This window comes from Leiobunum rupestre, chromosome 1 (genome assembly GCF_980474605.1).
Source record: "Leiobunum rupestre chromosome 1, qqLeiRupe1.1.hap1, whole genome shotgun sequence".
NCBI classification, from domain to species: domain Eukaryota; kingdom Metazoa; phylum Arthropoda; class Arachnida; order Opiliones; family Sclerosomatidae; genus Leiobunum; species Leiobunum rupestre.
The window spans coordinates 42,433,437-42,577,615 of NC_143384.1; the positions used below are offsets into that span (position 1 = coordinate 42,433,437).

The 144,179-nt window shown below is 36.4% G+C and overlaps 8 protein-coding genes and 1 long non-coding RNA gene across 18 annotated transcripts in view; 5 read left to right on the forward strand and 4 right to left on the reverse strand.

Annotated features, from left to right (window-relative positions):
- The window catches only part of LOC149962977 (transmembrane protein 220-like), a 13,012-nt gene extending 12,425 nt beyond the window's left edge, over positions 1–587 (forward strand). The window contains exon 7 of the mRNA XM_090170415.1: positions 381–587. Within this exon, the coding sequence (XP_090026541.1) occupies positions 381–552 (172 nt within the window). The 3' untranslated portion in view covers positions 553–587. The remainder of the gene's footprint in view (positions 1–380) is intronic.
- Positions 588–12,109: 11,522 nt separating this feature from the next.
- nonC (serine/threonine-protein kinase Smg1) lies at positions 12,110–51,511 on the reverse strand. Its single transcript, XM_090180286.1, has 47 exons — positions 50,947–51,511; positions 44,078–44,208; positions 43,764–43,822; positions 40,771–40,848; positions 40,626–40,707; positions 39,178–39,225; positions 38,976–39,101; positions 37,759–37,929; positions 37,516–37,701; positions 37,383–37,455; positions 37,059–37,315; positions 36,726–36,995; positions 36,531–36,661; positions 36,151–36,464; positions 35,467–36,087; positions 35,350–35,409; positions 34,910–35,031; positions 33,958–34,841; positions 33,733–33,889; positions 32,821–33,671; positions 32,606–32,756; positions 31,635–32,537; positions 31,162–31,562; positions 30,659–31,090; positions 29,931–30,204; positions 22,204–22,746; positions 21,891–22,136; positions 21,643–21,728; positions 21,445–21,580; positions 21,288–21,384; positions 20,272–20,370; positions 20,088–20,206; positions 19,954–20,022; positions 19,705–19,890; positions 19,560–19,644; positions 18,974–19,128; positions 18,723–18,908; positions 18,210–18,659; positions 17,449–17,625; positions 17,267–17,391; positions 17,129–17,207; positions 16,943–17,068; positions 16,777–16,875; positions 15,610–15,832; positions 15,345–15,548; positions 14,680–14,786; positions 12,110–13,150 (listed from the first exon to the last, which is right to left on the reverse strand). Exons 1-47 carry the CDS (start codon positions 51,455–51,457, stop codon positions 13,073–13,075), a joined length of 10,968 nt encoding a protein of 3,655 aa, XP_090036412.1. The 5' UTR covers positions 51,458–51,511; the 3' UTR covers positions 12,110–13,072.
- LOC149962979 (uncharacterized) lies at positions 45,466–47,030 on the forward strand. Its single transcript, XR_016472836.1, has 3 exons — positions 45,466–45,943; positions 46,014–46,092; positions 46,834–47,030. It is a non-coding gene; the product is annotated as an uncharacterized LOC149962979 (long non-coding RNA).
- A 12,034-nt stretch (positions 51,512–63,545) lies between the features above and the next one.
- Positions 63,546–78,961, reverse strand: LOC149962980 (CCR4-NOT transcription complex subunit 3-like). 6 transcript variants are annotated; one of them, XM_090180291.1, is made up of 18 exons: positions 78,492–78,959; positions 78,211–78,276; positions 68,634–68,701; positions 68,494–68,544; positions 67,615–67,689; positions 67,398–67,487; positions 67,194–67,322; positions 67,024–67,119; positions 66,643–66,919; positions 65,860–66,002; positions 65,539–65,785; positions 65,163–65,467; positions 64,775–65,101; positions 64,596–64,698; positions 64,242–64,509; positions 64,047–64,176; positions 63,846–63,971; positions 63,546–63,706 (listed from the first exon to the last, which is right to left on the reverse strand). In XM_090180291.1, exons 2-18 carry the CDS (start codon positions 78,221–78,223, stop codon positions 63,608–63,610), a joined length of 2,547 nt encoding a protein of 848 aa, XP_090036417.1. In that variant the 5' UTR covers positions 78,224–78,276; positions 78,492–78,959; the 3' UTR covers positions 63,546–63,607. The 6 variants fall into 6 exon arrangements, with proteins under 6 accessions (XP_090036417.1, XP_090036416.1, XP_090036415.1 ...); XM_090180290.1 differs by having other exon boundaries at positions 68,488–68,544; positions 78,427–78,957; XM_090180289.1 differs by having other exon boundaries at positions 68,488–68,544; positions 78,492–78,956.
- A 3,766-nt stretch (positions 78,962–82,727) lies between these two features.
- On the reverse strand, positions 82,728–84,747 carry SCCRO3 (defective in cullin neddylation 1 domain containing SCCRO3). The gene has a single exon (XM_090180293.1). It carries the CDS (start codon positions 84,291–84,293, stop codon positions 83,334–83,336), a length of 960 nt encoding a protein of 319 aa, XP_090036419.1. The 5' UTR covers positions 84,294–84,747; the 3' UTR covers positions 82,728–83,333.
- Positions 84,748–105,213: 20,466 nt separating this feature from the next.
- LOC149962982 (uncharacterized) lies at positions 105,214–109,397 on the forward strand. 2 transcript variants are annotated; one of them, XM_090180294.1, is made up of 9 exons: positions 105,214–105,508; positions 105,584–106,237; positions 106,311–106,575; positions 106,643–106,815; positions 106,880–107,110; positions 107,183–107,336; positions 107,425–107,937; positions 108,754–108,877; positions 109,089–109,397. In XM_090180294.1, the coding sequence occupies exons 1-9, from the start codon at positions 105,464–105,466 to the stop codon at positions 109,339–109,341; spliced, it is 2,412 nt and encodes an 803-aa protein (XP_090036420.1). In that variant the 5' UTR covers positions 105,214–105,463; the 3' UTR covers positions 109,342–109,397. The 2 variants fall into 2 exon arrangements, with proteins under 2 accessions (XP_090036420.1, XP_090036421.1); XM_090180295.1 differs by having other exon boundaries at positions 105,216–105,508; positions 109,092–109,396.
- Positions 109,398–110,883: 1,486 nt separating this feature from the next.
- LOC149962983 (nucleolar protein 11-like) lies at positions 110,884–118,529 on the reverse strand. Of its 2 annotated transcripts, XM_090170416.1 has the most exons (18): positions 118,469–118,529; positions 118,322–118,373; positions 117,968–118,092; positions 115,916–116,228; positions 115,377–115,490; positions 115,246–115,302; positions 114,152–114,364; positions 113,646–113,796; positions 113,446–113,589; positions 113,299–113,384; positions 113,073–113,231; positions 112,956–113,014; positions 112,323–112,448; positions 112,183–112,266; positions 112,031–112,109; positions 111,882–111,965; positions 111,693–111,806; positions 110,884–111,053 (listed from the first exon to the last, which is right to left on the reverse strand). In XM_090170416.1, exons 4-18 carry the CDS (start codon positions 116,057–116,059, stop codon positions 110,934–110,936), a joined length of 1,734 nt encoding a protein of 577 aa, XP_090026542.1. In that variant the 5' UTR covers positions 116,060–116,228; positions 117,968–118,092; positions 118,322–118,373; positions 118,469–118,529; the 3' UTR covers positions 110,884–110,933. The 2 variants fall into 2 exon arrangements, with proteins under 2 accessions (XP_090026542.1, XP_090026543.1); XM_090170417.1 differs by lacking the exons at positions 118,322–118,373; positions 118,469–118,529 and having other exon boundaries at positions 117,968–118,205.
- Positions 118,530–124,113: 5,584 nt separating this feature from the next.
- The window catches only part of LOC149962984 (uncharacterized), a 30,159-nt gene continuing 10,093 nt past the window's right edge, over positions 124,114–144,179 (forward strand). Inside the window, exon 1 of one of the 3 annotated variants that reach the window (XM_090180296.1) lies at positions 124,114–124,218. The gene's annotated coding sequence lies outside the window, so the exon portion shown is untranslated. Of the gene's footprint in view, positions 124,219–140,605; positions 140,658–144,179 lie in introns of those variants that run through there. The other 2 variants (XM_090180299.1, XM_090180298.1) reach the window with 2 other exon arrangements.
- On the forward strand, positions 131,188–139,387 carry LOC149962985 (uncharacterized). Its single transcript, XM_090164482.1, has 4 exons — positions 131,188–131,192; positions 131,320–131,432; positions 134,228–134,978; positions 137,305–139,387. The coding sequence occupies exons 1-4, from the start codon at positions 131,188–131,190 to the stop codon at positions 137,315–137,317; spliced, it is 882 nt and encodes a 293-aa protein (XP_090020608.1). The 3' UTR covers positions 137,318–139,387.

Consider the following 144,179-nt stretch of genomic DNA (forward strand, 5'->3'; position numbering starts at 1 on the left):
ACTACATAATCTACTAGTTGGAATAGTACTAGCAACATTTAGTCTATAGTCTGGCGTGATTATCTCTCTTCGATTTACTCGCCCGTAGACATACGTTCTAAAACGCCTCACTCGGCGGCGCTGGAGTACCTCGATTTTGATGACGTATTTTTCGACCCCCTTCGTTTCCCTTTTTTACTTTGCGACAAACTCTCATTAACTAATATACCATTCTGACACTACTTTTGCTATTAGGAATAATTTTAAATTTTACTTAAAAACCTTGTTTCATAAAAATTTGGGGATTAAACCTAACAACCACTTTATAAATAGGACGACTAGTCACGTTAGTCATATTAACCAAGTTTTTGGTGGTTTTATAATCAATCATTCTATTTTAGATATGTTTCTGATGATGTGGAAAATAAAATGGAGAAACCAATTTCTAATTTCAATCTGATGCTATGGACCTGTCTGTTTAGTCTATTGCCTTTAGTTTTATGGGCAATGTGTTATGTTGACGAAGTTAGGACCAACTTTGGAATTTGTCAAGGAATGTTTTCAAACAAATAATAATTTTAACATGACATTGAAGATAAGAGTTTTACATCATGGCCAAACATACAATTATCATTTATTACTTCAACCCATTTATTAAATTATTGATTTTGAACAGTTTGTAATTTGCATTTAGATATTAATAAATGTCCACTAACAAAAACTATTGCTTACTTTATAAAAAGTTAAATATGGAATCTTTGTCCAACGACTGTAAAAGTTGTGTTTCTGAAAGTGTTGAGGAAACAAATTAGTATAGTTATGAAAAACTGAGTTTAATATTTACATGAAAAAATCAAAGTTACAAATGTATTACGAGTTAGGTTAAAATGATTATAAAAAATGTCCACTGTGGGACCTGTCCGCTCTTTCCGTACGAGCTCACTATCCTTTCGACTACACAGTACACACCAAGAACTAAATTTTGTCCGTGTTTCTCTTAGGTCAATCAGGTTGGGAGGGTGGAAATCCCAGAGTCTTTACACACATTTTCCATCTCCATCCCGGGTTTTTCCCCAAACCTTGGTTTCTCTTCTTACCCGTGCCCTGATTGACAGTCTTTAATTCCCCAAAATACGTTGGTTTCCCAACTCTTCGCAACAGAAAGTATTTATTTTTCATAATTGAGATTTAGACGCGTTTTGTGTGGCATTTATCAACCCGAGCGTGGCTGCTCTACCAAGTCAGATAATATTTTATTTTGAAAACGCAGATGCCCTCTCCAGGACAACGCCAATACGCCATTAACATGGGCCCCTATGGTAGGCCTATGATTATGGGGACCTTATGATAGGCTTATGGTAAAACGTATTTTAATACAATAACATTTTTAGTCTGTATGTAATAGTTTCAATTTAATATCTACTCTGACTTACCATTTCAAATCAAATTATCAAAATTGTATACGCCCTGCAATTTTTAAAATACTAACCATTGTAAGTTTGCTTTAACCATGGGCTAAGAAATGATCAATTTATCATTTCTTAGCCCATGCTTTAACCATTCTCCCATCTTGAGGTTTACGCTTCTAGAAACTTCCAAAACACACCAAGGTAAGGCTAAATATAAATAATGTTCTTAAATGTTCCACCTCGGGCTACGTTCAGTAGCTTGCAACAATTTAAACGTTGCAGGATTTCTTAACCGGTTTTCTACTGTACGCTTTTTTTTCATTTCCGGTGTGACGTAGTGTTGCTGAACCGTTGCTGAAACATTTGAACCTGCTCTTCCAGCCGGTTTCTTCGTTGTTAAACGCAGAGTTGCCAGGTGGGCGGTTTTCACGCCCAATTGGGCTCCTTTTAACAGTCCGATGCGGTGAACAAGATGTACGACGGTCAGAATACACACAATCCTTCTAATGTGTTAAATTTGTTTTAGCTATTCACAGCAACATTCAACGCCGGTATCACAACCAAAATATATCCACGGTCACACATATATACAAATTTACACTTATTTGTTACGTCTAGTCATACTTCGAAAGCACCGAAGATTCCTTCGATCAGTGTCACTCTTATTTTTTACTTCTGATCACACTTATTTGTTACTACTAGTCAGCCGTTGAGTGTCACACTTATTTCTTCTAGTTATACGACAAAGACTAGTTCGATCAGTTTCATACTTATATTTGTTACTTCTGATCACACTTATTTGTTTTTCTGATCACACTTATTTGTTACTTAGCGCTGTCACAATTGTCAGCAATTGCAATGCCCTTGAGAACCGCGAAGTCCGAATTACGCTCTCAATATACGTACGCAACTTATTCGAAGCATGCGAAAAGGTAAAATAAGCCTGCGCGTTTAGAAACGAGCGAGAAGGTATTTTCGGACGCTCTCCGCCGGGCCTTTTCCTCTAAGTGTTCCCTGACAGAATCAACGCAAACATAAAACGGTATAAGACCGTTAAGCTTCACCAAAGATAATTTAAACTCGTACCCAAGATTCGAATACTGAGAGCTTTCCCATTGACGGTTTTGTTACGAAGTGTTTACCTTTAACACTAGGTGGTTTTTTTTCGCCTGTCCCAGGACAAAAAGTGTAAACTTTTTACCCTAAAACGTTTTATTCGCCTGTTCTCGGGGTAAGATTTACCCTGTCCCGAATTTTGTTCGCTTGTTCCAGAGCATACATGGGCAAAGCTCCGGAGGGACCCTCCGGAGTCCCGGAGGGAATTGAAAACCCTCCGCTATCTGTCGGAGGCTAGAGGGTAGAAGCCATCCCTCATGTTAAAAGAATAGAGGGCGGAGGGCAGAAAATGGAGGGGCTGCATTTTATTGAGGAGGGTTGAGGGTATAAAACGGTAGGGTTAAATCATATTCGGGAGGGTGGAGGTTAGAAAATGGAGGGCGGAGGGTACAATGGAGGGCGGAGCATATAAAACGGAGGGGTTAAATCGTATTCGGGAGGGTGGAGGGTAGAATATGGAGGGCTCAAGGTTACAATGGAGGGTGGAGGGTAGAAAACGCCGGGTTTAAATCTTATTCGGGAGGCTGGAGGGTAGAATATGGAGGGCTATAGTTTAATATGGAGGACGGAGGGATTAATGCGTAATGGGGAGGATGGACGGGAGAACACGGATGGGCTGGGGTGTGCTTTGTGCTTGTTATGTTCTGATTATGATCTCTAGATGGCGCCATCGCCGCTATTTCTAAACGCCCGTGTATTTACACCTGTGACCCCTAATGCGCGCGATTATCTCATTATTACCTCGCTGTATGAATAAGCTGTAACAATGCTCGAAGTAAATGTTAATCTCTTTCGTTAATAGCCTTATTAAATCATTAGTTTATGTAATACTGTTTGACTCTCATTTAATTCATTTAGTCACTGTTAAACTCAGGCTCAAGAGTAATTAGATTAACGCAAATATAACAGTGCTCACCTAGATAGTCCATTTTCACAGAGGTTAACAGGGCTTTTTAATAAGGGTGTAGGCTGAAGGATAGACGTTGGGAAGTTGCATTTTTGATCATTCATGTGATATTGACCATCAAATATTGATCTGAATGGCTCAAAGAATGCCTATAACATGTCGCTTTTACATGCTTTTATAACATACTTTTACTATAGCGTTATGCTTGTTTATACTTGTACATTGGCCCTAACCGAGCCAAATTCACCGGTTAAGTCGTTCAATTAAGTTTTATACGTTTAAATCTGTTTTCCCTATAGTCAATTGCAGGCTAAGAAAGACAAAATATATAGTACAATCGGCGCAAGGATGCCTCATATCGTTTCCGGTCATTCCACCGCGTGAAATTTGAATTTGGCCATTTTTCGGTCAAATTCGAATTTTGCTCTTTTCGTCGTCTTTAAGCGTCATCTAGAAACCCAAATTGGAATCTTTATTTTTAAATTTCATAATTGTGGGGGCGAGCAAATTTAAAAGATAAGGCATTCCTATCATTCTTAAATTTAAAATAGTATGTATAATTATTTAATTTTGTAAATTTATTTCTACGTCTTACCAGTTAGATTGACAAGTTTCTTTTAAAATAGTTACTACGCTTTCTTGGGGCTAACGTTGTCTTAATGAGCTATAGACGTTTAAAATTATGTTTTTCTCTTTACTTGTTAACAATAAACCTTAATCATGCTTTTTATAGTAACCTCTTGGGCTATTTAAAATATTTGGAGCTTCCATTATCGAACTTTCTTTAACAAAATAATTCGGCTGTATTCAGTAATTAAACTCATGGCAACATGAAATTAAAAAATAGATTCCAATTTCGGTTCCTAGATGGCGCGAAAAGACGATGAAAATCACGAAATTTGAAATCAGACAAAATATTTTTGTTCCAAATGGTTCCAAAGCGAGGCATTAAACTAAATTTTAGTAATTTTGCCAAAATTTCATTAAATTTCAACCATTTTAGTAAATTTATTATTTACTTGATTTTAGTTAATTACAAAGTTTTGAAAAATTTTGGAGCAAAAACAATTTTGTCTGAATTTTTTTAAAATTTCAAAGGAGATTGGGGAACCTTACATTCTGTTGATTTCCCATGTAAAATCCCCTACGAAATTTTTGTTGTTGAAAATATTTTGGTTGCCATGGTGAAAAACCCGCACTCCGGCCCGTAAGACAAACATTTCTTGGTTACCCTTCGTAATGGTAATTCAAAGACTACCCTGTACCGTATCAGTCACTTATTTTGTCATGGGCTCTTGGACTATTCGTGTTACGCCTTGTAATGTGTAAAGTTTACGAACGGAGATGTTCTCTCAACGTGTTCGTTTAAAAAAGTGCCTTAAATACAGTTTGAAGGCCTAGAATAGTGACAACGTTTTCTCGTGCGCGAATTTCAACCCCTCCCATCCTACACATGCCAACCTTTTAACGACAGACAGCTTGACCAGCATGACTAGCTTGAGTGGCAGTATGATCTCTTGCCAAAAAAAAATGGCATGTGTAGGACGCGCACGAGAAAATGTAGTCTGTTCTCGGCCCTTAAGCCATTATTTATAAAACGCTTACTCCTTAATGTAGTAAGCGTCAAACCAACCAATTGAACTGTGTGTTTGAAAGAACTACAATATACACTTTAGGTTTTAGTAGGAATCAATCTAAGATTAACTCGAAATAACGTAGTGCAGATCTACTCTCTCGAGGGCGGAGGGTGGAGGGCAAATCTTCTCTTTGGAGGGCATAGGATGGATCTTCGCTCCGGAGGGCGGAGGGGAATTTGACGGAGTGTATTTTTAGACTCTGGAGGAAAGAGGGATGATTGACGGTGTGCGTGTCTTCGCTCCGGGGGGTGGAGGGGTAAAGGATGGAGGGCAGATCATAGCTATAGAGGGTGGAGAGATGAATGACGAAGTGCGTATCTTCGCTCCGGAGGGCGGAAGGTTGGACGATGGAGGGCAGATTTAGCTATGGAGGGCGGAGGGGTATATGACGGAGTGTAGCTCTACTCACTGGAGTGCTGAGGGTATTAGACGGAGTGTAGATCTACCCCTCTGGAGGGCAGAGGGGTAGAGGATGGAGGGCAGATATTAGTTATGGAGGGCGGATGGATGAATGAAGGAATACGTACGTTCGCTCCGGAGGGCAGAGGGATGGAGGGTGGAGGGCAGATATTAGTTATGGAGGGCGGATGGATGAATGAAGGAGTACGTACGTTCGCTCCGGAGGGCAGAGGGATGGAGGGTGGAGGGCAGATATTAGTTATGGAGGGCGGATGGATGAATGAAGGAGTACGTACGTTCGCTCCGGAGGGCAGAGGGATGGAGGGTGGAGGGCAGATATTAGTTATGGAGGGCGGATGGATGAATGAAGGAATACGTACGTTCGCTCCGGAGGGCAGAGGGATGGAGGGTGGAGGGCAGCTATTTTGCCCATGTATGTTCCAGAGCTCAAACGGTACACTTTTTACTCCTCCTCGAAAGGAGGTGTAGAGGGAGTAATCTAGCTTATGTAGAAAATTCGTCTGCTTAAATTTCGTTTCACGAAAACATAACGGGTTTTGAACATCTTCACATGTGGCAAGCTTTTAATAACGAATATCCAATTGTTAAATGCTATTTAATGACTTTGAAAGTTGCTTGATGACTTAGACCTCAGGTGGTGTCTTGGGTATTAGCCTAGCTGATTATTATTATTATTAAATAAATAAGAAAAATGAGTCTTATATTGATGATCTCACCACCGGTCGCCATCTTAAAAACAAAACCAATACATAGTTTGCATCCCTACGTCATCAATGACGCAGTTCCAAGTATAGATATAAGAACCAAGAATAAATATTTAATTTGAGCAAGAATGAACGGTTCTTTGCCGCCATTTTGAAGGTGTAGATTTCTTAGTAAAACGGGAGGGTTAACAGTTTCAATCGTCTGTTTGCGGATTTTAATTATTTTCAAATGATTAAGGATTTATTTTCACGTTAAAAATGGTTATCTGCCTGGTTAAAAATTGTTCGAGTAGTTCAATTACCAAGGGAGAGCGAAAATTGTTTATTTTATTCGATAGTGAAGGTAAGTGTAAAAAGGATGACCGCAAAGGCCTAACTTTGATAAGCTTTGTTAACTTCTTGTCGTAGATATTTCTGTCGTAATTTGATATTTTATTTAAATAACCCGGCCTTAGAATCTTATCTGGCTTTGTTTAGGGCCCATTTAAAATTTTAAAGCATAAATCTAATACGTTTTGTAGCTTTGACGAGATTACCAACAAAATGGCTACCTATTTAGTAGCTACGCGCGAAATGGTTTGAATTTTTGATCGCCCTCCCAGTTTCCTTGGAGACCATAGGCCCCTCCCTTCGGTGCAAACTATGAATATATAACCTTTAACCTCTAAATACTAACTTCTTACTCCCAACTCGTTTTTTTCGTCAAGATAGAATTGGAGTAAAATGACGTCATAGGGCTACACTTTTGAACCTGCTCAAAAAACCCAGAACAGGCGAAAAAAAACCACCTAATATCGGCAACGCGCGAGAGGGTGATTTCGAATCTAGGGTACGAGTTTAAATTATCTTTGGCTTCACTGAACGTAACCTCGGTTACATAAATCAGATCCCCTTATATCAGAAATACATGAACCGAAATTATCAGCTTCCTATTCTTCTAGCACGGGAGGCAAGTTCCCCGTTTTCCCGGCCGCGTGCTACCTTCCCCTCCTCGAAAAGAGAACCTCCCCACCTCCGCGGCGAAGGTTTGAATACGCTACCTGGCGACGGCCGAGCGAAACTTTCTCGACAAACAAATAAATGAAATATGCTGCTGGGGAAAAATTGTAAGTGCATCATGTGTCAGTGGAAGAAAGGCTGTCACCATTAGAAGCAACGTCCAAGGAAAGAATAGCTCAAACAAATATCATCGTAATCAGTTGTTATTAATTAATGAAGCCTAGTTAACGACTAATAAAAACTAGACTAACTTGACTTTAAGAATTATAAACAATAAATATTTGTATTATTTTGTTAAAATAATTGTACTTGTTTTATTTGAAATATAAAACTGAATAGCAACGTAAATGTAGCCTTACTCGTAAACGAAATCATCATTTTTATTTCTTATTTCTACTAGCTCTTTTCTCGTGGTTTATTTCAGTTTCTTCTTCTTCCGTAGCCTTCTGTTTCTTTGGTCTTCCCATATTCTTTACTACTGCAGGCCTAAATATTTTTATCTGGGTTTCATATATCTTAAGTAGCTCCATTAAGTAATTTGTATATTTTCTAATTCTAATAAAAATTAAGTATTTCTCTGTTCTTTCATACATAAATGGTCTGGTAAGAATAGTTAAAAAGGTTTAAATTTATTTACTTTTAGCTGCAGCTACCGCGTTCTACAGTTCCACTGACCTCTATCAAAAACAAAACACGGCTAAGCCTAGGTTTGCAGACCACGTTGCTCACGATTTTCTTCGATGAAATAATTTCTCTTAGCCTCACTAGATGGCGGTCTAGTTACCCGTGGTGCATTCGAAATTGTCTCTGGAGTCACGGGAGGCGGAAAATTAACAAGGCCTCCCTATTTAACCCTCCCCTGTCGCACGGGGAAATTGCCGCCCGAGAAAAATTTGTTCGCTGATAATTTCGGTTCATGTATTTCTGTAACTATCAAATGAGGCGTAGCTGATGGTCCATGGTGCGGGGGGGGGGGTGGGCCTCGAGCTGGGGGGGGGGGCGCTAACCATAAAAAAAATTAAAAAGGGGGGCCTCATAGTGATTTTTGCGGGGGGGGGGGGGCTCTGAGTTCTCGACTGTACCTCACAGTCGTCTTTTTGCTAAACTAAAAATGTACGGGATCAATAAAAACTTAATTTCTTGGATATCACACTTCTTAACTTCCCGTCTACAAAGGGTGAGAGTAGAGCACACTTTGAGTGACCCCCTTCCCGTTCTTAGCGGGGTCCCTCAGGGAAGTGTTCTGGGTCCGCTTTTGTACCTGGTGTATATCAACGACCTCCCGGATTCTATTGTATCCCAACTACTTCTATACGCTGATGATCTGAAAAAAATTCGTACTATTGAGGCATACTCTGACATAAGTTCTCTACAATCTGACCTAACAACCATGGAATCCTGGGCGAAGAGAAATGGGTTAATCCGTCGTTCTCAGCATAGATCAGGCGAAACCAAACCCTTCCATCCCCTCTCCCTATTATTTATTTGGCAACAATATAAAGCGTGTTACAGAGCAAAGAGACCTTGGCATCATTATCCCCTCGGATCTTAAATTCGATCGCCATATCTCCAATATCTGTAATCGTGCCAACAGTCTTTTGGCTGTAATAAAATATAAACTGCCTGGCCTCTCACTGAAAAATCTAACCACGCTTTTAACACCTTTGTTCGTCCGCTTTTGGAGTCTGCATTCTGTCTTTGGAGCCCTTATCAAAAACACCACATCAATCTACTCGAAAATGTTCAAGCTCGTGCCTTTAAAATTCCCTTCCTTCTCCAGACTTTATCTCGTTCTGACAGACTTGCTACCCTAAATTGGATGCCTTTAAAGTCTCGCCGCCTATACTTGGATTTGGTACTGTTGTACAAACTGTTACGCAGTTCTGGTCAGACTTACTTCTCCTACACTTGTCACTCGTGGGAATAGCAGGAAACTCCATCTACCTCACTCTAAAAGGGACTACTTAAAATACTCATTCTTCCGTAGCGCTTGAGCAAAAAAAAGTTCCTTTTTTGATGCGGAAGGCGGTATTTGTACACAATCAGCTGTTTGGTTGCAATGGATGGACTAATTTAAATTTTCCCGCCATCCGCTGCAATCGTAAAACATTTTCTCACCAGATGGCGTTTCAAGACCGGGCACAGCCGCGCAGTTGGTGGGAAAAATAGTAAATTGTAGATCACGACTCACGAGGGCGAAGCTGGTTTTTTTTAGTTTATATATATATAATTTAAAATAAAATGATTTGATTTGAATTATGGCGAGACAAATACATTTCTCGAGGACTTTGCAGATGGTAGAAGTAAGACTGATTGGCCTGTAATTCACAGCACTTGACTTTTTACCGGAATTTTAGTTAATAGCTGGGTAATATGACCCATCCGCCAATCAGCTGGAAGAATGCCTTTATGTAGGGAGGAAGTGAACAAAGCGTGAAGAGGACGAAAGATGGTAGAAGAGCAGGATTTAAGTAGACAATTCGGTATTGCATCCGGGCCAGAGGAGGACTTTACATCCAGCTTCTTTAAAGTCTGGCGGACATCAGATAGGGTAGGATAAAAATCAGCCATATGAGGGATTTTTAGATCAGGAAGATCAGTGTGCGAAATATTGTCCTTGTTAAAGTTAGTGGTGAAAGTCTCATTAAAGTAGTTGGCCATTCTAAAGTCAGAGTCTGTTAAGTGATTATCATCCACCATAATGTTTAACCGAGATTTAGGGACACGAATTTCCTTCTTCACAAAACGATAAAAGGCTCTTGGGTTGGTTTTCAGGAGTTGAAATTTCGGAAAAATTGAACTACAGCGGCCTCATGTAATTTTGCTTTTTTTTTGGTGGAGAATGTAGCACTTGACGCGTAGATTACGAAACAATTTTTTTTGGGCCGCAAATGATAATTTTTTTAATTAACTTAATTTTAAAAAAGTTGTAATTTTAGGGAATTATCGTTTTTTGTATTTTTTTGGCGGAGAATGTAGCACTTGACTCGTAGATTACGAAACTTTTTTGGGCCGAAAATGATTATTTTTTTAAATAACTTAATTTTAAAAAAGTAGTAATTTTAGGGGATTAGTAACGTTTTTCTAAAAAATAGTTCCGTCGTGTATCCGTCGACACCACTTTTTTGACGCGCCCCAGCCCCATAATCCCCCATTCCGAGGCTCCGAGCATTGACGGTGGCCCTTCTGTAATCGTACCTAGTGGCATCGTATCAACTTAAATAGTAACAAAAATGAGAACAGGTTTGCTTCCAAAACACGTAAAAGACGTTACTAAATTCCCCGTATAGAGTAATGGCACTGTGACATCCTAGTACGTCACCCATGCTCTTTCCTATAGATAAAAAATTTGCGACCAAAATGGCGGCCATGGCCAAAGCTACGGAGTGCTACTACTCTATTGGCGCCTGACGGCGCCGCGCACTCACTTCGCTCAAGTGCTAGGGGCGCGCGGCGCCTCCCCAACCCCATACTAAAAAAAAGCGATCTAGAGGACAGTACCAAGCCTTACGCATCAAGTATATACTTTTAATATCAACCAGAAAAAAAGCGTCTGTGGCCCAAAAATGCAAAACACCTAGAAAATGAACAAAACCTGTAATTGATTTTATAAAGTACGGGAATATCACGTGGAAATAATTAGGACACCGAAACTGTGGTGTCGGCGAACACACGACGGAAATAAGTACAATGAAACATGTGAAAATGCCCAAAAATGAGAAATTTTTAAAATTACATTAAAAAATTAAATAATCATTTGCGGCCAAAATAAAAAATACCCTCGGCATCTACGTGACAAGGTCTATCAGGCGCAACCAAAATTAATATAAAATTCAATGAAAATGAGAAATTTTTAAAATTAAAAAATTAAATAATCATTTGCGGCCAAAATAAAAAAATACCCTCGGCATCTACGTGATAAGGTCCATCAGGTGCAACCAAAATTAATATAAAATTCAATGAGGCCCCTGTAGTTAAACTTCACCCGAAGTTTCTTCTGAGTTTGCAGAGAACGCGCTCTAGAGACCAGAACTTTGACCAGCTTGACCTGCTCTTTATACTCAGGAAGGACAGAGTTGCAGGCGTCTAGAAGATTAGCCTTAGATAGGTGGCGCAGTTTACCCCAGAGCTTGCTTTCTTACGAATTTCGCGCTGAATGTTCCTCGGAAGTTTGATACGTTTAGATAGGACCTATTTATAGTAATTGAAGCGCCACACCACGCATCATATTTTGGAAAATTACGCGAGGTTCTCCTTTGATGGCCTTGAACCTTAAGCATAACGAAAAACCCGGCAGTTATTCGACCAGTTTTAAAACTATTCGAAATACCAAATATTTTCAACCGCCCTTTTAGAATATTCGATCTGAAAAATTGAATATTTTGAGGCTCTATTCAATTTAAGGGCTATAAGACACTCATGACTTGGCCCTTGCATCTTGTCTTGTATACTTAATAACAAAGAATAATAAACTCAAACTTAAACTTTTAATATTCGATCGAATTATTTGGTGTAACCAAATATTTTGCACATCTATAATCCTCACCTATTAAATACATTGAATTTTCTCACTGCTCCTCAGGGACAAGGATCAAGATCGAGCAAGGTTTTTGAATCTCCAAAACCGTAGCCAACTAGATTAATCTAGTAGGCTCTATGCCAAAACAATGTACTATTTCAGTATTTCTCTTTAAATCTGCAGTTTCGGAGTGTATCTTGAGTCAAATGAAAAACGATAATAAATTTCCTATTTTTGAATAACTGTTGCAAAATTCACCAAGCCCTCCAAATTTAAAATATTATTTCAAACATGAATACAACCATATATTTTTTAAACTATTTATTTTATTAAAGAGAAATACAAGCTAAATGGAGAAAATGGTTTCATTAACAAAAATGTATAATTGGTCGAATCCTAAACCATGTTTTAATCTGGCTAGTTAAGACATAATTGCTTTATTTTATTTGAACTAAGATATAAGATTGGAGAGAAGTAAGCTATTGGAAATTATAGCTCATAAGCTAGTTTAAAACTAAAATAATGGCCAATTTTGAAAATATAATTTAGTGTAATGATTAAATCAACAATAAATGCCCCAATGACGGTTTAAAGGTATTGTACCTAAACAAAATATAGGCTGATATTTAAGTGTGAGAAATTAAACACAATTTTTATTAAGATCCTTTGATAGTATATAGCCTTAAGTCGCGTAGTTTTGCAACTGTGCAAGGATCATTCGGACTAACTAGAAGCAAACAATACTACAAAAATTGGGGATTTTATTCAAAATGGCTTATTTCCGTTATAAATACACTCCTACTTCATTCCCTCCCTCTCAGTTTTTCAAAAACATAACGAACATAGTTCAAAATTAAGAATAGGAAAAAAAAAATACTCATATCTGATAAAATTTAAAAATTTACAAGAGGGAGAAAAATCATCGAAGTAGTTCCATTTATGAATCTTCGCGTCAGTTTACGTTACTATTATGGTCATTCAAAATAAAAAACGTTTTATTTTCTCAAATACGGGCAAAAAACCAAGCGTGCCTTTTATATTTGAATTCCGGTGTTATCATTTACAAATTGTATTATAGGAATTTTATGTTTTTTGCCCTTAGCTTTGTGATGTCTTTGTTAAAACTGTTTTTTACTTTTTCAGAACGTTAACAATACTCTAAGCCATTTTTTTCCTTTCGCGTTATATATTCTTATTTTTTTATTTGACCAAAAATTAGCCCACAACGCAGGCGAAATGTCGGACATTACTTTTTTAATAAACCTCGACATAACTGTTGTGGCTGTATATTTTTTGGGTGGTAATGTCGTGAAAACATTATTTGTTACTTTTTTACGCATAGAACAATTTTAACCCAGTAAAATCTTTTACGTTAGCCAACTTCACACCCATGGAGTCCAGCCTTCATATAGGACAGCTAAGTTTTCCAAATTGGTCGCTTCCTTGATCACGTAATCCACCTGAGGAGATAAATTATAAAACTTCAATAAACTGATGATCACAAAACAAAAAAAAAACGACAACATTCAAACAGTGCATAATGCTGATTTAATACTCAAGCACATCACTTTTACCAGCAAAGTGCTGGTTCAAATAAAAAAAAATTATTTCAAATTCAAAAATGGCTCTTTTCCTGCCCAATTGGTGGAAATTTTGCAAGTATTTTTTTCCTAGCAGTCTTATAGCGTTTTCCATTGAAACCACTCGGAGAGCGACCCAATTTTGTCTTCTACATCATCGCTCTAGATCGGAGGTGCTCGGAGGAGCCATCTAAATTGACCCCAATGAAATACAAATATTTAAGCAAACGCGTATGAATTTCATATTCCATTGGCGATATGAGCAATCTGAAAATTTTGCTTTGTCTTGAGAGACGGGGCAGCTCAGATCAATCTGTGAGGGAGTCAATGGAAAACGTAACTTCGTCTCGTAACTGCTCTTTTTTCCCAATGGTATAAGTTTCGTTTTTTGGGGCGATCAGAGACCACTCGGAGCAGCCCAATAGAAAATGCTTAAAGTCTTAAGCCATTTAAAAAGTCATAACGTGCAGAATGCAAATTCTGCATCATTTAATAATAAATAAGGGGATTGTTACACCATGTGTTTATAAATGTACAGTGTGATTAAAGAATGTGTGTTATAGTGCACTTATTACGTTTATGTACAGGGTGATAGAAATAATTTACAAAATTTAATTTCAATACGCAATAAATACTTAGCACATAGGAGGCGTTATATCAGGAGTAAATAGGGGCAGTAGGCATCATTGACATTATTGAGAGTTGGTACCTTTCTGGAGTTTTTACGTAGATGAATGCAACCAGAGAAGGAACTAAAATGTACAACGCTTTAAGCAAGTAAGTTGCGTAAATTGGGCATAGCTCTAGCTGGAATTTCAGTGAAGGGTTAAGACCAATTCTCAGTAATATTTTCCCTTTATGTAACGCAAAAACGTTTTATTTGGAATGCTGGGAAGGTTTCATTTTCCCCAGGCTAACATATTTCTCCGTTAACATTCAAATTTAATAAATTTAAGGTTTTTAACACCTAAGAATTGGTGCCACTGTCCAGCACCCGCCGGCTGAGTTTCTCCAAGGCTTAAAAAACCGATAATGGACAGTTACCAGCCAGAAAATGCATTTCAGAACTACCAATAACTTAACTTACTAAAGTGATTTGGGAATAAAAAAAAATTATTTACTAAATTTAACGACTTTATTTAATTCAATTAAAAGAACGCTGATTTCCCCTATCTCTGTAGACTATTCTAATTTTTATTGTCTCCCCTCTGTGGAAAGTAGATCACATAACATCTTGCACAAATATCTACTCCCCCTATTTACTCCTGGTGATATGTAGTCCAGTCTGTTGTGTTATCACTTAATTCCTCCATTGTAATACACTATGCAATTTAAATCAATGGTTTGTTTTAAACTGATTTTAAATCAGGCGACCCAGGATTGGCTAATAGAGAAAGGTTTCTTATTACCTGTTCAGCCACAGAAGATCTTTTATTTGGATCAGGATCTCTACCATCCAACTTCATCTTCACACGCTTCCAGACGTTAGTCGCATAAGTATTCCTTTCTTGAATTACTGCACAGTATATAAAAACGGAATTTGTAATCAATTTAAATGATTTTATAAGGGATATTGTTTTTTGGAAAAATATAGATTTTGAATAAATAGGAAGTGAAAATCCATAGTGCTTAAGAGGAATTTGGTTTAATAATTTTATGAGTGAGATTTTTTGATAACTTGAAAATAATTTTGGCTTAAATATGTGTGACATGATAAATGAAGGCATTTCAATTAAAATTACACCAAGTTTTTTATGGTAACCTATATCAAAACACATAATTGCAAGGGGTGAAGTACAAAAGATTCTCCAAAAATAGGAAAATAAAATTAATTATAGGAAAAAGAAATATTATATAAATATAATGTTCTTGGGATAACAACAAAAGAAGCTTTTTCAAAAGAGAGAGAGAGATATATATATATTTATATATATATATGTATATGTATATATAAATATATGTGTATATGTATATATATATATATATTACTGTGATCAAAGAAAGTTATTTTTCATAAAATAAATGAATTAATTGTTGCAAATTGATAAAGATAACAAAATGCCACGAAACAAACCTTTTCCGGTTCTAGGATCTCGAGTCACATTTTCTTTTTTGGAATTTTCCGTTGAGCTTTGACGTGGAGGATGATTTTGACTAGTTGGGGAAACACCCGACAACAGTTCCTGAGCACGCAAGCGGCTTGTAGTGGATTTACTTGTGGAGATGGATAAATTATCATCTTTATACTCTCCACCGGACAGAATGGCAGGTTTGGAGCCTATAAGTAAAACAAAGAGAAAATAAACCAAAACAGATCCATCCAGAGCAGGTTTCATTACCTGTTAAAGGCCCCGCCAATTCGAGCAACTCTTCGTAAACGTCGTAGGTAGTGTGTTTAAGCTGTTCCAATTGAGACGCTATTTGTTCTATCTGATTGGGTTCCATCTCATCATTGTCTTGAATGACATTGCAAACTATTTTCGAAACACTTTCCGAGAAGGTTTTGTAGCGATTAATGTATGCTTGAATTGGACCATGAGACCCTGAGCCTTGTTCTTCAAGCTGAAGTAAATAAGATAAGTAATTTATCACACAAGCTTGATAAACAAATATTAATGACAGGCGCAAACTGAATGTAGGCTGGTTCAAGGTCAAAATTACTAATTTTTCGATTAATATCAGGAAAATTATTAATTACCAGTATCAATTTTACATTTTTTTAATATCAAATATTTGAAAGCCAATTTTCCAAAAATGGGAATAGATGGCACTTTTGCAAAATTTGACGTAGCCAAACTTTGCAAGCATACAACTAACTATTGTTTATGAATTGCCTATAGTTCGTTTTCCCTTTCCACAGCCTAGCCTGCATGTCAAGTATTTTTTCTATTAAAAATTTTGATCTCTTTCTAAAAATGGGGTAAATCAGTTGGTTGACCATATTGTAAAAAAATCAGTATTCATATTCAGTGATGTACCTAAATTCTAGTGACGGGTCAAAAACCATATGATAACAGATACCGATATCAGTATTTTTCCGAATAATTGGTGTCTAAATTACTTCTTTAACCGATACAGATTTAAAAAATACCGATACTGATATTTTAAACATTACTTTCTCAAAAACCAGGCTAACATTAACCTTTGACTATTCTTTTTTTACTACCACACGTCCACGATTATTTCACATGTTTACCCCACACGTCCCATAAGCTAAGGTAATAATCTCCAATGTCAGGTCAATAATAGGTATTGGTAAATTCTCAAAATTGATATTGGTGTTGGAATGGGTTATAATATGATATTGACCAACACTACTAAATTCATAAACGGGTGGATTGTGTTACATTAAGTTTAGAGGAGGTTGAGTAGGGCCTGAAAATTTGTTCAGACCAAGTTAGGCCCAAGAGAGGAAGAAATTCCCTCTGCCTGGTATAGTTAAACCTCAAATTATTAAAATTGGTTAAATTATGATATCAGTCAAGGGTAAAATATATACATAAAACCTTTGCTAAGGATTTCAAGATATTCCGTAATTCAGACATAATTTTGTGATGAGTAGTAAGCATCGTACGTATGGTGAAGACATGATTTTTCACAACATCCTGCAATAGAGAAAAACCAATATTTAATAGTTAGAAGTTGGAAATGTTAGAAGTAAAATTGTCTTACCAATTGGACATAACAATCCATTTTTTGACTTTCTAGTTTTTCCTTACTGGCCGCCAAAAGTTGAGAGACTTTCTCTAATAAAATGCCAATCCATTCTTGGGTTATAATGGATTCCTCTGGTAATGGCTAGAGTATGAAATTTTTTAAAATAAAAATTTGAACATACTTATTCCAATTTAATACTACCAATAGCTCCAAGAGATGTTCCTCCATTGGAGTAGCTTGGTTACTACAACGTTCCGCAACCATGCAACACTCTTGGCATCTAAAATATTATATAATATAAAATTATATGCATGTAGCTTTCCTTATAAACTATCTTACTTATTGATTAAAGTAAGGAAACTATTGTCAGAATTAATTGCTTCATTTGTTCTAGTTCGCAGTGCTTCAAAGTGCAAAATGGCGTTACAAACACTGACAAGTTCGTGAGTGGTCTGGGTTGAGTTCTATAAAAATTAAATTAAATTAAATTATATCTGACGAATTAAAACTAAACAACTTACTATAACTAGTCCAGTCTTTTCAGCTATAGCGATTTCAAATTCCGACTGAGTAGAGGATAAATCTGGGTTAGCTCCAGCTGCCCATTTCATTCTTTGCTCAATACTAGCTGTTAGGCTTAAATAACGATCTTGACTACCAGCAACAGATGATTCCAATGACAGCAGATTTTGAACACTCTTTAAGTGAAAATGTTTCATTAAATAAAGAATATATATATACAAATACAGGAATCCATAACGCTACTTGGAATGAATAACAGCTTCGATTCCCCGCCGTTGTGGCGGAACATAGTAGGCGGAGCTTATAAGCCTTTGTTTGTCACTGAATTTGACGTCATTTAAGGTGGTATAAGCGTTTTTAGCCCCTCCCACAATGTTCCGCCACAAAATACCACAGGGGATATGGGGAGATACTCATTCCACGTAGCGTTATGGATTCCTGGCCACTATGATTAGGTGAACTAAGAGATAAAACAGCTAGGTGAGCTGAACCAATATATATGGCTCTCAAGGGGGTAGGACCGTACTCTGATAATGAGACCCTTCAAAACGCAGTAACACTATCGGGTTCCATAGGAGGCGATTGTAACTGTGTCATTCTTAGTCATTGAGACTAAAGACCAAAATTAGAACTGTGATTAACTTGAGATTGAAAACATTTCATGATTATAATTTTATTATCCAAGAATCCCACCCAGTCCACTGACGATTTTATCATTAGTTGTATTTCATTTACTCTGAATTAATAATTTAACACTAACTTTTCTCATTTCTGACATGACAGTCACCCTGGATGGAGGAACAACATTTTGCAGCGGCCCTATATTTCCTTGTACAAGCAAGTCTTCATAAAGCCATTGGTGACGAGCAAGTTGAAGCTGGAGACGATGAGCAGTTGCTTTTAACTGAACAATCGACTGATCAACTCGTCTTGCAATGTCCTCTTTTCTCCATGCATTATCAAAGTTACTCATATGATTGCGAGCTTGTGCGAGTTGCGAAGCATTAAATTTATCAAGCCTTTGACAAACTTCAAATGGTTTTTTTGCTAATTGGTCCATTGCTACTCGCCCTTCAGCCCCAATATCCCTTAACTCAATTTCAGCGGTCACATCCATATCCAGATAGGTCATTAAACCGCAAATGGCAAGACCAACTGATTGTGAAGCAAGACCAAGGACATGTTTTCGAACATACTCGGCAATGAAGATCTACAAAGAAGTTACATCAACTGTAATTGCTATTAAATTTAACAATGATATTTCTTCGTATACCTTTATTGGCTTAAATAATTGATCTTCAGTTGGAAGGTGATAGTCAGGAGTCAAATGGATGTTGCTAATTTGTAGACCATCGGCCATTTTTTGAGCCAACAGAAAAAATTGTTGCATAGCATGCAATTTTTTCAAGAAAAAAATAGCTTGCAAGTTAATTCTTGTGGATTCCGACTGAACTGGCGGCTTTAAATACAAAACGAATAACTTACACTTTCAAATCAACTGCAAATATGTTTAGTCAAACATACCAAGAGTGCTGAAGCTTCTCGTACAAGATCAACTTTTTTCCATGGCGGAGGAATATCCAACACATCCAAGGACGTCAGTAATGATACCATGTCCGACTCCAATTTTGAGAAAAGGCCATTCAGTCCCATATAAAGCATTTGGCCTGGTGCAAGTTCTGTACATTATGGGTTGAGGAAAAATGTTATATAACAAAAGAGTTAAAGAACTTAGTGCCTAATAATTATGTTCCTTTAAATGTCTCTTTATCAAATAATTTATTGTGTTCTATAAAGAGTAAAGAAAGAAAATTGCACTGCAACCAAAGTGGATGTCAAATGGCATGCAAAGAGTAACAATATTAATATTAATAACAATAATAATGTTAATAATTAAATATTGATATTATTATTGTGTCGGATATAAGCCTTTTTTAAGTAATAAGGTCTGAGGTTGCACAATGGACCTTGAATTGGGCGAATGGGCATATCTCTAGTCCTTCTCCCCACTCATCAATAATAATAATAATAATAATGAATAAACATTTTCCAAAAATTAAATATTAAATACATTAAATTTATTTGGAATAAATAAGTTAATGAGACTAACCAACTGCATTTGGATCTAAAGGCATTAGTTTGTTGAATTCTGTACGGATGAATATGACAATTTGCAAAAGACTTGTATCATTCATCTAGCAAATGTAAAAAATACTGTAATGACGATGGCATAATAATACAGGAGAAAAAATTACCTCAATGCCCATAATGATATCTCTGGTATTTCTTTCAAGTTGTTCCATTATGTTTTCCAGTGGCAACCCGACTCTACTAATTAAGTTATGCAGTTGATCAATCATCTCTAAAACACTCAGATCTTGAGTCTGAATTGCCTTAACAGCTTCAGGCAAAATGATAGTTTGAAAATTTAAGCTTAAATCCTGTTTTATTAAAATATATACATTTAATAATATTAAAATCTATTTATAATTTGTTTACCTTACCTCCAACGCATTAAAAACGTTATAAACAGCAAAGACGGTTTGTATTGCAGGTTCAATATCTGGTGAGGTCTGAGAACAAGATAAGATATTTATCATTACATCAGAGTGGGCAATGTATAAAATTACGTCCTAACCAAGGTGCGACTTTGAATCATTCGAAATAGCTGACTAATGTTGTGCATTGTACTGCATAGTTCGTCCAAAAACCAATCCCCGTCCCATGACATCAAGTCAACCAGACTATCGCCAGCCGCTAGAATATTAACAAAATTAAAATAAAGCAACAGAAAAAAATAACTTTAATATTGCAACTTGTACCAGATGCTGCATTTTCCATCATCAATAATCTCTTTCCGAGTGAAGAAAGCATACTAACTATGAAACATTGTAGGCTAGAATACCCCTGATCGCCATTTTCTATAATACCAGAAGGTAATATTAATTATTATCAATATTAATATTATAATTCAATAAAAAAACCGCAGAAATTAAATGCCTGATTGAGTAACTGGTTTTGGATCACTTGGGTCACTAACTTCTAGACCAATATATAAACTAGCTTTAAGCTAATGTTGATATCCTCAATAAAGATGATTTTATTATTATTAGTTTGAAATGAGTTTTAATTTGTTCTTGTTCTATATGTCATATGATCATATCTTATGGAGGATTGTTTTAAACTACAACACTTTATAATGCCTATTCAGGAAAATTATGTTGGCGATAAAAGTTTGACTAAAAATAATCACACTCAAGAAGTTTCATTTAAACCAAGGAATACCTCTGCGTGTGGTGCCATAACAGAGTGATTGAGAAAAATCATATCACCGCGGGCAGGAATCGAACCTACAACCTTTGGGATACTGTCCCAACGCCACTATCATTGGCCTACCGAGGCCACGAATAATCAGCCCTCAGACACCCAATTTATGAATGACTCGATCTGGTTCACATTATTAACGGGATACATTTAACCCGTTGTTGACGGTGCTACTAATTTATAACAGATCCTTGATAGCCTGTAGTCATAACAAAAATAAAATCAGACTCAAACACGCGTGCTCGATTAAAAGGGAGTCATCCCAAAGGAAACCAAATGACAATAGCGGTAATTACTATTTGTATACTATTTTCTAAAAAACTGTGAAAGATAAATCATATTGTCAACAATGAAACACCATGTGGCCAATCTTCGTTTCTTCAGTATGTTTGTTATTTAGAGTTTAAAAAATCACTGCATTGTTTTATTCACATGCTCCTCACAGGATTGTGATGTGATGTCCTAAGCAAACCAGTTGAGCAAGAAATTTCTGAAAAGGTCTATTATAAATTACCTTTCAAAAAATGGGCAATAGAAGAGCGAGACTGTTCAAGAACATTTGCTAACATATCTGGATCATCTAATCCTTCCTTAATTCTTCTATCCAAAGACTAAAAAAAAAAGCACAATTCAATCAGAAATCTTTGACGAACCAATGTTTTAGCTATTACATGTGAAATTTTGGCATTCACATCAGCAATTTGGGACTCAAGTTGAAACTGAACTGATATTGATATTTGAACTAAGTTGATATCAACAATATCAACACGGTATTTGTTGTGGAATTCAGTAATAATTTCTTGGCATCTTTATACATAAAATATTAATTTAACTATATTCATCTATGGTACAGCATACAAAAATATTACCTATTAACAGTAAAATCACGTAGAAGGCTTTCTAACCAGTATTTCCACTGGTAACAACGATTTTGCTGTTGATATTCAAGAGGGTACTAGAAATATTAATTAAAATTGTTCATTGTTTAAATTAAGGCAAAGTCCTGTTTTCATGTAAGTCTTCGCTATATATAAAACTTAAAAAATAAAACACTAAAGGATGAGATGCGATCTACAGTATTTAAAAAAATTGTAAAAATTATAACAAAAAGTCTTACATTCATGATGACTGTGGCATAAGTTCTAACTAATTCAACACAGTTTCTTAAAGCAATTTTCTGTTGCTGTAGAAATTCTCCTAACTCTGACTCTGCTTGCTCGCTTTGTTGAACTAAATGGCCTTGTCCTGCAGATTGCAAAAAATCCACAACAGGAGCTACTGACAGGCCTTCAATTGGTAAATCAGTAGTGGTTTCAGCACACCATTTACCCAATTCAGGTCCTGTCATTGAGCTAAAAGCAACCTGTAGGCCAAACAAAAGCACTTGAAGAAAACATTTTTATTATTATTATTATTATTATTACGATTACCACATGCAAATTTTGCCATTTGTTGCACTCTGAAATTTTTTCTTTGACTGCTTCCTGAACTGACATAAGCATGTTTCTAACTCTAGCATAGTCCTTGTAACGTTGCGGTAAGGTATATAGAGAATGCTGGCTATTTCCCAATGCTTCTTCAAGCACTGCACGCTGTTGGCATGTATCTTGAAGGTGAATTTCAGCAGCATTCTGATTTGCTTGAGCTGAGACCCAAGCTTTTAAGTATTTTTCTAACTTGGGAAAGCTGGCAATAAGTTCATCTCTATTCCTGATCCAATCGGATTTCATTTCTGCAACTCTGACAGCAAGCATGGCTTGAGCAATATCTTGTTCCATTTGTTGTTTAGCGTGTTTGGTGTCAGAGGCATCAATCTGACCACCACCATAAACAGCACCAGTGTAACCACCCTCGTTTCCAGGGGTCCAATCAACCAAAGGATCATAGACAAAAGCTTCCAATAACGTTAAAAGAGTCTCACGGCCTTTGCGAAGAACTCGTAGAACATGCTCACATGACACTCTAAATATTCCCTAAAATAAAGAAAAATTATGTAAATAAAACAGTGGAGTAATAAAATTTAAAATTTTTTAAGCAATAATATCCAGCAACTTTTAAAAATCTAAATATATAAACCTTTACTATATAAGCAATAGCTAATTAAATACAGTCGGCATGAATGGTAAGCTATGAATGATAAAACCACAAATTCTTTTCTTAAAATTTTTTGGTAAGAAATAACTAGCCAACAATATCGGTTTATAAGAAGCAATGTCATGGTGGTGAAAACCATTTATAGTGATGGTGGGCACCACCTGTAGTGTTTGGTTTTTGGGAAAATTTAATGTGAGAAGGGAATATGATATGAGTACTACTTCCGGAATAATAATAATGACAGTTAAGTTGTTCAACACATTTTAGCCTTGAAATAGGTATCACCGAACACTATTTTTATTCTGGTTGAATCAATTTATTAGATTCTAATGAATGGTAAATCTGAAAAACAATGTAATAAAATGTCAGCAGATATATGGAAAACCAGAATTTAGTGGGTTCCATTTTTCTTTTTTGTTCTCATGTAAGGTAATATACAGGGTGTATCCTAAATGGTGGTAGGACCGAGCACCTACGATTTCTACAGTTTATTTTGAAACGAAAATGTTCTATGGCATTTTTCCGATTTAGGCCACCATTTCGAAGTTACGAAACAATTGATGTATGGACGACCCCTTCATTTAACATTACATTTTAATACCTTAACATAAATTAGCGGTTTCATTCATAAACATAGGCACACGGCCAAAATAAAAAATCTTTCTCAAGTCAATTAAATTTAGATTTAATTAGTAAATCATTATATTCAAATTAAGTTAATAATTTTTCAGCTCTGAAAGCTAAAACATTTATTCACTCATTTCCCGCGGATCTAGAGAAAAACTACTCATCGAAGACAAATTCTGAAACCACCATCGCATTCCTGACACTTCAATCCTCCACCTAATCTATATTTCAAGTAAATTAAATTTAGTTTTAATCAGTAAAAAATTATATTGAGTGAATAATTTTTTCAGCTCTTAAAGCTAACGGCCAGATAGTTACGGGACGCGGAAAGGTCGCCGGCGGTGGGGGAAGGAATCGTGAGGGAAGGACGCTTGAGGGAATTACTCGACAGAGACAGACATGCGAGGTGGACAGAGTCATTACGGGCCAAGCGGCTTGCCAAAGTTTGATTTTTGGGAAACGGAAAATTTAAGTCTATTAAACTAATTTTGACTATACCAAAATGTGTTTTCTCAAGACACCGAAATATCACGTCAAGTTGAAAAAAACTTATTTAGATAGATTTCATTCAACAGTTATTTATTATTACACGAGAGATACAGATAGCCACGAAGAGCACAGAGTTCGTTATGGGCCAGGCATCTTACCAAAGTTCAGTTTTTGGGGAAACGGAAAATGAAAGCCTATTAAACTGTGTTTATTCTTTTAAATAGTAATGCTTTAAACGGAGCGATTTTAAAATTATTAGGCAAGACTTGCTTTACAAAGCAATAATCTCAATTAAATTAAATTTTCTGTGGAATTTTCTTATTTATTAGCCACAAATCAAAATTTCACAAAAATACTCAGAAAAATAATCAAAAAATGTTATTATTTAATTAATATTGTTCCTTTGTAAAGTAAGTCTTGCATATATAATTTGAATATCTGTCCCTTGATAGCAGTACTATAATAATAAATTAGGCAATATCTGTCCCTTGATAGCAGTACTATAATAATGTTAATATCTGTCCCTTGATAGCAGTACTATAATAATTTTAATATCTGTCCCCTGTTAGCAGTACTATAATAATTTTAATATCTGTCCCCTATTAGCAGTACTATAACAATTTTAATAACTGGCCCCTGTTAGCAGTACTATAATAATAAAAACATTATACGGTACTAACACACTTTTGGGTCTTAGGTCACTTTAGTTAATACTAGCCCCAGCTGCAAAAAAGTTCATAAAAATAATCATTGATAAGAGATTATCAAGTTACTACATAATGTGTTAAGGTTTCATGTAGACTTGGAAAACAAAGATGCTAACAACTTTATTTGAGCATTGTAACAATGTTATATCAGCGTGAGAAATGCAACACAAGTCTCATTTCTCATAAAAACGATAAGTATTACCTAGCTGTACTTGAAGGTGTGAAAAAGAAAGACAAACAAGATACAACAGATAAGAATAGGCTGCAGTTAATTGGTCAATATACCACACAGAAGACGACCATGCAATAAAGTCTCAAGTTAGTTAATTTCGTAATAAAATACACTGATTTAGTAAAAACAGGTTAAATAACATTTGGTGTCATTTCATTTATCATTACACCAATTTACTATTACAGTGTATAATGTACAGGTCTTTGGGGAAGAGTATCAAGACAATTGCCCTTGGCTATGTGACTAATCATGAAGGAATTAGAATGTAAAAAGAAATTTTCACTAAGCCAACCTTTTTATCTCATTGGATGTCTTGACAACGTGTATTTATTCCAACAGAAGATTTGATGGATGTTTTTTTAAAACTAATAACAAATCTATAGTCAGAGAACTTCTAGCTCAGTCGTGTCACTAGTAGCACAAGTTTCTTCTTACATGGGAAGGTCCTATAAATCAATTTATTATAAAACATAACTTTCATTTTCTCCGTTGATAGCATTTATAATTAGTTTTCAGGTAGTCTAATAGTGGCACCAAAAATTATGTATTAGCTCAGCTGGAGGCAAACTCTCATACATACGAAGAACTCCCCCCCTCACCTGTAGCTAAACATCTGCCAGCGCCCATAGGTGAAACTCTTAAGAGGGGAGCTAAGTGCAAATTGTTCCTCTGGAAAATGAGCCAGCCTCTCAGTGCTTCATATGCATAATTTTTTTAAACAATAGATGGTTTCTTTTGGCCGTTTTACTCCGATTATGGGATGCCAAATAGTTAAGAGTCACGGTACAAGAGTTTTCTCAAAATAACTGCCTATGGCCTTCTGGATATTGGTTATATGAGTTTACTCTCTTAACTCCAGCTTTTGCGAAAAAGAAGAAAGAGTAAAGAATTTGATCCAAGCCTACAACATTGATCTAAAATTATAATTGGTTTCATTTAAGGAAGATCTTTACTTGAAATTTATTTTGAATAAATGTGTGTTCCAAAAGTAGTTTAATATTAAGATTCTTTACATTTAACATTTGTATCTTCCCATTAGATATTAATTTCCATACATTTATTCATTCCAAGCATTTTAAAACTATAAGAGTCATACGGATAAGCTTAATATTCTTATTAAAAAAATCAATAAAACATGAAAATACTGATCCCAAAACAGAAATGGGTGGGAATATCCTTGTACGATAGGAATCACAAATAAACTTAACAAAATCCATCAACAATAAAAAACTGCTGTTGATTCTCAAGTTAAATAATCAATACTACCATAGAAAATTACTATACTACACTAGTGAAAGAAATAAAAGAATGCTCAGCCTCCATATATTCACTATTAAAGAAGGAAGAAAAAAAGCTTTAGCCTAATAATAAACCACCATCATAAGTAGCACAATAACAATAAGTCGGACAACCAGAAGTATATAACATATAACTTTTACAAGAGATTCATCTCCCTATGTTATACAGTTGAAACAGTTTGAAGACTACCGTTGATTTTATTTAATACATTTTAAAAAGAGAGTGCAGGAAAATAAACCATTACATATTAAGGTAGCTAGAGTAATTAACACCATAGCTTTTGAGCCATAATGCGATGTATTAATTCTTGCACAATTTGGATGGTAAAATTACACCCATTGAAAACTGCCTCAAGCATGAGAAGGCACATGTTTCATTTTTTTTCACTGTAGATGACTAGATATATTATATACTTCTAATACAACTTATTTCCACCATTAATAAATTAGTATGATTAGCAAATCCCAATGGGCATTACGCTAACATGAAATAGCACTAAAATATTAAAAATTTTATTGAGGAATATAAATTTTCCAACATATTTAACTTACAGGTACTAGACATGAGAAGTAGTTACAATTTATTAACTAATAAAAAAAGTTGATTAAATTTACCTTGCCAAGTTCTATGAATTTAATAACTCAAACACTAAAGTGTTGTATTCTAACCAATATGGTAAATAAATTTATATATATAAAAAAAATTTATGAATTTAGTTTCAAGGAAATGAAATTAAGGCTCACTATTTTTCTTTGAAAAAGCAATCAGCTAATATTTGATTATGAAAAAAAAAAATGCTCAAAGTATTACAGATTAGTATTTTTCAGGTATTTTATAAATCAGAAAGACAGGCTGCCAGGATCAATTTGATTTCTAGTTGGGAGGCTGAGTCCTGTTTTAGGACCATTTATAACTCCATCCACATTTTCACTCTTATTACTGCATTTGCAGCGGTTGCAACAAATTTTAAACAGATCCACAATGTGTTTCTTAAACTGATCGTTTCTCCATACGTAAACCATTGGAGTAATGCACGGATTGACAAATGTCAAGAGCAAGCAAACGTCATAGGCTTTGTAAAATGGTTCAGAATTAAGCCCGCACAAAATCAAAATCATGATAACGTTGTATGGTGTTAAAAACACCAAGTAACTGCCAATAATCAGGCCAACACCAGTTGCAATCTTAATCTCAGTTTTTTCAGTGACATTGCTTGTAACTGTGGAAATAGTTATTGAAACGCGATAAAGTTGCCTTCGAGCTTCTTTCAACAAAATTAGGTAAACATATAAAATAGCTAATCCAATGCACGTAAGCGGAATAATTAAGAATATGAATAAATACTCAATAGGGGAAACTTTTAAAAACTGACAAGTACATCCATTTATAATATTCCAATTATTCCAAACTAGCAACAAGGAAGCATTGAGTATAGAGTAAAAAAAAATTGATATCAAAATATATTTGGCTACTTTAGTGGTCAGTATTTGAGTATAGCGCAAAGGGTACAAAATTGCTATGTAGCGATCAATCGTCACTGCTAGTAAACTTCCAGCAGTTCCATGTGTTGGAATTAGCACTGTGACGAATCTCGCTAAACAACAGTACTTGCAGTTTATTACCACATTACGAGACATAAAAAACACTGAATGGTAAATTAGGGATAAACCGAATAGAATATTGAACAAGCACATGCTAACCATGAAATGGTTTATAACTGTTCTTAATGAGCGATTCCTCAGCACCACAATCACCGTTATGCCATTTCCAAAAACTATTAACGTTATCCATAATATCTCAAATCCAAATTTTATGAATGACACCGGAAACATTAAATCTTCTTTAGAATGAATAACATTATCCGATAGCTCATTAGCACTACAGTTAAAAGTGCTATTCATAATATAAAAGTATATATAAATTGTTATTCAAGAGATCTAAGCTAAACTACAACTCACTCATAACAGCCTTCATACAGAAAGCCCCACTACACGATCTTCCATAAAAATTAGTTAGGGATTTGAAGTACCCGGTTGAATAAAGCCACTCCCATTTTGAGCCTTTATATTTTATCAGCTAAGAGAAAAACTGAAGGGTTAAAAAAAAATCAATACCTGGGAAGATTTATATCATAGAAAAAAGTGTGTAAAACCCACTGGACAATGTTTACAAGGTAATATTAACCTTGATGTATATAATTCCCCCTTATCTCCTGCCTGGCACCTGCATGTCATTACAAGTCACTCAAAAGCCACCTGAGCCTGGGAATTTATTTTTAAAGCAGGTTGGAGGGACATTTTCCTTGTTGAATACAAGTAAGCCATTGATGAAAATATTCCAAGGCCAATACTTTTTTTTCTTTAACTACCAAAAGGAGAAAAAACTTGTTATATTATTTGAAAACTTGTTTGAATCAATTAAGTTTACATGCTGGTGTAGTTTAGTTTTACATAGAATGAAAAAACGTTGACTTGTAAAGACAGGTGCATTTGAAAAATAATATTAATTAGTTGAAACCTCCAGTTTAAACACACTTCCTTTACCTTAACTCCAGTGTGGATATAAATACAGGATATCTAAAACTCTTATTCTTATTAATTGATCAGCTAAACCTACTGTTTTATTGTATAATATTGCAGGCATTGTTAATTATAAATAGATAGCGTAGAAAGTATTGAAAAAAGTAAATGAAGAAAAAGCACATGTTTAATTCAAGGACTGAAAATAGATATACCCTTTAAAAGCTTTTGAAGCAAGTGTAAACACAAAAAATTAGTTGATTTTAAAATTCAGAGACTGTAGAGTTTGACACTGGCCAAAACTTGGAGGATATAAATGCAATTTTACAGACAGTAGCATTAATCTGAGTGCATGACACTATACTGGTAATATTACCCGTGATAAATTTAAGGTTTGCTTTTCCAAAGCAAACTATGCTCACTTCTGTAAAATCATTAATGCATTAGCATTCTAAGATTTCAAATGAAAGCGTGAAAATGATTTTCCAAATAATTCATTGGTGGCTGGGAAAATAAGGTCTTTAATGTAAATAGGCAATGAAGGGGAATATTTAAGATTTATCACATTACGTTAGCTTCCAAGCAACAGGATAAAAACCTTTGCTATCTATAAATAAAGTAAACAAGTCCCATGTGTAAATGCTTAAAAGGTTACCGAACTATTTTCATTAGCTTCCAGCAAATTCTCCAAAAATAAAGCTGGAAAAATGCCAAAATATGATGAATTGGTTCTACTTTTGAAAAAAAAAAGAAAAAAGAGCTGAGCCATTCAGTCCAAACTTTTAGTTACTGCATTTAGTAAAAGTTTGGAATGAATAGCCGATTCTGTGGCCCTTGAAGTTTTTACAACCTCACATGTGAATAAAAGAAATCCAATGTTTTGATAAGACTGTCAATTTTCGAAAGGTAACACAAATTTACCGCCAAAACAGGCAACTGGTCACAAGTACCCAGCCACTGGTAATTGGCTAATTAATTAATATCATTTATTTGTTTGTACTGTCCTGGTAACCACCACATACAGGCTTTGCCTCTGTGGTTATTATTATTATATAATGTTTCTCATTTCTATCAATATTCGCACTGCAAATTGCGACTGATAAGGACCATAGCAATAACCTACTCCATAAACCTTCACAGTTAATGAGCTTTCTATTAATTCTCGCTCTTGCTATAAAAAAACAGCTTACCTCAATGCCAGTGACCCCTAATGCTGATTCTAAATTGGGTGTCATCCTAAACGGAACTTTTTCAGGTACTCTCAAGTTCTTTCCTTTTTCAAAGCACACATTATAGTCAATATGAACCACTTCACCAGTTGAAAGGTCAACTAGAACATTATCCAAATGACGATCACCAAGTCCAATGATATAACCGATTACCGACATCACAGCAGTAGAGTGATTGTAAGTTTGTGTCACTTCCCACCACTCAGATGCACTACTACACGAGCACCACAGTTCCCTAAAAATACAAAGTACCCATTTAACCACTAGTTTAAAAGTAAGCGCCTATCTTGTGTGAGCATCCCTTATTAGTGTTCCACGAATTAGATTGTGCTAAACAACTAACTTTACAAACACGTGACTAAACATGGCAATGGCTCAAATTCTCTCAAGATTAAACTTTTTCAAGAGAAGACAATAGACATTATATATCTGCTAACATGAGCCATGGCTACAAAAATTTAATTCTATACAAATTTGAAAAAGGACCTGTTTAAAAGCTACTGTAGTTTAAGTCCCTAGTAAAAACGTAATTGCTGCTTAACCTATCTGCAGTAAATAATATACCAACATACAAATTTATTGAATATGAAAGTGGTGTTGAAATCTTAGGTTTATTCTTGTATATATTATATTTGTATGTTGTTAGAACTATTTCAAAATATATGCAATATCCCAATGGGAACACTTACTTTGCCAAAAGATCTTTTGGTGTTTCAAGCATTAGTTCTTGTAGAACTTGAAGCATGATCTGTTGAGGCCACTCTTTGCGATTATCAAGGCTGGTTATATCCTTTTCTTTCAAAAGGGGCGTTAGTTTATTATAATATATTTCGGAAGGTCTAAGCAACGTTGGAGTAGGATTATTCTGATTTTTAAGAGCAGCTGCAGTCACTTCTCTTTGTTGCCATCGCTTGTATAAGCCAAAAAGGGGGGAAGCGCCATCAACCCACTCAATTAACCCAGAACGAGGCCCCAGCGGTGTAACTGAGTAATGACGAGCATTATACAATGCTTTTCCACGCTTACGATTCTTGACAAACATATTGTTGACAATCGAAAGAAATTGCATAATCCGCTCATCCAGATGTAAATCTTCCAATCCTTTGAAAAGGTAAGTATACCTAAAGGAATTTTAAACACAACAGCCATAAATTTTAATTTTAAAAATTTACGAATTCCGTGTGAAACCTACTTTCTACCATCTGCTCCAAAAAAAGCTAGTTTCTTGGGTCTGGTTTTAGTTGGTAGAATTGAAATTGTGTTCTGCACAGACTTGATAGTGACCATAGTAGACTGTTTAGTATTGATACCAGGCATAGGAATGACCGTTGACTGCAATGTGAAAAGAACAGGACTTATTTGTTCCATGAAGAGGCTAGATCTGGTCTGCTGCTGAATCCGCTGTTGGAGTGACTGGTGCAATTTGCGGATCAATGTCCAACTTTGCTGAGGTTTACTTGGCTCTACTGGTTCCTTAAGCCCCAGTATAGTATCATTAATAAGCTTTCCAAAGGTATCTTGGAAACGTTGCTCATGTGGTGTTTCAGCAGTTTGGCTTGTAATATTTTGTAGTTGTTCCAGAGCAAACAAAGTCTGTTATATATAAATAGTTGATTCAAGTTATGCAGTACCCATTTTTATAGTTGGATTATTAATTTAACTTACTGGTTTCATAAAGATGGAATGTTTTTCTTTAATAATAGCAGTCTTCTCTTCTTTAGAAAGGGTAGTACTTGACTGTACTTTGTTAACTTCATCTTCTAGGTTTAGAACTCTACGATGCATTTCTTGGTGATGAAGGTTTAATGATCCTAGCCATAATTCATCCCATAAAAGTGTGATTCTTCTAAGTTCATGCACCAAATTCTTAACTTCTTCTATAGTGCACGCATCTTGTCTTGCTAGAGTGTCAACTAAGACGGTGAAACAGTTCTGCATGATGGCTGCTTTTTCACTTTCATCTTCATCAACTTCAAGATCATCATCTTCATTATCAATTTTCCCAACATGAACTGGAGATTGTTCCAAATTTTCATTGAGCTCCAATTCTTCAGACAAACAAGTCTTCAGAAAAGCTGGGTTTTCTTTCAAACCACCAGACTTCAAGGTGAGTGACCCAACAACAGCAGGGAACACTATCAAATGTGGAGATGCTTGGGCAACACGGCACAATAGGTCTGATATGCTCTGACGAACATATAGTTCTGGATGGCTAAGTCGAGAGAATAATTGGGGAATAATTCCTCTCCATGGGGCCGTAGGTGTTCTGGCCAATTCAACTTCAAGAACATCCCTTAGCTCTGTTGCATGCTTCACGACTAGTCTTAAAAGACGCAATGTTGCAGTGACATTATCATCTTCATATTTTTCACTAAGTTGCTCCTGCTGAGCATTCAATTGTAAGTACTGGAAATATGCTTTGGCAGCTAGCTCGTAATAGCAATATGCGCGTCTAACAATTCGGCACCACATTTCTATCAAGTCATTAAGAGATTCTGTATTCTCAAGAGCAGGGCAAGCAGTTAAAAGTTGATAACGTGTGATTTCAACACTATCAGAATAAGCATCCTGCAATTTTTTACCAAATTAAAATTTATCACAAAACATATATATTTATAGAAAATCGTACTGCTTACCAGTCCAAGCTCTTCCCAATCTCCCTCTGGTGTGACATGAAGTTGACTCATGACTTGAATAACTGCTTCTCTCTCTTCATGAGTGGCACCTCTTGGTGCAAGGCTCAAAATTCGATTTTTCTCATCAGCCAATAGCTCAATGCACCCATCACTACAAAAAAAGAGAAGATCATTCGGAGTCCAATGACCAACGATTGAAAAAGCCACACTTTTACCTTGAAGCATCAACAACTTTTCTTCCCCATCGATAGCACCAGGCTGCTAAAGCACACCAAGCCTTGGCAAGTTGAGGGCATTGAAATATAGATCGTTGGAGTAAACGTCCAATTGCAACTTCAGAGTCACCAATAACACCATCCTTCGAAAAGGACGCACCGTGCAAATCACTCAATCTTTCTTGGAAACTTGAGTCTAAAGTATTCAAAGGCAATCCCAAATCCAGAGGGAGATTCAATAAATTTTCAAGTACCAAGTTTAGAGGAGATTGGTGACTACCAAAATTGGGCAAACACTTTGAATCGTGTTGAACATATTTAATTACACTCAAGAGAGAGCGGGATATTTCTTCTCCAATAGACGAGCAGTCATTCATTTTAAGACTAAGTTCCTTTCCTCCACTTCTGCCCAAAATATAATTCGTGGCAGTAATAGCACAGTTCATTAATGCTTCAACTGCGCCATTTACATTTCCAGAAGTGAATAATAGCTTAGCACCTTCCCTTTGAATTTTCATCAGTTTTTCATTAAACGGTAATGAATTTACTAGGTCAATCATATCAAGAACGCTATGAGACTGATCACCAATACTCAAGAAGTTTCCTCCACTTATGGAAAATGCATTTTTAACCAGCAGTTTTTGAGCCAATTTGTTATTTTGCTGTTTCCGGGCTAATCGAGCAACTGCTAATGTTAAGTCCAACACAGATCCAAGATGTGGTCGAACTCCTTGCTCTTTAGCCACAACGTGTTGCCACATACTGGTCCAAGTTATAGACGAGCTAAGGACTGTAGTGGAAGAATCGGGTGGATCTAGTTTATTGTTTTCTGAGAGTACAGCTGGAGAAATCTATAAAGAAATTAAGCACAAGATATTAAGTAATATATCACAAAGAAATGTTAAAACCTACTTTTCGTCCTTTTTGGAACACATTTGAGCAAGCATATGCTGGTAAGTACATAGCTGCTATGCGAGGAACAACAACTGGAGGCCATGACTTAGAGGAGAGCTGTATTAGTGAATTTAAATGCTGATTGGCTTTGTGCATATGTTCACTTGCAATATCCCTGTAGCATCATCAATTATTAACACAGAAAAACAATCACAATATACGATTTATAAGTAAATTACTTACATATCTAAAGTGGACTGTTTTATTTTATTGTAGTATGTTGCAGCAGTTGTAACTAGAGTCTGTTCAGCCCAAATCTGTTGTGCTTCAAGTTCCCAAGAAATGGGTGCTGAGTGGCAAAAACCCTTATCCAAAAAGTCACAATCCAAGAGTGTTTTATTAGCACCAATGCATGAACCTCTTAAGTTATCTTCAAATGAGGTAAGAGCCCTGATATAATCTAAATCAGCAACATCATCAAACAGATTTTGATACAATCTTCCATTTTGCGTCCAATGAATCTTGCTTTTCATTTCAGACCACCTTATCATCTCTTTCCAGCTTCCAAGACTTCGGTAACAGTCAATGACTTGTTGCAATAGAAATGATTGCAAGTACTGATCATTTGTAGATTTCAATGGAGCTGCATCTTGCAGTTCTAGATGTTGAAAGGCTTTTGAAAGAGGTGTTACCTCATCCTCATGCCATTGGTAATTGAATAGGTCTTCGCTTTTAGTAATTGAAGGGCTGGACATACTTCTCAAGCTATTCATCACCCCAGCATATTCGTGTGAGGCTGTTTCAAACTTTCCAGCAGCATGATCCACAGCGGCTTTGATCCAAATATATTTATGACCTGTTTTTTCTCTAAGCCAAACATAAAGTCCTAAAACAGCTTCAGGATTTTGTAGAAAAATCAACGCTTGCACTAAGTATATAAGCAAATGCTCAAATTCAAGTGTTTGAATATTTTCACCATCAATTTTTTCTTGCAACAATTGATAGCCGTGACGCACAGCAGTTGCATATTCACCAGCTTGCAAAGCAACTTTAAGTGCAGATAATCTAACACGACTTAACCATTCAAGACATGTTCCTTTATTCGTACGAAAAAAGGTACGAACATTCTGTAATTTTGCGAATTAAGTATCACAAGACGTACTAAAAATGTCAGTGGCAATATTAATATTATTACCTTAGGGGAACTTGGTAAGGCCATAGCACATCCTTCATAAGCATTATACATGGATTTTTCCAAATTTTCCATAAACCATAGAAGGAGTTTCACTCTAAGTAAGGTTTCAAGGCACTCACTAGCTGCAAATAAAAATTACCAAAAAGAAGTATAGAAAATGAAAAAAAAGTTAGAAATTAATAACTCCCAAGTTATCAGACAGGTTTAAAAATTTTAGCACCTTCCATTTTCCCTATATAAAATGGGAGGATCCAGTCCTCCATTATCATCCCCCACTCTTCTAACAATAAAACAGCTCATACAAGTATGCTTCTCTTTGCATGATGGGTAATGTTTTGCTAGTTGGGTAGAACAAGAGTGATGTATAGTTAAGCTTTAGCTTAAATTATACCTATTTCTATCTGATAACTATGGTTCATTAGTTCAAACATTGACTTTACTTTTAATGGAAGTTTTCTTTTCTCCCTTACTGACATCCCAAGCATATAATTTCAAAGCACCTAAGAACCAAAACCATATTACAAATGTAAAATTTAAAACAGCAAAACATCCTTTACCTTCAATAGTGGTAAAAGTCTCCTGCGGTTTTCCCAGAGCAGTTCTTAGTTTGTAAAGCACACAATGCTGAGCAGCTTCCCAAGTTGCCCAAAACCAAACACTGCTAGAATTATAGCGAGACACGTGCCAAAGAAGTTTTTCTATTCGGGTCTGGCGGTCTAATTGTTGATAGGCACTGTACATGTTTAAGAGCCATGCTTTATCTTTGGGTTTCTGTCCAAGTAATATAAATCCTAAAATCTTTTTAAACATCTGAGCACTGAATTCTCCAGTTGCATTGCGATTCATGTAACCATGCTGAGCAGCCCAGATATCTTGCATACTTATTTTTAAACACTCTAATTCGTCTTCAACATTAGCTAAATTTTGTATCTTCTGATTTTGGGATCCAAGTTTTGATACACTATACGGAAAACCGCACGTTGCAATTCCCAGTGGTAAAAGAGCTAGTAAAACTGAGAATGCTTCACGCACTTGCCGATTGTTACTACCAATTCGAAGGACACAAGCTTCATAGCACTTTCGTAAAATATATTCCGGTAAAACTGAAGCAGAATTTTTAAGTAATATTTGCATAGACATACAGCTGGAAATACTAAGTGCAGAGTTCATCAAGAAACCTAAAATATTTCGTACACATTGTAGTCTAACAAAAATACATGGTAAAAAACACAAATACTTACAAGAATCCAGAACAACCTCAACAAATGAGAGGAATTCAGTTTTATGACAAATCTTGGCAGAATTATGTTGCAATGCTTCAAGTATTTCTTGAACCCACCGCATACACAAAGAGCGACAGTCAAATGAAGCACCTGGCATTTTAATTGCAGTTATGAGTAAAGCCAAAATTGATGATAGATGGCCACTGCTGGGTGGAGATATGACTGAAACATTTCCCAAAATAGGCGATGAAAGTGTCGTTTGAGCACAACCACCAGATGATGGGGTGAGACTCTGACTAAGTAACGTACTACTTGATACAAAGTGACCATGCCTAAAAGATTTTCATAACAAAAAGCGCCATTCAATACATTTCAATGGGGATAAAGTTCAAATTTACCTTGAACAATGAGAATACAGTGTATAGAGAATAGAAAAGTGAATAGCAGGATATCGAGAAGCCAACAATCGAGAAGTTGGTTTTAACCTATTGGCCACTAGATCAAAGAAGCTTGGTTTTAAGGCCCACATCTAAAACCACATGAACGAAAATAAGTTCAAACCAATTACCGAAAACCCAATTTTCTAAACCTACCCCTATAATAGAATGCTTTGCATTTCCAATTTCAGCAAGAGCACAAAGACAGGATAGAACAACTATTTCTGCTTTCTTATAATTCCACTTTTCTTTGAGAGCAGTGGTGTCAATTGGTCTACCATTTGAAATGATTTGGATGTCTTCCCCCATCAAGATGGAAAAACTTTCTTGCAAATTCTGAAGTAAAGATCGATAAGCCTCTTCCAATAGTGGAACATTTTTAAGTCCCAAAACTGATCGTTGAAGTAATAAAAGTTGTTGTTGAATCTAGAAGCAGAAGAAAATTAAAGTAACTGAGATTTTTTAAAATTTTTATAAAATTTCCAAAACCTTGTGGTGAGGTGATAATTTTAATTTGTTGCAAATTGAAATACATCCAAAGATGTATTGTATATATTCAACAGGTAGTTGAGTTCCAAGTTCTTTAACTGCTTGGCACATTAGGCGAAGTAGCGATAGTAGATGGGTCTCAGTTGAATTCTCTACTGGATAAGACTGTAGTATACTGACGTACCTTAAGAGATCATCTGAAGCAGATACTGAATGTGCTTGACAGTGTACTAATAACAGCGTTGCACAGTCATTAGCTACAATACAAAAAATACAATTTCAATCCATTTTAAGGTATAGATCACAAATTTTCAACTTATATACCAGCTGTAATAAGTTCTTCATCATATGTGTATTCAATAATTAAAATTATGCATTTAAGGAGACACTTTAGACTCTGTTGAGAAATAAAAATGAGACATTTCTTCACACGAATAGTTTCAATTTACATTCAAACCTCTATCAAAAAACTCCATGTCATGGCTGCATTTTGGTTGGGGGATGCGTGGTTACCCAAACTCTTCAAGACAGTCATAAAAACTCTAACAAGAGATGAAATCTTGTCTAAACATTCATCTGCGGATGGTGGAGTTTCATCCACTTTTCCTGGATCTTTGAGGCTATTTTTTGTTTGTGCCAGATCCTGGTGGTATGAAGATTATCAAACACATATCTTGAACAAACATTTAACCAAATTTACTTCGGAATACGCCTCCATGTCTTCCAAAAACTGACCCAAGAGCGTTAATGAAAAGGGCATATCAGCAACCCAAAATTGCTGAAAACTAATTAGAGCTTTTGACGTAAACTGAATAAGGCATGACATTTGACTAGGATCAATATGCCAACCAACGAGTATATCAACAATATCCTGAAAAAAAAATTTAGTTATGAAAAAATGGCTTTTAGAAGCATTTGCAACATAATAACTCTCGAGTGTGCCATAAATTTACTACTCACATTGAAACCATAAACTAGTCCCCTTATTGGGTAGAATTTGATCTGACAAAACTTTGCTTTGTTATTAATTTTAATAAATTGTTAAAAAGGGCCGCAATTCTATATGCTTGGATAAAATTGTTAAAGAAAATGATTAAACTTCGTTAAATTTACATATATATTTACAATTAAAAAGGCCTAGATGATCGGCAAAGCTGATCGAAACTTGTAAGACATTAGGCCTAGGCCTTTTTAATTGTAAATATATATGCAAATTTATCATTTTCTTTAACAATTAATTTTAATGATATTTTTTCTACACAGGTAGTAATGTATGAAACAGATTCCCAAAATTATAAACTAGAATTTTTTTTATAAATTTATTAAAAAAAAATTAAATAATTTTGGGTGGATGAAGATTTATATCTTATATCTAACATAATTACAAAACAATACAATTGAATAATTGTGTTGTCATCAAGGGTTTAAATTTTCAAACATCATATTCTGAAAATTTGATCTTTTACATAACAGGCTATTTATTTCTTAAATAAATTTCATAAATTTGACACCCTTTTAAATGTTTTTAAAATTATAACATGTATTATAATTAAATGCGAAAGTGGTAGTTTTTTAAATTACAATTTTATTATTATTTATTTAAATTTTCATTTAAATTAAATAGCCTGTTATGCACAAAAGATATTAAATTTGTTAGAGCAATTTCAATATAGATTCAACAACATATTTAAAATTAATGTTTAAAACTACCCAAAATATATAAAATCAATATAGCTTTGCAAATTTTATTAAGAATCTGAAACTATGGGAATCTCAATTTCTCAAGCTACTTTATTTGTAGTAAAAATACCATAAAAATTTACGTGTTATGACCCTTTAATAAACTTACATTCCATATTCACAATTATGAGTTATTATGTTACACGTGATAGAAGTTATAGCTTTTAAAAAACTAACTCTAAAATGACTCCGAAACACATTGGGATGAGCGCTGGCTATGAATGTTATGACATCGACTATTGCTGTCAGTAAATCAGGATTATCAGCATTTTCAAGGGCCAACTGAGTGCTACCCATTATATGCTGCCAATAAAACAAATCAAGAAGTTACAATAAGTTTAAATTTTCTAAATTAGTTCAAAATAGATGGGATACTTACACCCATATGTAGATTCATTTTCAAAGTGTCTTTGTCATTTTTCAAATTCTAGAGGGCAATGTAAATTTTATCAATCATCAAGAATATAATTACAGAAGCTATCCCCTTAATATATTTCGGTTAGTACACATTTTATTATCAATATTCTAATATAGTTAGCTATCTGGTTCTATGGTATTAATTTTTCCACTGCACTCCCACCTTGTAGGATCTAACGCAAAAATCCAACAAAACAGGGGCGCGATTCTACTCTGTTCTGTAAAAAGCTGAATGATAAAAATGATCGTTAAACTTGAAAATTGTCGTTAAGCAAAATAATTGGTATTCTACTTAGAACATCAGGAAAGTTTGCCGTTGTAAACTACAAAATTTTGTAGCTCACTGAATGACAGGCTAAGAGGTGTTGTTGGCGTAAGTAACGACTGAAATGGTTAATTTTTCAATATAAAAACGGCGGCTCACTTAGTACAGTGCAAAATTCTTCAGATTATTTAGCTTGCCGTGATTTAAAAAGAGCTAGGGTCCTTAGGGATAAATCGCAAGCTTTTGAGCTGAATGAAAAATAATTTAAAGGACTTTTTAGACTTGACAAAGACTGTGTTATTGATTGGCTCGAACAAAGGCTTACTGGAAACCACATATTAACCTATTAGCTATTCCAGCAGATACGGAGGTTTGTTAATTACCTCTACAAAATAATATTATTTAATATAATTTACCATCGGCTTATTTGTAAAACTAGTTCTTGCCAATTTAAATCCTATCTTTTTTTTAGTAAAAGTATTTGTTAAGGTTCCAGCTAGAAAATATGGGTGTTCTTCTAAAAAGTTATCATAATTTCGCTTTGCCTGTCAGAAGTTTTAGCTAGTCTCATTCCGTTATTATTATTCATGTCTAGAATATAACAAATGTCAAATACATATAATACACCCGAACAATAAGCCTTGGACCGGAAATCGTCTGCTGTTATTTGTGTTTTCGTTTTGTAAAGTCTTTTTCTATTGGCTGATAGTAAGCAATGACACCATTGCACATTTCTAGGGAAAATTCTTGTCGTCTATACTACTTATCGACGAACTTCATAACGAATGTAGCAAACTACAAATAATTATTAATTATTATTAATTAATAATTAGCAAACTATAAGAGTCAAATACCAATTTTTTTCATTCACCACGTTTTTGTTTTGTTGAAAGCCGGTCGTTTAGCATTTTCTCGTTGGAATAACAAAAAGAGTAGAATCGCGCCCTGGACTTAAAGAGTAACATGTTCTATTTTAATACACTAATTTTTATTCTACTAATAAAGAATTTATTTATTTCTACTTAGGGAGAATGACTATGTTGAGATAATTTTTGTCGTTGATTCCAAGCTCAAATTTTCACACATTGAGAATTAATTATAATATTTTTTAAAATATCTCAAACATTGAAAAAGTTACGACGTACCTCAAGTAAAATTCTGAGTAGCAAAATTTTCAATTCATCAGAGAGATCAGAGAAGTAATTGTTGAAAATCCACTCAACAAATCTTTTTAATTGAAACAATGAGCATGAAATAATTTATTTGATACTAAAAAGTGATGAAACATACTGTTTGCATTCTTGATCTAGAACTGGACCCAGTGCACCCAAACACTGGGCAATTTCTTGTCTCATATCAGTGTGAAGTCTGTTAGAAATATGTGTTGTAAATTACCAATTAAATTGTACTGTACGCCCTTTCTTAAAGTGAGTATTAAGTGTTTTGAATATTGTTGATAGAATTAACGAAAGCAATAATTTATTTTAAAATCACCATTTCAAACTCAGGAAAATACGATAATAGTGGGAAGGGCACCAATATAAAATTTAGGTATAAAAGGGCTGATAGACCATCAAATAGCCCACATTATACAGTAGTTTGTAGTTGTATTTAATACAAATTATTCAATTGGGCTGCACTTTCTTACCAAAAAATAAGTTGGATTTCAGTTTGTATTTAGTTTGTATACACATTATTAGTTGATATTAACTTGGTATTAAGTAAGCTCAAGTTGTCAGCATATTTCAAGTTACTAGTTGAAGGGGTAATAAGTTGTTATTCAGTTGGTAGGAAAATACTTCTTTTGCTAAGTTTGTAATTAGTTGGTTTTTAGTAGTCAGGAAGTTACATATTATTTTTAAGTTGGTTTTAAGTAGTTAAATGTAAAAGTTGATTCTGGTTTAGTTGGAAATAAGTTGATTAATAAAGATGATTTAAGTTATTTTTTAGTAGGCATTTGTCCCAAATACAAACTGAAAACCAAGTTGAAATACAAGTTGTCGTAAGTGGTTTTTAGCCAACTTATTTTTTGGTAAGGGCTATGATTCGCTGTTGTTTAAATACTTCTTACAAGGGAAGGTCTTGAACTGTAAGTCAGGGATCTGAGAAAACGTTATGGCAACCTTTAGACCATGCATGCCCCAGGAAGGTATCAGCTGGGCGGATTTTTGAGCAGAGTCAAAAGGTCAAGTTTATGACCTTTCGAAATTTTCACCATGGTCAAGCTAGAAATTCCTTATGGGATTTTATATGCTAATTTTATGGCAACCAAAGGGACACCCCTTTTGCAAAATTTTGACTTTTGTGATGCCCATGTCAAACATGCGTAAAAGTGGTCATTCAAAGTTAAAATTGGGTAAAATATCTGAAACTGGCCAGTTTGAATCAGAAGTGGTCAATATGGTAAAAAATGGTCAGTTTGTGATAATTTTTGTTAATTATAAAAAATTAATATCTCCGCACATTTTCATTTCCGAAAAATAGTTTTGACACATAAATTTTCAGTATCGTCTAAAGTATAAAAAAAAATCGGACATGCATTGGTGTTAATATTGACCCAAATGTAGCAAAAGAAAAGTTGCTTAATATTGTCAAAAGTGACAATTTCCAAAAGTGTGTCAATGTAATCGTTTTTGAAATGAATTTAAAAATTGGGAGGGGAGGAGGGAATGAAGTTCAATAGTAGAAATAGAGTTGCCTGGTGAGAGCTTCGATAACTAAGGAAGACCTGGAGAAGGCTCCCTTACCAAAAAATAAGTTGGATTTCGGTTTGCATTTAGTTTGTATACACATTATTAGTTGATATTGAGTTGGTATTAAGTAGGCTCAAGTTGTCAGCATATTTCAAGTTACTATTAAAGGGGTAATAAGTTGTTATTCAGTTGGTAGGAAAATACTGCTTTTGCTAAGTTTATAATAGTTGGTTTTTAGTAGTCAGGAAATTACATAATATTTTTAAGTTGAATTTTAGATGTTTCCCTAGTAGGATTTAAGTTGCTTTTAAGTAGTTAAATGTAAATGTTGATTCTGGTTTAGTTGGAAATAAGTTGATTAATAAAGATGATTTAAGTTATTTTTAAGTAGGCATTTGTCCCAAATACAAACTGAAAACCAAGTTGATATACAAGTTGTCCTAAGTGGTTTTTAGCCAACTTATTTTTTGGTAAGGGCTAGCAGGCTAATTGATTTTTGGCAACTCGACGGATATTGCTACCACCATCTATCTACGTTTTAATACATTACACGAAAGATCAAACCAGAAAAGGGTGCATTGTCCATCCTAGCCTAGCCTTCTATGTAGTCTATCTCGAAAGCAACATTCATTAAATCTATAGCATTGGAAAGTATTGGAACTTGCCCACTATTGGTAATTATGTCACTTTTTTTATAATACAGTGATCTATGAGTCAATTCCCTCACACTGATCTTGTAAGACCCATTATTGGCAAGAGGCCAAACAGAGCCGCATTGGTTTTATTTGCCTATACGTAAAAATTAGTACGATCTGACAGCTTAGAACAGTACATTGCATCTTTAAAAGGCAAATTAAGAAGAAAATTTTAAACCAAATCATTCAAAGTTGTCTAGAAAGAAGACTAACTTATCAACGTCCGCCAACTAACCATCAGAAGCTTGTGGAAAGGCAATTGGAGCAAAACTACTACAGTGTAGCAGTGGCAGCAATTAACAAATTATGTAACGCTGGAAGGGCAGTATATAAGCACGACTAAATGTGATAGAGGGGGTTTAATTAAATGTGATGTCACATTTAAGTGTTATTATTAATTATTTTAACTTACAATTGCAATTTAGTACTTTTTTCTCATTTAAAATAGTTTTATTAGTTTTCTAGAGGTAAAATAAGAAATAAAATGAATTTCAAGGTTTTTAGGGTGTTATTATAATTAGAGGGGTTTGAGTGTTTTGGTAGGTAATTTAGGAGTGGGGGTATTATCAATTGTTACTCTTTGTTATGAGAGGGAGAAGGGTGTTAAAAGCGCTTACGTAATTTGTGAACAGCCTCTTATATGATTTCTACATTCGTCTGTAAAACCTTTGGGATAGAGGGCCGGGCCACTACCACTACATGTTTCCTATAACTGACTACAAATATATAACAGCTTCCAGATGCAAATAAGTGGTAATTGTTTAGATTTCAAACTGTTGAGTTAATAGAAACTTACGGCTCTTTTATTTTTTACAAACAATTTGAATCGTGGCTGAACATGCTATTATTTCGCCATGAGAACGCAACGTACTACCAAGTAAAAAATATAACTCACCTCATTTGCAGTAATTCGTCAAAGTAAGCAATTATATTATAGTAACTGGTTTCAACAGCCTTAAAACAAAATATTATAAAAAATAAATTAAGCGGCTTATAATGGTCAACTGACATTGTGTCATATTTGTTGATGTCCAAAACTGGATTACAAATTTTGCAATGTAATATATAGTTGTATGTGTGAATAAAAAGTTCTACTTTTCAAAACTGCTTTAAAAATTTACACGTAATTATACAGCAAAAGTTATAGCTCAGACATGTACACCAAAACTTGCAAAGTGCCAATCAACTTTTATAACTTGTAATACTTACCTTGACATTATCAGAATTTTGAAAGAAATCTTTCAACTGCCTAAGAGCAATAATTTGCCGTTCACGGTCAGAATCATTATTTAAACGATTTAAAATACGAAAAAGACGAGAATCTTCATTTTCATGAGGATCTAAATAATAATAATAATAATATTATTTGCCTGTTTTATTGAAAACAGTGTCCCCCCCGGGATTAAAGTTTATCAAATCTCACAAGGCCAGTTTATTCTTATTTTATATATTTATGACTTTTGAGACACAACTTTCATTAGCAAGTTCAGGTATGAATAGAAACAGCTCACCATAAACTATAGAGCAAAGTTTAATCCATTGATATCTTATTATGCTATTTATCTGAAGCCTTTGCAAAAATTGTCACTAAACAGAGCAAACTGCAAAAGAATCGGCTTTGGCTACCCAAAATAGACTAAAAAATAAAATGTTATAAGTACCTGTTGTGTACACATACTTATTATAATAATAAAGAGGTTGTTGAGTTTGAAAATAGGTAACGAACAGTGATTTCATGATTTGGGAAGTTCTGTATTTAACACGATAGATAATCTCAAACTAGTACTATCTACAATACAGATGGGTAACGAAATACGTAGTACATAAAAAACCCGTACAGGTAAATGAGGTATATACAAAAACACCTGCAAAGAAGCATAACAGATAATTTAAACATAGTACATTAATTCTCTTTCTACAAATCATTTTTACCCTTCCCATACGATTCAAATAAGCCATCTACATGTACATTATTTACACAGAATGAATGCTGTATATACATGTTAGAATTTTTTAAATATGGCATAGTACATGGTACATCTAAAGTGTACAAGTAATAGCGTAAATATTCTATGTAGGAATGGTACATTGTACCAAGAACCCATATAAATTACTGAGAATGTATGACTCGACCTGTTAATAGAAGCATGCAAATTCTACTGAAAATTGTAATTCAATGGAAAAAGTGGCGCCATCTATCAGGAACTGCATTTAAAATAATTATTATTAGTCTACAGAGTATTTTTTCTGTATATAATTAATAAATAACAAAATTCTGTTTCTATTCGGCACTGAAATGTGTCTAGGTAGCGTAACAGCGCTAACTTCTCTGAGGTAGAGCCTATGATTTAGCGTCTGCTATAGCCAATAAAAAATCATAAGAAAGGGTTTTTTTAATAAACTTTTCAATATATAAGTAAATGATGTAAAAATTATTTTAAAATGCAAGTATCATTATTTATAAAGTCAAATTTACCAATAACGATAATTATCTAGGTTACAATGGCAAACCAACCCTTACAAAAATTTCACACAACCAATTGACAATATTTTTTCAACTATAGAGAAACTTCGACTTTTTGGGGCAACTAATAGGCAACCAAACACAACTTTATTTGTTGAGACTTTCTAGTACTTATAAAGAAAATTAATGGTTTAAAGGTTGCTATAATGTTTGTCAAAAATCACCTCAACTGTTGTCTCCTAAAGATTGCCTTAAAGTTGCTGTTAAAACATTGCAGGCTGAATATTCAGCAAAAAATATAGTAAATGATAAAAAGGTATAGGATATGCAAAAGGACTACTCAGGGTGACACAAGACGAGTTTCAAAAATTGCCACAAAATTATCAAAACGTTGCCAAAGACTATTAATATAAGAAATCAGTGGCTTCGCGCGCAATAGATGGCGTTTGAATTTCGTCAGTTTCCCGCGCGAATTGAAGACATAGGGAAAGCTACAACGCGTCGTCCACTACCTGATTTTCTGGGTGAATTTTCCAAACACCGGTGGGGCTCTTTCACTTATATCATGGAGAACGATGCCATTTTGGACGATTTGAAAAGGAAATACGAAAGTAATTATCATAAATCACATAATTTACTTATTTTTCTCGAATCAAACATTTAATTTTCGCATGTGATTAGTTTTAGAAAGCAATAATCAACGGTTAGAGCTGGAAAACAAACTTCTCCGAGAAGCTTTATTTGGAACCACAGATGCAAAGTAAGTAATATCAGATATTTATATTACCAAGAATGTATTTATTTATTTATACTCGGGGAGAATGAACATGTCGAGACTATCAACGGACACGTTGAGCCCCTAACCCCGTCACGCTAAGGGGTGGAATTGGAGAAACGCTAAAAATAATCTCGACATATTTATTCTCCCTGAGTATAAATAAATACATTCTTGATATTACATCTCATACGAGAAAAGTGCATCAGCCGCAATTGGTGCGATTTTAAGATCGAAGTACACCACCGGGGAATTGGCGAAACTTAGTGCTAAAGGAAAAGGGGCAAAAAAAGGGATAGAGCCGGTTGTTTGGGATGCAATCACTGGTGTGTATGGTTTTTATGATGGTTTTAAAATATTAAACTAATTATTTTTAAAGAAAAATTTGCGAATTCCTTAAATTGATCTTATCTTTTGTAAACATTTTAATATATTATTAATATAAATTTGATATGAGATATATTTCATTTTAAAACTATAATTTTCCAGAACATGTTTATTTAGGTTTTTTTTCTGAAGGACTTACTAGTGTAGACTAATTATATCGCTCAGTCCTGTTGGCTGCATGTCCAAACCCAGTTTTAACTTAATTACATGTAAAATGTAATGGAAAATATATATCTACTCCTGAAATTTAATATTTTAAGATCCTTATTTAAATAAGGGATTAATTTATTTTAAAGATCAAAATTAAGTTTGCTGTTACTATACATTTATATCTTTTAGCATTCATTGGAAAGTATTTCAAGACTTCTAAATTTAAGGAGAACTATTTAGTGAAAAAGATTAACAACAAAGTGACTGTGGCCGTGAGGCAAATGAGGAAGATAAAAGCCAAGGAAAAGTGTGGTGGTGAAATGAACCCATTGCAAGGAGAAAAAACTAGTGACAGTGACATGTCCGAATATTCTAGTCTCTTGTAAAGTTTGTTTAATTTTAATTAAAGTTAATTTTGGTTGTATATCATTTTTTAATTATTTTACTACAATTACTACTAATTAGTGGTTCAATACGCACAATGGTTGAGCAACGTTTTGACAATATACGCACAACAGTTGGGCAACTTTTTGACATTCATAAGCAATTTCCCATTGATTTTAACGCTATTTTCAAGCTACTTTTGGAAACAATTTTTACACAACTTAAAATCAGGCAACCGTTGGGCCTCAGTTGCGCAACCGTTGGGTCTCGGTTGCGCAACTGTGGAGCAATATTTCGGTAACTTTTTAACAACCTTTGAAGGCAATTTTTGGAAGATTTAATGCAACAACTTTTTAACGATTATTAGGCTAACGTTTTTCGGTAAGGGAAAGGAGGCATGGTGATAGTTTTCGGTCACTAATTAGAAATGCTACATTGATAGCCTATTTTACCTTTTCGTTAACTTATACAAAAGAGAATATAGGACTACCCTAGATTCGAATCCTGAGAGCTTTCCGATTGACGTGATCTCAAGCCTTGACTGTACTAATGTTATTACACAATCAAATACAAACTTTGCACTACCAAAGGCTGTACTCGCTCTACAGAATTTAAGGAAGTGGTTAGTCCCTCGCACCTCAGTAACTTAGATACTTACATGATAATAAGTGTGTATATAAATCAATCAATACATTTTTACTGTTAAACAAATCGCTTTAATTTTTTTCTTTTTGAAAAATTATTGTCACATGGATAAAGTTTTTCTTGGTAAGAGTTGCAAAGCGAATTAAACCTGCAATACTTACTAAAAGACCTCACTGGAGTATTTTCTAGCTAATGTTCAGAAATGTTTTTAAATCAACTTACACCTGTTTTGCAATAATTCGTGTGTCAACATGCTAAAAAATGACCCCCTTGAATCCTAATACTACTTATAGTCTTTTTTAAATTTACGAATACTTACAGACCGTGTTTAAAGACACTTATGATTGGGATTTTATTCCAGCCCTTACCAAAAAATAAGTTGGTTTTAGTTGATATTAAGTTGGTTTCAAGTAGGCTCAAGTTGCCAGCATATAGAAACTAGTTAAAGGGGTAATAAGTTGGTTTTAAGTTGGCTGGAAAATTACATTATTTTTAAGTTGGTTTTAAGTAGTCTTTATTAAGCAATTTTCAAGTTGCCTCTAAGTTGGCTTTAAGTTGCCTCCATTAAGCAAAACCAGAGTTGGTTTTAAGTTGCCTCCATTAAGCGAAAACAGAGTTGGTTTTAAGTCTACTTCTAGTTGGTATTAAGTGGTTCTTAAGTAGGTTTTAAGTTAGTACTTAGTTGGTATTTGTCTCAAATACCAACTAGTAGTAGTTTTTAGACAACTAATTTTTTGGTAAGGGAGGTACTAATGCTACTAAGGGCTAACAAATTTCAGTAAAGTAAACCGTGTTGTTTAAGCGATTTCCACCTTCAAAATGTTTATCTCAAAAATATATTAAATTCTTATACTAAAAAATTACTACAGTTCACAAGGTGATCTTGACTTTGAGAAAAAAGAGATTTTCAGGAGCAGAAAATTGGTCACCCAGGGCTTAAGGGACGATGCTAACTTTGCTACTAGGGGGCAAATAAGTGGTCTAGGAAATACTTTAAGTTGGTATTTACCAACTTTAAAAAAACTAATTACCAACTCAAAACCAACTTACAAATAATATGTAATTTTCTGACCACTAAAAACCAACTTAAAGAAAAAAGTATTTTCCCATCAACTTAATAACAACTTATTACCCCTTTAACTAGTGTATTGAATTATCTGACCAAATGAGCCTACTTAAAACCAACTTAACGTCAACTAAAATGTGTATACCAACTAAAATCCTACTTATTTTTTGGTAAGGGACTTCACTCTTACAAGGAGAGTACCCGAGGTGTTTATTGTCAATTTTGTTCAAAGTCTGGAGTAATGTAGACCTATATGAGATATGAAATTTCCAAAATGATAAGTTGCACTACCCATTAGATTTGCCATGGCAACCGAAAATGTTTTTGACCACTTAAAACAAAAAATCTCCATTTTCACGGTTTCACCTACGAAAATTAAAAAAAAAATTTTAAAATCACAAAATGGGTAATTTGGACCACATTTAGGTAAATTTCATCAAGTTTGAGTAAATTGGAACATATCTGGGGTAAAATTGTAACAAATTTTGGGTAAAATAAAGAAAAAATCTTATTTTTGTTTTAAGTGGTCAAAATCATTTTCGGTTGCCATGGCAAATCGAATGGGTAGTGCAACGTCTCCTTTTGGGAAATTTCATATTTGTTCCAAATACCAACTTAAAGTACTTCCTAGACCACTTATTTTTTGGTAAGGGAAGGTTACAAATGAGGACAAGTAAACCACAGAAGTTAATAAACGAAAGTTATCAAATATTATGAATGAAATTTATCTAAAGTTGATAGCAGCCTTAGTTTTGTTTTCCACCAAAAAAAATTACTACACAGAAAAAGTAAAACTTGTGGCATTGCCGCAGTAGACCAAATTACTGTACTTGGTGACAAGTGAGAGTTTTAAACAAAAAAAACTATTTGTGGAGAAATTAAGTTTCTAGGTAGGTAGGCAATTAATATAACGTTACATTTCGTATATACTATCCTCCACCACCCTCCCCCTTTTCGGCTTTCCGTTGCTACGCAACCAGAGTTGGGCAGCTCTCGTGAGCGGCTTAGTTATTTTGAGCGGAGATGAGCGGTTAAATGTCTTTTTTACATTAGCGCTCAAATACCGCTAAAAAATGCCCATGTATGTACGCAACTCGTTTTGAAATTTTTAATGTTTATGCTTAGTTTATCTTTTCAGTTTATTAGTCGCAAGCCAGATTTCCCGCACGGTACTGACGAGTCCCAAATAGGACGAAACCGGTCTACCGTTGGAATTTCTGGCTAATTTATTTAATTTAATTTAGTTTTGCACTCGAAGATCTATTTGGTCCGAGTTTCGCGTCTATTGGTTTGCTCAAAGACCTATCGGTACGAGCTATTTGTAAGTTTTTAAATTTATTCAAATTCGTTTAGGGTTTAGCTTTTTATCCCTTTTCTTAATGGACTTATCTACTTATTCGCTAATTTTTTCATCCTAATTAATATAGCTGTCAGGATGCATCGTCTGCAACTTTATTTTTCATACTTAAAACTATTTCAATCAAAGTTTTTGCTCCAATTGTTTGCTTTATCCAAAAATGACTGTCATTGTGTACTAATTGGAGTCCGTATGTGACTGTGTTCAACCACCAAGCAGGCTATTTAGTTGAAAGTGTGCTCTATGGTCCCACCATGGTCCCACCTAAATTTTAAGGTTAGCAATGAACTTGGTTGAGCTTATCCATACCAAAGAATTTAGACCCCAGGAATGGAAACTGCAGCTCCATCTAGTATAATTTGCTTGTCTCTAGCCTCCAAAGGCAAACCTAGGTTGACGGGCTTATTTCCGGTTCTATTGATTCGCCTAGCCGGAAGCTCTCCCATCAACTCGAAGCCAAGACATTAACGGTTTTTCTTTCGATTCCTGGGGTCTATATTCTTTGTCCATACTAGGGAAAAGGATATGCAGCACATATTTTTATAGAAAAGATGAAGCCTTTTTCTTTCAGATTTGAAAGAACAAGCATTTATAATGAACACCTAGCTTCGATAACTTCCATTATCTTCATCAACAGTTTGTAAGATGGTTTGCATAAAACCCTTTGTACATTTCGCTTTATTATTACCTTAGCCACAAAAGTTAAGAAATAATTTAATGCCTGACAGTTATAGAATTTATTATCATATGAATAATTACTAGTTGACTAACTTACACTATAAATGCTAGCCTACAATTATGATCTTTGTTATTTATTAACTTTCAATCAAAAACAAATTGAAAGACATACTTTTACGCAGTGATTCCTGGTGTGCAATTTTAGTAGATCTAGTCCCATGCTCTGTTCCACCAATAGTGGTTTTTTGTTTGTAAAATATTCCAGAGCGACCACTAGAACTATGCTTGGTAATTCCACCATTGTCTCTCATTGTATCAGTTTGTAATACTCTACCAAGAGGAGGTGAGCTCTCAGGAGTTGGTTGACTGAAATTACCTGTACCCGATCGTATTTTACCACGTTCTTGACGGCGATAAACGACGTGACCATCACGACTTCGCGATCGCGTTTTTTCACCAGAACCCGGCTTATTTAGTTTTTGGGTCCCGTTTGTGCCCAATTGCCCGGACAAGGCTGTAGAGGCGATACCCGTGGCCGCCGTAGTTGCAGTGGGGGCGGCCAAGCTTTTATCGGACGAGTTTCCAAGAGGAATGGAATCTTCCCATTCCTCTTCTGGACGAGATCTTCGTAATTTATCGCGTTTTAATTCTTTGATTTTACCGTTCGCAGTTCGTTGATTCATCACTTTATAGTCATCCAATTCATAATTACTTTATCCGCATGCTTACCTTAAATAATCACAATCGTCAATGGTAAAAGTTAAGCAGACATTTTTTGGTAAAATGAAAGTAAAGAAATTAAAAAGCGACACCTAGTGGTTAGTATTCGTAGAGACGCAGGGCTGCCAGATGTAAGTAATTATTACCAAAGTCAAATTATCGTTCCGAAGACTAAACATTATTCACGACCGAAACGAGTCTAGATGGCGTAACGGCGCTAGCTTCTCCGAGGTAGCGCCTATGATCAAAGATAATATAACTACGTACCCTAGATTCGAAATCGCGGCATTTCTCGATAGCGCGTTTTCTTGTGAGGCTTTTACCAAAGATAATATAACTACGTACCCTAGATTGGAAATCAAGCTCCTTGCACGTAATCACGGACTGTAAATTTTAGAGGACGAGTAAAGCGTCGCCTTCCCCTGTAGAATTTTGGTTTCCCCGCGCATCAATCACTTCGAAATAGAGAGAGAGAGTCCGTCAAGGTCATTTGTACCAGGCATAGAGCTAGCCCCCCCCCCCCCCACGCATGTTATCTGGAAATCTGGCCGACCGAAAGACAAGCGCTTTAGTTAATGACCTTGAGCGACTTCCGTCAGCCTGATCGGTGAACGGGGCGTAAAATACCCCGGGAATACCGGTCCTCTAAAATTTACAGTCCGTGACGTAATGCAGGCTCTTACTGAGTTCCCGGCGGAAGTCGGAAAAAACCATAGATATAGGAAACGTATATAAAGGTCTAGATAAAATATTTCAAAGGGAGTGAATACGGAGTTGACAGCTAGCAGAAACGCGTAATTTCTGCAGGCTATCCTTATAAGGCGCTATCTATCGGTAAGAAAACTCGTGCTATCGTCGCGAGAGCCATTGTCTCCTGTTTAAAAATTATACTAAAAGTCACCAACAGATGGTGTCTAAAGACTACGGCCTGCGGAAAGGTCAAGCACTTAGTACTAAAATGCCTAAGAGCTCGCGCTCTTGGTCACGTGCCTTCCTTGGTGTCTGCTATGTGTCAATTCCGTATTTTATGTTAGGCTTAGACACCCCGAAATTTATCTAGACCTTTATATACATTTCTTATATCTATGGAAAAAACTGCCTCCATAGAGCCACTGCTGGCAGGGCTACCGACATCTAGTTATAAAGTTTTAGTGAAAATTGCGCCGTGGTTTTTGACTTGCGGTTTTCAAGATACCAGATATTTTTGCGTTATATTGTTTTAAAACAATAATGGATCATGCCTGTAGCTCTACAAAAATTTTCTAAACGAAAGAAAACTAAAGGTTAGTAATATAATTTTGGGTTATCTATTGAAATTCCTTATTTCTCACCCTGCTATGGAGCCCGATTTTTCCGAATTCCGGCGCGAACTCAGTAAAAGCAAAGATAATTTAAACTCGTACCCTAGATTCGAAATCACTCTCTCGCGCGTTGCCGATAGCGTTTACCTCTTACCGCAACCGATGGAGCCCGATTTTTCTGAGGTCACGTGCCGGAAAAGGGTAAACGCTTCGTAACAAAACCGTCAATGGGAAAGCTCTCAGTATTCGAATCTAGGGTACGAGTTTAAATTATCTTTGGTAAAAGTCTCACGAGAAAACGGGCTATCGAGAAACGCCGAGATTTCGAATCTTGGGTACGTAGTTATATCTTTGCTTTTACTGAGTTGGCGCTGGAAGTCGGAAAAATCGGGCCCCATAGACTGCCGCGGAGCATGCGCCATCTATTGATCAAATAATGAATTTTTGATTAAATAAACATTTGACATTTCCAAGATGGGGAAATCATATCAATATGAGTTTGCAAAAACTACGGTATATCATTAACTAACATTTCTGTTTGGGCCGGGAGTAGTGGCGTACTCCTGTAATCCCAAGCGTCTGGGAGGCAGAGTTTGTGGGTGGCCGTGTGAGGACGACTACCAATCCCCCAACGGGTGGTCGGAATACTTCCGCCACGGGTGTCCCCACCCCTATCCCCGCGTATCACCCCGTTGGCGTGGCCGTTACACTTATCTCACCCTGATTATTCAGATATTGTGTGCTGGTGTCTAAGGCCTTGGATCGACACCGATTTGTGTCTATAAAAAACATTTATGTTTGTTTAAACTTAAAGTTATATATAACTTTATCAAATACATTAGATCCTTCAACTTAAAATATTGATAAATAACTAAGAACTTAAAGGTTCATCCGTAAGACCATGCAGTTATATGATGTTCCCTTAATTCTTCAAAGCAAGTCTATAATTATAAACTAGAGTATTTGAGATACGCATAAGCTGAAATATTAATCATGCAATTATTCAATTTCACAAATGGTATGCCCCTTGCTTCAATCTCCTCTTTTTGTAAGGCCATTAGTTTCGATGCATTTTATAAAATCTTATTTAAATGTTCGTTGATAGAATTTTCGTCAAATATTACTCCTATTAATATTTAAAATGAAATAGTGCTTTAGAATTGTTTGATAAAAGCATAAACGTGTTTATGATACATTCATGATGAAAGCGTAAAATTTCAATAGATAACCCAAGACTATATTACCCACCTTTAGTTTTATTTCGTTTAGAAACCTTTTTAGAGCTATAGGTATAATCCATTATTGTTTTAAAACAATATAACGCAAAAAAAATCTGGTATCTTGAAAACCGCAAGTCAAAAACCACGGCTCAATTTTCAGTAAAACTTCACGTTTTAACTAGACGGCGCAAGATGGGGTATTTTTGCGATCTGGCCGGACAAAAGTCGATTTCAAAAAATTAACGCGGGGATAGAAACAATGGTTACTACTTACAACGACCCCCTCCCCCCTCACTGTATCACGCTAGCGCTCGCACTCGTGCCGTTCTGAACTTGCTCGTCAAATGCAGAGCAGGTACAGATTTTCACGACCTTGACACTTCGTTATTTCTTCGTATAATTTGAAGTGAAAGCGATGGATATTAATCAGGCAGCTAAGTGGGTCTACTATTCATAGGTTTTTGATATGATAAGTTTTTTTTTAAAAGCGTGCGAACGTTTTAAATAAGTTATTATAACTGTTTTTATTCATTATTTTTCTCTAAATCTGGGTCGATTAGTTGTACTTCCAAGTACTTCCCGGGATATATTTTAAGTTGGTTAGCAAGCTTAGGTCTTATTCTTCAAGACCCATTTTAAATTGCCTGCTACTATTTGCTATTCTTGAAGATACACTTATCTGAAATAAACCGATTACTGTTAAGTTCCGATCCTGTCCTAACCGGAATGAGGCAAGTACCTAGAATTTTTTTTATTCCAAAACATACTTTTTATCGCTTATAATACTAGAAATTAACCCTAGACCATTTTCTAAATCGAATAAAATTTAAAAATAATTTTGTCCGCCCAGATCCCCCAAATACCCCACTGTGCGGCGGTAGCGCTGCCACCTCGATGGAGGCAGATTTTTCCGACTTCCGCCGGGAATTCAGTAAGAGCCTGCGTTTACGCGCAAGGAGCTTGATTTCGAATCTAGTTATATTATCTTTGCTATGATCTAGAGTCTGCTACAAACAAATTAAAAAGTCATAAGAACCTTTTCTTTTTTAAATAGTCTTATCAAAATATAAGCAAACGATGCAAAAATTATATTAAAATGCAAGTATCATCTTATGTAATAATATAATCCTCAATGTTTGTGTGTTTGTGGCTTCCGTGGACCGATCGACGACCGTTCCCTAAGTGTTCTCCCCCATCGCTCTCGGTCTCTCGCTCTCTCTTGACCAGCCTTGGAAATAAGGTTTTATTTTAAACTGGTCCTTATGACCAGTGACCCCCTAGCATATGAATTATTAAAATGGTCCTTATGACCAGTGACCCCCTAGCTTATGAATTATTAAACTGGTCTTATATCAAATGTTCTAATGTCATTTATAAGCCTAAAAAAACCTATACTACATGCTGGTAACATTAACTTTACACATATTCAAAATAGTTAACTTTATTTTATGAGTACCACAAGAATAGTACAATATAGTACTATTTACCGTATTATCTCTCTTTCTCTAGGCCCCGTAACTCCAGAGTCTCCGGTCCGTTACCGCGTAGCCAGGTAGCCTACCGTACTCCAGGGAAAGCGAGACTAGAGGATTGAAGTTTTGAGGCCAGAGGGGGGTTAGACAGTTCGATTCGTTCGAGAGATGCGAGCGAAGGGACTCTACATAAAACCTCGACGTAGGGCCGCGGCGGTAGTAAGCGGAGTCGCTGTACATATAAATCCAGTTAATAGGGAAATCAAAATTGATATAAACCTTAAATTAATAGGTAGTCTCCTATTATTTGGAATTATTAAACTGGTCACCTACTGTTGTTTTGTTATTATTTCGAATTAATAAACTGGACACGGTGACCAGTGTGTCAGAATTTATAGCCCGGTGTACCTAGTAACAGAGACCATACCACCGGAGGCCTATCATCATAGTGCCCTACGCCAGCGTCCCCTTAGCTCGGACAGGTGACAAATCCAGCATGGGTAGCAGAACCCTACTACTGATGGTCGCACCTTTGACGCAAGCCACTCAACCCAGCAGAAGGTGCAGCAATGGGTGGACCAATCCCCACTTCGCACACAGCAGTGGGATTTAGAATGGATGCTATAGCAACTCCAGCCGACACCCTACCTATGAAGGTAAGGAGCCAAACCCTTTGGAAAGAGCTCCTAAAGGGGAACGACGAGCACACAGCAGCCCAAGTAACCCGGCACAGCTGGCACCGGAGATCCCGGTGGGCTCCAAAAGGCCGGGAAACAGGACCGCCGTGCCCGCATAAGGAGGCTCGCCGCCCCACAGCAGGCTACCCAATCCGCCGAGGCGGCCAGTTTGCCTAGACCCTCTCCGTTAGCCTGAACCGAAGTGCAGTATCCAGCCCAAACCTGACAGAAGTTGGAGATGGATATAGGACCATTTGATCAGAGCTAACATCTCCCAGTGCGCCACCGCCCTTATGGGTTACAAGAGCCGGACCCCGACTCCCCGGTAAAGCCACCAGTTATTGCACACTCTAACCCATTAAGGGCCAGGACACGGTGACCAGTGACCCCCCAAATTTTGAATAAATAAACTGGTCTGAACAATTAATTAACTGGTCTTTGACCACCTGACCACCGTTATTTCTAAGGCTGCTCTTGACCCGTTCCGGTTGTCCCCTACGTTTTCGCCCTCCCGCGGCCGATAATTAGTCGCCGGCCAACAATTATTTTTTGCCATATTATTTTTCGGTATTCTTTCGCGTTTTGCTTTTTGCGTACCGTATTACTTTTCGTTTTTCTTTCGCGTATTGAAAGTTAGCGAGTTCTAATTTTCGCCCGTATTCTTTACCGTATTATTTTTCGGTTTTCTTTCGCGTATTGAAAGTTAGCGAGTTTTCCTTTTCGCCCATATTCTTTACTATATTATTTTTCGGTTTTCTTTCGCGTATTGAAAGTTAGCGAGTTTTACTTTCCGCCCGTATTCTTTCACGTATTGAAAGTTAGCGGGTTTTGCTGGGTTTTTAAATCTTTGTTAGCTTTTCAGTCGGCTAATAAAAGAACAAACTCAAAGTTAGCTCTCCCAAAAGTTATTACGAAGAATCGTCAGAAGGAAATAAAAATACGAAGTTTTCTGAAGAAGGTTTTGTTATGATGCCGTACTTTAATTACGTACAAACCAAAAAGAACACGAGCGAAGCCGGGTATTAAAGCTATATAGTTATTTATAAAGAGATGGCCATGAATCCATGGATTAAACACTAAAGGATGTTTAATCCATGATGAATCTATCCGGTTTTTCGAAAAACGTGACTTTACTGGAGAGCGTGGTGCCAACTATTTTTGTCAAAAGAAGCTAAAATTTACAATAGCCAAATGATAACGTCGTCAGACCATGGGCAAACTTTTCCCATGGTCAGACAGCCATTGCAGAATATTATCGTTAGACAACTAATACTGTATTTAGTGGACTTTAACCTAAAATGTTATATCCCATCATTCCCATGTTAAAATATTGTTTATAATAATGCTCTAATTTGTGTTTTTGGCCAATTTACGAACGATCCCATCAACGTGAGCATAGAAATAGAAATGAGACTAGAACCACTGCGCTTTCCGCCAATCCCAAGGCAAAGATAATTTAAACTCGTACCTTAGATTCGAATACTGAGAGCTTTCCCATTGACGGTTTTGTTACGAAGCGTTTACCCTTTTCCGGCACGTGACCTCAGAAAAATCGGGCTCCATCGGTTGCGGTAAGGCGCAAACCATGGAGCGAATTTTTTCTGAGTTCCAGCGGGAAGTGGGTAAACGATATCGGCAACCCGCGAGAGAGTGATTTCGAATCTAGGGTACGAGTTTAAATTATCTTTGCCCAAGGGAAACGGGCAAGCTAGAAGGCTGCCATTAGGGTGGAATTGGACTATCAGCGCCATCTCACAAGTGCATTCAACGTTGTCGCCATGGTTACGGCGGAAACTCGAAACAACTCCTTCTGCGTTGAGTTTGCAAGTTCTCTCCCCACTGGTTTAAGGGGTTTTCCCTCGATCTCTTCGGTTTCCCCTTCCATAAAAACTTGTTGAGGTTAACGGCAATAGTTAGTGTAGGGAGCTGTTGGCTCGCGTGGCTTGCAGGGCTTGCCACCACCCTCCTACGCATTGTAACCCGGCCACCTGAATTAAAAATGCCTTAAAAGTCGCTCGCTGACTTAGGACTAAGGTGGTGCCATGGGTATTAGAATATGTAACATAATTACTCATAAGTATGCCACTGTACCTTTATTCCATTCAAAAATCTTCACTAACGGTTTGTTTCACCACGAACCAGTAAAAGGTGGACTTTGTTAGATTTTAACCTTTTTATTCATCCTAGTAATTTTGGGAGTAACACTATTGGCTACTAACATATTTATTTAAGCCAATGGAAAACCTCTAAATTAAGAAGGAATTTTTGGTGTCGGAAACTCGGAATTTTAGTCGACCCAATGTAGCTTTAATGCTTTATTGAAATTTATAAACTCGCTCGGTTTGTGCGGATGAAGTTAAATTATGAGTAATTTAGAAAAATAAAAGGTTGTGGAAAATGACCAATAAGTGATCGCTTTGCGAAAATGGAACAAGACGTCGAAGTGGGATATTCCACCAGCGTTATAACCAGGGGCGGACTGGCCATAGAGTGAACCTGCCCAATGGCAGGTGGGCCCCACGGACCGTTCATGAAGTGAGCCCCCCCAAACATGATAGCGTTATAGTTGTTAAAGCTGGGGCCCTTTGTCTTCTGGCAGCCCAAAATATTAGACCCAGTCCGCCACTGATTAAAGACCATATCAAGCCTAGACGAATTAGGCCTAGGCTCAAAAGATGCGCCAGAAAAGCTCAACCAGAATTTCAACTATTTTTCCAATAAACCTGCATCTTTTATTTGACAATGCAAATTTATTTTAGAACGTGAGTCTCCGAGAACTTCATTAATTTGCAAATTAATTATAATAACAGAACTTGACACTATATTGTAGTACATTTTTGCTCCTAAGCCTTGATTGTTCAAACCGGTTTGTTTACTAAAATAACGGCCGTCGGTACTCGGTTTATCAGACGTAGAGCTAATTATACGACGGCATAATCGGCATTTGAGATTCGATGACGTCAAATATTACGTAGGGTACGGATGACGCAATATCTGTGAAACAAACCGTTAGTGAAGAAATAGAGTTAGTGGCATACTTATGAGTAATTATGTTACATATGATATAAGTTTAAGCAAACAGAAATGTTTTTTTTATAGACACAAATCGGTGTCGACCCAAGGCCTTAGACACCAGCACACAATATCTGATTAATCAGGGTGAGATAAGTGTAACGGCCACGCCAACGGGGTGATACGTGGGGACACCCGTGGCGGAAGTATTCCGACCACCCGTTGGGGGATTGGTAGTCGTCCTCACACGGCCACCCACAAACTCTGCCTCCCAGACGCTTGGGATTACAGGTCCCAGGAGTACGCCACTACTCGGTGTTTTTCAAAATGGCGTAGCTTTTATAGTAGTTTTACGTCAGTCATCGGAAAAACCGACTCTTCCAGCCGATGACCGTAAACACGAAAAAGCGTACAGTAGGAAACCGATGTCAGCGATTACTAATCGGGGAGTCCGATCAAATAACTACGACCCCAGGCTACGTTCAGTAACAGTCAACGGGAAAAAACCCGATGGATTTGATATTTTCCACCGATGAGCTTTTTCGTCATACTGACGTTGTAAGTTGCTGAACGCTTTTATTCAGTCATCGGTGTTTTTTAAAATGCCGTAGCTTTTATAGTAGTTTTACGTCAGAAATGACGTCAGCCATCGGAAAAACCGACTCTTCCAGCCGATGACTTCGGTGAGTAACCGATGACTATCGTGACGTCAAAACCGGAAACACGAAAAAGCGTACAGTAGAAAACCGATGTCACCGATTAGTAATCGGTGAGTCCGATGAGTTCTGCTGATCGTAAACCGGTTGATTTCCGATGACTTACGTCATTACTGACGTGAAACGTTCAGCGGGACTCAGCGCTGAGCGTTGAGCTTGCTGTACGCTTTTTTTAACTTCCGGTTTCTACGTCATGTTGCTCAACGAAGTCAGCGGTCGGAGGAGCAGGTTTTTCCGTTGCTCATCGGTGTCGTGACGTCATTCGAAAAAGTTAAAGGAGGGGTAGCAGACGATATTTTGTTCGTTAAGTCAGCGAACCAGAAATCGTACAACAACTTTTAGATTTTTGTGACGTAGCGTTGATTAAAAGAACTCAACGATAACTCAGCGGTTTTTCTCCGTTGATAGTTGTTGAACGCAGCCCATGACAATTCCATTAAGTCAACCAGGGCTACGTTCAGTGAAGCTTAACGGTCTTACGTTTGCGTTAACTCCGTTGAGACATAGACAGTATATATCCCTAAGGGGACGAGAATACGCTCTGATTTTTAGACCCCCACCACAGTCGCTTTGCGGCCAGCTGCAAGAGTTCGTGTCGATGCTAGGGCCCCAACCGAATAAAGACGGCCGTACTTTAAAAACGGGAACTTTCAAGGTCATTTGAAGCGCTTAGAAGCTTACGTGTTTCCCCCCCTCTTTCAATAACAGAGCGTCAGTGAGAGAAACAGCGACGTTAATGCAGTGGAAGGTAGGCGATTTCTCGTCCCCTTAGGGATATATACTGTCTATGGTTGAGACTATTGCTGAACGCTTTTTTTACGATTGTCGTAATTTTTTTTAAATATCGTCTGCTGAGTCGTCTGTAGCTAGCCTTCCCGTGCTGTGACGTCACGATTCCGTTTGACAACGAAGAAACCTGCTCTTTCAATCGTTGAGTTTGTTGAGCTAACGTTGCCAACGTGACGTCAAAACCGGAAATTACAAAAACCGTTCAGTGAAAAAAAGTTGTCAACGTTGAGCTTCACTGAACGTAGCCCAAAGTCCAATATGGAGTTTGCGCCATGGCCTAATTAGTCCATGTTTGCGCTGCCGCGACTGGACTTAAAACAGGTTTTTCTTCACACTGAGCATAGCCGTCTGTAACGTCTGTATTACAGACGGCTATGCACTGAGGAAGCTGAAGTCCCAAGTTCTTGCAGCAGTGTTCAGCAAGACAGTTGGGGAGGATTTTATAGAAAGATTCGAAAGGAGTATTATTCACAAAATTTTAACCAAGAGCTACGCAAATTATAAAACATTTGCAATATGAAATAATTTCACATAAACACATTTATCCACCTTTTCAAAATTTTGCCTTTGCATTATGAAATGTTAAATAATTCACTAGAAAATTCAAAATATTTTGAAAACTACTGGTTTCAGATTTAAAGGAATAAAAAACCGGATTTTATCGTAAATGCACAGACCAAAAAATCTTTTATTTAGCATTTTCCCCAAGCAGGACCGACTTCTCTATTTAAAATTGACATAGAGAAACTCTCCATTTCTTAAAAAAAGATCTATTTACAAAACTTCTACAAAGGAATAGTACATAGTAGTATAATAATCTTTCGTAAGATTTTTACACTATACCACTAAAATAATATCCCAAACTTGAACAGCATTTGTCTTATTAATATCACTAACGTTTTGAACTTAAGTTCTCAACAACATTTTGTACAGGATTGGTACATCGCAGTCTACACTTCCGAAGTTGCATTTTATAAATTAGGCAATGAAAAAATGATTCAAGTGTAGAAACCAAAGTACTTTCATCCTTTGTTCATTTTGCAAAAAAAAAGGTTATAATTAAGAAACGGAGAATTTTTTACTCCACGTTCTTTTGTTTTTGTAATTGTTTCTTTCACGAGGAAAGGGAATTAAATCTTTTAAACTGATCTAATCTTTTGTATCGAAATTTTCGTACAAAAATAAGTGGCCAAAAAAAAATTGTCATTCTAAAATCATGACAGATATTTCATCGCGAAAAGAAAAAAGCACAACATTTTGGAAGTAATTGAAAATTTTATACAATAAAATCCAAAGGGACGTGTTCTTATGATCCTACAGCAAACTGATGGGGTTTTAAAGAATCCTTATCTTTCTAACGAAATAATACCTAAAGAAGTCTTTCAAAATCATCTTTAAGCTCCTTTTAAGTTTAGCGAAATAATCTTAAAAATAAGCAGTCATTTAAGTAGCTTTTTCAAAAATTGACAGTTAAATCTAAATCCTGGACCTTTTCTCTCTTGTGTGTTTAAAAAATACTCGCAAACTGCGAGTTTCTCGATTCTTGTAATTATTTTTAGGGCCTGCACCAAGATTTTCGAACTTTTTACATTTCAGGCTAGGTTTTTCAGCACTGGGCTTTAATTATTTTTTTGCCTTTCAATAACCGGCACCCAAATTTCATTATGAATTTTAGGGAGGAGGTATTTACATGAGTTTTATTTAGAAAACTCCCTTTTTTTCTCTAAAATTATTATTATACCCAGTTTTGTAAAGGCTGGAATGCCTGTACAAGAGCCAAAGTTTTACAAAATAATAGAAACTTCTGTATTTTTATATTAACTTACACAAGGCAGATTTTATATTTCGATCACTGTCATGTTTATCATTACGGGTTTATTGTTTTAAAATTCAAGGGCATTTATCTCTCTCACTTATGGTTATTTACTAAAAAAAATTATAAATTAGATTTGAAATGGCCAATCATTGTGAAGGGGTTTTTCTGTTAGAGATTCTTGTATGCATGGATTAAATTATAGAGATAACTCATAAATCTACCATTTTTATAAATTGCATTTAAATCTTTAAGTTTTAGCGTTAAGCTCATATTTTCCTGCATGGGTTTTTGTATTTCAAAATAGTGAATCTAGCATTCTTAAATTATTTCTTTATCGGTACTAAAAAATATAAAAATCTAAAAAAAATATTAAAATCATTAGGAACGGTTTTAAGTTTACGAAAAATTAAAGATTTATGCACTTCCTTCAGATTTAACAAGGAAAAAATTATAGAAATTGACGCATCAGCGACAACTCCGAAAATTATGTAAATATGATGTCTGAAAAATATAAAGATTCTTTTTGTACCTTTTTTGTATCAATTTGGTAGTTATATTGGAAAAAAGTCCAAGCTGTAGATTGCTGTCAATTTAAGCAATTTTTTCCTGGCTTACATTTAAATTATGGCAGTAGTGAATACCCCAAATTGCTTCATAAAAATGGTAGAGTCTACAATTTAACATGAATGTTGGAATAGAAAATAATATTCTGGCGAAAATTTCCTTTGAAACAGAAAAGCACAATAATTTTTTCTTAGTCTTTATATCAGATAAAATATCTAATTTCAAGATAAAATTTTGTGTTTATAACAAACGAAAAATAATTATTTTTTTTCACTCTTTGAAAAAAAAAGTATTTTTTTCCATAAATGTAAATCTTATCTAAATCCCTCCCCATTTCCCCCCTTCAGTCGTGTTACGTTCCACTGCTCACCGTTTAACCGTAGGACTCAAATAAGACGTGCGCCTCTTCAGTTTGTTTGGATACCTTTATGAAAAAAGGATTTTTTTCTGTGCATATTAACACTTTTAGTTTAAAAAGACCACCTTTAAAGTTGTTTTTTTTTCTTTAATGCAATCCCTGCACTTTTTTTTTAACAAATGTTTATTTTAGTTGAGTTCTCTGTCCTCTAAGTACCGATACTCAAACGTAAATCCCTCTTTCTTCCTTTGGCCCCATTTTTCAAAGTCAAAGTAGATGTACGTCCCCTAAGCAAAACAAAGACCGCAAATATTGTAAATTCCTCAAACCATTATATAATCTCAGAATCATTATTATCATACTACTACAGCAGTTTCATCAAAATATAAAGAGAATTGTTTTGAACGACCCAATAATATTGATTACCTGTTCAAACTCGTCCGTTATTGTCTTGGGTTCTTCGTGCCTTTGAAACCACATCATGTACTTGGTGTGAAACCTCCAAGACTGCTTCTTTAAGGCTTTTGCTGCCAAATACTGAGCTTTTGTACCCTAATCACGAACAAAACACATTTTCTTTATTCAATAACAAAATTCAGAGACTATGCTTGTGATGTAGTACGTTACCTCCATAAAATAAAACACAAAAAATAAAGTTTCTGTAGACAACCGTTGGAAGAACTCCACAGAATCACTGTGAGGTAATCCCTGGGGATAATATGAAGGAACCGGGCAAGGCTGTCGAGGCAGATAATTCCTGTAAATAAAGGGAGGGTAAAATATTAGTTAATTGTACACTAACAACAAAAAAGTAAAACATGCCTGGCTCTCTCAGAGTGTGACGGCTGAGGCATGTGCCTAGAGGCAGCTTCTAGCATATGCTGTTGGTAGTAGCACTCTTTGGTGAGCGGAGTGGAGCCTAACGGAGCGACTCCCAATAACGGAGGGATGTGAGCTTCCGTTGTTGAGGAAGCAGGCGTAGGAGCTCTCACCACTGACGATGGATTGACAGACGAAGAAGGTGGCTGGATGACTTTCGCGGAGAGATTGCAAATGCTGTTACTATTGCTCACCACATTTTCATACATATCTAAGGGCAAACAGACAAAAAGTAAACCTCAGTAAGTCCACACATTCGAGGGGGAAACCTCTCAACAGATAAGAGTACAAGCATACTTCTATCCGTTGAACTTATAGGTGAGAACAACCGAGTTTCTAAACCTGCATTTAAGACGGCCTGCTGTGCCATGGACTTTAGAGACGACATAGATTCAGACACCTATAAATAAATAAAATAAAATAAAAAATTTGTGTTAAAGGACAAATACTAAAAGGTTATATTCATGAAATCTCACTTTGGGCATAACTGGACCATTCATTAGTAAGACGTTGTTGGAAGCCTGCATGTTCCCTAAACTGCTGTTATTACTGCTGTTGTGGCCTCCACTGTTGCTGTTTGAGTTGCTATTAGGAGTCGTAACACTGCTGAGCAGCATACTGTTACTCATAACCGAGCTGGATATGGGGAGTAGCGACGTCCCAGCCGTCGCTACACTGTACAATGCTGTCGTGCTCGAAACAGAGCTGCTGTTACCACTAAAATTCGTTCCTAATGAAGCAGCCAAAGAGGAGGCAGTTGTAGATGATAATGGCGCACTACCACCTAACATACTCGCCACAGACTAAAAGAACAGAACCAATTATTATGGTTCAAAGACACCTAGCAACTGAAGTATGAAGTACCTGTCCAGCCATATTGGCCACCGTTTGACTACTGCCCCCAGTACTGTTTCCTATTATAGATAACGCCGTTAGATGTAGAGACGAGTTTGAGTTGGACTGGGCTAATGCGGAGGACGAACCACTGAGAGGAATCTGCTGGTTGTTGATGGCAAAGGACGATGACGAGGATGAAGACGAAGAGACTGTGGTGGGTGAAGAATTGCTACAGTTCATATGAGACATGTTACTTGTAGGAGAACTGGAGCTAGACGAGACCATGTTATCCACGCAGTTACTCTGCCTATAGTTCTCTGGAGAGCTGTGTACTGTGAAAATGAATTAATTCATACTTGATACAGATAGTTAAAAAATTTCATGCAATAAGATTAATCTTTACCTTTATTAGAGTTATTTTGTTGCGTCCCTGCCGCTGCTACGGCGTATGGCGTAGTAGGTGGAGAGATAACAGAGTGGTTGTTATGTGAGTTCATGGAAGGCGAACTGCTGTTGCTACTCTGAGATGAGCTGTTGTTCCGAGAAGGCATTGGTGGCATCCCTTTCACACTCTGTACAATTGTGCTTGAAGAAGATGATGAGTTCGAGTTTTGCGCTCTGATTGCAACAGGTTTCACAGGCTGGCCACACTTCATTTACAAAGTAACATAAATAGGCATTTTCTATAATCAACTGTAGTTATATAATTGAAAAAAATTTAAACCTCATTTGTCTTGGAATGATTGGTCAAGCCAGGACTAGTTGGAGGTGAAAAGGAATTAGTTGAAGTTGGTGTAATGGACTGTACTGTTGAGCAATCATCATCTCCCGTCGTTGAACTTTTCAGATCAAATTGGTTATGATCGACTACGTTTAGAACAGTAATTAGATTCAAATTACACTTTGCATATGACAAATGTATAATTAAACAAGCAGCTTCTATCATATAAGCAATAACAGCCAAAAATAGCCGAAACTTATTTGAAGGGCAACGGTCAAGCTTCAACCAATTAGATAGCCCTATAGCCCATTAAAAACTAAAATTTAAGGCGAAAACTGCATATAACAATATTTTGTGGTTAATTTTTAATAAAATAAAGAAACCGGTGAGAGACTCCCGGCTCGATTAAAATTGATAAAAAAAAAAGCTCGCGCTGCTGTAGATGAGAAAGATTTTAGTTTTTTTAAATTTGCACAGTCATAAGAGAGCTAAGCATAAATTGAGCGATTTCAAAATTTACGCTAGTTCGCAAATCGCTCATACAGGGTTAGGGGCACTGGCGGCAGCCCCTAAGATGGCGGTGAAAATTCAAACCCAAACACCTGGCGTTATTTTCCGTTTAAACTTTTTGGGCCAAAAGCTATTTTTTCAAGACAATAAAAGGTACGTGTTGGTATATTGAACGTCTTGTTAATCTTTTGATACGGAAATAAGGCCATATTTGGAAAAGCTTGGCCGTTCCCCTTTAACTTAAAATTGGAACAAAAAATATTAAATTTAAATTACTTTTTTCTGATTGCTCACCGAAAGCAAGAGCCGCTCTCGTCTTTGTTAAGAAGTCCTGCATATTCTCAAGACCTAAATCTTCGTACAAGAATTCATTTTCTTCAAAATCCGGTTCTTGCGATGACTCAATGTAATACTCCACATCATCCTTAATTTTCTTTATTTGGTCAACATCAACGGTACTGTTGTCCAACATTCTCATCAACGTTTCCAGCTGCTTTATGTGATATCGATGTTTCTCAAGCCAGCCTTTTAGCTCATCTATCCTGTCTAGTTTCTATGTGTAATATCAAAGCAGTTATGCATTACCTTAATTCAGTTGATTTACGCTTAAAAATTTTAATGGTTTCCATGAATTGAAAAAGTTACACCAACACTTACGTCTTTATCATTTTTCTTTTTCTTCAACCCAATCATTAAGGACTCAATTTCTGACTCAAACTGATCTACTTGAATATTTAATTGTTCTATAGAATTCTAAGATAACGCAAAAAAGAGTATAAGTATTATTTCACGGAAAATTTCCTTCTATATTATATAAGTCGCCTTACAGCTAGCCAATTCGTAATCTCATCTTTTTCTTTCTGGGCTGGATCTAATTTTTGTGCCGCTCCTAACCCTTCTTTGGAGTATGCTTTGGTTTTTGTTTCTCTCTCTACAACTTTAAACCTCTCCATTTGCTGTTAATAAAAGTTTAACTAATTCAAATAATATGCTTATCTTTAGGAAAGTAATTTTCAAGTAAATCTACTAACGGTTTCGATTAATTTCCTATTCTCCAACAACACTCTTTTGTCCTTGATCTCGCTGGACGCAACCCACGTTTTAATTTGGTCTCGCAGCCTCTGTTTTCAATAGATAATACGCAAAACATAACTATTTGGTAAGTAGTTACCGTAACACTTTCAAGATAAAATAGTACAAGTAATTTTTCCATATAATAAAATAAGTTAAAATTGAAAAAATGCGTACTTGTAACTTTTTAATCTCTTTCTTGAGATCAGCTTCATATTTTTCTTTCTGATTACTATTTGCTGCATTATGTACCTAAAATTAGAAACACCGTAAGAATACTGTCAAGCTGAAAGGTTTCGCATTTAAAATAATGCTTTTGCAAACCAGCCTATGGAAGAAAAGTATAAATTTTAAATGCGATTGGCGAGTTTCAAAAAAGACAACAAGGGACACAATCAACGAAACGAAGGCCAAGTAGGTTTTCATATTTAATATCATATGTAAACTGCTTAGTAAATGAAACGATTGAATTTGAAAAATCAAGCACATAGTAAGTCTTTAATTTAAACAAATTTTGAAGTGCATTTCAATGAGCGACTATTGCAAAAAAACTATTGATATTTCTAATTTCAACGCAGGAAAGAGTGTTTCTAAAGAAAGTTCATTTGAAATGATCTTGAATAGTTTGTGGACTTATTTTTAAAGCTCAAAGTATAAATTTAAAAAAATGTTTTTTTGTTTACATCAGTATTTTCAACAAGACACCTCTCAGTGAACTTATTGCCATGCCAAAACTTATTCATTGCTTTTGTTGCACAAGCAACAGTTATATTCTTTTATTAAAAAATTCTGATCCTGATAAGTTTTTTTTTTAAATTCTGTCATATATTGCCAATACCACAAAAACTCTTCAATTTCAAAGTTTCACTGAGGCTTACTAACAGATTACAAAGTACAATAAAAATGAAACCAGTGACTAACATTGAAAATGGTCAATTGTGTAAAATATTTAAAATGGATATCTAAGGTACGGCTTCCGTTTTCATTGATAAAAAGACCAGAGTACACAAACAAGAGGAAACGAATATGAGTAAATTGTAAATTTCAAACTTGTACATCGGCGGAATTCCTTACATGCGACGACTCAAATTTAGATAATTGTTGTATCTAAATAATTGTAAACTTCCAAAAATTAACACAAATACCTCAGAATTGATGGTATGATAGAAATCTGAGGTAAAATGCGAAAAGAGCACCTTTTGCCAGATATCCTCAAAGATCTCTACCCCCTCGGTGACCTTTTTCAAACACCTGTCAATCTCTCCTGAAAATAAAACATTCAATTTGCATAATTTAAACTACTAATTAGGAGCTGATATTAAGATAAGCGCAGTAACTTAATGTTAGCCAAATTTTTAAAAAAATCTGATAAAAGGCAAATAGGAATATTGACTGTAAACTAATTTGATTATCACTTGTGAAACCTTTTAACAATGCCAAATATAATAATAATAATTTCAGCAAAACACGAACTCAAAAACTTCTTAACATTTCCGACAGTGAAATATTATGTATTAAGTCATAAAAATCAATAATACCAGACGTTAATGAACTACAATTATCAAACAGCAATAACAAATAAAAGCAAATTCCCCCTCTTTCCCGTCTTGTTTCTCTCCCTTAAGTGATTTCCTCTATGCGTCATACATAAAGCAGCGATTCGTTCCCGATCAAAAGAATGAAATTAAAGTGCGAGGTTTCTAACTGGCCGTTTCAACACATACAACAGAGTGAAGCCCGGAACAGAGAAAGCACAGGTATAGAAAGTTTCATAAAAAAATAATTGAGAATGATAACAGCAGGTGCTAGATAGGTTAGTGTTTAGGAAAATGATGCTTAGTAAAAATTAAAACCGAGAACTGCAGAATAAATAGGTTACTGGTTTAGCTTAAACTTAAATTTTTCGGTTTTGGGGATCGAACTACACTATCTGAATAGTTGCTAGACTAAATACAATTTAAAAAGTCACAAGCTCATGTAAACTGTTTTAAGTGGCAGAGAAGGAGCCCAAGTCGTCATTTTGTATGGAATTTAATTTAATTTTAATTTTTGAAAAGACATTTTACCAAGTCCCACTATATCTTCATTCTTTAATTTCCCATTGGGTGTATTAACGAAATTAGAACAATAGTCAAGCAATTAGTCTAAAATAAAATTAAATTGCGAAAAACAATGTTTTGAATCTAGCAATAAGAATAAAATAATGCAAATATCCTAAAACAAGGTTAAATTGAAAAAAAAGTCATAATGTAAAAACATTATTTCGAATTTCATCTCGTGTATCATGATTTTGGCTTTCATGAGGTAAATGAACATAAATTATCAGAATGATGTTTTGCATTTGGAGGTTTTTTCCTCATTTTCCCTTAATCCCCATGGTTTCCAATTTCATGCGCAACTAATCCGCTAAAGCCAGAGCGTCATCTAGTAGTTTCTTTCCTACAATTTCTTAGAGCATTTTTGGCTTTAAGTAGCCTATTTTAATATCTTCGGTTCAATCAAGAATGTATTTATTTATATTTAGGAAGAATGATTATGTTGCGACAATCGCCGGGCACGTTGAATGCCTTTCCCCCGTCTCGCACAGGGGGAGAAAGACAAAACATCACCGGCGTTTGATTAGCATCGTGTTAGGTGACGTAAATTTTAAGCAGCCAATGAAATACCTGGACTATTCGTTTTATTTTAAGCGGAGGAGCGTACTGGGGGACCAACGGGTGGATTGAGAGATAGGCTAAAAACCGTCTCGAGATAGACATTCTCCCTAGGTATAAATAAATACATTCTTGGTTCAATTATTTCATTGAAAAGGCAATTGCAAATGTATGGTATATAAAACAAATATTTACAATTGTACTGTAATACCCAACAAAGATAATGAACCAAAGTTATCGGATCGCAATAATGATAATGTAAAATTGCAAGTTTGAACTGTGTATCCCCATCATCCTCGGTTATCACCCTCCTTTAGCAAAATCTCAAAACTTATTCTCTACATGCCAAGCAATAAGAATAGCAGTAAAATATTTGCTGAGACAGCGATCCTCTTAAATGCCCGGCACAAAGTAGCACACGTGCAGGATCTTGCTAGAGAAATTGTGGAGATGACAACATACCACAGTAGAATTAGGCCCTCCCAGCCTATGATGGCCAAATCAGTTACCAAAAAGCTCAGGCCAGTGGCAAGAAGTGCCCAATAGTGGATTATAAAGTGTGTAGAGAGCTAAAACCCACTAGTTTTATTGAAACTATTGATTTCAGAGTAGTAACATTATACTTTAATTAGCCAAAATACAACAAAAAAATAAAAAATTTACCAGTGTGAATGTAATGTTTGTATAACCTACATAATTTTTACAATTTTAATAATAAAAACTATTTTCAACTAATTTCCACGTTAGCCAGTCCAAACTGGAAAAATCCACTATTTTCCATTCTACAGGCCACCCTGGAATTTTCCTTGGAACTATGGGCCAAATGCCATCTAAAAATTACGACCTATGGATAACTTCAGTTCATTAAATTCTTATGTCCCGTCATTACCGTTAAACCTCAGATTGCTCAGTTGTGATATTGACCAGTAAGAGAATAATGCATAGTTAAGCTAAGCTCTATTTATAAATACGTCAATTAGGGTTCGTACGAGTACCTCAACCTCACATAGAAAAACTGAGAGGATTTCGTTCAGGGTTTAATTTTTCTAGGGGTCATATTTCATCAATTTCATATTTACACATCACTGTATTTTAGTAACTGCATGTTCCCACCTCGCTTCATAAACAGTGTGCAAAGTGGGAAGACCAAACAGTTTTCACATATTTTCTTAACATTAAATGCCTAGCTCTGACTCTGACTGGTTTATTTCGAGGGTAGCTCTTCCCCAACCCCGAGTTCATTTTGCCCCTGTAGGAACCCTTAATTCAATTAGCTACATTTTATAAATTAATAGCAAATAACAAATATTCAATAGACCTAAGTCATTATGAGACTGTTTTAAACCCATACCTATGTCTAATTTCCTCCTACCCAACACAACATAGACATATAAATATGACAAGTAAATTTTAAAGCCTAATTTCTGCCGTAATTAATTTTTTACCATTACAGTACAGCGTTTGAATAAGAAATTATCCAATTATTTAATTTTATTCATAACCGACAATTATACAAAGAATATCAGAAAAACCCCCATTATTTTTGCATGTTAAATCGTTATTTATTCATATAAAATGTTCATAAATAAACAGTTAACCAAAATGTTTATGATTAATCGAAATCTTGCTGGTTAATTTATTTGCTCCGCCAATCTCTAACTTAGACAGCTGTGCATTTAAAATGTTTTATACGCTATTAAAAAAAATATGCGAAACAAAAGATTACAATTAAGATTAGCAACAACAAATGTGCATTACGGAGACTGATCTAATTCTAAGCATCAAATCGGATAATTCTTGGCGACATGTTCCGATTGTGGCAGCAAAAAATTTAAAATAAACCCTTCTTGGGTAAGTATCAAGCTAGTATCCTACTTTGATGTACTAAAACATGTGATAAGCCTGAAAAACTATAAATGTGAGAGGTACAATGATAATTAGTTATTTTCTGATTCTTGGCTATGAAACTTTAAAAACTCAAGACTGGTCAATCACGTTTTCAAATCCAACAAAGACAAACATGCCTACATTGGTTAATTGGATCTTGTGAAGTGATTTCTTTAGACATTGTTATAAAAAAAAGGATGTTAAACTTTACTATCTTAAGCGGAATGGGGAGCTAGATACTTCCAGTCAAACAGTATAGTAACTTATTTTGCTTAGCAGTAACTAAATTTCTATCAAGCGGTTGATTTAAGTGTTTCATTCTTCTTTTGGTATTTATAACTATTAAAATTGAACAAAAATATTTTTTTTTTTCCCCAAAATTTCCAGGGTAGTATTCTAGGTAAGTTATACTTTTAAACTATAATTAGGCCCCTTAACTGCTGATTAACGCTGAGTTTGGAAACTCTAAGAATTCTAATAACGATGTTCAGTATTACATTGTTAAGTATGAAATGTTTGTTTATTTTAATTGCTGTACCCTAATATACTTTGCTCTTTCTTCACTAACTGTATCAATAACCATCATCTTTTACCATACAAGTTTTTTATCGAATGTGCATAATATATCTCTTATGAGAGGTGTTAAAGACGCAAAAATGAAACATGTATCTTCGCAGCGACTCTAAGCACTTTTAAATAGACACCATATTCCCACAAATTCAGAAGTAGGGATGCACCAATATGGCTATTCGTGGCTGATAATATCGTCCGATACTACCACCGATATATCAGCCAATATTAACAAAGTTATCTATCATAACAGTAGCGTATATGATATAATCATTGTAAAAGACTTTTCAGTACACTGTCATACCATATTATTCTAATTTTTAATGAAAGAAAGGTTTGCAAGAGCATATTCGAATTTGTTTCTTTTCATTTACCGTGATACATATTTTCTATCACAAATAGAGTATCTAAAAAAGGTATGATCTAGCTTCTGTAGTCTAGCTGGCATCCGTGGCGCGGCCAGTCAAATAAAATATTATCATTAGTTAGTTAATCGAGAATTTTCTTTTTAAATGCATTTCTGAAAATATTTTTCTAACACTAGTATTGGCCAATATCGGCTTTGCTAAAGAAAAATAGGCTTATACATCGGTGCACAAAGTTTACTCAGTGTATATATAAAATTTTTAAAAAATGCTTAAAGATATTTACATATTTATGAATCATATTTTTCTTCCTTTGACTAAACATTTATCTTTTGAAGAATGTGAAGAGACATGTTTCAAGCGAATATTATTAGTTATTAGTAATATACTTCTCGCATAAAAGATATTATACAATAATGCTTATTATTATTTACAATTTTACTTGCTATTTAGGTCATTAGGCAGAAACTGCTTACTTAAAGCTAGGAGCAACAAACACAAGGAGAACGCAGCTAGTCTTTAAACACGCTGACGCAGTGTTGTGAACAAATTTCATTGGATGAGCCTTTAAGCTGAACGATTTACAGAAAGAATTAGACAATTTCAAAATTTTCCCTTCCAACAAAAGCCGGCGCTTAAGGTCTAGCCAATGAAAACTGTACACAAGAACGACTTTTGATGGGTTGCATTTTGCTTGTGTGGGTGCTGCTGTTTGTTGCTCCTACCTTAAAGCACCTAGTTGCTGTCCTTACAATTGAAAATTATCTAGAGATAACTGCTAATTAAAACATTACTTTCTGGAGATTCAAAAACCTTAGAAGCGTAATTGATTGTGTTTGTCAATTTCTAAAAATGTTTGACACAACCATCTACTTTATTTTGTACTAAAGGCATGGGCCAATTGGGCAATTATCTCAAGCATGACGAATACTAGTTATCCAAAATTCTTCAATATTGAATATTCCTGTGATATAACAATTGAATATAGGCAGTCATAAAAAGTAATAACGTAAGCCTTTCAAAAAGGTCTCAGTTTGCTTTGTTTGTAAAACAACGCAAACCTCCAGATTCATTATTTAAATATCTTTTGTTCCCAACAAAAAAAAACGGGCATTTTTAATTTTAAAAAACAAAGTTAATGTTCAGGCCAAAACTAGGTGTTTTTGCATATGCCAATCGCCTCATTTGTGGATAAACAATGAAAAATAACATTAATTGATAAGTTATTAAGCCCATACCAAAAACCGCGTACAGAGAATTTGTAGTATATAATAATAATAATCAATAATCAGCTAAGCAACTAACCAAGGCACCATCATAGGCCCAAGTCATCTAACGACTTCTATTGGCATTCTTCCAGTGGCCTTGTTATCTAGGATTGTTGTGGCAAGCCCTTCATGCCACATGAGCAAACCGCTCCCTACACCTGTTAATATCAACCAGTTTCTATGGAAATAGGGGAAACTGTAGAACTAGAGGAAAAACCCCTTTAACCAGGGAGTAGAGAACTTGCAAACTCAACGCAGGAGTTATTCGGAGTTTTCACCCTCTGCCGCAAGCTGGGATCGAACCTCTTGTTGCAAGGGAAAAGCGCTTACCACTTCTCCACCCCACTTAGGTTTTTTTATTTATAGTCTGTTCAAAAATCATGGTTTGTGATTTAAATCAATTTGATTTAAACAAGCCAACCCCTTATTCAGAGATGGTATACAGCTATTATACTGGTATATAAAATCGTAGAGGAAAAACACAATTACCAGAAACAGAAGCTAGTTAAATTTATCTCAAAATTGAAAGATCAAACCTAAGACCACAATCATCCTAAATTCTACTTTAAGAACAAATATCTGCCTCTATTAGGCTAAATAAAATACCGAAAGCTGTCTAAGAATGCTTGTACCATGTGCTTTAACAAACACTGAAATAAGTCAAACTCATTTTCACTATTTGAAAGATTTTTTAAATGTGACCAATCCATTTCAATGAAAGAGAAAATTTCAAGATTCTAAAGTTAATTTCAGATATAAGCTCATTAGACAAATATTTAACTCTTCACATCCTACAGGGGGGTTTTTTTTACCAACATTCTTATGTAAAAAATATTCTTATACCACTGGAATTTTGCCAAAAAATTTTTAAATTACACACTGGTGTAATCATTTTTTAATGCACCTCCCTAACCAATTGAAAATTCTTAAAGGCGTAATGTAGAGTGCAAACAATTTTCTATTGATATGTAAACAAAAATTCAGCAAAAAAAAACCTATTTTAAACTTTTCTCAATTGTACCAAAATTTTTAATAATTAAACTTTCACTGTAGCCAGTTAATTTTCAAATTTAGAGGCCTGGGTTTAATTTCTTGCTCATTATTGAACATTTTTTTTTAAATGTTTCTGTAAAATTATTAATTTAAAAACAGTGAAATGCATGATATCATATTACTGTATATATTATTTTTTACACTCAAAGATTTAAGCTTCACCTGTCTATAGTTGAACAAGATTTTGATTATCAAAAGCAATTAAATTCTTGGAAATAGTTAAGTCTAGTTTTCAGGAACTTTTAAAATGAATAATTTAATGAATTACAAATTATGATTCCAATTTTCGTACTTATATTTCATTAGCAAAGTAAATTGTTTACACTTTTAATCATCCCATTATTACTCTTTAGAAACCCCGATGGGCATTCTTCAATAGTGGCAACTGGTTAGGTTTGGTTCCACCACTAACAGAAGCCCCGTGGTAACAAGTATCGTTATACAATCAAACACCATGCATTGTACATGTAAGCCTGGATATGTTTGCATACGAGTATCATTAATTCAATGATATTAATAAAAAAAAATTATTTCAGACCAATTTAAACAATTTCCTAATGGTATTGCAGAGATCCAGGGCCACAATAAAACACGTAAAAATTAGCAACCGCAAAAGGGCTGACCAAAACAAACGTAATAACAATCATGTAAAAAGAGCACCAAAAATCAATTTGCACAGAAGATCTAAAATGAGTTAGCTACCGCCCTAATAAGATCTTTGCATTGCCAGTTTTTGATATGGGTTTTATAAATTCAGTAAATATCTCATCAAATAAAAGAAATCAATCTCACAGAGTTACCAATTCTTTTTAGTACATACTTTTAGAAAGTAGTCAAAAGTTTGGTTTAGTTAAGGAAGTGAAACTGCACTGCGAGATGACGTTTAGACCTCTGTAGGTTTTTAGTTGAAACATATCTTACAGAGCAGTAATTAGTCTCGTAACTCGACCAAATGTCAACACACCATAACCGAAGCTTTTTTAAAACCCTTCAAGGTAGGTATTCAAAGGTTCAACTAGTCACATCAAGGCAAAAACTTAGTTTTTTTAGATTTTATTTGGTTGCAAAGGCCAACGTTATATTTTTGCACATAACGCTAGCGGGTTGGTGTATGTTACTCCTCCATATACGCAGATGGCAACATTTAGCAATATTTTTACCATAAAATAAGAAGTTAATCATTTTGGTAACTCTTTTGTTCAAACTCTGCACAAACAAAGATAATACGGACAAAATGTTTCTCTGTGATATTTATAACAACTTCAATTTAAAATAGGGTTATTAATCTATCAAAATTCAATACAATAGCTTGGAGTTTGGATATTGCCAATCAAAATTATAATATTTTGGAATTTGTTTTCTTTGATACATAAATCATTGAATTCTAAATAAATTGCTTTTTTACCAATTGCTAATTTTAAAATAAATTAGCAGAAAGATATGATATAGCTAAATTCCAAACTATCATATGGAAATTTAAAAAAAAATTACAACTATTAACTTCTATGGGCACGCTGCAAATACGACACATTTAGGATTTTGAGTGAGAATATTTGTTCATATTTGAAGTGTACTTCTAAATAGTGACTTTCAAAATTAAAGGTCCTAAGTCCCACTTAATCCCATTCTAGGAATATTTAAAACAAGGGCTTAGCTTCTATTAAAAGTGCAGTAAGAATGTTTATGCCTTGCTCGTAGAGAGCGTTTGACTCACCATAGCTAATTTATTTCACTCAAAAAACCTATGGTTCACTGGATCTAAAAAGCCGTATATTAGCAGTTTCTCATAAAGCTATGCTGTTACAATGCACGCTGTATATGTATTTTACATTTTAACACTACAAGATCAAGAACTTAGTAATATTGCTTTCCTCATTTCCTATGTTTGAGAGAAATTAAGCTGCTGCAATATAGTGTACATAGAATGCATGCTACATTGTTTTTATTTTAAATTTCTTTCAAGTAACCTTAATTTGTTTCTTCTTTGCCTCGTAGGCATATGTGCCGAAGTACCGCGCTATTTCAAATTAAAACGGTCTAATTTAACCCTTGTCTATTTACTAGTAATATTTTAACTGTTGGTGGCTCTCCATTGCTTAATTAGATCTTTATGAGTTATTAACTACAAAATTATTAACATGGGGAAATTTAGCTTCAGTTCGCATTTTATTGCATAGACTTAATCTCTCCTTAATCCCAAACATTCCAATTAGTAAGGTGAGGTGAAAGCAATAATTGAGCATATGCAATCTGGTGAGAAGCGCAACAATAACTGCTAATAGAGTGGAAGGATACGTAACAGTGCCCCAAGACATGTACTTGGTAGAAAAATCTTACTATTCAACCCTTTAAATAAGCATCTCAGGTTCATAACCACTTTCAAAACTAAAACCATACAAGCTGCGCAAGTGTGGCTCCATGATGAAAAAAAGGATTCCACAAAATTTGAATTTAAATTCTCATTTTGTTTACCCCCTTTCAAGTAAAGTGGGAAGTCGGAATTTAAAGAAAAAAGCCTTTTTAACATTTTGTTTTTACAAAAATCAGTCTTTTCACACTGCCTTCAAATTTTGAAAATTAAAAACTAAGTTTCTAATAAAGAAAACTTAAATGTTATTGTTCAGTAGTCAGTCATATTGCTTACTAATTGGTTTACAAAAGAAATTAATATGAATTGTCTTGTTGTAACACTTTTACGAAATAATGATGTCAATATATCAGTGATAGATTCCTTTTGAGGAATTTACAGGTGACATTATTAACTAGAGCCATTTTACTGCCCATAATCCACAATGGATGGACACTAAAAACTATAAACCAAAGACTTATTAACAAGAGCAATATGCTGGCATAATGCACAATGAACAATTAAGTTTTGGTTTTAAATATTGTTTTAAGTGTTAAAGGGGACCCTGTCAATTATGGCCTACTTATATTAACTAATTTAAATGCAAAAAAAAACATTAATGGTTCAACCTTTTTTAGGCATTACTACAGTGCATAGGGATCTTTGATAAGATTGCTTGAATTCCTAGAAGTTACCTAAAGAAAATTACATTTAAACAATATGCTTTAGTTATTAACAAAAAACATTATAAGTAGGCTACTATTAAGACTTGGCCCCAGACTGTGCAAAGACTGAGGTCCAAGGCCTAAACACTGCTAGGCAATAGGCAACAATGATACTCGTACGCAATAATTGGATTTCACATCAAAAGGCCTATGGAGAGAAGTTTTGTTTTTCGTCTCAGGCCTACCTTGAAGCTTTCTCCTGTCTGCCATGGCTACGAATATACATTTGTTGGATTCTGAAGCATAGTAACCTTGCAAAATATAATACTTCAGATTGAAATTTTGAGTTGAATTTTTAATTTCAAAATTTGTATGAGCAGCTTTGTTCACTAATAAAATGGCTCCCGTCAAGTTTGATAACACAGTTTAACACTGAGAATCGCGTTCGTCGGTTTGTCCTGCCCCCTGTAAGCCCTAATATTTTAATAATATTTATTCCGTTCGACTAGATTATACAACGCGTTAACCCGAAAAGTTATATATTTTAAAGAATAATAACTTATATTTCAATTGAAACCGAAACACTTAACGTTATAACGAAAGAATTGACCCTAATGAAAGTAGTACTCCAATCTCAGCGGAGTAATACAGTGACTCTCATTCTAGTCGTCTGGTCTAGCAAGGGTTGTGTCTGTTCTGCACGGATGCAATTGTATGTTATAAAAGTCATGAAAACTTAACACCTAAATTTATTATGAATTAAATTAGGGGTTTTCAATAAAAGTTTCCAAATTTAAACTTTATGTAATTACTAATTGAAAACTCCAATGAGAAATATTATCATTTCCCCCAAGCGGCGGTTTTTGGAAACTAACAAAAGGATGGTGCCGCCACGTCCAACTTGGATTACGCTCTTGTGTGATTTTAGGCTTGCATTTTTTACCACTGTCTACTTGTGGCCGGGGCAGTCTTAAACACATTTTATTTTTTAACCTTAAACGAAAAATATTTTATTGGTTTGACATTTTTATTTAACGAAATAATATATATATATTTTAAATTTAATTAATATTTAGCTTTGAAATAGGCGCTTCAATAAAACATCTTCAAGGAAATTAAAAAATGTTCATTTTTGTGAGCGATAATTTAGGGCAATTTGACAGGCTCTTTTTTACTAAGAGGTCAGCGCACATGCTGTTTCTGATGAATTGCAAACCGTTAAAAAAAGCAGAGACTTCTCGACTTCTAGTAGTATTTACCTTTTGTGGATGGTGTGAAGGCTTCTAGCCATATACACCAATCTTCATTACCCTTTAATCGGGACCATTGAGTTGGGAATAAATAGAGGTACAACTAAATCTGGCTGGCGCGGGACCAATTTCGTTCAATAAGGAAACTTATTTAACTTTATCGTTCTACCGTGGTGACATCTGTCTCTAGTGGTGGAAACTATATTGCAATTGAATTTTTTCGCGAAATTGAAATGTATGATTTATCGTAACAAACAAACCTTTGAAGTTGTTTAAAAATAATTTTATTCTGTCAATATGATCCTTTGTAACTCAAGTTACGGTGAGTTAGCTAATAATTATTTATTTTCAGCCACGTAACTTTACAAAATATAGATGGCGCTACCACCTAATTATAAAGATGAATTTCGTACAGTCTTATCAGAACAGGTCCCACGTAACCATGGCAACCGAAATCGTAATTGTAATTCTAGTAGTATTATTCCCAATTCAATGATCGGGACCCCCGCCCTTCCTACATAATATTGGAAAAATAAAATAGTGTGTTGTCACACTATCTAACGACTGCTAGTGAGACTAATATTATTTAAAGCTCGAACATTATAAACTGTACACTACTATGCGCCATCTAGTGACTCTGAACGTTTTATTACGAAGAAAAATATTTATATTTATGGCATACAATAATTTGCTTTAAATAATTTCTTATACAGGGTTAATAATAATAATAATCAGCTCGGCTAATACCCAAGGCACCACCCTAGGCCTAAGTCATCGAGCGACTTTTAAAGCGTTAGTTGTTGGATGACCTTGAAGACATAGTTCAAGGTCATTGAAATGTTTAAACTAAAGACCCTTAATCCTGATGAGGATGTGTAGCAAATTTCAGTACTCTAACACGAGTATCTTTAGAGTTATCAGCTCCCGAACCTCGCTTTCGACACGTTATCAACTTAACGAACTTATTGTTTTTCATCTTGAATTTATGGGCTTTCTATTGGTCAAATCCAATCAGGTCAAAGCTATTTATACTTAAAACGTCACGAGGAACACGTTTCTTATTGGAACCAACTTTCTAACCCTTACGGTTCTCGAGTTAGTTCCCCCTACATCTTGTATACGACTTGACAATTTCCAAATCGTACCTTAAACAGATTTTGAGATATTCGCCCTGGTTCATTTTTTAGTGGACACCCTGTATGTAGTTTGGTGTACCAGTATAGATGGTGTCAAACAGTACAGTGAGCCTAGTGAGGTTTATTCCGAGGCCTGAAACCATGAACTTTCTATGCTGAAACCGACGGAGGAGTTTCTCGAGAAAACGACACTTTACAGTTGATATTTTCATAAAAAAGATGGTCAGTCCCCTAGCAGTTTACAGCCATATTCGAACTACACTTTTGGTGAGACTGAATATTAAAGCTGATATTAGTATTATCAAAAGTGAAATAATTTCCAAGTTTGTCAATCGAACATTTTTTTAATGAATGCTACGAGCGAAGTAAAAAGTGGTAGTGGAGAAGGGAGGGAAAGAAGTTAAACGGAAGCGAGTCAAATTTATCTCAAAAATTGAAAGATCAAACCTAAGACCACAATCATCCTAAATTTGACTTTAAGAACAAATATCTGCCCGTACCGTGTGCTTTAACCAAAAATAATTTAAACTCGTACCCTAGATTCGAAATCACTCTCTCGCGCGTTGCCAATAGCGTTTACCCACTTCCCAGTGGAACTCAGAAAAAATTCACTCCATGCTTTCCGCCTTACCGCAACCGATGGAGCCCGATTTTTCTGAGGGTCGTGCCGGAAAAGGGTAGACGCTTCGTAACAAAACCGTCAATGCGAAAGCACTCAGTATTCGAATCTAGGGTACGAGTTTAAATTATCTTTGGTAGGGCTGACACACTTTTGGGGGTTTTCTTTAGTAACTGGGACAACGGAAAGCCAATTAACGTAGAACTGATGAAGATGTGATATTTACTAGACAGTAGTAAATTGGGTTCCACCCTGATTAGCTAAAGTGGAAGCACATGGTCTCCCAGGCGGGGAGGGAGGTTGGCGGAGTTCTCCCAAAGAAAAAAAAGTCTAGTAAATAAAACACATCTTAATAAGAGAAGCAAAACACCCCCCACCACAAACAAAACCAACAATGAGTATAGATAAACAGTTCAATTTCAATTTGACCGATAACAGAGGTCTGCCCTCTCTCCCGTATAGAGTAGTGTCAGTGCTACATCACGCAACGTCATTCATGCTTTTTCCTATAGATAAAAAAACGCGCCTAAAATGGCCAAAGCTACGAGGTGATATTACTCTATAGGCAACATCTAAGCTGACACTCACGTGTTTTTGCTACTCCTAGGTTTTACATTACTAAATTTTCGGACGGATTTTGAAATGACGTTTTCGCGCGACACTACAGGTACATGTCTTGGGCACACAGCGTGCTTTTTTGACCATAACATGTAGAGGTATTTTCACGCGCAAAATGAATCCAGTGTTAACAACGCAGTTATGAGAACATACCCCTATAGTGACACTACTCGGCTGCGCCATGGCAAAACCTTATAACCAACAAATTTTTGAAAAATTAGATTTTTACGCATCAGTATTACCAAAGATAATTTAAACTCGTACCCTAGATTCGAATACTGAGAGCTTTCCCATTGACGGTTTTGTTACGAAGCGTTTACCCTTTTCCGGCACGTGACCTCAGAAAAATCGGGCTCCATTGGTTGCGGCACAGCCAACTTCGATCACGCGCTGCCTATATAGCGCGGCAGCGCGTGATCGAAGTTGGCTGTGGTTGCGGTAAGGCGCAAACCATGGAGCGAATTTTTTCTGAGTTCCGGCGGGAAGTGGGTAAACGCTATCGGCAACGCGCGAGAGAGTGATTTCGAATCTAGGGTACGAGTTTAAATTATCTTTGGTATTACTTAGGCATTCACAAGAGTACTGTAAAAGTTTGAGGTAAAAGTCACAAATATTTAAAAATTTATGACTTAAAAAATGGTTTTGGATTTTATAATTTTCGCATTAAAAACCTCGTTAAAATCTTATAACTTAGCTTTTGAAAAAGTCGAATATCTCCAAATTACGTTCGTGTCGGTTAAAAGGTTTTGCCATGGGACAGCCGTACTGATTATAGGATATCTAACTGAAATTATTTTAATCTTCAATCAATCATAATGAAAAATGGAGAAAGATGGATTGTGAAAATTAAATAATTTATTTTACAGTTTTTGCTGTTTTCAGCCATTATAAATAAAAGTTTACAAAATTTATAGTAATGCCACTTAAAATGTTTGCAATGCCAAAGTCAATTTTTATTGGTTTATCCTCAGTCAATCATTCTGAAAATATTTTGGGACTCCAAATAGAGGAGACAATTACGGGCATTAACAATTAATTCAAGCTTAAGCTTCCAGGATTTGAAGGTAAATTAAATTTAAGCATGAAATAGACAATAGTAGAAATTTTGGAAATCTAAAGCATTGTTTAACAAGTTGGTTAAAATTAGGCACTCAACATTTAGTGTGCTACAGACACACACACATATGCAAAAACAGAGGAAGCCAGCTCCAATGTTTGATACACTTGAAAAAGAGGATTTAAAATACTCCTCAATACTTGAAGGAATTAGTAATGGTTTAAATAGGACTGTCAAGTCCTCAAAGTTTAAGCTTCTAAGAATGGCCCACGAATACAGTATCACAAGGCATAACAGACTTTTTTTCTTAAATTAAAAAATGTAAGTACACAAAACAAAAGTATACATGGGTAAAAAATAAGCCACTGAATCAGTGTTGTGGGAAGGACAGTACAAAAAATTTTAAATTAGTTTTTACTCTTATCAAAGTTCTGATTTGTCTTATCATTTTCGTATTCTACAAAATCGTCAAACAAACATGGCCAGGCTTCTGTATCATCATAATTACTAAGGTCATTTCCGACTGCGTCACAAAAATTGAGAAACATGTTCCACGTGTCACGAGGAATTCCACGCACTTGCGGGTGTTTTTCTAGAAATGCTAGCCATCTATCTAATATAGGAGGTTCGCGTTGCGAAAAGACTAGTTTCCATAGTTGTGTGGCCATTTCAGTAGGTAAAACTCTTTGATCCATTTCCAAGCCAAATTTGTAGGTAAACCTATAGAGATCTTTAAACTTTTCGTAGTCTAAAACCTCATCCTTAATTTCAGGAAAAACTAATTTGATTGCTGAAGTTGAATCCACTTTTAAGCACTTACAACCATTGACAAATTCTTCACGAGTAAAACGACACATTTGAGCCGCATTAAAATGCCATGCAAGAAGCAGAACGATGAATTCTTCGGGTTTAACTTCTAGATCAATGCAAAAACGTTCAATTCCTTCTGATAAAATAACGTCCTCTTTAGGGTCTTTGTATTGCTCAAAAAGCATATTGATTTTGCTTTCAGAATATTCCCGATCTTTCTTAAATGTTTGACTAGTAGTTTTAACGTCCAATTTTCCAGTTCTTGAATTCTTGAGAGATACTGAATATTTCTTTTCATTAAAACTGGGTTTTCGAGAGTTGTTGAAGTAGTAATCACCATTGCTTTCTAAAAAACTGTTTCGCTTGTTTACAACCTCTGTGATAATGCTCTCTGAAGAAGGCAAGGTTATTGTTGTAGTCGTTGTTTGCACTCCTGTTTGATTTGAATCTTCGATTTTGTAAGAAACAGTAGTGTCCAATGGCTTTTGCTGATAGTTGCTGTTATTTACGTTGTTTTGAGCATCTAATGTGCGACAACAAGAAAGGCACTTCCCCATTGGTTGGAGTGCAAATGAAGTTAAGAGTTAACTAAAGTTTATTCTAGTAACTTCATTTCAACAGTAATTAGAAATTTGGTATTATCTATTGGATGGTTAACAAACAAAAATCTTGAGGCAAATCAATAATTGGAATGTGTTAAATTTCTGTATTCGCTGAAGCATGCCTGAAGTTAGGATTACACTGAAAGGATGTTGCACAAGGTTTTTAATTTACAATAGATGAGTAAATTCTTAGTCTCCTAGAACACTTTCTGGAATCTGGAATCACCATTCACCAAGGCCTAATAGTTATTTTTTCGAAGCCTGTATAAGTATTGCATTATATTTACTATTGTAAATATTCGAAATAAATATGCAGTGTAATGTACAAATTCATATTATTACCGCTATTACGTAGCTTAATTAATCTCATAAAGCTATTCTGTACTGTCATATAAATCTTACAATATTATGGATACTACCAGTCTACCATACCACTTATGATACTACATAGAGATAGAAAGCACTGCTACAGCCTTTGCCCTTTTTTTTTTAATTCAAAATAAAAAAAGGGCTAATGGGTCTGAGAAGACCGCGAGCCCGGCCTTTGCCCTTTGATGTGATAAAAAAATTGATAGGTTTTAGCCATTGAATTGGGAATAGTACCGCTAGAATAACAGTTTCAATCTGCTTTCCGTAAAATAATTTTTTTTTAATTGAAAACCCTATCATTTGTCGGTGTCGCCATCTGCTGTTAGTGGCGGGAAATATATCCTATGAAAATGACTTTTTGCAATAGGGGGGAGCTACGGCTCCTGTACACACACCTCATCCGATCCAGGTTGGACTATTCCAGTCCACTCTAGGCGTCCGCTTCCGCCAGCCTTCTGGCCATTTTGGATAAAGTACAGAACGCTGCTCTTCGAGTCATCCTGGGAGTCCCGCACTCCTCTCCTGTAGTTCTTATGGAAGCCTTTGAGCGTTCGTCGTTCTATCCTGGACCTTCGCACTCTAGCGCCATGTGGAGCAGCCGACACGCCAGAATTTTACCCCACTCTCCTCCGCAACAATCTCGCCACTTTGGAAGTCCTCGAACATCACTTCGCACCGGACCGGCTCCCTTTCCTGCTTCGTGCGTGGCACTTAACCAGAGAGCACAATCTTTCCTGGCTCTTTCAGACCTCCAGGAGACATATCCCACCCACCCCATATCCTTCTTGGAAACTACCCACGGTTAAGGTCATCTCCCGCTTGTTGCATTCTCGCAAAGGCGACCTTCTGCTCGGACGCGCTGGGGCAATCTTTCCTTGCGACGATTGACACTATCGCCAAGGATACGACCATAGATAAAATAACTTCGTATATAGATAGGAAACTTCATGTTGTAGAAGTGACGCCAGAATTTTGGCCGACATCTGGTGGCGGCACCCGAATAATATTATTTGGTGAAGTTCTCACTACTCGAAGTCCGTACTAGAACCTTGGTACGTAGTCTAGATTATCTTTGGTGTAACGCAATCCCAATTGCAAAGGCTTAAGCGAGCTATATGTATTAAAAGTACTTTTTCTTGAACTGAGAGCAAATTTAAAGAAATAGCATTCAGTAAAGATTTCAAGTTTGTTTTAAACTGTATTTCTGGTATATTTGAAGACATTTACCTTGCAAAATACGTTTATTCCCAAAACTCCGACCTCAAATTTCTCAATACGTTCTACGCTCTTGAGAACACAGCCAATTGGTGCAGTCCCTAGATGTCAGGGCAATCTCGTGAGAGTCAGTTTGCTCCATTGAAGTTTCCTATCTATATACGAAGTTATTTTATCTATGGATGCGACCATTATCATAAGTGGTATTACTCTAAGTACCCAACTTCGAACGAATTCCATGCTTGTCCGTGTGCCAAACTCTCTCTCTTTAAAATAGTACTTTCTATACCTGCTACTAAAATGAATGGTAACCATTGCCGCGGTAGGGTTACGCTTTAGTGCTTGGTTACTATAAAACCGAAGGAGAAGAAAAAAACGAATGTCTCTCGAGTTTCCTCTCGATTCCCGAGGCTCGGCTCGATCATGGAGGAAGAGAGAGGAGGCTTTATGAATAACCTTTTCACCCCGGGAGCTTGATGCCAACTCCCACAGGGTAGGAGAGTGGGGGCTGACAAAAACGGGGATCAGCATCCGTCAACTCTCACGGCCTGGCTGCGCGTTCTCTAGTTGGCTCCCTCTATTTTTGTTGAAATTGTTGCCCGTTGTGAAATTACACCGAGTACGCCTAAACACTAAAAGAGGGCGCCAAATAGGGAACGCATGAGACGACACGAAAACCGACGGATGCTGATCCCTTTTTTTGTCAGCCCCCACTCTCCTACCCTGTGGGAGTTGGCATCAAGCTCCCGGGGTAAAAAGGTTATTCATAAAGCCTCCTCTCTCTTCCTCCATGGCTCGATTCGCGGAGAGGGGGTTAGTTTTGAATATTCTTTCCCCCAAAATCTTCTATACAAGAGAAACGGCCTAACCCTGCCTAACCCTCCGCCCCGTTAATTTCCGTTTAGCACACTAGTGGGCGCCACTAGCAGAAATAAAATTCAAATCTTTCTCTCTTCGATTCTCTCGAGGTTTTTTCGCGCTCGCAACGGCCCCCTTCACCACCTCACGTGCTGACGTCACGAAAAGGGGGAGAACATGTCCCAGAGAACAGCGCGTCTTGGGTACTTAGAGTAATACCACTTATGCCATTATCTATACTGACGGTTCTCTTGCTTGGGACTCGGGAATCGCCGGCGCCACTTTCGCAATTCCATCTCTAGGGGTTGGAGCCCGTTCCAATGTCGATTCCGGTCATCCCATCAACAGGATCGAGCTACTCGCCATACAACTAGCTCTTTCCTACGCGTCAGCTCATCTTCACAGCTCGGTGGTCGTCTGCTCGGATTCTATGAGTGCCCTCACCATGCTCCATAAGCGCACTACTGACCCGGTGGTCACAGCAATTCACGATCTCTGCGACAAGTACCCTTACTCGGTGACTCTCCTGTGGTGCCCAACTCACGTAGGAGTGGAGGGCACCGAAACGGCGGATGGACTAGCGGGAGTCACCGGTCTTCCGCGGCCATCTAAGGTGGATTTCTTCCTCCCCTCGAAGCTCTCCGAAATGAAGTCAGTGTGCGGCAAGGTCCAGACCATTACTAGGGCTGATTCCTGGCGGACTCGTGCGTCCGCGTATGCTCTCCATCGCGGGAAGCCGAACCCGGGTTCACGCGAAATCATGCGTCTCCAGCTTACGGGACGCGATGACACTCTTTTGGCGCGTCTCGGCTGCAACTGCCTTCCGACGAAGACGCTACTTTTTCGATTCAACCTGTCTCCCACCGACAGTTGTTCGAAGGCATTTTCCTGTTTCTGTGGATGGGGTCCTCAAGGCGGTTCACGCGGGCTTTGCCGAGGTGGTCGCTGCCACCTGCGTCATTCTCAGACGTGCCATTCGGAACTGAGACCTCGTTTCTGCCATTCAATGTGTATTTTACTTGGTCGTCTTTTATATATTGTGCATTTTTATTTAATTTTTTTAGGTCTTCTCGATTTATCGTTGGATTTCTGTGTATATTTTTTCTCTTAATTTTTTCCTTGGCGCGCTTGGTGTGAAGGCTCTACGCTATATGCACCACTTCTCCACACTATGTTATTTTGCCCCCCCCCCCTGTCGTAAGTATAATTTTTTATATTAATATTTTGAGAATGAACAATCTCTTCAGCACTAAGAAAATTAAAATTAAAATCAAATATAGGATTATTTATTTAACGTAACAATATTTACCAAAGATGAAAACGAAGATATCATAATAATTTGATAATGATATATTTCATAATTAATTTATAAATTTATAAATTTAATAATTATTAGTGTTTTAATTATATATTTAATAATTAACATAATTTTATTTATATATTTAATTATTAAGGGTTTTATTTTTAAATTTAATAATTAATATTGTTTAGTTATGTATTTAATAATTAATATTGTTTTAATTATGTATTTAATAATTAATATTGTTTTAATTATGTATTTAATAATTAATATTGTTTTAATTATGTATTTAATAATTAATATTGTTTTAATTATGTATTTAATAATTAATATTGTTTTAATTATGTATTTAATAATTAATATTGTTTTAATTATGTATTTAATAATTAATATTGTTTTAATTATGTATTTAATAATTAATATTGTTTTAATTATGTATTAATAATTAATATTGTTTTAATTATGTATTTAATAATTAATATTGTTTTAATTATGTATTTAATAATTAATATTGTTTTAATTATGTATTTAATAATTAATATTGTTTTAATTATGTATTTAATAATTAATATTGTTTTAATTATGTATTTAATAATTAATATTGTTTTAATTATGTATTTAATAATTAATATTGTTTTAATTATGTATTTAATAATTAATATTGTTTTAATTATGTATTTAATAATTAATATTGTTTTAATTATGTATTTAATAATTAATATTGTTTTAATTATGTATTTAATAATTAATATTGTTTTAATTATGTATTTAATAATTAATATTGTTTTAATTATGTATTTAATAATTAATATTGTTTTAATTATGTATTTAATAATTAATATTGTTTTAATTATGTATTTAATAATTAATATTGTTTTAATTATATATTAATAATTAATATTGTTTTAATTAAGTATTTAATAATTAATATTGTTTTAATTATGTATTTAATAATTAATATTGTTTTAATTATGTATTTAATAATTAATATTGTTTTAATTATGTATTTAATAATTAATATTGTTTTAATTATGTATTTAATAATTAATATTGTTTTAATTATGTATTTAATAATTAATATTGTTTTAATTATGTATTTAATAATTAATATTGTTTTAATTATGTATTTAAAAATTAATATTGTTTTAATTATGTATTTAATAATTAATATTGTTTTAATTATGTATTTAATAATTAATATTGTTTTAATTATGTATTTAATAATTAATATTGTTTTAATTATGTATTTAATAATTAATATTGTTTTAATTATGTATTTAATAATTAATATTGTTTTAATTATGTATTTAATAATTAATATTGTTTTAATTATGTATTAATAATTAATATTGTTTTAATTATGTATTTAATAATTAATATTGTTTTAATTATGTATTTAATAATTAATATTGTTTTAATTATGTATTTAATAATTAATATTGTTTTAATTATGTATTTAATAATTAATATTGTTTTAATTATGTATTTAATAATTAATATTGTTTTAATTATGTATTTAATAATTAATATTGTTTTAATTATGTATTTAATAATTAATATTGTTTTAATTATGTATTTAATAATTAATATTGTTTTAATTATGTATTTAATAATTAATATTGTTTTAATTATGTATTTAATAATTAATATTGTTTTAATTATGTATTTAATAATTAATATTGTTTTAATTATGTATTTAATAATTAATATTGTTTTAATTATGTATTTAATAATTAATATTGTTTTAATTATGTATTTAATAATTAATATTGTTTTAATTATGTATTTAATAATTAATATTGTTTTAATTATATATTAATAATTAATATTGTTTTAATTATGTATTTAATAATTAATATTGTTTTAATTATGTATTTAATAATTAATATTGTTTTAATTATGTATTTAATAATTAATATTGTTTTAATTATGTATTTAATAATTAATATTGTTTTAATTATGTATTTAATAATTAATATTGTTTTAATTATGTATTTAATAATTAATATTGTTTTAATTATGTATTTAATAATTAATATTGTTTTAATTATGTATTTAATAATTAATATTGTTTTAATTATGTATTTAATAATTAATATTGTTTTAATTATGTATTTAATAATTAATATTGTTTTAATTATGTATTTAATAATAATATTGTTTTAATTATGTATTTAATAATTAATATTGTTTTAATTATGTATTTAATAATTAATATTGTTTTAATTATGTATTTAATAATTAATATTGTTTTAATTATATGTTTAATTATTAATAGTTTTAATGGTGGAATTGTAGTTATATCGAAGAAGTTTTTAAATGACATTAAAGAGTTCGATAAAATTTTCTTGGCTCATAACAGCAATAACAAAGGCACTATATTGCTCTGAGTAAAGAAAGTGGCATAGTTGGATCAATTACTGAAAAGATCTGACAAAGTTTTCCCGTGTATTCTAAAGAAGTTATATCAGAAATACATGAACCGAAATTATCAGCGTCCTATTCCTCTAACACGGGAGGCAAGTTCCCCGTTTTCCCCCACCTTAGTGGCCGGATGTCATCTTCCCCTCCTCGAAAAGAGAACGTCCCCACCTCCGCGGCGAAGGTTTGAATACGCTACCTGGCGACGGCCGAGCGAAACTTTCTCGAAAAACAAATAAATGAAATATGCTGCTGGGGAAAAATGACAAGTGCATCATGTGTCAGTGGAAGAAAGGCTGTCACCATTAGAAGCAACGTCCAAGGAAAGAATAGCTCAAACAAATATCATCGTAATCAGTTAATTGTTATTAATTAATGAAGCCCAGTTAACGACTAATAAAAACTAGTTTAACTTGATTACGTTAAAAATTATAAACAATAAATATTTGTATTATTTTGTTACAATAATTGTACTTGTTTTATTTGAAAAATAAATCTGAATAGAAACATAAAGGTAGCCTTACTCGTAAACGAAATCATCATTTCTATTGTTTATTTCTACTAGTTCTTTTATTGTGGTTTATTTCAGTTTCTTCTTCTTCTGTAGCCTTTTGTTTCTTTGGTCTTCCCATATTCTTTGCTACTGCAGGTCTAAATATTTTTATCGGGGTTTCATATATCTTAAGTAGCTCCATTAAGTAATTTATATATTTTCCGATTCTAATAAAACTAAGTATTTCTCTGTTCTTTCATACATAAATGGTCTTTTAAGATTAGTTGAAAAGGTTTTTAATTCATCTACTTTTTCCATATTGAACAGCTGCTGCAGCTACCGCCTTCCACTGACCTCTCAAAAACAAAACAAGGCTAAGCCTAGGTTTACAGACCACGTTTCTCACGATCTTCTTCGATGAAATAATTTATCTTAGCCTCACTAGATGGCGGTCTAGTTACCCGTGGTGCATTCGAAATTTTCCCTGTAGTCGCGGGAGGCGGAAAATTAACAAGGCCTCGCTTGTTAACCCTCCCCTTTCGCACGGGGAAATTGCCGTCCGACAAAAATAAGCTCGCTGATAATTTCGGTTCATGTATTTCTGGTTATATTCACTTATATTAACCCATGCCAGGGCCCTTAGGCACGGCCAACTTCTATCGCGCTTTAGCGGCCCCATCAATCGCCACGCATCTAATGTTTATTTGTGTGTGTGAAAAATACCGCTAGGGGCGCTACATACGACCAAAAACCTTCTATCACCAAAGGCAGGGAATACAAGCGAAATCACGGAAAAATGTTTTTTCTTCGGTTTTCCATTTTCCTTTTTAGAAAAAACAAGGTTAAGTAAGTTAAACTATCTGTTCTCAATATATTTAAGTATAATTCATAGTTTATAAAAAATATTACCTTATAAAAATTAAATTAAGGAAAAGAGACGCGTTTTTTACGCGAAGGCGCCATATACATAGTTTTGAAGGCTGTAGAGGTGTTTAGAGCGTTTTGATGCGTAAATAATGTCTCTCTTAAAATTTATAAATCTTTAATAATAACAAATCATTACTAATAGCATATGTAACATAATTTCTCATAAGTATGCCACTGTACCTTTATTCCATTCTAAAATCTTCACTAACGGTTTGTTTCACCACGAACCAGTAAAAAGGTGGACTACGTTAGATTTTAACCTTTTTATTCATCCTAGTAATTTTGAAAGTCACACTATTGGCCACTAACATATTTATTTAAGCCAATGGAAAACCTCTAAATTGAGAAGGAATTTTTTACGTCAGAATTTTAGTCAGCCCAATGTAGCTAAATTTATTGAAATTTATAAACTCGCTCGGTTTGTGCGGATGAAGTTAAATTATGAGTAATTTAGAAAAATATAAGGTTGGGGAAAATGACCAATAAGTGATAGCTTTCCGAAAATGGAACAAGTCGTCGAAGTGGGATATTCCACCAGCGTTATTAAAACTCATATCAAGCCTAGAAGAGTTAGGCCTAGGCTCAAAAGAATCTGCAAAGACTCCGACCTTGTAGATGCGCCAGAAAAGCTCAACCTGAATTTTCGACTATTTTTTCCAATAAATTTACCTGCTTCTTTTATTTGACAATGCAAATTTATTTTAGGACGCGAGTTTCCGAGAACTTCATTAATTTGCAAATTAATTACATTAACAGAACTTACACTATATTGTAGTTCATTTTAGCTCCTAAGCCCAGTGTTGCCAATGTTCGAAAGTTAAAAATCCCACAGTTTCGGGGAAAAACCGCCCAAAAGCCACAACCCCTATACCTTCACGAAAACTCCTCGGAAAACAATTTTTTGGGACCGAATTAAATTAGTTTTTTATGTTTTGTATTTTATTTATTTTTATTTTTTGGAAAAATTATTAATGTCATATTTAGAGAACTAGTTTACTTTATCCTGCTTGCTTATCCATAGGTAGCAGCTCTACCATTTTATTCATTATACATTATTGGCCTCAAAGCTAGATCTCAAAATGCAATATGCATTCCACAGTAACGTGATGTTAATTTAAAGGCCTAGGTTTTTTCTGCCGGTCCCCCTTTAAATTAACTTAGTGGAGCACAAATACCCTGGTGGTAGGCCTGGCCAACCGCTGAACATATTCGCCTAATTTAAAGGGGGACAGGCAAAAGAAAACCTAGGCCTTTAAGCCTATGAATGCGCCCCCCCCCACCCATTTGACCCTTGCTCCTCTTGAAATTGGACAATGGACAGCTTCATTTTTCTCTACTCCCAAGTTGTTTCGGAGATAACACCCAAGATAACACTGTGGACGAATTCCAAGAAATGCGAAGGCCAGCTGCAACCGCAGCAGCGACCTTTCGCCTTTCTTGGAACTTGGCGCACGTCATGATTCCCCCCCCCCCGTTCTTCCTTGCGGCACGCGACGCCTTGTGTTCTTTATGGAGGGGGGACTAAGGGTGGGTACAGTGGCTTATGAGAATGAAAAGTAAAAGTTAGGACCGTTATCGAGCCGAACAGGTGGAAGGGGGTACTTTTTTTTCTCGGAAGGCAGTATCAATATTTCTTTAGACAAATTTTCGTGGGTATTTTGAACTGGCGATCGAAAATCTCCCAAAAAGTGAAAAAACCCTTTGATTTGGTTAAGAAAACCCATTATCCCATTTCCAAAAAAAAAACACCCTAAAAGTCCCACAATATGGGATTTATCCCACGATCTGGCATCACTGCCTAAGCCTTGGTTGTTCAAACCGGTTTCTTTACTAAAATAATGGCCGTCGGTTTATCAGACCCAAGATAATATAACTACGTACCCTAGATTCGAAATCAAGCACTTTCACGTAAACGCAGTGTAAGCGCCAATATATAATAGTAGGTAGATGGCGATACCTTATCTATGGCTACGTTCAGCAGCAGTCAACGAAAAAAAAAACCGATGGATTTGATATTTTCCACCGATGAGCTTTTTCGTCATATAATTACGTCGTAAGTTGCTGAACGCTTTTATTCAGTCATCGGTGTTTTTTAAAATGCCGTAGCTTTTATAGTAGTTTTACGTCAGAAATGACGTCAGTCATCGGAAAAACCGACTCCTCCAGCCGATGACTTTGGTGAGTAACCGATGACTATCGTGACGTCAAAACCGGAAACGCGACAAAGCGTACAGTAGGAAACCGATGTCACCGATTAGTAATCGGTGAGTCCGATGCGCTCTGCTGAACGTACCCTATATACCTGATCACTGCCCTTTTCTTTATTATTTTTGCCCCCTTGATACCCCACGGAAGGGGGTAGAGAGACCCACTCGTTGAGAGGGACGGGAAACTAGCATTGTGTTCTACGACTCCGACCGCTGATTACGCGCGGAATAACCGCTAACAAATGTAACCTTAACTTTGATTAAACTTTATACTTTAAACTATCACCACGTATTATTATTCTACGAGATGCTTGCACACGCTTATAGCAGGCTCTTACTGAGTATTCCCGGCGGAAGTCGGAAAAAACTGCCTCCATAGAGCCGCTGCTGGCAGGGCTACCGACATCTAGTTAAAAAGTTTTAGTGAAAATTGCGCTGTGGTTTTTGACTTGCGGTTTTCAAGATACCAGATATTTTTGCGTTATATTGTTTTAAAACAATAATGGATCATGCCTGTAGCTCTAAAAATGTTTCTAAACGAAAGAAAACTAAAGGTGAGTAATATAATCTTGGGTTATCTATTGAAATTACTTATTTCTCACCCTGCTATGGAGCCCGATTTTTCTGACTTCCGGCGCGATTCCGCGAACTCAGTAAAAGCAAAGATAATTCAAACTCGTACCCTAGATTCGAATACTGAGAGCTTTCTCATTGACGGTTTTGTTACGAAGCGTCTACCCTTTTCCGGCACGACCCTCAGAAAAATCGGGCTCCATCGGTTGCGGTAAGGCGCAAACCATGGAGCAAATTTTTTCTGAGTTCCCGCGGGAAGTGGGTAAACGCTATCGGCAACCCGCGAGAGAGTGATTTCGAATCTAGGGTACGAGTTTAAATTATCTTTGGTAAAAGCCTCACGAGAAAACGCGCTATCGAGAAACTCCGTGATTTCCAATCTAGGGTACGTAGCTATATTATCTTTGATCAGACGTAGAGCTCATGGACGCTTCAATAAAAGATACTCGGTTTTTACTCCCCTCTCCAAATTCATCTGGGAAAGAACTATTTCCGGTCGGTCGGTTAGACGGTTAGAATGGCTAGCCAAAAAGTCATATTTAAGCCAATTGGAGACGCGTTTTTGCCCTCATGAGAATTTTTCGTCAGATAAGAAAACGTCGGCTCACGTGTATAAGGAACATACTAATGTTAATTTTCGATAATATATTTTAAGGTAAAATATATTATGTTACTAAAACTAAGTATAAGAAGATAATAATATTATTATTATTATCATCCTCTTATGGATCTGCCGTACAAAGCACAAAAGCATTAACGACCAAAACCAAAATATGGAGAAAACCCGCGAAATTCAAACTTTCTTTGCCTTAAGATACCCCAACTTACTTCTTTCAAGTTTATATAGTAGACTTGGATTTTTCAACTCAAATTACATTCTGGTACTAAACAATTTACGATATTTCAGAAATATCATTAATACCATGTCTTAAAACGCGAAAAAAAATGCGTTTTGATTTGACTTTTAAAGAAAATAAACACATTAATGCGTTTTTGGTTTGAAAATAATGCAAAAACCTAAAATAATGCGATTTGCAACAAGTCATTTCTCTAAGAACAAAAATTTAAAATTCGAAAATTAGTTCAAAATTGAATTTAACGTATAAAATAAGGAGAAATAAAACCAAAATCTGTAAATCGAAAATTTGGTCGTTAATGCTTTTGTGCTTTGCACGGCAGTGGTATAAATAATTAAAATTATAAAGAATATTTTTATATTACCGGGCATTTTAAGGCTTCTCATGGAGGCAGAGGTAATTAATTTCGTATAAAATTATCTTTCGGAAAAAGATGAAAACTAATTCCTTTAGAACTAAACGTATTACTTTTGCAGTACGGTATGCAACAAGTGTTTCCTATTAACCAGGTAACGTTTTTTGGCATGTTAAGGCTTAGCAAAAAACCGATGTTATGTTCGAGAAAAGTTTCCAGCTTTCTATTATTTCAACAAGCACTATATAAATAGTAACTTATGAGTCCTGGATGTAGGAAATATTACTTCTTGGCAATTTCTCTGAAGATGTCTTATTTAAGCGCCTATTATACCATGGACAGTAACAGTGTCCATGATTATACGACGGTATTATCGGCATTTTGAGATTCGATGACGTCAAATATTACGTAGGGTACGGATGACGCAATATCTGTGAAACAAACCGTTAGTGAAGAAATAGAGCTAGTGGCATACTTATGAGTAATTATGTTAATAGTATATATATATATATATATATATATATATACTATATAAGATCGGTTATAAACTCGTGAATTTGCTAGATATATATATATATATATATATATCTAGCAAATTCACGAGTTTATAACCGATCTTATATAGTATTTTCTGTAAATCTAATTAGATTTAAGAGTAAGAATCTTAAAACTAATATAATTGAAGATAAAAGATGCTTAGGTACATCTTTGGAACTAAATAGGTAAAAGATAGATGGTCTGCAGCCTGCATTTCAAGGTGGATGATTTCTGTTCAGGTTTGTACCTTTATTATGGAAAAAATTGTCAGTCAGATAAAATTACAAACCGGCCCTTACTAAATATACAATATTATTCTAGGTTTAAAAAGACGAAAGTTTAAAACTTGTTGAAACCTAAAATTATAATTTATTGCGCTTATAATATATTTTAACTTAATATTATTTAATTAAAAATGTTAAAATAATAAGTTACAGTGAATCTTCTTTTCACTTTTTGTTTTATTTATTTATTTTTTATTTATTTACATGTGTTTCAAGCAGGCTTGGAAATAAGGTTTATTTCTAAACTGGTCTATTTGACCAGTGACTCCCAACTCTTGAATTATTTAAGTGGTCACGTAGACCAGTTGGTTAATAATACAGTAGATAATTTTGAATTAATAAACTGGACACTGGACCAGTGAACCCCTAGCTTTTGAATAAAAAAACTGGTCCGAGCAATTAATAAACTGGTCTTTGACCCAGTGACCACCACTTATTTCCAATAGTTTCAAGTACTAAACAATAATACTATGTTGCTGGCAGCCAGGTGACTAGGAGCAACAAACACAAGGAGAAGGCAGCTAGCCTGCACGCTAACGAAGGGTTGTGTACGAATTTCATTGGACGAGCGTCACGAGCCTTTAAGCTGAACGTTTTACGGGCGGGGGGAAGACAATTTCCGTATTTTCCCCTTCCGACGACAGCAGGCGCTAAGGCGTCTAGCCAATAAAAAACGTACACAAGAAAATCCACGACTTTTGACGGGTTGCGTTCTCCTTGTGTGGGGTGTTGTGTTTGTTGCTCCTAGCTGGGCCAGCTAAGCTAAGCTGGCTGCATCTAAAGGATGTTCTTGGTTTCTGTTTACTTCCCGTTCAAATTGCGCCCCGCTGTGGGATCAAAAAAATTCCACGAACTTGGGACGAGTCCACTTTCGGGATGGGGGTGGAAGCGAAAGCATTGAAAAGCGGTGAATTACTGGTCTCCGCTGCCACGGAGGAGCAACGACAAAGTATCCTGCACGGTGGTGGCGGGTAACTCCGCTACGTCAACGGTTTTCAAGAAGATCGGAGTACCGTCAGATATTACAGGGGATGACATTTTGGAGGTTCTACGTGACACTGGTGTGGCGATCTCCAGTATCCGTCGTTTGGGGGGCCGTAGCTCGGCGTTTGTTTTGGGATTTCCTGGATAGGCCCCTCACCGAGTTATGTTCTACAGCGCCGCTTACCGGCTGTTCGATTATGAGGCGGGTCCTAGCCAATGTTACAGGTGTCGCCGTTTCGGCCATTTGGCCCGGGAGTGTAAAGCCTCGGTGCAATTTGAAATCTGTGCCGAATGTGGCCAGGACCATGTTTATGACAAAACGACCCCGTGTATGAATCCACCAAAATGCGTTAACTGCAAGAGTGCGCACAATTGCAAGGATGGTCGCTGCCCGAAGTTACGTTTGGAGAAAACGGTGGTCACCTTACAGCGCACGGAGCACCATCCGTTTCCGGAGGCCCGCAAGTTGGCCAAATCACGGAGCTATGCTCAGGTCTCCCGTCAAACCAGGTTTCGAGCTTCCGGACCCCAGCTTGTCCAGCAACGGGCCACTCCTCCCCAATTTACGCAGGCCCGCATTTCTTCCTCAGAATTCGCAACAGTCGCCCTCCTCCCAGCCCCAGGGGGATAACACCACATACTTGGGTGTGGCGGAATTCCGCGACTTGCTGGACACCCTTATCAGATTGGTGGGGCAACTTCTCACGGGGACACCAGCTATTCCTCAACAATTGGATGGTGCTCTCTCCGTCTTGGTGGATCAAGTTGTGGGCCGTTTTGGCAACTCTTCAGGCGTCACCGTTAGTCCTCAGAGCTATGTCGCTGTCTCCGCCCCCACCGGTAGGTGCTCCGCTCCCCCTCCCGCACGCCAAGATGGGGCTACATAACTTCACCCTTCTTCAGTGGAACACGAAAAGCGTTAACGCCCGCCTTGGAGAACTGTTTAACCTCATCCGCATCCATCAGCCGTCCGTTATCGCACTTCAACCCCATGACCTTCTTCGTTTAGACTTTTTTATTTACGAGGTCTTCCGTGTTGACCGTCCACACCAACCGCTCGGGAGGGGCGGCGGGGTCGCTACTCTAGTTGATCGTCGTCTCAACCCTACCCAGATACCCCCACCCAGGGGTGGCGGGGTCGAAGCGTGCATGGTCTCATTCTCTCTCGATGGGCGACGTGTGGCTCTCGCCAATGTCTACGATTCCCAGCGCTCGGTGGATCGGTCTTTTCTGGATCGCCTTTTACGGGTTGCTAGCCGCTCATGTATTCTTTTGGGTGACTTCAATGCGCATCATACGGTCTGGGGCTGTCAGGAGGTAAACGCGCAGGGTACCCTCCTTGTCGACTGGTTAGAAGATGAAGATAGGATGGTCCTGCTTAATACGGGCGATATTACTCGTCATGCCCGGTCCTCTGCCGATAGTGCGCTGGATCTGGCATTCGTCACTTCTGACTTGGCGCCCACTCTGTCTTGGCGGACGCTCCAGGGTGGCTCAAGCGACCATCTCCCTATACTTCTGGAGTCCGATGCTCTGCATGCCACCAAGAGTGGGACACGCTTGCACTACCCGCTAGCAAATTGGAACGGCTTCCGTCGGATGTTGGAGGCTGGTGTGACCGAACCGGCATTTGAAGCAATGGTGGCCTCTACTACGTCTCTTCTCCAGAGCGCGGCCAAGGCGCATATTCCGAAGTGGGTGGTTGGCCCCGCCTCACAGCCTCGTGCTCCACAATGGTGGGATGCCTCATGCGCTACGCGGGCTAACCAAGTGACGGCTCTGAGGCGGAGGGCTATTCGCAGCAAAGACACAGCAGCATACATCAAATTCCGTAAAGCTTCGGCCGAGTTTCGGCGCCACGTGAAATCGCTTAAGCGAAAAAGCTGGCAAGAGTACTGTCATAGGTTGAATGGTCACTCGTCCCTGACGCAAGTCTGGAACCAAGTAAAATGGTTCACGAAAGGATCCACCTCGCCTAGAGCCATCACGTTGGTTGATGGTGGACACACCTATAACAATGCGGTTGATGTTGCGAGAATTTTGGCCACCTCCGCCCAGGCCCCTGGTCATCTTCCACCTACCCGCCGTTTTTTAACCGAGCCTTCGGTCGTTGACCTCCCTCAGGGGGCCCAGTATAACGCACCCTTTTCGTTTGCGGAACTTGCTACGGTCTTGTCGTCCCTCAAGAACACAGCTCCAGGCGCCGACGATATTTCCAATCTGATGTTGACGAACACTCCCTCGCTCTTCCGCGAATCCCTCCTGAAGCTATTTAACTCCTTCTGGGAAGCGGGCTCCTACCCAAAGGCTTGGAAATACGCTATCTTGCACCCGATCTGCAAGCCGGGCAAAGATCCCCAAAAGGCGTCTTCCTACCGAGAAATTTCGTTACTTCCGACACTTGGCAAGGTCTTCGATAAACTGGGGCTGAGTCGTTTGACTTGGTTCTTGGACGACAACGCTGTCATGTCGGATTCCCAATCCGGCTTTCGTAAGGGCAGGTGGCCTACGGATAACTTAGTGCGCCTCGTGCAGGATACTCAATTGGCCCTTGCCAGGGGACACTCTTGTGTGGCTATCTTCTTGGATCTGAAAGACGCTTTTGGAAGCATTCACCATGATGCCCTGTTGGAGAAACTCCGGGCGAAGGGTTTGTCCGGCTCCCTTTTCCATTGGCTGGCAGATTTTCTACGTGAACGGACGGCGGCGATACGTATTGGGGAGACGGTATCGGACACTTTCGAGGTCAAGCGAGGTGCGCCGCAGGGGAGTTCCCTTAGCCCAACACTTTTCAACGTCATTCTCGGGGCCATCACGGACTCTTGCCCAGTGGGCGTTTTACACGGTGAGCATGCCGATGATCTGGCGCTCTGGGTTACTGGTCTTCATGCCGTCACTCTGCAGGAGCACTTACAGATTGCACTTGACAATATGGTGGAGTATTGTAGCGAATGGGGCCTCACTTTTCAACCGTCTAAGTGCAAATACATGGTCTTCTCCCGCAAATGAAGCGCGGCCTTTTACGATGATATCTACTTTTCACTCGGGACCTCTCCGTTGGCGAGGGTGGAACAATTTGTCTACCTCGGTGTTACCCTCGATCATAAACTGACCTGGCGCGCCCACATTGATGCCTTATATCGATCGTCCATGCAACGGCTAAATTTGTTGCGCGCGGTTTCTGGTACATACTGGGGAGCCTCTCGCCGTGCCCTCAAGGTGTTGTATTTGCAGTTTATTCGCTCCCGGATCGATTATTCTAGCATCGTCTATAACTCCGCGGCTGTCACCCACTTACGGCGCTTGGACCGGCTCCAAAATGCTGCGCTTCGTGTTATCTTGGGTGTTCCCAAGTCGACGAGTATTCAGTTAATGGAAGCTGAAGTGGCGATCATGCCGCTTTCCCACCGTAGAGATCTGCTGGGTATGCAGTTTGTCAACCTGGCCGCCGCCGCCGATGCTCCCGACTACTACAGGCGCTACATAACTGGCTCGGTGGCCACTCTCAGTCACTTTGAACACATCTGGACGATACTTAATACTCCAACGATCCTCAAATACTGGCGTCAACTTGTCACTCTTAATCTTGACTGGCTTCTTGAATTGGTTCCTTCTCCCAGCCTGATTTCCCCTCCTTCTTGGACCCCTGTCCAGGCGGACGTCAACTGTCGATGGCTGAGCTCCTCAAAGTCCAAGTTCTCGGATGTCGAGTTGCGCCAGCTCTTCTTTTTCGAACTCCATGCAATGGCTGGCGATTCCGTGGTCATATATACCGACGGCTCCCTCCAGGACGTCTCCAGCTGTGCCGGCGCCAGCTTCTGAATTACTGATCGCGATGTCACTCGTCCGTTCGTTGTGAATCCGGGCCACCCGATTAACACGGTGGAGCTCTTTGCCATTAATCAAGCGGTGGCTTTCGCTCGCAGTGAAGGTCTCGGGAACATTGTCGTATGCTCCGACTCACAATCGGCCTTGGCTATGATTTTGGGGGACGGACCTGACCCTCAAGTGCTACGTTTCCGGAGCCTCTGTCACGGTTACCCCGGGCGTGTTAAACTATTGTGGTGTCCGGCTCATGCCGGTATCCCGGGGAACGAGATGGCGGACAAATGTGCCACAGTAGCGGCTATCGACCATCCAGCGCGGCCTATGGTTTTTTTGCCTCGCACCAAAAGCTACCTTAAAGCACGGGTTTCGGTTCTGGTTACGGACTCTTGGCAGGTTTTATGGAACCACTTTGTTTCGGCTCGGGGCGTCGGGTGGTACAAGACTGATCCGTGACGGGACTGTATTGCGGGTCTTCGGTTGCGACGTTGGCAAGACTCGTTAGTAGCACGTGTTAACTGTGAACGGCTCCCAACTGCTGCGGTGCTTTTCCGTTTTCGCTTAAGCACGTCTTCGGTGTGTCGCTCCGGTCAGTGCGCGGCGATAGAGACGCTTCACCACATTCTTTTTGAATGTCGGGCTGCTAGAGGTCCCGCCATTCGTTTTTCGCGTCGCTTACTGCAGGTGACTTTCTCCACTCTGTATCGGATCTCCGTATGGCCTTTTCTCGAGGTGTATTACCGATTATTTCGGACGTGTATACTCTGCTCCGCGCCTTTGGCATTCGTTAACTTTACCGAGTCCAATAGTTTTTTTTTGTTTATTTATCTTCTTATCGCTGTTTGCATACACTTTAAATTTGTTGTCTAATTCTGTATGATGTACAGTCCTGATCAAAAGTTTCTGGCCGTTTTTGTTTGGCAGTCAATTTGTTTCTATTTTAGGTAGAGAGCCGAGTGAGGGCTTCACGGAAAGAATAAACCAAAAGCAAACGTGAAAGTAGTAATATTTGAAATAATATCGCGTGAGACCATTTATTTAATAAATTATAATTATAAATTTTAATAAATGGTCTCGCGCGATATTATTTCAAATATTACTACTTTCACGTTTGCTTCTGTTTAACTTGAAAACCAAATTAGGGTTAATTTTCGTGTTTTACGTCGTCACTATTTCTTCAATAACTTTTCAACCACAATTCCGATTAGAAAAGTTAACCCAGATTTGGTTTTTAAATAGGATAACGCGTCGAACGAGCGTAAACGCGACAAATTATACTAATTTTTTCGTGACGCCATTTCGGAGGGGTTTTACTATTTCCAGTATGGGTTGTGCCCTCCTAGTGGTAGCGCATTATCGTAACCGGCATAATATTTTCGTGAGGGTATTCTTTCCGTGAAGCCCTCACTCGACTCTCTACCTAAAATAGAAACAAATTGACTGCCAAACAAAAACGGCCAGAAACTTTTGATCAGGACTGTACATGGTGTGAAGGCCTCCGCTGCCATATACACCAATAAAGTCTTTCTTATTTTTGAAAAAAAAAACAAGTTGGCAAGCCAAAATATACCTCTCCTCGGAAGAATGGTCCCTAGTGGTATTAATTTCTCGACACGACCCCCAAAGATATCTCCGCAATTCAGAGTTATTTACGAAAAACGTATTCTCGGTTCAAACCCTGCCCGGTATAAAATTTTAATTTTAATTTAAATAATTGAGATGAAACAATCGAGTTTAATTTATTCAGAATATTATAAATTAAGTAGTTACAACAGCGAGTTAGACTTACTAAAACAATGCACAATTGAATTTAACCCTTTTTACAGTACATGTTTATCAGTTGAATATAATACTAAGCAAATTTTAATGAAAGAAATATCTACAGATGGTATTTGTATTTTTCTCGCTTACGAAATACTTGCCGCATCTTTAACGCTCATTTTATTTCAACACTCGTACATGTAGACTTCCAGTTGACGTTGTGACACATACCGCATGAAAAAGACGAATGCCGTCCAATTTCCAATATCATATAATGACTCGCACACCCAGGAAATCATTGACTGCGTTAGAAATCGTAGATATCCAAATATCCACACCAAATATATTTACAAGAAGCAAAAACCTTACCATCAACAAAGCACAGAGAACCACTTGACTAACCGCCAGCTCTTAAAGCAATAAACGTTAAATTATCAGCTTTGAATTAACACAAATATATATAGGTCGTTAATAATACCCGTAAATAAATAACAAAAAGTAACAAAGTGGACCACCCACAGGGTCTACCCTTTAACCCTCTTATCTCGGCTGACTGCGCTAAAACAAGATTTAACCTTTAAAATTTCATTCGTAAAAAAACCAGATTAGGCCTTCATAAATTCATTAATTAAAAAAGACTTTATTACCTATTATGCTTACGATGCTTGTCTTAATTTCAGTGACCCTATCGGTGGTTCTGTGGTAGAGCGCTCGACTGCCAAGCCGAATGGCCTGGGTTCGAAACCTGGGTGGCGCATTTGTTTTTAATCAATAGAGAAACGCTAAATTAGAATTTCTTCGATGCAAAAATTTCAATTTCAATTCTATTTCAATTAAACCAAAATTTCGTAATATTAAATACGCTTCCGATAAAGCTGAAGGTCTAATTTTCAATAAAGCGTAACAAGTGTCGGTGGTTCTGTGGTAGAACGTCCGCCTGTCAAGCAGGAGGTCTCGGGTTGAAATCCCGCCCGATGCGATCGCAAATTGATACTAAGACGAATACCGTGTACAACTGGTGGAAACCCTGCCATTGGACGTTGAGAGGTAGCTTTACACTCAGCACTCGGTCCGTCCCAAAGTCATTAAGAAGAAGTTGGAGAGAAAACGCCCATACAAACACAACAGACTCAACATGCACAACCATCAGAACACAAACTCAACACTCACAACCTACGCATAAACATTACAAAAACGTAACACACCAACCGTCACGACGGTGAGCGAAAAAACACCATCCAAACCAAACCGCAAATGAATCCGTTAACGCTCACCGTCACACGGTGGTTTTGCCAACCCTTCGAGAAACTGCGAACGCAGAGATCTCGAGAAACTGCGTACGCAGTGATTACACTTTGCACCGAAAATGCGAACGCGTTCGCAGGCCTGACAGACAGAGTCACAGACCCACAGACAGACACGGTGATTGTATAACCCCTCCTAGGGGACTTTGTCCCCTCGGAGAGGTAAAAATAATAACTCTTTTATAATTTATAAACATCGTTAAAAAATTTGAATCAATAAAAAATATTATACTATTAGTTAAATATTAACCTACATTCGGTTTAATTCAATGTTTTTTTAAATTTATTTAAAAATAATTGTTTTTTGTGGATTTTGGTCTGATATATACACGTTAAATTCAGGCGATTGACTGGGCCGCTAAAGCGCGATCGAAGTTGGCCCTGCAAGAGAGGAGCAAAATTTTTTCCCGAATGCGCAGGTTTTAGGTTTTTTCTCCATTGAATTGGGAATAATACAGCCATCTATCGCTTTCAAAGTACACTAGTACTATTAATTCAATTGTATGGGATATAGTTCCCGCCGCTAATAGCGGATGGCGCTACCAACAAATGATAGAGTTCACAACTTTGCAAAAATTGTTTCGCGGAAGGCAGATTGAAATTGCCATTCTAGCGGTACTATTCAAAATTCAATGGTTTTCTCCCAGCCAAAGCAGCAGCCTTTTCCATAAGAGTTCTGAACGTCGTGGGCTCTTGGCGCGAGTTTCGGATTTAGTTATGGTTTGAAATAGTACGATAAGACCATGGATAAGATAAGACTCGGTATCCAGATTTTATAATTTTTTAAATTGAAAAATTTTCAAGTTGTTTACCTCAGAAGTTGTATTTAGTATTATTTTTTTTTAATAATTATCTATGATGGGGGATGTTGATAAGGCGAGCGAGATAGTCGCCCATGTGGTAAATTTATTTGTATTTTTAATTTTTTTTTATTTCTTCCTCATTAATCAAAAATTGATGCCATGTGCTTTACAGTGTAACATCTTTACCGAAGTGCCTATTGAACACATATATGGTTTAATACCTTCGATTTGTTCAATTGAAACAGATGACGTTGATACAGCCACGCAGAAAATCTGTAATTTTTTAATAGAGAATGGTGATATGTTTGATATTCCGGATTTGGTTAGCATTAGCAAAATTGTAAAACCACCAAATGATATCCATTCACCTCCAAGAAGTGTCATTGAGTTAGTTAACAGTGATTCCAGTGATAATGATGGTGAAGAGCTAAATTTGATGGACTTAGCTCATCAATTGGCTGGTACAACACCAAATGTTCCTGAAGCTATAACATTCATTAAAGGGGAAAAAGATAAAACGCTTGAAAAACTTGAAAATAAAACTATTGATGAATTTGGTGATCAAAACCCAAATGAGTTGAAGAAATTCAGTGACACAGTAATTCTCAGCGATGTGGGAGATATTGTTCATGATGTTAAAATAAATGTAAATGCTCAAGAAGAAGTACTAAGTGGTGACTCAAATATTGATTGTAAAAATTCATCTACTAACATACAACATCCAGCAAAACGGAGGAAGAAAGAATCTACTATTGTCCAAGGGGAGGAAGACATAACCACTAAACCCCATACAGTACCTGAATATATTGAAGACGATTGTGGTCCGGTATGATAAGCTATGTACTTTGGTGTAATTTTTTTTAGCATTAATTAACTAGTTATTTTTTTTATATAACCAGTTACAAGATGCAGATAGTTCATCCAATGAACCTCCTATAGTGTCTAGCATTCCCAATCTTGATTGTACTGTCACAGATGTTGATGTTTTATTCGAGTGCGGTTGTTGCTTCAATGAAAACCCATTTGACTATATGGTACAATGTCTGGATGGACATTTATTCTGTTGTCAATGCCTTGAACGATATGCACAAGAATCTGTTTATGGCCATGGCAAAGGAGAATTGTTATGCATGACTGCTGGCTGCTCAGAGATTTTTCCAAATAGTAAGTTTGACGAAGAAAATGTTTTAAAACAGTTATTTTAACAGAAACTAATAATAACAAATTTCAGGTCAATTGTTTCGTGCCTTACCATTCAGTTTATACAAAAAGTATGAGGAACGAGTTAGCGATGAATGTTTGAATAGTGCGTGTCTTGAGAATTTTGTAAGGTGCAAATTTTGTGGCTATGGTGCGGAATTAGAACCTGAACAACAATTCTTTACTTGCACCCAATGCCAAAAAGTAAATAAACGTTTGAAATAGTTCGATTACAAATGATATAACATTTTGATCTACCTTTTTTTAGAGGTTCTGTCGTAAGTGTGAAGAACTTTTCAAAGATCATGAAGGGCTTAAATGTGAAGAAGTAGAAAAGGATGTTGAGACTAAAATCAGAACAGATTACGAAGAGAAGATGGCTGAAGCGAAAATACGTACCTGTGGGAAATGCAAATCCCGATTTACAAAGGAAAGCGGATGCAACAAAATCACCTGTCGATGCTCCCAAACCATGTGTTATATTTGTCGCACTGAGAAGGTAAGAAACTAATTCCCTTTTCCCATTTTTTAATATAACCGAAAGCTTGTTAGACATAGTATAACTTTTTAGATAGATTACACACACTTCTGTCAACACCCACGCTCACCAAATAAAGGATGCAAAAAGTGCAAGGCTTGCTTTTTATGGTCTAATGCTGATGAAGACGATAAACTGGCCATTGAGGAAATTAAAAAGGAAGCTCTTAAAATGAGAGAGAAAGAAGGTATATGGAATGTAGTCAGCATGTATTTTCTCACCTTTGGACACTAGTGTTCGTAACTGGAACTACTTATTTTCCTTCCTTTTTATAGGTTATCAAATGCCACGACAAATTGGTGCACCAAATGAGCCTGAACCAGGTAGACCTATTAGAACTAATGTGGATCAAAGAGGTAGAAGACCACGAGTTGCAAACAGAGCACGGGCTCGAGCTAATCTAGATTATCTAGTAGCGGATCTTGATTTAATTAATATGAGGGAAGCACTTGCAGCTGCTGAACAAGCTCGTGCCCAACTACCAAGACAACTCATACAACCTGCACGTCTTCTTCCGCCCATGCCAGCATTGATGGAAGGAAATATCCCAAACCCTCCTCCTATAATTGGAATGCCTGCTTTACCCCCTCCTCCAATCCTACTTAGACGTCCTATTGCTGATAATCTTTTTCCACCTCCACAAATTGACATGGCTCCTCCAGCAGCCCAACCAGCACCTACCCCTGCCAAAGCAAATTATGGTACTAAAGCTCAAGTCCCAGAGGTGGCTGCCGCCATCCAACTTAAACGTGGTATCCCAGCTCGAAAAGTGGCTACCAGCAGAACACGTAAGAGTTAATAATGTCATGCCACCAATTTGTTTTAAACGTGCAAAAGATAACTCTTAGATAATATCTGCTTTTTTAATATATTTTTTGCAATTTTGTTTTTTTTAAAGTTTGTTGATTTTTAAATACTATAAATGTACACTCTCTTTCATAAATAAATTCATTAGAGCTAGCAAACTAGTCTTCAAAATGATATTTAGTTGGTTGAGTACTTCTTTCTTACAAGGGAGTACCCGTGGTGTTTATTGCCAATTTTGTTCAAAGTCGGGCGTAATGTAGACCTATATGAGATATGAAGTTTCCCAAAAGGAGAAGTTGTACTACCCATTCAATTTTCCATGGCAACTGAAAATGTTTTTGACCACTTAAAACAAAAAAATCTCAATTTAAAAAGCATGGGATTTTCTTGGTTTCTCGGGACCACATTAGGTAAATTACCCATTTCATGATTTAAAAAAAAACTAAAATTTTAAATTTCCGTTAGAGATTTTCAGTTGCCATGGCAAATCGAATGGGTAGTGCAACGTCTCCTTTTGGGAAATTTCATATATCAAAGAGGTCTACATTATGCCCGACTTTGAACCAAATCAGCAATAAGCAACTCGGGTACTCCCCTTGTTAGTTTAACGAATGACCATTCGCTGTGAAATAATGGAAAAATGATATGAATTAAATTGTGATATTACAATTGCCTATTAGTTATGATAGTTCTGCTGTATTGTTTTGAATATTTGAATTTTTAGTAGCTGTTCTAAATTGTCATTAAGTTTAATTTGATATTCTGGAAACTTTTTTTCAAAACTTATTTTCCTTTAGGGGAGCAGATACTTCTAGAAGCAGGAATTCCCTTAATTCCACGTTTCGCTAAGCCACCTCCACGCAAACGAGGGAAAGCTGCAGCAACTACAACGCAAGAATTATTAGAAATCAATATATCTCGGTATGTTAGAAAGTAAAAAAATTAGCCTTTTTAGTTTACATAGCCACTTAGCAGCCAACGCAAGAATTTCTTAACCGCTAGATTTTTGTCTGTTAAGCAGGTGATTTGTCATTTTACCTTAGCAGACAAAAATCCAGCAGTAAGTGAGCTTCTTGTGGTGACTACTAGGTTATCCGAAAGGCTATTTTCAAATGAAATTCTTTCTTAAAAGCAGAACTACCTCGCCAGTGAAGATCAACAACACAAATGCTACAAATATCATTAATGATCCTAGACTTTCAAGGAATGGAATTAGTACAAATGGAATGATTGTGGAAGCTTCAAATTCAGACATAAGTAAGAAAGACGCTAAAACTCAAATATTAGAGCAGGTTCGCATGATAGAAGACTCCTTGGAATATAAAAATTTTGACCAAATTAAATTGTCACTTAATATGTTGAAAAATATTGCTAATGATCTTTGAAACTGTGAACATTTTCTATACATATTTTTATACTGGCTAAGTATTAATAAATTTGTCAAGTAAAATATTTATGCTCATTTATGTTATTTGTTTTTACAATTTTGCGGGATTTCTAGCTCTGAAACCTAGATGGGTACCATAAGTAACTTATGAGATGCCTAAATTTTAACCACCCATTTTAAGAACAGTTTTAGCTGTCTAAGAAATTGAGAATTTGTTCATGAGAAAAACGTCTCTGCTCTTGGCAAAATATTAATTGTTTGCAAGTTAAACTTCCAGGTAATGATGCTCAGTTAGGCCAAATAATAATGAATTATTGAATCAAAATATAAACACTATTCGAAGTCATCCTATAAGATATCTGGTTCACTTGATTTTTTCATTTCAACATGTTAAAAGTTTTAAAATTTATTGGTGAATCATTGCAGAAAATTAACAACTCCAAAATTTAGCAAAAAGTTTGGAAAATTTTACACAAATCGGGAAAATAAAAAATATAAATGTAATTACTTTGTAAGAGTTTATTTTCTAGACTAGTCTAGCGGTTAGGTTTAGTTTTACTTTTGGATTAAAATGCCATGAAATTTAAATTTACAAACAATATTAGGCTAATCATGGAATGAAAACCTTTTTTTCTTTTTTCGGGAAAATACAGAAAATTTTCTGGAAAAAAGACCTTAGTAATTTTCTGTCTTACAACTACTAAAATCGATTGTTACCAATACTTATTTTGGATTTGACTGTAAACTAGGAGCAACAAACACAAGGAGATTGTAGCTGGCCTTTAAACACGCTAACGCAGTGTTGTGTACAAATTTCATTGGACGAACTTTTACACTGAACGTTTTAAGGGCGAGGGGAAGGCAATTTCAGAATTTTTCCCTCCCGACCGCAGCAAGCGCTAAAGCGTCTAACCAATGAAAATTGTACACAAGAAAATCCACGACTTTTGACGGGTTGCATTCTCCTTGTGTGGGGTGCTGTTTTTGTTGCTCCTAGCTGTAAATATTTTCAAATTTGAAACAAACATCTATTCGGTGTTATAGTCGCAAGCCAGATTTCCCACACGGTACTGAAGAGTCCCAAATAGGAAGAAACCGGTCTACCGTTGGAATTTCTGGCTATTTTATTTAATTTTTCACTCGATCTATTTGGTCCGAATTTCGCGTCTTTTTGTTTGCTCGAAGACCTATCGGTACAAGATATTAGTAAGTTTTTAAATTTCTTCAAATTTGTTTAGGGTTTAGCTTTATTATCCCTTTTCATATTGGACTAATCTACTTATTTGCTAATTTTATCATCCTTTAGTATTCATGATGACAACACGGCTGTACTAGGTTAGAATAACCTTTATGCTTAGTATTTTATAATACAAATAGGTTATTTTAGTCTGGTACAGCAAAACAAGGAGATAAAATTTTCACTTGCCAAAGGTGATTCAGAACATTCTTGTTCCTGAATCCTAAACACAAGTGCTCTGTGACTTATTAATCAGTTTTGTTTTGTTGTATGTTACTTATGGTGTTATTGATCAACTGGTAAAATTAGTTTATTTTGCATAAGAATTACAAAATATGTACAAACTATCAATATCATAAAATCAATAATTCCACATGATAGGAACTCTTTTCACAATTTTGAGGTAATTTTTTCCCCTTTTGTATACTTTCTATTAAGAGAGTTGTGTCCTCAATATCTTCATATATTTGAAACTGCCAAAAAAAATATCAAATCAAGGATTTGTGGAATTAGGCCTATTTGCATAAACCAATATTTTTGTTGGCTTTGTGTGCAAAATTTGAATTCAATCAAAAAACTTAATACACATTATTTCAAATAGATCATAACTATGTTGCTGTCAAAATTCTTTTAATATTTGAAGGGCCAGGGAAAACCAGCTTTTGAAAATTACTACTTTCCAGCATGAACTCCAGAAATAGGGATGGATAAATCAAAAAATATTATAAGTCAGATGTGCTATCATAGGGATCATACAACTTTTGTAAAAACCGATTTTCCCTGATATTTTCAGATATTTCCCTGACATTTCCAGTTTCAAAACCACCTAATATTTTAAGAATTTTGTTGTTGAAGCAACCCCTTCAGACCAAACTTACTCAAACCTCACAAAAAATTTTAAATATCCCTGAATTTTTAGTCAACAATTTGTTTCCCTGATATTTCCAGGTTTGTATGAACCCTGTCCTGTATCACAGGTACTGATCAAACACTAATGGTCTTTTTTTAATACTAATTTAAATATTACAAAAAATTAATGCAAAGCACTAAATTACAAAAGTAATACTATTTTCTTTCTGAAATGAAAAACTAAATACTTCTGAGCTACTTACGAAATTATTAACCATTTCATTGAGGTGTAATAAAAATGTCTGAATTTCTGCATCTTTCATCAAGAGAAAGTTATTATAATGAGAATCAAGAAGAACATTTATCCATGTTATTGCCTTAAAATAGAATAAGAAAGCTTGTTATCTTAGGTTGTCTACGATTAAAACAATATGCTGTTCAACACATTTTACCTCTTGTAATGTTAATATGTCATCAATATGATGGTAAACTAGCATATTTTCATTCACCCAAAAATTTAGTAACTTGAGTAATGTCTGAAATAGGAGGGCATATTAAATATATTCACAGAAGAAAATTAAAAAGAAGGATAAATATTTACTAGAGTATCGTTTGTGGAAATTTTCTTCAAATATTGGTAAAGGAAGACATCGTTAAATGGTTGGGACATGAGTTTCAGTCTAAGAATGAATTTATAAGTTTAATAATTTATTCAAGAAAGGCGATTAAATGTAATAAATTACAATTTCTTACATGCACAAGGTTCTGGATTCAGAGTAAAACTGATTTGGATAAGAAACTTTGACCTCAATACTATCAAAGAATTTTTCATCCACCCTAAAGAAACCATCTATTAGTTTTTAACCTCACAGACATTTTAGACACTGCCTTACTCTAATAGAAATTTCAGCATATCAACCAGCTGAGGTTCTAGGATGTCCTTATAATGACCTAAGCACTTCATTAGACCTTGTACATCATTATTTTCAATTATTTTCACTAATTCTTCTTTACAAGTACTTAAAATCCATATAAATGACAATATAGAAAAATAATTTTGGCTATTTGGCAGAAGTATGTAATATATCTACTCAGAGAGTCATACGCATTTAGGCCATAAAACTGAAACCTTAGTTTCCAAGGTTCAAGGCAGATTGTAATGGACCCGAATTTCCGGTGATACTGCAGATGCATCGAAAGCATCACCATTGAAAATATACCATATGTATTACTCCTCCTACCAATGTAGAGATATTTCCTTAATTATATAAGTTTTCTAATGACAGTCACTACTATGAGGTTTTTAAAAAAGTATCTGGAGCTAGCTTGCGAATACCACTAGAGGTACTAAGTTATGTAGATAAAATAGGCGGTATTATATAAGCTATACTATTCTTAAAACTGAAATAAATTTTGCAGTGCAGGGATCGCTCAGGGAGACAAATACTCTACCTGCGCCACTGGCACTACAGGGAAATTGATATTTATCTCTAAGAGATATATTACATACTTCTACGAGAACTTACACAAAAACACTTAGAACATTTGTTTTATCTAAAATTTCTGAAGTGTCCATATTTCCATCCTATAAATTTATTAAATATTATTATTGGTTAAAAAAAATAAATAGCAATGAAAATTACAATTTTAGAGGTCCAACGAAGTTTTTTTGCGGGGATGATTGCATCAGTGGATGAGTTATTTCCAATCGAACTAGATAGTAAAGAACTGAAAATTCTCACAGCTATGCAGTGAATGTGATTAGATGACTGAATAAACAAGCAACAATTTTCCCAATGCAACTACAATGGAATTAATAACAATTACATTTCACAACTACATCCAGCAAAGTCAATTAGTAATACTTACATGAGAAGAACTATGTAGACAAATTTCAAATTTTTTACTTGTTTTACAAACTCTAAATTTTAAATCCCAAATCTCAACTTCAAAACCTTAAATTTAATGTTTTAAAGCAAATTAAAGTCATATTATAACTGATAATTGAGAATTCACCTTCGGATTTAGAAGAGGCTACTAAAGCATGTGTAGGGCCGATGATTTTAAGAAAGTTTCCATTAAAGTTTCTTTTAATTTTGCAGAGCGATGAAAACATTTCTAACAATGACACACTGTGTTTACGAATTTCACCATCTTCCCCTATTAAAACCAAATCAATTTAGGCTATGCACGGAAAAATCTAAGATATTACGTACATAATGTATATAAGAATGGAGTATCGTTAGTTATTGCAAGATCCCAGTCTCGAAAAGTAGAGTTACTTTTCTCAAGTGTTGTTCTCACGACATCTATCACAGAGCCAGATTGAACTGACAAGCTCACACAATAAAATATTAAGTCTCCTGGCTGAAATGCAATGAATAACCCAGGATAAATATTTCCTGAAAGGCTTTTCTGACTTGCTTTCACAATGGTTTACATGATATTTCTTGAGTATTTATTATTATGTGTTATTAATTATACTACCACATGCTGGGTAATGTGATTTTTCCTTAATTTCAACAATGAAAAGAAAGAACAGCTTTAATTCACTATAAATAATAAAGCAAACTGCCTGTAAATATCATGTTAAACTCAAAGGGCACTGTCAGAGACTTTTTGAATAAAGTATATGGAAATTGGCTTTGGATAATATTGATATGCTCAGTAAAGATGCTTTTATTATTCTTACTATAAAATGGTTGATAAGAAAAAATCATACTTGTTCTGAAGCAACGTGATGAAATACTGTAATTACTTCAATTCCCGCAACAGCTTTGGTACTCATAATTTTTTCTCCATTACCCAACACATTTTTACGTTTATGTTCACAATTATCTATAGCATATTTCAAAGCGATACAGTCCCCATTTTCAAAAATTACGATTGGTTCATGGTTATTTAAATTTAAAAGCTGTCTTATGCAGTCATTGAACTATAATAAAAAATAAATAATTACATTAATGAAAAATACTTAGGGATTGTACAGGATATCGGAATATTTAGAATCGAGTTTTCCAAAAACAGTGGGGTTCCATAACACATTTTTCCCTTAAGAATCTTACTCATGTTTTTATCAAAGTTTAAAGTATAATTCAATGCTTTAGTATAATTTAAAGAATGAACTTTGAAAACTTGAAGGTAGTAATATCCATTCCAGGGTTGCCTGGTTTAATACATGTGGTTTTTTTAATTCTTTATTTTTTTTCACTTTGCTACGATTTACTCTTACCAATAATTTGTACACTTTCGTACCAAAACTCTAAGAAACTAAAAAATCTTGGCCAAAATATTTGTACATAATCGAAACTAAAACTTTGTTTCTGGCGACTTTCGTAATGGTCAAAAGTGAAACAATCACAACTACAGATTTTAAAGCAATACTGCTATTCTATAGTTGATTATTGGCTAATAATCGGGTAGGCACTGAGCCAGCATCTAAACTTATGTTATTGTTTAAAGTATTTAACTAAGATAGTCAAATAAGTGTAAGCCTTTTAAGTATAGTCACAGAAAATTAAATAAGTGATTTTTTTAAATCCAGACATATAATTTTGGTACTTTAAATTTTTAATTATAATTAAATTTTAGTTAATAAAGAGCTGTATGTACAGTAATAATTTGTAGATCCACCATCAAACTTTCTACTTCATACTCCCTTTAATATCATTAGTAGAAGCTATTGGCTACATTTGCACAACAACTGGTGCAAAGATATGCTCCAACTCAATTTTAATTTTTGTCTCCCAAATCCTGACTAAAATCTCACCCGTACAATCCCTAAAAAAATAAAAATTAAAAAAAAAATTGGAGTACTTTAAATTTGGACCCCAAATCTATGGAGTCTAAATCATCAGTCCATTGTCGTAATACCTAAATTAAATTTAATACATAACATTAAAACTGTGTTTTAAGAAAGAATAATATTGTTATGGAACAAAATTAACTTGTTTGTTTTGAACACAATTCAGATGTGACGAAACATTATTGAAAACCACAGGACAAGTAAATTGTTGATTTTGTTTTGAAGACCAGCTCCGGAATGGTTTGGTCTCATGCAACTTAAAGAAACAATTAAAGAATTGAAATTACTAAATTACTGTCAGTGAAGTATAGATCCCTTTGAAACAAATGGAAATTTACCCTAACCAAATCCCAAGTATTTTTTTTCGTGAGAGCTACTTTAATAAGAACCAATACATTCTGTCCATTTAAATCCCTAGTTCATATATACTATCTCTTAAGTCTTAAAGTGTTAATCGTTATCAATTATGCACTGTAACAGCTAAAATTATCTATTTTAGGTTGGTATAGGAATATAAACCCTTGTTATGAGGATAACATCTACCTCAAGCAATATATTAAATTTTACAAAAGTACTTCTGAATTACCAAAGGTCCACTTTCCAAATCACCGGAGCACATACCAAGGCTTACTTCACACGTGACATTTTGATTTTTTATAACTTTTTGTCAAAAAATCTTACCTTAAATAAGCTGACCGTGTTTTTGCTTGTAGTAACAACTAAACTTTCATTTCCGATGTATTTTGAAACTGGAAACCCATTACAGTTGTTATTAGCGTAATTAATAAGCGAAGTAACTAGAAATGAGTCTTCAATATCCGCCATATTTTAACAATTTTGACCAGAGAGTGTAAAGTCGCTTCGCTACAGCACGGGCCCCTGCACGCGCTCACGCTGCTCGCGACGATAGCGGTCCCGGCAAAGAATTTCCTCCCCATGTATTTTCGCGACAGCGATTTTCCGTCGCTTGGAACGCTGGTGTAACAACCGGAATCTATCAAAGAGGCGGGAAGTTTAACATACGTTTCAATGGCGATGAATTTGCATTAGTGAAGTTTTTTTCCAACTGTTTTATTGAATTTGGAGAAGTTTGTAACAAACAATTAGTAATAACACTTTTTAAGTATGTAAGTTTTCATTTCAAAATTTTTTTTTTTAATAAATATTTCAATATTTTGAGTGGTAACATTTTATTGCTAAGCCTAACCATAAATGGTTTAAGTTTTGTATTGGCAATAAGTTTTCAAGTTATTAAAAACTGTATTTTGTAGTTATTTAAGACTATAATTATGATAACTGCTCATAATTTTTGTCATATTCACCAAACTTTGTTCTTTATAATTTGCATAAGATAAAACATTAATATTTGCTCAAATGCCATTACCCTGGCTGCGTTACATCCTGTTTTTTTAATAAGTGAAAATTACCGGGAGGGGCAGGTCACTTCCATTTTGGGTGCGTCTTAATCATAGTAAAATTATTAAATCAAGGTAATCGTGATTAAATCAGCGTAATTAAAATTAAAAAAATTGTTGAAGTTTTCAACAGCAACACGGAGCAGAGCGCAGATACCGAAATAAATCCAGTGACATCAGCTACAAGTAATGAACGGTTTATTTTCGACTTGGTTAAAATATATATATACATAGCAATTAATGAAACGATGGTAGTACAACAGAAAACTGACTAGTAAGAACGGACTAGTACTGTTGAATGACTTTGTTACAAAATATCTTCATTGTTTTTTATTTCTTCAACAAAAATTAATCAAGATTAGAAAATCTAACCACGCTTTAAACGAGATTTAATCATTCTAATCAGGATCTAATCTTTTTAATCAGGATTTAATCATTTTAATCAGATTTAATCATTTTAATCAGATTTAAACATTTTAATTAGATTTAATCATTTTAATCACGATTTAAACTTAATCATGATTTAAACATTTTAATCACGATTTAAACATTTTAATCACGATTTAATCAATATAATCGGTCGAATCGAGATTTTATCGAGTGCGGTAAATACGAAATAATAATTCTAATCACTTAGTAAATTATTCTAATAAGCTCGATAAAATCACGCACAATTATAATCATTCCAATCACCAATATAATCATTCTGATTCTCGTTCTAATTTCTAATCGCGATTTAATCATACTAATCACGATTTAATCGTTTCAATCAGATTTAATTGTTTCAATCAGATTTAATCATTTATATCAGATTTAATCATTTAATCATGATTAAATAGATTTAAAGATTATATTAATTAATTAAACATGATTTAATCAACATAATCATGATTAAATTGAATTTAATCAAAATAATAACGATTTAATATTTTGAGAGGTGCGTCGTTAATTAAGGAAGTGACCTGCCCCTCCAAATTACCCATTTAAAAAATACCAGCATTGTTCTGTTCCATTGTGTTCATCTACTTTTAAGAAGACCAAAGTGTCATTTCATCAGTTACCCGCTGATGAAAATTTATGCGAACTGTGGATTAAGAGCATCTCTAGGAATGATTTTGTAGTCAACGAAGCATACACTTCACATGAAAGATTGGTTTGTGGTTTGTATTTTAAGGAACTTCAGTTAATGATAGTCTGTTGTGAGGCTAATGCGTAATCGTAGGATTTGGAACCAGATGTACGTCACTACCTATTACTTAATTGGTGGCATTACATATGAGCCAATATACGATTAGGTCTCAAATTCGAATATGACTACCATCAGAAACGAAAAGAATGTTTATCCACATCATCCAGCATATTTCAACCTCATCCAGCATATTCCTACATCATCCAGCATATTCCTACATCATCCAGCATGTTCCTACATCATCCAGCATGTTCCTACATCATCCAGTAATTTTAATTGAATCTTGATGAATTTTACTTGAAAAAAGCTGATTACTTTAATGTGAGCGTGGGACTACTAAGTTATCGAGATTCTTAAAAGCAATTAACAAAAACCAATTTTAACTTAAATTATGGTAAAAAAAATGGGAATCTCTACATTTAGACCTAAACCATATTGTGAACTGTGATTGAGACTAGTGAGTCTGTGATTTAGAATGCTTACATGTCTCATACATATATTTTCAGCAATCTTCAACATTGTCTGACTTTGTTAACTGTAAAAATAATATTCTAGTTTTATAATCTGCATTACATTTACTACTTATTTACTTAAATTGAAGTTAACTTTGTAAATATTAAAACAACTTACTATCAAAGAACTCTAAGAATAAAATCGAAAAACAACAGCTGATAAGCGGACACATGACTAGTTCTTTTGTTTACATTATTAACGTCGACAGCGTCTTCTTTGTCTGGTTTTCTCGGCGCGTATTTTGATTTAAAAATATCCAAACGTATTTTACTTATTTATTAATAAGTAATTTAAAGATTACGGAAAGAAATTATAACCCTAAAATTACACAATTAGAAATAATTAATGAAACTCTAAAAATTGGAACGTTTTCGCCATATACTCCAGCCATTTCTTAGTTGTTACGTCAGCGCCAAAGGTCGATGTAGGAAAAAAGTTAACTAATTTCACTTTCGCAATTTTCAGTCGATCGCCGGGGCCGCTATCGTCGCGAGCAGCGTGAGCGCGTGCAGGGGGCCGTGGCCGGAGATACCACTAGCGCCATCAAACGCCCGGGAATTGTGGACATTCTCGGCGAATAAAATCGTACCACGGATTTTTTAAAGAGAGGCGCCTCTCTGTAGCGAAGCGACTTTACACTCTCTGTTTTGACTTTAAACCGGTGCCTACCATAGAAATAGAAATTAGACTAGAAGCACGATTGGATTGGGCGCGGACGTACCAGCTAGAAGGCTGCCATCAGAGTGGAATCGCGATAGACGCGCCATCTCATAGAAACAATTTAAACTAAATAAGTAAATATGGTCACGTGGAATAACATAAAATCAGATCGTAGGCAACGTATTAAAAACTTTTTTTTATTCATCTGACATTATATTAAGTTATTCAAACAGCTTTATTAAAATCATAAAAATCTCCAGAATCTACTATATCTACCGTGTCACCCTTAAAGTCACACGTTAACTTTGCGCAATCATTGTAAGTCTGAAATACCACAAATCATCACAGTTTAACTAAATTTTAATTATTTCAGTGTGGTTTAAAATATGCCTACATGAGATTCCAAAATCTTGGTTTCAGTGTCTTTTAAACTATCATCAGTATTAGTCAAGTCAAATTGAGTGGTTTCCGGTAGTTCACTTTTTCCATAAGTTTTCTGAAATAAACTCTGATAAATAGGGAAACTAAATAACAATTACTAAAATCATATGTAACATAATCACTCATAAGTATGCCATAAAAGCATTTTCGTTAATGAAACCTTGTTCACGGGATATGACGTAAATTACGTCACTTACTTACAACTCCGTGACGAAATACGCGTCATCAACTTTACTGATGGGAAACGGAAGTTAGTGAGACTTCCTCGCGCGTTTCTGGCTTTGCCCATGTCAAGTTTAGCTCGTGCCTCGCGATCACATGATTTCATTTCCATGGTAACCTTTTCAATAGCGCAAGGATTATAAGCATTTTTGTATTTTTGGGTCCGCTTAATGTATGTTCCGCGTGAAACAAGGTCTTATTGAATTTTTTTCAATGGAAATGTTATACAGAGGCATACTTATGAGTAATTATGTTACATATGCTAAAATCAATAAATTGGCATACTCTAGAAGATGTAAATATGCTTTGTTCTGGAATAGATATTTTTGTGACCTCTTTCAAATTCTTGTTTTAATAAAGAAATTATTCATATTTCAGTTAGTTTTTTATTTCAGAATGTATAGGGTAATTTTTACTTGTGTAGGTACAGCAGTTGCTTTCAAATGGTGCCTTCCATTTTGAAAGTAAATTTCATCCGGCAGAAAATGTTTACTACACACAAAGTCATATGAAGTAATTGAAGATGGAGTCCAATTTTCGCGATTTATCGCTAAAACCCATTTTCCTAGTAATTCAGCATTTCTGAGAGGAAATCTTAGTGTTAAAAAATCTCTTATTCCGAGATTATTATAAAATATTTACTATAATATTACATACTTATGAAATGATAATTTTATTTCTTTCCCAGATCTCTCTTTACAATGTGAAAAAGCGCAGTTTTTAACCATTTTTGCGGATATGCTTTTAGACGCAAAAATTTAAACACGAAAAGACCACCGCCGTGCACGACGTGATGCCCAGTGGATCGCCTTTTTTTCCCTCTTCGAAATTCGCGTCGTAGCCATGGCGACAATGTTTAATGCGTTTGTCAGATGGCGCGTACATCGCGATTCCACCCTAATGTCAGCCTTCTAACTCGCCTGTTTCCCTTGGGAGTTGGGATTGGCGGAAAGGGCCATAGATATAAGATATGTATATAAAGGTCTAGATAAATTTCGGGGCATCTAAGCCTAACATAAAATACGGAGTTGACACCTAGCAGACACCGAGGAAGGCACGTGACCAGCATTTTAGTACAAAGTGCTTGACCTTTCCGCAGGCCGTAGTCTTTAGACACCATCTGTTGGTGACTTTTAGTATAATTTTTAAGCAGGAGACAATGGCTCTCGCGACGATAGCACGAGCTTTCTTACCGATAGATAGCGCCTTATAAGGATAGCCTGCAGAAATTACGCGTTTCTGCTAGCTGTCACCTCCGTATTCACTCCCTTTGAAATATTTTATCTAGACCTTTATATACGTTTCCTATATCTATGGAAAGGGCAGTGCTTCTAGTCTAATTTCTATTTCTATGGTGCCTACGGTATTATTAACGTAGGTACCGTTTAAACACAGACGACAGGTCCCAGCTTTGCCAGTTCCTGAAACTCAAATTATCGTACCACAGCCCATAGAAATCTCATAGGTAACTAGAATGCTGCCGCCTACGGCCGAGCTTGACGCCAGTTCGCCTTGAACCTTCAGCCAATGAGAGGCCGTAGAGTGGTTCCGCCAAGGAGGATAATAATCCTCCTTGGATCCGCTACTACAGCGGGAGATAGGTGACGTCATTCTCTCTGGTGACATTAAATTCTTGGCAGAACCACTCTTTGAGCTCTGATTGGCTGAGATCTGGCTATCGTCTGCCACGGCGTTTGGCCCATTTTCCAGTTACACGGCAGCATTCTAGTTACCTATGAGATTTCTATGCCACAGCCAAAAAGTTATCGATCTCAGAAAAAATTATCGTATGTCTGAAAACTGGCGGTAGATTTAAATTGTGTGTGAAAAAGTGACGTTAAACTTGTGAAATCAAATTTTTTAATAACACTTAAAGTTCAACAGATTGAAAACGTATATTTAAAAATCGCAGTTTTAACTGGTTCAAATTATTGTACATTATCGTACGCGTGAGCTGAATTATCGAAAAATGCGTACGCCAAACTAGACCAGGTAATTCGCAACCGAAACGAGTCTAGTTGGCGTAACGACGCTAGCTTCTCCGAGTTAGCGCCTATGACCTAGAATATGCTACAAATTAAAAGGTCATAAGAACGTTTTTTCTTAAATAATCTAATATATTTAAACAACTTTATTAAAATCATTACGTTCACAAGAATCTACATTAACGTAAAGTACAGGTACGTCACTATTAAAAACGTTTTAAATTTACTGGCGTTGAAATAAAATAAGCTTAGAAAGCTTATGCCTAACTGCTTCAGTTTATGATTAAACACTAAGTGCCTCGTCGAATTTTCTCAAATGTCCAGGGCGTTTCGTAGTAAAACGTCACGATACGGCAACATCAAAACCAGAAGTACAATCATGTTACTTTAATGGGAGTTCAGTTCAGTACGTTCCAGTTCTAAAACCGTCAGCGCGACCTCGCATGAATGTACGTCAACAAGCTGGCAAACAGGTTTCCCGAAAAATCAATAAAAATCAAAGACTACAGATGGTTACATGTCCCTTCCTAGAGTGTACCTACTAAGCAATTCTTTGATTGGGATTTTATGAAAACACCTATAGATGATGCACGGCCAACTTCGATCGCGTGTACCGCGCTTTAGCGGCCCCGCCAATCGCCTCGCATCTAATGTTAATTTGCGTGTATGAATAATCCCGATAGGGGCGCTACATACGACCAAAAACCTAATATCACCAAAGGCGGGGAATACAAGCGAAATCACGGAAAAAAAATTTTCTTCGGTTTTCCACTTTCCTATTTAGAAAAAACAAGGTATAGTTAGTTAAACTATCCTTTCCCAATATATTTATGTATAATTCATAATTAAAAAAAAATATTAAATGAAGAAAAAGAGACGCGTTTTTTACGCGAAGGCGCCATATTAGAATACATAGTTTTGAAGGCTGTCACCGCGAAACCAAATGGTAGATCGCTTGGCGGGTAAATTTCGCTCGTTTAAAAATTAATTTCTCGTCATTAAAAAAAGATACAATTTTACGACTGATATTTTTGAGTATATTTAAACATGATCTTTCAAATAGATCCAAGTTTTACCCACCCTGGACTTTAAAAAATTAAGTAACGTACCCAGAATGTGCCTGTCTCACGTAATCGCCGATGGACATTGGTAAAAGTCCGTGAGACTGGGTTGCGTCGGTTCGGGTACCTTTCCTAGTAGAGACGTTGAGCAGCCAAAGCATTGCCATCCGCTAGTTCATACACGAAATAAATATCCGCCAGCTTTTCCGAAGTAAACTCTATAGTTGCATTTTGAAAGATGAGAAATCACGGTCCATCACGACGGTTTACCTCGATTTGTTTACAAAGTCCCTTTTTACCTATCACACGAACTCAAACCTTAATGTTCGCATTTCCCTGCTGCTTGGTTTTGCGCTGGTTACAGCCTACTTCCAGGGGCTAGTAGGCCACACTTTGAAGCTCTCTGGCGCTCTTTTAACTCATCCCAGGAAAATGGGGAAAAACAGGCATAAAGTTTTGTAACACCCTGTATATCCCATGTAAGAATAATGTTGATAATTTCTGTAATTTATGTTTGTGACCAATTTGAAACGATCCAATCAACGCGAGCGGTACATATAAGTACCGCCTCTTGATTTTGACGTTAGCCATCTCTATTGAAAAAAGAGCTACTTGACGTCGAGCCGCCACTTGCTTTAAATTGCGATCACAAGTATCGCCGCCTACCGTACTAATTTTAAATTGAATACGTGAAGGCTTTCTCCTCGTACAAAAATATATCTGCGCAATGTGCAACAGCTGAACGTTTCCGCCTAGAAACATTTAAATCTAAACGTTATATGCTTTACCGTCACACATTTAATTGCCAGGAATTAAGGCAGATGGCGCTATATTTACTAAGCTCGAACTCCATGAATGAGATAAAAAAAAGTGGGTGTAGGAATGCGGTACCTCTGAGAATCGCGTGCGTCGAGAACTCGAGAAACGATATTTTATTTTTACTTTATGGAAACGGTTATAACAATTAAAAAAAAGAATCACGTGGTTTGATACCGACTGACGTAATTTCTCTTGGAAATTTTTATCCGTTGAGTGGCGCTACTAGTTCGGCGTTTCTCTCAGTTGTCCTGCATGAATATTTTTTATTAAACCACCGCGAGTCAAACTCGCAACAGAGCGATGTACGTGCGTTGTAAAACATCTGCGTTCTCGCAACGTTAGCGCCCGTAGGGGAATTAAGTGTTGGCGGTAAAATGCCGCGAAAGGACGCGTTTCGTCAAATTTCGAAAATGTAAAACCAAATAATTATCTAATATTTTGAGAATCCGCGTAGATAATGAATTTCATAGGATGTAAAATTGGTATTTAATCTTAATTACTTAAAATACTCGTCTCTTCAGTTCGTGAAATAAGGGAATTTTTTTTGGTGTTTTCAGTCACATCGTCATGACCGTGGAGTTTTCGGCCGTTTTCCCACGTATTTGTTTCGCTTGTGTGGTCGGTTTGATTTTCTTCTTAATTTTGAGATCAGAGCTCAACAATTGGACGAATACTGAAGGTAAGATTCCCAACGTACAAATTTCGCGTGATATAGTGGATAATGAACACGGTTGTCTCTAAGATTGTGGGTGCTTTTTAAATTTAAAGCTAGGTTTCAACTCTCAAAGTTTCTGCTGTTTAAAAACACACTTTTAAAGACACTTTTAAAAAACTAGTTTATAGAATAGACGATTTTGAACCACTAGTGTTTTTAGCGGCAACGTTGCCGCCCACAAACAAGCTCTTCCAACTTTATTTATTTATATTTAACATCATATCAACCTTTTTTAGAAAGGTGTCGTTTGAATAACCAATATTGACAGCAATATTAATGGAGCTAGGCCCTGACACAAACCTTCAGGGTGAGGGTAGTGATACGTATAAATATCATAGAACCCACCATCTGTTGCTGTATTCCTAGAGCTAATGTAGCTGCTGTTTTAATATATAAATGTAAGCAGGGGGTGCAGTTAGTACTGCACTAGTAAAAGCATTAGCCTATAAATGAATATTGTTTTATAAGTATGGAACTTTCTATACGTCTTAGTTCTTACACAACTTTTAGCAAAATTTACTCTAACGTAGTTTTTGACCTTGGACAAAGAAACTACTGGGCCTAAATCTTGATTGCGCGTTTGGTTCTTTTAGAGCAGCGATGCTTGTATCGCCAAGGTATTCGATATTAGAAATATTGCCACCCTAATATGAAAAATGTTCGCAATTGCCCTATTTGAAATGACGTATTTGCGCGCGACACTGCCACTATATATCATGGGCAAAAGCCCTTGTTTGTTGCCCAAAACATGGCGGGGTATTTTCACGTTCAAAGTGCAGTTTAAAAATTGCCAATATTCGCGACCGAAAACTATCGCCACGCCCCCTTTGGTTCGCCATTGAAAGCTAGATAGGTAGCGGCTAAAGCAGACGCTATTAGTTTTTCTCATCGTTATTCTTAAATTTTACTGTATAAATAATGATACTTGCATTTTAATATAATGTTTCATCGTTTGATTATATTTAGATAAGTTTAATTAAGAAAAAAACGTTCGTATGGCCTTTTAATTTGTCTGTAGCAGACCTAGACTTCTTTCGGTCGGGAATAAGCGAACGACTTTAGGCCAAATATCATTGGTGTTTTTTTGGTTTGGGTTTTGGGAATATGATTTAAACGAAAACATATAATATATAATAAAATATGTACAGTCCTGATCAAAAGTTTCTGGCCGTTTTTGTTTGGCAGTCAATTTGTTTCTATTTTAGGTAGAGAGCCGAGTGAGGGCTTCACGGAAAGAATACCCTCACGAAAATATTATGCCGGTTACGATAATGCGCTACCACTAGTAGGGCACAACCCATACCGGAAATAGTAAAACCATTCCGAAATGGCGTCACGAAAATTTATAATTATAATTTATTAAATAAATGGTCTCGCGCGATATTATTTCAAATATTACTACTTTCACGTTTGCTTTTGTTTAACTTGAAAACCAAATTAGGGTTAATTTTCGTGTTTTACGTCGTCACTATTTCTTCAATAACTTTTCAACCACAATTCCGATTAGAAAAAAGGTGAACCCAGATTTGGTTTTTAAATAGGATAACGCGTCGAACGAGCGTAAACACGACAAATTATACTAATGTTTTCGTGACGCCATTTCGGAATGGTTTTACTATTTCCGGTATGGGTTGTGCCCTCCTAGTGGTAGCGCATTATCGTAACCGGCATAATATTTTCGTGAGGGTATTCTTTCCGTGAAGCCCTCACTCGGCTCTCTACCTAAAATAGAAACAAATTGACTGCCAAACAAAAACGGCCAGAAACTTTTGATCATGACTGTACCTTTACAGGAGTTATTATATATTTCGCGCGCAAATATTTAAAATCGCTCGATTAAAAATAAATCTAACGTGTTTGCTCACGTGCTTTGTATTTAGACGGAATAGTTTTTCGATTCGCCCGGTAGGAGCACTGGTGGGCGATGCGCGTTAAAGAAAAAAGTTTTTGCTTATTATGATTTGGGTCCAGTTACGTAGTTTTCAAGTCCAAGCTTTGACAACGCTTCGCTTAAATAGCTCTCAGTAAAATATTTTCCAAAGAGAAATATTTATAGAATAGTATTATAGACTTATGGTAATACTTGTGTTTCCGGTGGCTGAAACACAGGGTGGAAGCTAGGAGCAACAAACACAGCAATCCACACAAAGGGAACGCAACCCGTCAAAAGTCGTTCATTTTCTTGTGTACAGTTTTTATTTGTTAGACACTTTAGCGCGTGCTGCCGTCGGAAGGGGAAAATTCGGAAATTGCCTTCCCTCTTTCCGTAAAACGTTCAGTGTAAAGGTTCATCTAATGAAATTTGTACACGACACCGCGTTAGCGTGTTTAAAGGCTAGCTGCGTTCTCCTTGTGTTTGTTTCTCATAGCTGGAAGTGTGTCTGCAGCCACTACTCGTAGATTAGATAAGGCATAAACGATATTACAACGCAACGAATAAATGTGTAAAATAAAATGTCAACGAACGGTTTTAAGAACTTTCCTTCGGCACGAGAGGAGGGGGGGGGGAGGAAAAACGTCACCGGCACGTGCTTCAATCGTTTCGGAAGGCGGCACTTATAGGGAACCAATGAGATACCGATCTGATTTTTTTGTTAAAGGAAGGAGCTTATCACTTCCTAAAATTTTGTACACCGATTACGGGCATATGAAACTGACAATGAGAGTACCCGAAGTGTTTATTGCCGATTTTGTTCAAAGTCGGGCGTAATGTAGACCTATATGAGATATAAAATTTCCCAAAATAAGACGTTGCATTACCCATTCAATTTGCCATGGCAACCGAAAATGTTTTTGACCACTTACAACAAAAAAATTTCCTTATTTTACCCAAAATTTGTTACAAATTTACCCCAAAAATGTTCCAATTTACCCAAACTTGATGAAATTTACCTAAATGTGGCCCAAATTACACATTTCGTGTTTAAAAATTTTTCAAAATTTAAGTAGCTAGGACCCTGTGAAACTGAGAAAATCCCATGTTCTTTTAAATGGAGATTTTTTGGTTTTAAGTGATCAATTCTTAAAAGTATTTATTTATAATTACAGATAATTAATTTTGGTTCAGTTGACCTGGGGCACCATGTTCAAGTTCAAAATTATTTTAGGTGTCATTCTTTTATGGAGCGGGACATAAGCCTTAGTAAACCAGTGAGATACCCGAGTGATTTGAGGGGAGGAGAAATATACCGGCAGAACGAATCGTCTCGGTATATTAATTACGCGATTTCTGCATACATTCTTGTTTCAAACGAATGACATTAGCAGTATTGGCATGAATGTAGTCTATTTATCATTACCTGAGCCAATCAGGAAACTGGCGTTTGTCGTCGACTTGATCCTAAAAAATTTCTGGAATTTCGCGATTTAACTGGCGAAAAAATTTATCGTGATTCTAATTTAGCGTTTTCCATTTGACTGCTCTCGAGTACTCTATATCGCTCTGATCAACATTTTATGTTCCATTTGCGTGCTCGGATCTGCTCTCATCAAGTTTCGCGTGTTCCATTTCACGCTCTCGGGCGCTTCAAGATCGCCCAAAACCATCTGCCGATTTCGACAAGTCAACGGATCGAGATCGAGATCGGAGCGAATTTTTGCGTGTTCCTTTTAGATTTTTTGGGCAAAATGGCAGACCAAGACGCGAAAATTAAAATTACTAGCGGAGGAAAAACAACAAAGCGCGGGAATATGTTCATGGAATGTTCCATTTGCGGTTTTCCTCTAGTCGATTGGGGTGAGATCTATGACGTCAGAGACAGATTCGGAGCGAATCTCGAGCAATCAAATGGAAAACGCTATTAGGATAATACCTGTACTATTACAACATTACTTGCAGTGGCGTAGCTGAGAACTCAGAGGCCCCCCCCGCAAAAATCTCTGAGGGCCCCCTTTTTAATTTTTTTATGGTTAGCGCCCCCCCATAAGCTCGAGGCCCCCCCCCATAAGCTCGAGCCCCCCCCATAAGCTCGAGGCCCCCCATAAGCTCGAGGCCCCCCCATAAGCTCGAGGCCCCCCCCATAAGCTCGAGCCCCCCCCCCATAAGCTCGAGCCCCCCCCATAAGCTCGAGGCCCCCCATAAGCTCGAGGCCCCCCATAAGCTCGAGGCCCCCCCATAAGCTCGAGGCCCCCCCATAAGCTCGAGGCCCCCCCATAAGCTCGAGGCCCCCCCATAAGCTCGAGGCCCCCCCATAAGCTCGAGGCCCCCCCATAAGCTCGAGGCCCCCCATAAGCTCGAGGCCCCCCCATAAGCTCGAGGCCCCCCCATAAGCTCGAGGCCCCCCATAAGCTCGAGGCCCCCCATAAGCTCGAGGCCCCCCCATAAGCTCGAGGCCCCCCCATAAGCTCGAGGCCCCCCACATAAGCTCGAGGCCCCCCCATAAGCTCGAGGCCCCCCCATAAGCTCGAGCCCCCCCATAAGCTCGAGCCCCCCCATAAGCTCGAGCCCCCCCATAAGCTCGAGGCCCCCCCATAAGCTCGAGGCCCCCCCATAAGCTCGAGGCCCCCCCATAAGCTCGAGGCCCCCCCATAAGATCGAGGCCCCCCCATAAGCTCGAGGCCCCCCCATAAGCTCGAGGCCCCCCCATAAGCTCGAGGCCCCCCCATAAGCTCGAGGCCCCCCCATAAGCTCGAGGCCCCCCCAATAAGCTCGAGGCCCCCCCAATAAGCTCGAGGCCCCCCCATAAGCTCGAGGCCCCCCCATAAGCTCGAGGCCCCCCCATAAGCTCGAGCCCCCCCATAAGCTCGAGCCCCCCCCATAAGCTCGAGGCCCCCCCATAAGCTCGAGGCCCCCCCATAAGCTCGAGGCCCCTCCCATAAGCTCGAGGCCCCTCCCATAAGCTCGAGGCCCCTCCCATAAGCTCGAGGCCCCCCCCATAAGCTCGAGGCCCCCCCCATAAGCTCGAGGCCCCCCCCATAAGCTCGAGGCCCCCCCCATAAGCTCGAGGCCCCCCCCATAAGCTCGAGGCCCCCCCATAAGCTCGAGGCCCCCCCATAAGCTCGAGGCCCCCCCATAAGCTCGAGGCCCCCCCATAAGCTCGAGGCCCCCCCATAAGCTCGAGGCCCCCCCATAAGCTCGAGGCCCCCCCATAAGCTCGAGGCCCCCCCATAAGCTCGAGGCCCCCCCATAAGCTCGAGGCCCCCCCATAAGCTCGAGGCCCCCCCATAAGCTCGAGGCCCCCCCATAAGCTCGAGGCCCCCCCATAAGCTCGAGGCCCCCCCCATAAGCTCGAGGCCCCCCCCATAAGCTCGAGGCCCCCCCATAAGCTCGAGGCCCCCCCATAAGCTCGAGCCCCCCCCATAAGCTCGAGCCCCCCCCATAAGCTCGAGCCCCCCCCATAAGCTCGAGGCCCCCCCATAAGCTCGAGGCCCCCCCCATAAGCTCGAGGCCCCCCCCATAAGCTCGAGGCCCCCCCCATAAGCTCGAGGCCCACCCCACACCGCGGGCCCTGCGGACCATCAGCTACGCCACTGATTACTTGATCATCACAAATAAAAAAAAATGAATTTATTATTGAGTTGGAAATAACTCTAGAAATAAAACGTTCTTACGACACTCCCTAATTCAACAATAATTAAGATATTAAACCTCGTTTTTTTCCACAATTTTGTTAGAAACCTTAACAGTCAATGATGGAAGATTTATATTCGAATTTAATTTTAATATTTAATTTTAAATATTTTACAAACTATAGTATTTGGAAACTGGCGGCCTTGAAAAAATCTCAGCTAGTAGACCGATTTTTAAAATTAAAACTGCTCTCCATAGGTTTGACATAAATCTAGTTTACGATTGAAAATGGCACCGCTAGCCCAAGGAACTAATTTTATTTTCAATTAAAACCGTATTTTTGAGTAGTTAGCCTAACTGACGGTCGCTACGGTCTTGGTGAGCGACTTTTTCTTAAAAAATTCAAATGTAACGTGCTAAAGTATCGTTTTATTCCGCGAGCAGGGTCGTAGCAAGGGCGGGGCGGACGGGGCGACCGCCCCGGGCGCCACCGTCATGTTAGGGTATAGGGGCGCCAAAATATTATTTGCAAAAAAAATAAGCTTATATTAGGGGCGCCAAATTTTCACTCGCCCCGGGCGCAACTTTTTCTAGCTACGGCACTGTCCGCGAGCTAATATTTCAGCCCGAGTACGGTTTTTAAAGGCGCTGCAGCTGCTCTCACCTTTAACAGTACAATGATCACGTGAAATTGAAATAAAAATATTTTTCTGACAACACCAGCAAGAGACGTGTTTCAGCGCCATCACTTATTTTCTCCCAGAAACACAAAACCACTTACTTTGTGACGATAACATACCCCTTATAGAGACTTGGCACTCCGTAGCTTTCTCCCCACGATAAAAACTATTGAAAAAAAAAACTGACGTAGCACTGCCAAGTAGGTATTCAAAATCTGCTCCTCCTAGTGGCTACGTCCTCAACTATGCATTTCTGAAATAAATTTCGCGAAATGCATGATGAATGCGCGAACGTTTTTAAACGTAGAAGTTAAGAACCACGCGGGAGAAATCTCCGCCGCGAGCCCTTAGCACCGTAGCCAAGGCTTAGTAACAATTTTATCTATTTAAAACTTAAAATTAACGCCTATTTTTGCAAAATGATTCATCAGAACCTAAAACTGATTATTAAAAATTAGAGTTGTTTCTGAAGGTATTTATTTTTCAAATGCGAGATTTAGACGCGATTTGTGTGGCATTTATCAACCCGAGCGTGGCTGCTCTATCAAGTAAGAGAATATTTTATACGTAGATATTTTGAAAAAGAAGATGTCGCTACTGCAGTATCGTCGTACCTTCATTTTCTTCTCTCCAGGACAACGCCGTTACCATGGGCCCCTATGGTAGACCTTTGCTTATGGGGACCTTATGATAGGCTTATGTTAATCAAGTTAAAAGGAATCACCCATGGACTGCATTGTCCATATGTGGTACCGTGGTTCCTTTTAACTTAACATTGCGTATATACTTATCTCAACCACTCTCCCCCTATTCGGCTTTCCGTTGCTATGCAACTCGTTTTGAAATTTTTAATATTTGGGCTTAGTTCCCAAATAGGACGAAACCGGTCTACCGTTGGAATTTCTGGCTAATTTATTCACTTGAAGATCTATTGGGTCCGAGTTTCGCGTCATTTTGTTTGCTCGAAGACCTATCGGTACGAACTATTAGTAAGTTTTTAAATTTCTTCAAATTTGTTTAGGGTTTAGCTTTATTATCCCTTTTCATAATGGACTAATCTACTTATTCGGTCCTTTATGTTAATAACCTTACTTATTTTCGTTCAATCAAAAAGATATGTATTAAAATTTTAGTAAGTTAATATTAAATTTCGCGCTAAGCCTTGGCACTGAAAAATCCAGTTTCAAAACGTTGCTCTTCAATACAATGTCATAATATATCCTATTGACTAATGCATTTCGCTATTCATGGTTGAAATTAATGCATTCATGGTATAGGCAGAAGTAAATGAACCGAAGTTATCAGACCGCTATATCTCTCATACTAAGCGCTTTTCCATATAAGATCTCCCTTTAATCGACGTTTTCAAATTTCGCGTCTTCATAGCTCCACTATCGCCATCTATCGACTAGAAGGTGATGAAGGGTAAATCGAATGTGGATACCCACAATTCCCTAGTGCAATTTGTGGCGGGAACTAAAGGGGGTGGAAATCCGATGGATTTTACTCCCCACGTTAAGGAAATTGCCTTTTAAAATTGTGGCCCTCTCTTAAAACTTCGGTTCATTTACTTCTGGTATAGGGAGTAAAATATATATGATGTATTTCAGATCCTAGTAGGATCCCCAAACATTGGTATATATTTATGCTCCTAATACAACCCACTCTCTGTAGGAACCTCCTTCCTCGATGAAAATCTAATCAGCCGTCTATCACATTGGTTCCCTAAAACTGATGTTTTGCGACTCGATTTAACGGTGACATCATAGAGTATACCCAATCTCATAGAGTGAAAGGCTATCAGAGAAACTTGTGAACACTTTTCGTACGCAACGTCTTGTTTTCGAGGCTTGAATAACTGTAGTCCGAAGAGCGATGGTCATAGAGTAACTCACTCGCATAGAGTGGTAGGCTATTAGCGCAAACGTATTAACACTTTTCGTACGCAACGTCTTGTTTTTGAGGCGTGAAATAAACAAGTTGGCCTAAAGGTCATGTACAATATCTGGATAAAAAAGTCAGTTTGTATTCTAATGAATGTAAAAACAACACCATCGCTCTTCGGACTATATTAATTAACGCCTCGAAAACCAGTTGGCCAGTTAGGGTTAATGTTTCATGCGCTTCCATAGGGCCTTCCACCTAGGAGCAACAAACACAGCACTGCCATGGACTAATTAACACCGGGACATCACGTAAACTCTATGGCCAAATAAAACAACATGGCGGAATAAGAACCCGCATATAGCACCACGCATGCGCCTTTCAATCCCCCACTTCCCCATAATTTTACTTCAAACTGACCTATACCTATAGGGAGCTCCTAAAGACCCTGGTTAAATCAAGGACAGTAGTTACAAGGACGAGAAAGTGTATTGGCGGCCTCTGTTGGAATATATCACCTAAAACGACCTAAACGCGAGGAGAGTTAGTTGTAAACAAAGAAAAAGGCGGTCCCCTAATTTTAGCGGTTCTTGACGAGGCTTAAGTGTTCAAAACGAATGGGCATTTTTTTATTTACGCTCGTAGTTTTATTTTTAATTTAACATCAAAATGGTAAAAACTAACTACAATAATACTGTCCATGGTGAACCACGTCTTAACAGTGGCCGCGGTTTGTTTACATCTAACTCCCCGTCAATATGACGACGTTTAAAATGGAATTTTTTCCCCTGCTTTCTCGTCCCTGTATCTACTGTCCTTGGTTAAATGCTCTTCCTCTTTTGGTCACCCCCGGACAGAATTATACTTGGGTCAAAACGTCACAAGAAGGAAATGGCTACCGCCATCTAGTAGATTTCAATATCACTTCTGAATTTTGAAAAATATAGCAGACGGTTCTGTCTCAGGTTTTACAACGGTCTTTTTTTGCCGCGACAATACGTTTTATGATAGTTTTTAACATTAGATTATATTTTTATTGGGAAAAATGAAAAAACTCTAAGTAAATCGTGTAAAGGTGATTTTAAGATACAGCAGTAAATAGCATATAAGTGGACTTTTTTATACCATTCCCTAAACCAAAATTCTGTAATTGATAGCGATAAATAGATTGTTTATTAAGCCTTGGTAAACAAAACTAAACACTTACCAGAAACAAAATCGACATCCAATTCTTTTTCTCCCTTTTTAAGTGGAGAAATGAACATCGTTTCATAAGTTAATGAAGAAAAATTCATTTTCTATTTACTTCAAATTAAGAAGGACAATTCTTGCTAATTTAAATCCGAAAAACAAAACTTTACGCGCCACAACATGTTATCCACATGGACTAGCTTTATGTTCATTCCCCCCTTTTCTCATCCCCGTTTGTTCTTAACAATACCGCCAGAGCGCACATTTAACAATCGCCCGAAGCAAATATTCTGGAACGGGGTGTCCCTGTGTAAATTAGTCCATGGCACTGCCCACACAAGGAGAACGCAACTTGCAAAAGTCGTGCATTTTCTTGCGTACAGTTTTCATTGGTTAGAGGCATTCTAACACACTGCCGTCGAAAGGGGAAAATTCGGAAATTGTCTTCTCCCCGCCCGTAAAACGTGCAGCGTAAAGGCTCGTCCAATGAAATTTGTACACAACACTGCGTTCGCTTAAGGCTAGCTGCGTTCTCCAGTTCTCCTTGCGTTTGTTGCTCCTAGCTTCCACTCTACGCGAGTGGGCTACTCTATGGGTGACATTATCCTTCCCCACCAAAGGGAAAACTATACCTTGATGATCGTCTCGACATTTTCATTATGCCTCAATATAAAGAAATATATTCTGGGTCAACCCGTTTAATTTCTAGGCATAGTTTCGACCAAAAGCACGGAGCCGATTCCAGTTCGTAGTTCAGAATCAGTACGTCGTGCCAAGAGATACCTTTTGAAACCGTACGAAGTTGAGACAGTACGTAACGTGGAAAACACTTCGGACGTCAATGTGTTCGCCTTGGTCATCAACCAGCTCGAGGACGTCGACAATATCACCGAAATAAAACGAGAAATTGAAGAGAATCGCCTCGAAACGGATTTTCTATTTTGGTTGCTACTGGCAACTGCTTTTTGCGTCGTGGCCTTGTTCGGCGTCGTGGCGGCCGCCTGTCTTCTGCACTCTGGCGTCTCATTGGCCTGTTTCTCCCGGTCGCGCGCTCACCGCGACAACTGGTGGGAAACGAAAGACGAAGATTACACCAACTACGCCGCCTTCATACGACAGAACACGAAACTGATCGAAGAAGTCGAACCGATAGACGGCGCCGTTTACGTCGAACCCAACTACGCGCGCTATGAAGAAAAGCGCCGTTCGCGCCATCTATCGACGATAGACGAAAGTGGTGAAATAAACGGCCAAGATCGCGATTATAAACATCTTAAACGAATTATTAAGACCGAATACACGGTGGATTTAACTCCCGGTGTGAAAGGAACTTATATAATTCCCAGTTTGGGCAGCAAACAAAATTCGCGTAGGCTTCAGAAGCCGCAAATGATTAGTCTACTCTATTCCGCTCCTGATTTTCGCAGGTCCGGTATGCCTCGCGTTTGTATCCCGTCTAAGTAAGCCATTAAGTATAAGTATAAGTCTATAATATTATTCCGTAAGTTGGTCACTTTGGGGAATATTTTACTGAGAGCTAGTAACGGAGTGACGTCATCAAAAGAAGAAAATCTCCCCCTAGCGAGGCGCTGTCAAAGGCTACGTGTGACGCGTTAGCAAACGGCGACGACGCCCGTAAGTCGGTCTTGTGAATAGCTCTCAGTAAAATTTTTGCGTGTGAAGAATAGGAAGTGGCACACTTATGTAACAATATTATACACTTATGGTATAAGTATATACATTTTTGGTCAGATTAAAGACAACAGAGATAGCAATAGGGCTAGTAACTTCTTGTAATGCTCTAGGGTTGCCACAGTTCAGGGAAAACAGAGTATAGTATTTGAAAATAGACCTAAAAAGTCCAGTGAAAGTCTGAATTTAAATTTATTTAAAAATATTATGTTCAAAGTTAATTTTACTATTGTTCTATGTCTGTGATAAATTCTGTGATTATTTTTTTCCTTAAACGTTCTAGTCATTTTTAAACGTTGCAATTCCAACTTTACACTGAAATGTTTTTTAGTACCTTTGTACCCAATATAAGATACAGCATATAAGAAAAATGGTTTAAGTTTGGGCTTAAAAGTTTTCACGGGAAATCTAAATAAATGGTCTGGTACAGGTCAGAATTTCAATCCGAAAATATTGTGGCAACCCTGTGTTTTCTTCCTCTAGCTTCGCCCCTAAGCCTCCCCAATAGGCGCTTCCATAAATCATCCTCCCAGGAAATCGCCAAGAAATAATATTTCCGAGAGCCAGGACCCGCAAGGTGTTGTTTATATATTGCTTGTGGAAATAGTGGAAATTTTTCACCTGTAAACTGAACGTCGTGTTTTTGCCAAGCCTTGATATGTCAAAAAAGCTACCTTGTTAAAAAGGAACGCTATGGGCAACGCTTGTTGCTGCCGTCTAGGAGCAACAAACACCAGGAGAACGTAGCTAGCCTTTAAACATGCGAACGCAGTGTTGTGTACAAATTTCATTGGTCGAGCCTTTATGCCGCACGTTTTACGGGCGGGGGGGGGGGAAGACAATTTCCGAACTTTCCCCTTCCGACGGCAGCAGGCGATAAAGCGTCTAATCAATGAAAAATGTACACGAGAAAATATACCATTTTGACGGGTTGCGTTCTCTTTGTGTTGGGTGCTGTATTTGTTGCTCTTAGCTGCCGTAAAGGTGAAATATTTCCATTATTTTAACAAGCACTATATAAATTAGTGTTGTTCATTTTCCGCAAATCGGAAAAAAAATCAAAATTGAAACGTAAATTACTTTTTGAGGGTTTTTAATGGTTTTTAACTTTTTATCCATATAAAACGTCTAATATCAGTAAACATACTACAAAACGTTAATAGTGTTACATTGTTAATCAGCTTAAACTAGTCTCGAGGTTTAGTTTTACTTTTAGATTCGAAAAATGAGGCGAAAATGCCGCTGTATTTAAATTTGAAAACAATATACTAGACTAATCATGGAATGAAAACTTTTTTATTTTTTTTCGGAAAAATACGGAAAATATTCCGAGAAAAAGGCCTCGGTCTTTCGCCGGAAAATTTTCCGACTAACAACACTAATATAAATAGTGACTTGCATGTCCTGGCTCTCGGAAATATTACTTCTTGGCGATTTCCTGGAAGGATGATTTATTGAAGCGTCTATTAAATATTCTGAACCGCAAAACCAGTAATGTTCTTTCAAATGTCATAGAAACGACTAAACGTAGCAATAGTTTCATCGAGGGTTTCTTACTTTCTTCTCAGATAGTTCGATTTCTATTTGAACTCCGAATTGATTGCTAAGCCTAACGTTAGGCGCTCTTTAAGTTAATTTATGTTAAACAGGTTTGGGGTTAAAGGGATTTAAACTTCGCATAGACGAAACACTATACTTCAGTTATTAAGGACAAGCTATTAGGTAATGCATCTTTGATGGCAGAATTACTACCAGGTTACGTTGATGGCAACTAGGAGCAACAAACACGCTAACGAAGGGTTGTGTACGAATTTCATTGGACGAGCGTCACGAGCCTTTACGCTGAACGTTTTACGAGCGGGGTTAAGACAATTTCCGTATTTTCCCCTTCCGACGGCAGCAGGCGCTAAAGCGTCTAGCCAATGAAAAACGTACGCAAGAAAATCCACGACATTTGACGGGTTGCGTTCTCCTTGTGTGGGGTGTTGTGTTTGCTGCTCCTAGCTGGCAATAAATAAGAGATGAAACGCGTTTTAAAATGCGTAATGGTCTTGATTGAAAGTTCCGATTCAATAATTTTTCATTATTTCACAGAAGCAAGCGATGAAAGCGTTTCAATTTTCAATAGGCGTTGGTCTCAAGCAGAAAGTATCTTGGAAAGGAATTTTGATCAATGAAAATTAATAACGATTGGTTAGTTTAGTCAACTCGTAACGTTGAGATAGTTTTAACGCGTACTGGAAGCTAAAGTTTCTATTCCTCTTCTATATTTTCTTTGGTCAGTTTTATCACGATCGTGCCTTGACGATTGAAATAAGTTGCCAAATGCCCCAAAAACGCCAAATGCGTCATACCTTGATATATTTAGAGCATGCGCATACTTTAAATCAGGGACGTATAAATGTAGGGTGATCAATGAAAAACTCAAATGAAGTTACAGAAAAAATTGGAAATTTGTTTTCAATATATTCTATAGTGGTACTTACTGCTAAAAAATTGTACCACCAGATTACAATTTTTCGAGTAAAGACAGAAAACTAATGACGTTTGTTATGAAGTTCGTTCCGACGTAGACAACAAGTAATAATAGCAACGTTAACACCATAGAGTAACCTTCTCGCATAGAGTGGAATCATTAATCCTATCTGGCCAAATTGTTTCTGAGGCTTGAATCAATATAGTCCGAAGAGTGTTGTTGTTATATTTATTAGAGTACAAACTGACTTTTTTATCCAGATATTGTGCATGACCTTTAGGCCAACTTGTTTATTTCACGCCGCGGAAACAAGACGTTGCGTATGAAAAGTGTTCACAAGTCTCGCTGATAGCCTTCCGCTCTATGTGAGTGGGTTACGCTAGGGTTAACACGTAAGCGTTAGTAATCGGTTTAAAACTAACACACAAATTTTTCGAAGTGTTTTGAATCGATATCAAGAGAAAGTTTGAATGATGTTTAATATTACATTCACGACCGAAAACTATCGCAACGCCCCCTTTTGTTCGACATTGAAACCTAGATAGGTAGCGGCTAAAGCAGACGCTATTAGTTTATCCTAATCGTTATTCGTAAATAGACTTTATAAAAGATATTTGCATTTTAATATATTTTTTGCTTCGCTTGCTTATATTTAGATAAGTTTATTTAAGATAAAAACGTTCTTATGACCTTTTAATTTGTCTGTAGCAGACGCTAGATATTTGGCACTACCACGGTTTATAGAATCTACACAGGTTGGGGCGCTTGAGATATGGGAGGGTCCACTTACTCGCTACTCCCGCGTTTAGAAGTTTGAAATCAGGCTAAGGCGCCGAAAGCGTCATGTGGCGAAAAAGAGTGATTTAATTTTACTGAATGCTTCAGTTTTTTATTTTTTATATTATTTAATCCTAAAACACCTTATATAATTTTCAAAATTGTATTTTGGAATGTGTTTTAAGCTCCCTGTTAAAAATATGATATTATTATTAGGCCTTAGCGTAGACTGACACGTGGATTTTTTCTCTATAATCTTGGTTTTAAATTAAAATATTAAAATATATAAATTAAATAAAAAAACAGGTGAAGCTTTTGTGGTATTTATATTTCAAATGAATTTTTAACAAATTGTATATAAAGTACATTAGTACTCTTTATAACATACAGGTGGCGCATAGATAGGTAAGTCTGAAACAGGGTTGGCAGGCAGTAGAAAATAAGGGGACCTAATCGCTAGCATGTACGAAGGTACAGGTAGCTCTAACCTGTGTAGATTCTATAAACCGTGGCACTACCTCTGAGAAGCTATCGCCGTTACGCCACCTACACTCGTTTCGGTCGCGAATTAATAATGAAGTCCCTAAGAATATTTGTCTGCAGATATTTTCAACACAGCCTTGTATACTTTTTAGCGAAAGTTCGTCTGCTTTCGAATTTTCGTGGCACTCTTTCACACCGACGATCGCCATCTATGTTTGAGTTTTGTAATCAAAAAGCGGACGAAACTTGCTAAAAAGTATGCGAGGATATTATCATATTCTTGATTAAATGGGAAATATTATTTGTCTCTTGTTACGTAAAATATATAGAAAAGGATTTTGTACGAATAAATTGTTAAATTTTTCCTAAAATGATCAATGAAATATTTTGGATAAGTTTATTTGTATCTGAATTAATTATTAAATAAAATTATTTAAATTATGTCTGTTGACACTTTCCACGTCTATAAATCTAATTAATCTTTTCAGTTGCCAAAGAAACCCACTTTATTATTTATTACTCTTGGCAGGAAACCACACCTTCCCTTGGAAAGCTTATCGCGGCAGATTTTCGTCTCGATGTGGCCAGGGTGTGTGGAGAGATGGTTGATAGACTCCGATTTTTGTACTCTTTAATATTCTTAGTCTGCGACAGAAGGCGCAGCGAGCGCTATGTTTAGGGGCTCGTCATCAGCTCTCTGCTTTCGTCATATCAAGAACGTTTTTTTGCGTCTTCGACTCTACTCCATTTTATCAGTAGGCGATACTTTTTATAAATTTTACGAATTTGCAGGCGGTAAATATAGTTTTATGAACAATGATTTTTATCGGTGCTGTGCTTTCGTTTTTTAATTTAGTTGTCTTTAAATAGTTGTAAAATGACATCGGAAATTTCAAATAAGTTGTTTTTTAAGTTTCCTTACATAACATTTTTCCATAAATTCAAATCAATATTCTAATTTAACTTTAAAAATCTAATCTGTAAACTCGCAATTTTAGCTGCAAAACATCAGTGCGCTACTTTTTTTCTTCCAAAACCACGTATCTTTTAACAAAATTGTGCAAAGATACGTGGTTTTGGAAATAAGATAGAAGTTTAGTGGTGAAGCTCATTCGCTATGTGCTGCAGAGAAGTGGTCGACATTTCAAAGGGGCTACATAGCGATGACAGCGCCATCTATATTTTCCAATGGCGTTATCAAAGCTATACTATGGGAAAAAATCGGAGTCTATCAACCATCTCTCCACAAACCCTGATGTGGCTGACGGTTTTTTTGACGTCACTATGTTAACTTAAAAAACAACAACGTGAGAGGGGAGCGCGCGCAGAGGGGATTTTTTATCTCGTGGGCGGGGCCAAAGCCGTCAGAGTGATCTTACCATACGCGATACGGCAGGATAAGCATTCCAAGTAGAGGTATGGATTCCTGTCTTGGAAATATGACTAACCCACTGTTTGAAAATTGCGTACTAGTATAAGTAACGTAGTAGTATAAGTATGTCACTTTCACATTATCGCAACGATAATTTATTTATGAGTCTCTTTCATTCATTACCAGGCTAAGGACTGACAGCTATTCGTGAGTTGTTGCTTTTATTTTTGGAAATGCTATGCAGCGATGTCGGAGAAATAGTTCCACCGCAAACCTATTTCTAAAGGAGCAACCAAGGCTTAATATAAAATTATAACGCTTTATTTGGTAAAATAAAAAGTAAATATGAAATCTAAACCCAAAATTAACGCCATCAACCATCAAGAGTAGGAAGTGACGAGGTTCCAGTGGAAACTTTCCACTTCCACTTCCATTTTCGTTATAGCTCAATGAAACCCTATTATTAATGGGACTTTCAAGGGAAAGCTGTGGGGGGTTGAAGTCCATTTAAAACACGTCATTCGGTCACCGTTCGTCGCATTTACAAAGATACACTCTGATGACGTTTCAGTGACGTTTTTACCTCTCTGAGGGGACTTTGTACCCTAGGAGGGGTTATAAAACCACCGTGTCTGTCTGTCTGTCTGTCTGTCAGGCCTGCGAACGCGTTCGCATTTTCGGGGCAAAGGGTAATCACTGCGTACCCAGTTTCTTAGAATCAGGGAAAAGGTTTTTCCAAAAGCGCCCTCTTTTTGTCATTGGGTGTAGTATAATATTTTAATCGGCCGGGATGCGAACCCGAGCCCTCTTGCACGACAGGTGAGCGTTCTACCGCAGAATCACGGATACAGTTACGCTTCACTGAAAATTAAAAACTCTTCCGAGGAGAGGTATATTTTGGCTTGCCAACTTGTTTGAATCGACTTCCGACTCCTCACACCTCCCTTTGAAGTCCCTTTAAACCATATCATTTGATCAAAAGGGACATAATTACCAAAAGTGTGTCAATGTAATCGTTTTTTAAATAAATGTAAAATTTGGAGGGGAGGAGGGAGGGTATTAATTGGAGAGGGGATGAAGTTCAAAAGTAGAAATAGAGTCGCCTGGTGAGAGCTTCGAGAACTAAGGAAGTACTGGCGAAGGCTAGCAGGCTTATTGATTTTTTTGCCACTAGTCGGAAACGCTACCGCCATCTTTCTATGTTTTAATACATTACACGATCGATACCATCATTCGTTAAATCTGTAGCATTGGAAAGTATTGGAACTTGCACACTTTTGGTTCAATGTCATACTTATTTAAAAGATATAAATTTCGTACTACGTTTATGTCTAAAAACTTTATAAAAACATTTTAAAATATGCGAGTCTTTCGTACCGGAACCCCCTTTCAAGCACCTAGTCTTTACAGTTTCAATTTCAATCACATTTTAAAGTGTTTTTATAATGTTTTTAGAAATAAACGTAGTACCATGAAGTATCAGTCGTTGCAAATTTATGTTTTAATTACTAACCATGGCTTATTAATTCGAAATTAAATTTTCGTAAAACTGAAACCCGTTTTTTTCTAAATAATTAAGAGCAATAATTCAGATTTATTACGTTATGAGGCTAGTTAAACCTACGCTATCCTGTCAGTAAAATGAGATAAGATAATTTGTCGTGCGAAAACAGAAAACTGATGACATGAGTTCTGTAGTTCGTTGAGAGGTAGACAAGGAATCTTATTATATTAAAAATGAAGTAAAATACCTAACAATATGGGTCTGCAGAGATAAGAAAATTTATCCCACCAGTGCCTTAGCCTATGCGATATGTATTTTAACGCCTTAAGTAGTACAATCAGAAGTATATTATATCTTACGAAAGAAGTGTCCGCCTCCCAGCGCTGCACTTTTCCAATTTATAAAAGACGTTTCTGGAGTTACGTTCTAAAACTAATATCATATGTAACATAATTATTCATAGGTATGCCACTGTACCTTTATTCCATTCAAAAATCTTAGGTTTGTTTAACCACGAACCAGTAAAAAGATGTACTACGTTAGATTTTAACCTTTTTATTCATCCTAGTAATTTTGGGAGTTACACTATTGCACAGTGTTTCAAAATCGACTTTTTTGTGCCAAAATTAAATTTCAACAAAATATAATGAATGTGTATATATTATTGATCACTGTTTTTAGCTCAGTCCGAAAATATAACTTATATTCTGGTAACTGCCACCAGGGGGCCAAACGTTCCCCTTTGGGAATTTTGTGGAATATCTTGAGTCAATGTGTGTATAGGCTTCTGCTAAACGTAAATTTAAAATTCGGTGAAAATCGGTTGTACAGAAGTTCTGTAAAATGCGCTCAAAGGTTCAAATTTGATCAAAATATGGCATATTCAAACGGCCTTTTTCCAAAATGTTGCAAGTAGTTGCAGAAAAAATCATCATAATTTGGTAGAATAAGTTCCGCATTATAACTTGCAAAAAGTCCGAGTGCGAAGTTGCGCGAAGTTTTCAAGATATATACATTTTTATAACTCCGAAAAACATTTTTTGGAAACGCAATTTCGCCAGGTCTCTGTTCATCTTGTTTTCCTTCTTTCCACTACAAAATATTCTACGCCTGATAAACTTCTATTTCATCCTCCTGTTAGTAAGATTTTGCTGTGCGCTTGCGCATGTAATTTCCAACAATTTAAAATTTGAGGTACAGTAGTTTCATGAAGGCAAAAATTAATCTAACAAATCTAATGTCAACAAAATATTATTACAATGGAATTTTTTTTAGTTTATTTCTGTCTGTTATTTTTAACTTATTGACACAATCGAGTCTTTGCGTTTCACAGTTAGTAGAAACTATACTTAAAGCAAATCGTGCTTTTAAACAGTGTATATATTGCAAACCAAGTAAGTGATGTGTGACGTGTGCAGTGGTTACTAGTTTTGTTTCAACTCTTAATTTTGTGTTCGTCATGTACCCATTGAATTTAACTTTTTCGAAATCGCCACTTTCTTTAACTGTTTGTCCAATATAAATTTGTTTTTAAACACCTCCTAAGCCCTGAAAAATTATTTTTAAAATTAAATTCAACGCTGGAATGTCAGAATTAAGAACTAATGAGGTTTGTGTTTCTACTTGCGAATCACAAGTGGTTAAGAATAGAGATCTAGTCGAGATTTTCCTGAAGGGAAATGATTTCGCAGAAGAATTACGCCTTTGTTTAGAACTTATCAAGGATCCAGAACATTTAACACTAGATGAAGCAGGATTAAAGTTACAAGTTAAGAAAATAAAAAATTTAAAAACAAAGTTTCTAAACAAGTACAAAAGCAGCCATCGCATCAAAAACCATTTCTTGACAAAGAATGCGGATTGGTTAAGTAAGACGTTCACCAATATTACACTAGAAAAAACCTCGGTTAGCAAAGATATTTGTACCGAACCCAGCACTAGTTCCACTGGAAGGCTAACTAAGGATTTTTCACTGATGGGTCCTCGCACACAAAAAAGGGACATTTCAGTATTATCAAATACCTTGTCTGATCAACCTTTGACAAAGGTTTTGAAGGCTGTACAGTTGTCCGCTAAGCGAGATGGAGAAAAAGACATTTCCACTCTATTGAAAGAGGTGCTAAAAAGTCCTGCACGACCACATAAAATTATTAGTCAAATTAAACAACCTAATATGTTTCGGAAATATACCCCACAAGAAGCTTTCGCTCTGATAATTGATGAGGGCTTAACGGTGAAGACTTATAACCGCTTGAGAGAAGGTGCAAAATCCCATGGTATCGATTTATACCCATCGTACCGTGAAGTGCTCGAAATAAAAAAAGAGTCCAGACCCATGGTCCCTGTTCAAATATCCG

Excerpts from the sequence above, each read along its gene's own strand:
- LOC149962983 (XM_090170416.1), bottom strand. The coding sequence starts at position 116,059 with ATGGCGGATATTGAAGACTCATTTCTAGTTACTTCGCTTATTAATTAC. Across the intron at positions 111,807-111,881 it reads ACATATTAACATTACAAGAG|GCAATAACATGGATAAATGT; the intron begins GTAAAATGTGTT and ends TTCTATTTTAAG. Across the intron at positions 111,054-111,692 it reads ATGAAATGGTTAATAATTTC|TTTCAAATATATGAAGATAT; the intron begins GTAAGTAGCTCA and ends TTTTTTTGGCAG.
- LOC149962985 (XM_090164482.1), top strand. Across the intron at positions 131,433-134,227 it reads CCTATCGGTACGAACTATTA|GCATAGTTTCGACCAAAAGC; the intron begins GTAAGTTTTTAA and ends TTTAATTTCTAG.
- LOC149962980 (XM_090180287.1), bottom strand. The coding sequence starts at position 78,516 with ATGGCAGACAGGAGAAAGCTTCAAG. Across the intron at positions 66,920-67,023 it reads AAAAGAAAAATGATAAAGAC|AAACTAGACAGGATAGATGA; the intron begins GTAAGTGTTGGT and ends TATTACACATAG. Across the intron at positions 63,707-63,845 it reads TAACGGACGAGTTTGAACAG|GGGACGTACATCTACTTTGA; the intron begins GTAATCAATATT and ends TGTTTTGCTTAG.
- LOC149962982 (XM_090180294.1), top strand. The coding sequence starts at position 105,464 with ATGATGGGGGATGTTGATAAGGCGAGCGAGATAGTCGCCCATGTG. Across the intron at positions 106,816-106,879 it reads CTTGCACCCAATGCCAAAAA|AGGTTCTGTCGTAAGTGTGA; the intron begins GTAAATAAACGT and ends ACCTTTTTTTAG. Across the intron at positions 107,111-107,182 it reads ATATTTGTCGCACTGAGAAG|ATAGATTACACACACTTCTG; the intron begins GTAAGAAACTAA and ends ATAACTTTTTAG.
- SCCRO3 (XM_090180293.1), bottom strand. The coding sequence starts at position 84,293 with ATGGGGAAGTGCCTTTCTTGTTGTCGCACATTAGATGCTCAAAACAAC.
- nonC (XM_090180286.1), bottom strand. The coding sequence starts at position 51,457 with ATGAATCAACGAACTGCGAACGGTAAAATCAAAGAATTAAAACGCGAT. Across the intron at positions 40,708-40,770 it reads CTAGATCAAGAATGCAAACA|ATTTGTTGAGTGGATTTTCA; the intron begins GTATGTTTCATC and ends TCAATTAAAAAG. Across the intron at positions 35,410-35,466 it reads GACTTTTACCACTATTGAAG|GTGCTTTGAAATTATATGCT; the intron begins GTAAAGGATGTT and ends TTTGGTTCTTAG.